This window comes from Polypterus senegalus, chromosome 10 (assembly GCF_016835505.1).
Source record: "Polypterus senegalus isolate Bchr_013 chromosome 10, ASM1683550v1, whole genome shotgun sequence".
NCBI lineage: Eukaryota > Metazoa > Chordata > Cladistia > Polypteriformes > Polypteridae > Polypterus > Polypterus senegalus.
Window position 1 is genome coordinate 134,567,349 of NC_053163.1, and position 124,443 is coordinate 134,691,791.

At 40.1% G+C, this 124,443-nt stretch overlaps 4 protein-coding genes across 5 annotated transcripts in view; 2 read left to right on the forward strand and 2 right to left on the reverse strand.

Annotated features, from left to right (window-relative positions):
- Nucleotides 1–10,923, reverse strand: part of tmprss9 (transmembrane serine protease 9) — a 22,042-nt gene extending 11,119 nt beyond the window's left edge. Inside the window, exons 1-8 of the mRNA XM_039766770.1 lie at nt 10,864–10,923; nt 4,610–4,820; nt 4,337–4,464; nt 3,925–3,992; nt 3,649–3,827; nt 3,512–3,553; nt 3,308–3,421; nt 3,027–3,192 (exon numbers count right to left, since the gene is read on the reverse strand). Coding sequence (XP_039622704.1) covers nt 3,027–3,192; nt 3,308–3,421; nt 3,512–3,553; nt 3,649–3,827; nt 3,925–3,992; nt 4,337–4,464; nt 4,610–4,751 — 839 coding nt within the window. The 5' untranslated portion in view covers nt 4,752–4,820; nt 10,864–10,923. The remainder of the gene's footprint in view (nt 1–3,026; nt 3,193–3,307; nt 3,422–3,511; nt 3,554–3,648; nt 3,828–3,924; nt 3,993–4,336; nt 4,465–4,609; nt 4,821–10,863) is intronic.
- Nucleotides 10,924–22,879: 11,956 nt separating this feature from the next.
- On the reverse strand, nt 22,880–57,905 carry sppl2 (signal peptide peptidase-like 2). Of its 2 annotated transcripts, none has more exons than XM_039766771.1 (15): nt 57,757–57,904; nt 38,896–39,012; nt 38,259–38,441; nt 38,077–38,166; nt 37,822–37,961; nt 37,592–37,734; nt 37,373–37,469; nt 37,157–37,273; nt 37,005–37,086; nt 25,041–25,115; nt 24,897–24,959; nt 24,700–24,799; nt 24,509–24,586; nt 24,211–24,371; nt 22,880–23,592 (listed from the first exon to the last, which is right to left on the reverse strand). In XM_039766771.1, exons 1-15 carry the CDS (start codon nt 57,802–57,804, stop codon nt 23,437–23,439), a joined length of 1,650 nt encoding a protein of 549 aa, XP_039622705.1. In that variant the 5' UTR covers nt 57,805–57,904; the 3' UTR covers nt 22,880–23,436. The 2 variants fall into 2 exon arrangements, with proteins under 2 accessions (XP_039622705.1, XP_039622706.1); XM_039766772.1 differs by having other exon boundaries at nt 23,482–23,592; nt 24,144–24,371; nt 57,757–57,905.
- A 91-nt stretch (nt 57,906–57,996) lies between these two features.
- lsm7 (LSM7 homolog, U6 small nuclear RNA and mRNA degradation associated) lies at nt 57,997–73,691 on the forward strand. Its single transcript, XM_039766773.1, has 4 exons — nt 57,997–58,215; nt 58,463–58,553; nt 66,671–66,742; nt 72,992–73,691. The coding sequence occupies exons 1-4, from the start codon at nt 58,210–58,212 to the stop codon at nt 73,132–73,134; spliced, it is 312 nt and encodes a 103-aa protein (XP_039622707.1). The 5' UTR covers nt 57,997–58,209; the 3' UTR covers nt 73,135–73,691.
- Nucleotides 73,692–81,597: 7,906 nt separating this feature from the next.
- Nucleotides 81,598–107,010, forward strand: LOC120537671 (kelch-like protein 23). The gene is made up of 3 exons (XM_039766774.1): nt 81,598–82,615; nt 83,191–83,602; nt 104,951–107,010. The coding sequence occupies exons 1-3, from the start codon at nt 81,670–81,672 to the stop codon at nt 105,252–105,254; spliced, it is 1,662 nt and encodes a 553-aa protein (XP_039622708.1). The 5' UTR covers nt 81,598–81,669; the 3' UTR covers nt 105,255–107,010.
- The last annotated feature ends 17,433 nt before the right edge of the window (nt 107,011–124,443 follow it).

Consider the following 124,443-nt stretch of genomic DNA (forward strand, 5'->3'; position numbering starts at 1 on the left):
TTTGAAGTATTTCTTTTTGTATGTATTTGTAAAAATGGATTGTTTTTTGCTAAACAGTAATAAGCATTGTGAGAGTGAAAATAAAGAGGGCACAACGTCAACCAGTGGCAGCGTCAACCAGAGTGTGAAGAAGCGCAAATATCGAAAATATGATGAAAGTTATTTGGACTTTGGTTTTACATCGATAGAAGTCAATGGTGAAGTGAGGCCGCAGTGTGTACTGTGTATGAAAGTTTTGGCACCAGAGTGCATGCTATCAAGTAAGTTGAAATGCCATTTATAGGCCAATCATCCCAGCATGGTTAATAAATCTCGTGACTACTTTACCAGAAAGTTAAAAAAGTTAAATCAACAAAAAGATAGTTTTTATAAGCAGGCATCAATACCAAGCAATGCATTGCTAGCATCTTACAAGGTGATCTTAAATACGTGTTTTATATATTTTTGCTTAACACTTTAATTAAAAAAAGAACATTGGCAATTTTGCAAATTAGGATTTGATGATGCGCCTTGGGAAAACCAGATTCAGCAAGGGTGCTTGTGGTGTAGCGGGTCCACAGCTCAAGTCAAAAACGTCACTTTTTAAATAGATAAATTAGATAGATAGAGGGAGTGTGGTAGTGTGGCTGGAGCGGTCCCCGGGTGATTCGTGATGCGGGCGGTCCTCGCTTAAGTGCACAGGTAAAGAGTCGTCCGCATCTGTAATTGTTGCCGGGAGCTGCTATTTGCCACACCTGATCCATGTCCCCATAATATTTAATAGAAGCGCATTACGGATGAGGAGAGATCAAAAAAGTGAGCGGAGGTTACAGGAGGAGGAAGAAGAGGAAGCTGGAGGCTGAGAGCCATTGTTTTTTAACCTCGTTGTTTTAAAGGATTTTTTCAATTGTGTTTTTAACCTCCACAGTTCACTTGTTTTTATTGGATTTGAGTTTCCCAGAAGCTGGATGGGAGCATGGAGCTGAACCCGCATCGTCACAGTGCCAAGAATCAAAAAAGTTTTTGGAACCACTGCTTTAGGTGATGACCCATTGACTACTCTGTAGGCAAGCATCAAGGATTTGAACTTAATCCGTGTCACTACAGGGAGCCAGAAGTGATCTGGGAAATGGAGTGACATGTGTCCACCTCAGCTGGTTGAACACCAGACCATTTTGAACCATCTACAGTGGCTCTGGTATGAGTGCCACCAGTCCGGATGTCATGAAATCAAAGCCTGGACCAGGTGTTGCGCTGCATACTATATCAGGTATCGTCTGATCTTGTGGATGTGTAGAGTAAATCTACAAGACTGAGAGGCAGTAGAAATATGGTTCCTGACACACACAGGAACATCCGGGGCACATAAGGTTGCTGTTGCCAAAACCCTCACCCCTGCTATTGCCCAGCAGCCATCTTATCCTAATTGAGGTTATGCACACTTTGGGGATTTTTCTTTTTTTAATTTTCACTAGTGATCTTAATTAATGATTGGATTTAATGCATGAACATGCTTCCAGACAAGAATGACACAACTTTCACTGGAAGCAAAACACAATCTATTTTGGGATTTTTCATTTTTTGACATGAAAGACCATGGTTTGTAGTGGATCCTATTTGTGAATATTGTTTTGTTCATCACTTTGGAGCACTTTAGGTAAGGTGAGGAAAGAGATTGGGGCAAAACTACAAGTAATACAGAAAACAGGAACAAAGAAAAAACAAGGAAGAATGGGAAATTCACTAAATATACAAAAAAACCCAGTAAAAAGCAACAACACAATTGTACCATAGCCAGGAGGTAGGAGTGATGAGAAATAGAAAATCAGGTGGAATGTGTTGGTGGCTGGGTGATGTCATGAGAACGCACTCTAAATAAAAGGGCAGGAGGTCAGTAAGGGGAGAAGGTTAGGGTTAGGACTGTGTGGAGGTCAGGGCCTGGGGAACAAGAAGCAGGTCTGAAGTATTTGGAGGGTTGTAGATATTTGGAAGACCATTCCCTTCATTTTGTAATTGTTTATTCTAAACATTACTTCTCATAATAAATGAATTTTTGGACGTTTTTGAGTAGTCCTCAGGACACTAATGCCACAATATTCTCCTTTATCAATGATGCCCCACTTGCATTTTATTCAAGGTATAGAGGAGCGCTGGTCACCACTATACAATAAAGACAAATCAGCGTTTGAAGCTTTGCAGAGGAGACTGAGGACTTAAAAGTCATGTCCTACCGTGACAGGCTCAGAGAATTAAAACTCTTTAATCTTGAGCAGAAAAGACTGCGTGGAGATCTAATCGAGGCTGCCAAAATTCTTAAAGCCATCAATAAAGCTGATCCAGCATAAATCTTTGAATAGATTAGCAAATCACACACTTGAGGGCACCACCGGAAGGTAAGGAGACAGGCATTTAAGCCAGGCACACTTATTCACAGGTTCAAAGGCCTGAGTTGGGGAAATGCAGAAGAAACTACAAAGTCATGTAAATGGAGCAGAAACCTTGACAGCCTTTAAGAAGTATCTGGATGAGATATTGGGACAGCTTAGCTATTAGCTAAACAAACAAACCTAATGGATTGAATGGTCTCCTCCTGTTTGTCATCTTCTTATATTCTTATGTTCTTATGCCATGGTGTGCTGAGTGCTCCTGAATTTGTGCAGAACAGGCTGCTACATGATGGTGTCAGGTTTGATCTGACTTGTGCAGTTTTATCTACCATTCAATATTTATCCTTTTTAATTTGGATGAGAACGGCTGTAGGACTTCATGTTGTGGTTATCAACGTGGTTTATGCATGGTCTCTAATTTGAGCGCGGACTCATTGGGATTATGGGACATGTCAAAAGAAGGAGGTGATGTCAGGCTGAGACTTAAGGTGCAGATGTGAGGGAAGTGAAATTGGTCATCGAGTGAAATGACATTGGGTGTGTCCTAAGGAGGATGGCATAATACTCCATTTTATGGAGGGAATGTGCCTGTAATAAGACAGTTATAGAGAGGATGCTGAGGGGATGTCATCATGGAGAGAACAGTGTGATGTTACTTACGAGTCAAAGCAGTGTGCCGCAGACACGAGCCAGGTCTCATTAATGATGGATGCCCCGCAGTCATGAATTCCTTGTAGCTTCAGGCTCACCTGCCAGGGGAACTGACCTAGGTAGGCATCCATACCCCCAACGATGCGATTGGCAATGGCAAGTGAAATGCCACAATCTGATAAGGAGGACAGCAACAGGTTGGTTAGACCATGAGAAGGCCCATATTTCACACATACACAAAACATTAAGACATTCAGATAATTTGTCCAGTCTTGAAGGACAGGGCATACCACATTGGGCTTCATCAGAGCCATCATCGCAGTCCAAAACATTGTCACACTGAGGGTTTATCTTGGTCAAGCATTCGTTGTTCTGGCAGGAGAATATATTTGCAGGGCAGTAGGCTGGAGGAAGAAAGAGAATGAAGGGAGTCAGAAACTACCAGCCTGCAGGGTCATTGACATGGCAAACTGGGTGGTAAGGCCCTAACTTACCAGAGATGTTTCCAATCTGATAGTAAGATCTCCCATTTGCACCTGAGGAAAATAAAGGGGGGAAGCACATGAAGGTGAATAGAACTAGTTGGGGGTAGCAGTGGAGCCCACCCTGTCCAGTTTAACAAGTGACTCACTCTGTAGGGTGACTGACGTGATGTTCCCAAAGCCTGATATAGTCAGATGTTGTCCCTGCATAGAGGAGCCCAGGCCCACCCTTAAGACCTCCAGCACCTGAGACTCAGAGAGCTGCTGCAGCAACATCACGGAGAAAGACAGACGTAACTGGGAGGTGACACTTCCGTCGCTGCTGTTCCTAAAGATGCCATGAGGACAAAAATGAGGAGGTTACCCAATGCTGATGTGCACCAAGCCGCAGTACCAAAAAGCAAGCAATTTGAAAAGAAACTCACCCGAACTGCAAGACGTTACAGTCTATGTAGTCACTCTTCAAGGAGGAGGCCAGGAAGAGGTTTTCAACCTGATATGGATGGAAGGACACAGAAATTCACTTAAAGCATTCCGTTCAAAACAAAGGGAAATTGGCAGCATATCATATTTGGACCATTCAACAACAATGCCAAGCGCTTATCCTCCAACAATGCCAAGCGTTTATCCTCCAGTGCCCATCCATGATGTAAAGTAAATGCAAGACAAACAGGACCCACTTACCCATCTCACCCAGCCTGAGCCTATTTGCCATTTAAAAGAACCCCCAGGTGAGGGCCTGGCAGAAGAGAACTGGCCAACTTGGGATGCTCACCTCCATGAAGCAGTCAAAATAAAGCCCATCCCCTCACACCATGTTATTGGGGTGACAATCACCTTTCTTTGAAGGGTAGTGGACAGCACAATGGAGTAGGCGGACATCTCATCCAGCAAGTCCTCATTATACTTCATGCCATTCAGCACCACCGTCTCCACAAACGATATGTCCTTCCGGACGAAGACAGCTGCAAGACAGAGGTGTGCATGAGACAGGTATGGCAGCAATTGGACTGCCATATTAGACATGATGCCCCCCAACGGACTTAGACATTGTACTAATGCTCCCAGGAAACAGAGAGGGGACAAGACCACCATTATTGTGCTACTTACCAATCAGGACAGCAGATAGGATCAGGGCTGCAGTGAGCAGGAAGATGCCGGAAGCCACTAGAATTGCGTGGAGATTTGCTCCTCTGCAGCCATATTGGGGTGTTTCAATGACTGGCACCTTCTCTGAGCTTTTCGGATCCATACCTTGGATCAACTACTTTGTCAAGCAATGGCCGTTAAGTGGCTTCTTAAAGACAATGCTAAGGAAAAGCTGAAGTGGGAAAAAGAGAGAGACACCTTTACGTCAAGAACTATATGACCAGGTCTTAACTAGATATGGTCTTTCAATTCCCTCTGGATGTTATTACCTGTGCTGGCAGGTAACATGGCAGAGACATACTGAACACCAGTGGCTACGATGTTTGGCATTGTCACCACAGGATCAAAATTGGAACTGCATGACCAAACTGAGAATAAAGCCACTCTGGAGACAGCAGATGAGCTGGGCTGGAATTTTATGTTTATCTTTACATTAATTAATTTAGCAGACTTTTATCCAAAGCGACTTACAAATGAGGGCAACATATTCAATAAACATCAGTTAGGGGTCTGTTTGAAGGAAGACAGGTTTACAGACATTCACTAAAACAAGTGAAACGTTCTTTAGACATCACGGGTAAACAGCCATTAAACCAGCTTAAGCAGAAGACTAGCTAAGCTGTTCAGGAGCCCCTTAAACACACTGAGGGAGGCAACTCATTCCACCGGCAAGGGGCTACACATGAAAAGAGCCACGTAGAGGTGGAATTCTCAGGTGCCATTCATTAGCAGATTTGAGTGGTTGTGAAGGAGCAAAGGACCTAATAAGGGTCCCAAAATGTGAAGATGCTGAAGCTCTGATTGCTCTGTTAGCAAACATCAGTGACTTCAACTTTATATGTGCTACTCCAGCACAGGGTCCTCATCTCTGCACTGTGGCATCGGGATCTACACACACGGACCATGGGGTATGCGCCCCTGATGGCCTCACAAACACCTTGTCCAGCAGCAAACCCAAGCTTCTCGTTAGTGGTCTACGTTCTAATCCAGGGTCCAAATGTTTCCTGTGTATGCTTTGCATGTTCTTCCTGGGTCTGTGATTTTTGTCCCCTGGTTACCACAGGTTTCCTTTCTTATTCCCAAAGACATGTAGGTTAGATTTCACTCTCAAAAAGAATGCAGCTGTAATGGCACATTACTGAGTTATGCGGTTCCTCACAAAACCATTGCTTGACAAAAAGTCTTTTTATTATGGGAAGGCTTCTTTAAGTTGATTCTTTGGGCTCTGAAATGTTTCTCAATAGGTGGACAAAACAGAAATCTTCAATGTCTAGTTGGCTACCTAGCAGGATACAACGGATAAAGAAAACCTGAGCTTAGCCTGTGGTACTACATACAGTGAGAGTCCTTTTAGACAGACAGATATGAGAGGCACTTTATAATAGATAGATAGATAGATAGATAGATAGATAGATAGATAGATAGATAGATAGATAGATAGATAGATAGATAGATAGATAGGAACGGCACTATATAATGATAGATAGATAGATAGATAGATAGATAGATAGATAGATAGATAGATAGATAGATAGATAGATAGATAGATAGATAGATAGATAGATAGATAGATAGGAACGGCACTATATAATGATAGATAGATAGATAGATAGATAGATAGATAGATAGATAGATAGATAGATAGTTAGATAGATAAAGGCACTATATGATAGATAGATAGATAGATAGATAGATAGATAGATAGATAGATAGATAGATAGATAGATAGATAGATAGATAGATAGATAAAGGCACTATATGATAGATAGATAGATAGATAGATAGATAGATAGATAGATAGATAGATAGATAGATAGATAGATAGGAACGGCACTATATAATGATAGATAGATAGATAGATAGATAGATAGATAGATAGATAGATAGATAGATAGATAGATAGGAACGGCACTATATAATGATAGATAGATAGATAGATAGATAGATAGATAGATAGATAGATAGATAGATAGATAGATAGGAAAGGCACTATATAATGATAGATAGATAGATAGATAGATAGATAGTTAGGATAGATATGATAGATAGATAGATAGATAGGAAAGGCACTATATAATGATAGATAGATAGATAGATAGATAGATAGATAGATAGATAGATAGATAGATAGATAGATAGATAAAGGCACTATATGATAATGATAGATAGATAGATAGATAGATAGATAGATAGATAGATAGATAGATAGATAGATAGATAGATAGATAAAGGCACTATATGATAGATAGATAGATAGATAGATAGATAGATAGATAGATAGATAGATAGATAGATAGATAGATAGATATACGGCACTATATAATGATAGATAGATAGATAGATAGATAGATAGATAGATAGATAGATAGATAGATAGAGAACGGCACTATATAATGATAGATAGATAGATAGATAGATAGATAGATAGATAGATAGATAGATAGATAGATAGGAACGGCACTATATAATGATAGATAGATAGATAGATAGATAGATAGATAGATAGATAGATAGATAGATAGATAGATAGATAGGAAAGGCACTATATAATGATAGATAGATAGATAGATAGATAGATAGATAGATAGATAGATAAAGGCACTATATGATAGACAGATAGATAGATTGATAGATAGATAGATAGATAGATAGATAGATAGATAGATAGATAGATAGATAGATAGATAGATAAAGGCACTATATGATAGATAGATAGATAGATAGATAGATAGATAGATAGATAGATAGATAGATAGATAGATAGATAGATAGATAAACGTTATTCGTCCCCAAAGGGAAATTAAAGCAATACAAAAGCTTGTTGGTGAGAGAAGAAAAAAAATGTACTCCTGGCTTGGATACTGGAGAGCTGCTGCCATCATTACAGGCTTACAGGTTGTATTAAGATGGTCTGACCTGTCCAGATGTGCATTTAAATCCAGCAGGTCCAGCTTGTTGTGTCCTCAAAAGGAACACACCACAAGCCACAGTTGGACATTAACAGCTGTCAGGGGTGACATCATGATGGATGCTAGTGGCAGAACCGGAAGGTGAGAAGACTCCGCTGAAATGGGAATGGAGGGTGCACACTAAAAATGTTACTCTGTATTTTGCAGTAAGTTTCTGCCACTGAGTAATGGTACATGAAAGCAACTGTAATTTGCTGTAATCACCTGTACAGCACACAACTGTAGTTCACTGTAAAATGAATCACTCACTCTGCAAAAATGTCTGCCACTGATTAATGGTTTTTATTCCCAAAAAAAATCAATGTAGTAAAAATGTAAATCTTATTGTTATTAATATTAAAACTCCCTTTGCATACACACATATCAACATATCTCAACTGTGAACATAAAGCTAAAATAAAATGTAAACTTATGTTTTAAGTGGCGCCCCCTTTCAGACGTGATGTTTATGCACGTCGTGAGGAGAAGCCTGCGCTTGTGGTGCTCAGCGGGTTGCTAGTTCATTGAAAAGCAGGCAGCCATAAATCACTTTCCATGAAGTACTCACACCCTGCATAAATGTGCTAAATTTCTTGAACTTTTCTTCCCACTGATCAAAGCTGAGAGGGTCATCAGGCACCATTTGCACCTTCGCCTCAAGGCGGGTGTTTCCATAAACAAATCACTCAACTTTATGCCAATACTGAATCCTCAAGCCTATAAAAAATACACCGGAAAAGCCCTAAAACATGACCTAACACTGCATGTGGTAAGCCAGTCCACGCAGAGGTGCACATTACTCCGATATAATCGAACAGACGTGAAAGGCTATTGACTGATATCAACTTAAATAAGCTGTACTTTGGGAAAACAGTCAAAACAAATTGACTGGGAACAACAAATAAGCCACATTGTCTTCAAGAGAAAGCTTAAGGAAGAGACCACCATAGGTGAGGAGCAGTTTGTTTTTATGCCAAGGAGCAGAATAGCAGATGAAGTCCCTCCATTGACAAAAATAGATGGGGTCTGCATACAGTGTTACTGATTTGTGGAAGGCTTGTGACTGAATGCCATGTCAAGAGTTCTGGAGGTAGAAAGGAGGACCTGAGCAGTGTGTGTCGATTGTTCAGGATGTGTTTGAGGGAGTGATGACTTGGGTTAAAAGCAGTGTTGGGGTAACAGACAGAATCCCTGTTCTTGGAGGTCTACACCAGGGACCATGTTGAAGTCCTTACCTTTTTGATTTTGTGTTGACTTGTGGGATAAAAGGCCAATCCTCCTGGTGTGTGCTTATGCTGGCTGATGCCATTGTGTTGTGTAGCACTAGACAGGAGGAAGAAGAAGTCTTTGGAAGAATGGAAAAGGGCTTTGGAAAGAGAGGGTTGAAGATTAATAGGAAGAAGACAAAATATGAGGTGTAACGAGGATGATCAGGACTGACAAAAGTGGATATGTTTAAACATCTACACTCTTTAACATAATGGTGCCATTGTGGTTCTTCCAAGCGATGCCATAGGGGAACCATTTTTGTTTCCGAAAAGATCCAGAAAGCCAGAAAGGTCCCAGAAAGAACCTTTATTAATTTAGATCTGCAGCTGGCTTCATACAGTAAATAACCAGGACTAGATGGTAAACGATTTGTGAAATATCATTGGGTCCTGATTTTAAAAGGTCTCGTTACACATGTACAGTAATTTGGGCTAAATCCAGGTTTTCTTATTCTGTTAGTGCCCTGCTTGGCAGCCTACCAAACATTAAAGATTTCAGTTTTTCAAAGCACAGAGAACCAACTTCATGTGCAAAGAACCCGTCCCAAAATAAATGATGCTTTGTCAAGCAATGGCTCTATGATGACCCACACAACTCAGTAAAGAACCATAATGTACTATTGAACAACCAGGATTTTTAAGAGAGTAGGATCAGTGGAAGCCCAAGATGGAGAATTAGGTGCAGAGATAACTCACAGAGTACAGGGTGGATGGAACAATAGGAAGAAGATGTCAGGAGTATTGTGTGAGTGAAGAGTTAAGGTGAACGTTAAAGGTACAGCGTTTTAAGACAATAGCAAGACCAGCAGTGATAGAGGGAGCTGAGACATACGTAGTAAAGGGAGCACAGGAGACAAAGTTAGAGAAATGGGAATGTTGAGATGGACATGTGGAGTTACAGAAAAGAACAGAATAAGAAATGAGGCAATCAGAGGTACAACAAAAGTGGGACATAAATCTAAGAAAGTACATGAGGAGAGACAAGGAATATGTGGGTCAAAGAGTGATGGGAATGGAAGGACAGGTGAAGAGAAAATTGGAAGCTAAAGCCAAGATGCTTGGAGAAAGTAAAAGAAGATCTGAAGGAAAAGGGCTTGACTGGCGAGGAGGTGCAGGACTGAGCTGTGTGGAGAAGGCTGATCAGGCACATCGACCCCACACAGAAGTGAACAGGAAGAAGAAGATGTCTGGAGGAGAAAGAAAGTCTGACTTTGCGATGTCGGGTGTGCGGACGATTTCATTCCAAACTCGTTTATTTACAGCTGCATGTCAGACCTCCCGGTAGTCATTTCACACACACAGATGCAGCAGTAGTTCGTCGACATGCTGAACTCTTAAAAGTTATTTTCTATCATGCATTATGTTTCGCAATAAAATACAGCAAACTAAGTAAAAGTAATTTATTAGTATTTACTGTGAAAAATACCCGCAAAGTGACAGCAATTTTTTTTTTACATTGTGGAGGTGCCTGAAGATTTCCAGGACTCCAGGACGGGGTCGAATTTGTGCCTGTAACGGGCAGGCATGGCTATTCTATTAGGGAGTAGAGATCTAAGAAAGGGCGGCTGCTCGGCTCAGTATAGCGCCGCTCCAGTGAGACCCGTGCGGGGAGGGGGTGAGCTGCGCTGGGACAATGGCGCTCTTTATATTCAGAAGCGGGGGTCGCGGGGCACTGAAGTGTCCGTGTGACTTCACAAGCCAATGGGCCAGTCACAGGTCAACTAACGGACGATCCTCTCTTCGTCGTCGCGCCTGATGCTGCCGCGGGTTCCTTCGCTGAATCACAAAACTACGCGGACTCTCACCCATTTCACCGTCACTGTCCCGGCTTCTGCCTTTGCAGACGCCCGCTACGCATAGTCTTTGGTTATCATTCGATCCTTCTTTTAACGTTCTTCCTCCGCACCTGCACCCACCAACCTCCCTCCTCATCCTTGATCCCCTCGTCCTCCACCTGTCCCACACGTGTCGCTTGCCCTCGCAGCCTTCGAGTACTCACCAGTCCGATGGCGAACAGCTCACGCCAGACGTAGATTCGGGATCTGCTTCTTTGGCAAAGATGTGTGTAGTATACCGGACAGGTGATCGCTGGTCACTTTAAAGCCACCACGAACCCCGCCCATGACCCCCAGTCGCAAGTGTAATTACAGGTTTTAAGAGATTTGCGGGAAATCGGATACGCCTGCGGCTCTGCTGTGCGAGAGCGTACGTGCGACTTATGGTCATTTACCGTCACAGGGAGCAATTACAAGGCGCTATACAGGTAAGTGACACGACTGGCTACGTGGTAATCTACTTAAATGCCGAAGGGTTCAAACGGCGTGAATGCATTTATTTTGGGAAAAGTCAATCTGAGATCGCTGAAGCACCGCAGACTTGCGCAATGTGGCACCCACGCTACTCAGCTCAGCGGGCTTGAGAAAAAAGATTTACGATGGCAGTCAAATCAAAAACAGAAAGCTTAACGAGTACAGAGTGAAACAACACAAGTGTGCAAGCACATCAGCACCAGAATATATTGAAATATATAACGGTGATAACACACACCTCGAAAAAATAGAAGCACACACTTCAAAATCCTGGGTCTTTAATGGCACTTTATGGTTCTTGACTGGGTTGTGTGGTTCCTCAAAGATCTATTGCTTGACAAAGCACCATTTCATTAGGGGAAGGGTTCTTTTCATTTGAAGATGGTTCTTTGGACTTGGAAAAAGTTCCTAATATGCAGAAAAAAACCCTGAAATCATAAAGGTATGGCAGGCCACAGAACACTAACAGACTGAAAACACATGGTCATGTGGTATTGGACTTAGGTAGCAAAACTCCTTTTACAATCATGAGCCACTGGTATTTCACAAAATCTGTTACCATTCACTGTATACAATACAATACAGTTTATTTTTGTATAGCCCAAAATCACACAGGAAGTGCCGCAATGGGCTTTAACAGGCCCTGCCTCTTGACAGCCCCCCAGCCTTGACTCCCTGAGAAGACAAGGAAAAACTCCCAAAAAAAACATTGTAGGGAAAAATGGAAGAAACCTTGGGAAATGCAGTTCAAAGAGAGACCCCTTTCCAGGTAGGTTGGGCATGCAGTGGGTGTCAAAAGAAGGGGGTCAATACAATACAAAACATGAACCCTACCACCATCATCAAGGGGAAAGGCTAGTAATACCACCCTGACAGAGGTACCTCACTGCAAGGTCAAACAAAATCCACTTCAAACGAGCTTGTGAAGGAGCACACGGACATGAAGGTGCAGACACATACAAAGACACCCCACACAATTCCAGACATGAGCCGACTAAAAGATGTGCTAGCAAATACAGATGTGAATACAGAGGCATATACAATGGATTCAGAAAGTTTTCAGACCCTTTCACTTTCTGCACACTTTATTGTGTCATAGATTTGATTTTAAATGGGTACATTTCCCATTCTTGCCCATCAATCTATATGCAATAACCCATTATGAAAAAGTGAAAACATGTTTTCAGAAAGGTTTGCAAATTTATTAAAAATCAAGAACTGAAATCTCTTATTTGCTGAAGCATTCAGAGCCTTACTTAATTCAATATTTTGTAGTAGCCCCTGTGGCAGCAATTTCACCTTTGTGTCTTCTTAGGTAAGTCTCTACAAGCTTTGCACGCATGATCTGGGCAGTTTATCCCATCGCTCCTGAAAGATCCTCTCAAGTTTCATTAGGGTGGATGGGAAGCATTTGTGAACTGCCATCTTCAGCTCTCCCCTCTCTTATTTGGCTTAAGTCTGTCCCATTTGCTGCTGTATCATGTGAACAGCCAGGTACATTTGTGTTGCTGACCTCCTAGAAGAGGTGGCACTAAAGTAATATAATACAGAAACTGTCAGATGGATGACCTGCATTTTTATTACTCTTTAATTTAATTTTTTTTTTATCAGTATGCTGCTGCTGGAGTATGTTAATTTCCCCTTGGGGATTAATAAAGTATCTATCTATCTATACCCATCCATCCATCCATTTTCCAACCCACTGAATCTGAATATAGGGTCACGGGGGTCTGCTGGAGCCAATCCCAGCCAACACAGGGCACAAGGCAGGAACCAATCCTGGGCAGGGTGCCAACCCACTGCAGGACACACAAAAACACACCCACACACCAAGGCCAATTTAGAATCGCCAATCCACCTAACCTGCATGTCTTTGGATTGTGGGAGGAAACCGGAGCAAACCCACGCAGACACGGGGAGAACATGCAAACTCCACGCAGGGAGGACCCGGGAAGTGAACCCGGGTCTCCTAACTGCGAGGCAGCAGTGCTACCACTGCGCCACCGTGTCGCCCATCTATCTATACCCCACCCCAAATTATGATTAATGAAACATGATGTGTGAAAATATGATGTATGAAAATATGACATTACATCTGCGGTGGGTTGTTGCCCTGCCCAGGATTTGTTCCTGCCTTGCGCCATGTGCTGTCTGGGATTGGCTCCAGCAGACCCCCATGACCCTGTGTTAGGATATAGTGGGTTGGAGAATGACTGACTGACATTACATTCCTTTACATTTACATTCCTTATGACCTTTGTATATTTTGATATGTATGATGGGCACCATTCAAATTCTTTTAATAAATGTTCAAAGGTGCATACTTGCTTGGCTATGTATAACAAGCAAGAAAAGTTTATGTTTTAAATGAAGCTCCTATTATTAGTTTAGTGTTTTTTACAATGATATTGCTTGTTAGGATGGGGGCATAAGTATAATAATTCATAATTTGGAGAAGGGTTTATGGTCATTAATCATCCATTTGATAGTTTCTGTCTTATATTACTATGCACTAGAATGCTCTGTGAGATGTAGACAAGCCTAGGGGTCTGTATGATGATATGTGCAGTGTTCTGTTGGGAAACCCTGGATTCGGGCATTCATGTAGATGTTGATTTGATGCATACCACAGACCCTTTGCAACAATAGACTTTTCTGAAGGAAGTGACATCTTTTAGCAGGGTAATATGCCCTGCCACATTGCACAAATCGTTTGGGATTAGTTTGAGGAACATGATGAAACGTTCATGGCGTTGACCTGGCCTCCAAATTCCTCAGATCTCAATCCAATCAAGAATCTGTGCAATGAGTTGGAACAACAAGTCTGATCTGCGGTGGCCTCACTTCACATCTTCCAGGAGTTAAGGAACCACTGCTAAAGTCCTGGTGCCAGCTACCATAGGACAACTTCAGAGGTTTTGTAGAGTTCACACCTGCCATGTAGATCTAATTGTATAGCCTCTTTCTAATGCACTTTGACATCAATGACGCTAAGAACTACCTGTAGGTCCTTTGATGAAATTCTGGGCTTCTTAGAGACTTCATTTCAGCATCTTGTGTTTTGCTGTCAGGCTGAACTTGTTGGAGTGGCTTAAGCTGGAGAAGTTGACTGTTGTTTGAAATCTTCTGCACTTATAAATAGTCTTCTAGTGGAATAGATTTCAAATCCCTTTCCAGACTCATATGCATCTATACGTACTTTACATCTACAGGTATGTTGCCTCAGAAAGCTCTTTCAATCTCGGCATAGTGATAATACACACTTCAGAGCAACATAAACTAAATATCGGAGGTCTAATAAGACAGGCTCCCCCAAGACCCTCTCTATTGAAGTTCTTATCATTTTCACCTGCTCTGGTCCAACTCATTCTAATTTTAGGTATTCAAGGTAGTGGTAAATGTAGAGGTTGTGGCAGACGGCCGGCAGCTTATCCCAGCCAGGGCGACCCTGAAGTGGAAGGATAGGGAAAGGCAGCTTTTTCAGGACACTGCCTCCCCCAGAATGCTAGATGGCAGCTCCCCTGGAGTGTAGCGGTGCCCCAGTTTCCTGCAGGGCATCCTGGGACTTGGAGTCTGGTTTCTCAGCCCTGTTAGATGCCATGGGTGCTGCCAGGGGGAGCTATTAAAGGACCTGGGGAGTCATGCTTCCCTTACAGCCTGGAAGGGCTTGGAAGTCATGAGGACGGAAGCCCCAAAGTACCGCCAGGCTGATTAAAGAACTTTCATTCTCCTTCTGACCTGGAAGTGTTGGCAAGTCACGTGGGAGGAATAGTACAAGCACTTCTGGGTCAAGAACTATATTAAATACTGGTGGAGAACCAGCAAGCAAGCTGGAGTTGGGAGGTTGTTGACAGAGCTTACTGGGAGGTGTGGAGGAGAAAATGGTATTATTTGTTATTGGTTTATTTGTGTTGGTGGCTGTGGTGCTTAAAAGGCACTTTGAAGAAAGAAGAATACTTAAAAGATCTTATTTCTTTTACTCTGTGTTTATGTCTGTCTGTTGGGCTTCACGGGGAAACAGTGCCCTCTAGCGTTCTTGCAAGGTATATTTACTTTTTTCCAAATGTCCACCCATTCATCCATTTTCTAACCCGCTGAATCCGAACACAGGGTCACGGGGGTCTACTGGAGCCAATCCCAGCCAACACAGGAACCAATCCTGGGCAGGGTGCCAACCCACCGCATGACACACACACAAACACACCCACACACCAAGCACACAGTAGGGCCAATTCAGAATAGCCAATCCACCTAACCTGCATGTCTTTGGATTGTGGGAGGAAACCGGAGCGCTCGGAGGAAACCCTCGCAGACCCAGGTCTCCTAACTGTGAGGCAGCAGTGCTACCGCTGCGCCACCGTGCCGCCCTTTTTCCAAATGTAAAGTTTGCATTTACTGTATGTTTATTTAAATTATACCATTGACCTTATAATGTAAATGTGAAATTGAATTATGTCACTTTGAACTGATGATATGGTTTAAACCAGGGGTGCCCACACTTTTTCGGCTTGCGAGCTACTTTTGAAATGACCAGGTCGAAATGAGCTACCTACATTAAAATGCTATATACAGTGTATATATATATATATATATATATATATATATATATATATATATATATATATATATATATATATATATATATATACTGAGTATACTTTATACATAAAATATATGTTGTTGTACCTTGCATAACTGAATAACTTTTATGGCACAATAACAATTCAATACATTTATGGTCACTACAGTATTTGGATTTAATAATCTTCATGTGGGAAAAGGCTGACTCGCATAAATAAGTAGAGCCAAATAATGCAGTCAAAGGGCTTTTGAATTCAGCCGAATGAGAAATGACGGCTGCCTGATTAACTGTGATTTTAGTTCCCTCTCCTTTCTCTTTCTCGGATCGTATTTCGGAAGGAAGTCAGTTTCGTAGTTTTTATGAACAGTTCAAAAGTGCCTTTCCACATTGTCCTTCTTTGGAATAGCAAGGATAGATTGACAGATCAGACAAACGCACTTCCATTGTGACTTTGTGAGAAAAAAATCCTCTTCCAATTCCACATCCAGCCCATACCCTGCCCAAAAATTTTTTTTAAATGCCTTCTTTAGTCGATATAAATTGGAAGGCTAACTTGATCACAGCCGGAGTTTTGCAGTAGCTCACGCGTTTGATCGTCCGTGCGGGGTGACTAGTGTGTTAGAAGAGAAGAGATCTCAGACTGGCCGCCCTGTATGTCAATCAAGTGGCAAATGCCAGAGGGAGGATATATGATAGACTAACGTTTAAAACAAAAAATTTTTTAATGCAATGCGATCTACCTACACTACCTTTGTGATCTACCGGTCGATCGCGATCAACACATTGGGCACTCCTGGTTTAAACAAAGATTAAATCTTGATATGTTCACATACTGTATGTTAAAAGAGAGGAAAAAAAAAATCATGGAAGGGCAGCATGGTGGAGCAGTGGTCAGGCTGCATTCTTGCAGTATGGAGATTAGGGTTCATGTCTTGGGTCCTCCCTGCATGAAGTTTACATGTTTTTCCCCGTTTCTGTGTGGGTTTCCTCCCACAGTCCAAAGACATGCAGGTTAGGTGGATTGGTGACGATAAACTGGTGTGGGTGTGTTTGCCCAGTGATGGACTGGCGCCCTGTCCAGGGTTTGTTCCTGAAATGACATTTCACAGAGTGTACATGCTATTATATGGTGCCTTTCATATCTATCTATCTATCTATCTATCTATGATTTTTGCCTCTTGACTAGGTTTCAGTTGCTTCGGTTTATTTTTATTTTTGCATGCTTTGCCTTTTTACACATCTCTTGGTTTAACTCAAGAAACTAGTCATCTGTTTTCCTGCTGAGTCAGGACAGGTATATTTTCAAGAGCACCTGGTGAAGGTGATTGCCATATTCCTACGTGCGTTAGCAGCTGCTAAGAGATGCCTTCAATAGAAAACAGCTTGGTGAGGGGGTACCTACTTTGGTGGTTGGCACAGGTGGAGCTCAGGTCTGAAGACAACCGTTTGGTCTGCTTATGCACAGCTGGTAAGTCTCTTTGCTTGAGGCATGTGCAGGTAAGACTGTACACATGGGGCACTTTAAATCAGATACCTCACACATACAGTACAGTCATGGCCGAAATTATCAGCACCCCTGGAATTTTCCCAAGAAAATGCAATATTTCTCCCAGATAATTGTTGCAATTACAAATGTTTTGGTATACACGTTTATTTCCTTTATGTGTATTGGAACAACACAAAAAACAGAGAAAAAAAGCCAAATCAGACATCATGTCACACAGAACTCCAAAAATGGGCTGGACAAAATTATTGGCACGTTTTCAAAATTGTGGGTAAATCGTTTTATTATAAACATATGATGCTCGTTCGAATGCACCTGTGGCAATAAGCAGGTGTTGGCAATATAGCAATCACACCTGAAGCCAGTTAAAATGGAGAAAAGCTGACTCAACCTTTCTGTTGTGTGTTTGAGTGTGCCACACTAAGCATGGAGAACAGAAAGAAGAGCAGAGAATTGTCTGAGGACTGGAGAACAAAAATTGTGGAAAAATATCAACAATCTCAAGGCTACAAGTCCATCTCCAGAGATCTTCATGTTCCTTTGTCCACTGTGCGCAACATAATCAAGAAGTTCACAACACATGGCACTGTAGATAATCTCCCTGGACGTGGACGGAAGATAAAAGACTGCAACAAAGGATAGTGTGAATGGTGGATAAACAGCCCCAATCAACTTCAAAACATATTCAAGCTGTTCTGCAGACTCAGGGTACAACAGTGTCAGCTCGAACTATCTGTCGACATCTGAATGAAATGAAACACTATGGCTGGAGAGCCACTGCTGACACAGAAACATAAAAAAGCCAGACCGGAGTTTGCCAAAATGTACTTGAGGAAGCCAAAATCCTTCTGAGCAAACGTCTTGTGGACAGATGAGACCAAGGTAGAGCTTTTTGGTAAAGCTCATCATTCTACTGTTTACAGAAAACGGAATGAGGCCTACGAAAAAAAGAACAACACAGTACCTACAGTCAAACATGGTGGAGGTTCTGAGATGTTTTGGGGATGTTTTGCTGCCTCTGGCACTGGATGCCTTGACTGTGTGCAAAGCATCATGAAATCTGAAGACTACCAAAAGATATCGGGGCGCAATGTAGGGCCCAGTGTCAGAAAGTTGGGTCTGCGTCAGAGGTCATAGGTGTTCCAGCAGGACAAGGACCCCAAACATACTCTAAAAGCACCCAGAAGTGGTTGAAGACAAAGCGCTGGAGAGTTCTGAAGTGGCCAGCAATGAGTCCGGATCTAAATCCGATTGAACACTTATGGAGAGATCTCAAAATTGCTGTTGGGAGAAGGCGCCCTTCAAATCTGAGAGACCTTGAGCTGTTTGCAAAAGAAGAGAAGTCGGAAATTCCAGTTGAGAGGTGTAACAAGCTTGTTGATGGTTATAGGAAGCGTTTGATTTCAGTTATTTTTTCCAAAGGGCATGCAACCAAATATTAAGTTGAGGGTGCCAATAATTTTGTTTAGCCTTGTTTTTGAGTTTTGTGTGACATGATGTCAGATTTAGCTTTTTTTCTCTGTATTTTTGTGCTATTCCAATGCACATAAAGGAAATAAATATGTGTATAGCAAAACATTTGTAATTGCAACTATTTTCTGGGAGAAATGGTGCATTTTCCTGGAAAATTCCAGAGGTGCCGATAATTTCGGCCATGACATATTAACAATATGATAAACAAAGTAACTGTAGTGTAAGTGAACCAAAATAGCAAACACAGGAATCTTTATAATAATATATTCAAGTATAATTATAAGAGGACCTGATGTAGGCGACTACCATATTCCTACAGAGGTTAGACGTTTTCCAACAGTAGCAGTGTGGTAAGCGGGCACCTGCTTTGGTGATTGGCACAGGTTATAGTTTAACCATTTGGTCTGCTTGTGCTGAGGTAGAAAGTCTCTTTACTTAAAGCAACTGTCCACATGCAGATAAGACTGTACATGTGGGGCGCTATAAAGCAGGTGTATTAAGGTAGGACTTTGAAATCATACAGTTCTGCCAGAGGGCACTGCCAGGGGAGGACAGCCCTAATTCCCACACAACTCGGAAGTGCTTAGGATGACCTTGACACCAGAAGCGGTGTTGTGTCTCATTTAAAAGAAGCCAGCAGCCTCATCCAGAAGAATCACAGTTGACAACACTCACGACAGAAAAAAATGCTTGTTATATTCTTGTGTTGATTTTAGCTGGTGCTTGATTGGAAATGTGTTGGTAACAAATAAAAATCCTTTACTTGAGCCCGGAGTTGTGTTGGGCAACATTGTGTCTGCGGTTTGGGGCTCAGTGGTGTCCCCTTGTGGTTATAGGAGATATAGCACGCTCGTCAAATGACACAGATTTATATACAGTAAAGATGAATGGTGTGGCTATTCAAACGTATAGACACAAACTGAATCATGTCCATTACAGTATATCTATCCATCCATCCATCTATTGTCCAGCCCGTTGTAAAAAGATATATATAGACACACAGATGTGGAAGGAGGCAAATGTGTTACTGTAGAGACATAAGCAATTACACACAGAATAATACAACACAGCGGTGTGGAAGCACAAGCTCACATTCACAGCTAACCTGAAATAAGACAAAAATGCACGCAAGCAGCCGCTGGCGGTTTAGCAATCTCAGCGCTGGCTCAAGCAGGTGGCTGTGCCATTCAGCGGCACTTACAGTATTCAGGGTTCAACACTAACCTTTAAAAGAAGTTGCCAGGCATGAACTTTTGGTTACTGAAACTGAAAATATGACTGCCATTTTTAACAGCCTGGATTTGTAATTCAGATATGTAATTGTACGTCAGCTTACTTTACCTGCTACTTTAGCGCATGCATTTCAGTCTCAAGTGCTATTAATGATCATATGAGAAGTGTGGCTTCGCGCACAACCAATCCTTGTGTCGCGTGGTTTGTTCAAACCTCGTCAATTAGGACAATTCAGTTTACGGTGCAATTGTTCATAATTAGCAGGTAAACTTTGAACTCCAAGATGTTAATTTTTCAAAAGCCTTACGGAATGCATCCTACATTTACTTTAAGCGCACTGAATATGATTCTGTTTTCGTGTAATACTCTGTACCAGCAAATAAAAACGAACTGCCTTAACAATCTTAAACGACGAGAGTTGGCATCAATGTCATCTCCAAATCCAATAAAATGAACAACTTTTCCAGCTTTTACCAAAAGCCCTCAGATCTTAACATTAGGAGCAACATCATGGGGTTTCCTAACAGGCTGCAACAAATGCTCAGTACTTAACAAAGTAAACTCTGTGAGTAGCACGGGGTAGGGCTGCAGTCTTCAGATTAAGGAGCTCAATAATGTGCAGATTACGTGAATTGACCGTCGTGTATGATCGCCCTATTATGGACTGGCGCCATGTCCAGGAGTTGTTCCTGCTTTTCTCGCGATGCATGCTGGGATAGGCATTACGGCTTGGGATAAGGGGTCTGGAAAATGGATTGATGAATGGAGGTTAGTACTGTACAAAATTATATATTTGAATATATGCATTAGACATATATACACGTTCTGTATAGCAAAAGTCATATAGCAATTATCTTACATTTTAACGTAAAATAACAGCGGTTGTTTGCGTGTGTTATCTCTGCCTACTCTCCTTTTGCTTTTTATGCTCATTTTTAAAAAATATTTAGCAGCACTGCTCTTACGTGTTCCTTTATTGAATGTATACGATTTTGATCTTACTCAAATAAAAAAGGAATCATTAGTATTAGTAAAATATATTGGTGTTTAATTAATTTTACTAACCTTTTTTGAAGAAACAATCAAAAACAAGTGAACAAACGTGTCAAAAGAACACCGTCTGTACTCGTTTATAATGAAAGCTGCAGCTGTGCGATGTAAAATTAAATGTTTTAAAAATTTGTAGCAGCAACCGTCTTCACTTGAGCTCCACCACTTTTGCCAGCACATGCTGCAGTTAGTGTATTGTTCATCTTCACACAGACTTCTATACAACAGCCATAATGTGGCGGCTGGGGGATTTTTCAGCCTTTTCACGTTTGTCACTCTAAGCTAAAGGAGACTTTTATCTTTCCTGTCACAAGCACACTCGGCTCGCACACACACACTTGCACGGCGGCGAGGTTTTTTTAAACTCGCTTTACCTGCGTAAAGTAAAATACAGTGCGCGTGAGCACATCTTACATTTTGTTTTAACCGTAAAACCGACTAGCGAATGGCAAGTTATACGCCGATCTGCCAATTACCCACAATGTGCAAAAACTAGTCATTTCCTTTCCACTGCTAAAAAAAGGTCGCTGAAGTGGTCGACATTCTTCACAACCAAGGGATTAAAAGTGGTTATTAATTGCCTCAAAATTGTGTGCAATGGCAACCATTAATGTTGAGTCCTGTTGTTTATTTATTGCCCCAAAATGGCCTGGAGCTCAATGCAGCACTGTCTCTTTTATCTTTTTCTGTTCTGTTATGTTTTTTATGAGATAAATGTGATCAGTGGAAAACCTTCAGTTGAATTATTTAATGCTTGACACATATAAAACATAACTAGAGTGCATTCTATGTATGGCAGAATTCAGCTCATGCTCGGTCCTGCTTTTGTGCCCAGCGCTGTCAGAATGGACACTAGTCCCATTGGTCCTATCCTGGATTAAGAGCATTTGAGAATGTTATTTTATGATATGCAGGCCAACCTGAACAGCAGTAGTGACATATGATGCAGCTGTCTGGTTTCTTTTCTTTCAGATGACATTCACACACTTGTCAAAAAAGACAAAAGGTGACAAATGTCATCAAAACAAGTCTCACTTCTTAGGTACCCAAATGCCCATCTCCCTAGTGTTACTGCTTAACCCTTTGTCTTCAAAGTAAAATGTACAGCTTGAGGGTCCAATGCAAGCTGACTTATTCCTGCTGAACTCCCCCTAGCCGTTCAAAGCAACAGGTCACTCTTTGCCTGAGGCCCCACCTGTATTTGTGTAAAGGTGGAGTGACACCTTACCACAGAAACCACACATGTCTCCTTGTATATACAAAGACAGCCTGGACCATTAAAGGCAGGCATGAAAAGAATTGAAAACTATTGATAAGGATCTGCAACTCCAACAGCTTATAAGTGATTAGCCATTAGCCATCATTATCCTGTAGATCAAGGTAATCATCTGCGAATTCATAAAGTACGCCTATGTCAACAGCAGATAATGTCTAAGTTGCTTCAATGGCTGCTACTTCAGTAACAAGCAGCTAAAAGCAAAAGGATGGTAAGCAGCAGCACCCTGGATGTCCCAACAGCAGACGACTAGAAGGCAGAGGGGTTTGGGGGCCCGTGGCTAAGTTAAGTGTGCCCAAGTCTAGAAGTCTCCCATGGCAACACCATTCCTATTCATCTATAAATGTTATGAAAGCTCAGTCCTGAAGGCTGAAATTAATGTAAAACATACATCTCCAACCAGAAGCCCAGCTCCTGTGCAAGTGAAGCCAACTATGAGTTGCCAGCAGTTAGTCAGTCAGATTTAATAGCAGGCAACCCTGGCTGTTCTTTTTCTCCATCTGTGTGTCCATCAAACGTTTCTACGACATGCTGCCCAACCCCGGTGGATGGAACCATCCTCAAAAATCAAAACTCCCAGCAAGCAGCAAACTGTTTATTTTGTTATTTATTTCAATATTAGCTTATGTGAGGTAATATCAGCCCCCTGACATTCTGAGGCTGGTGAACATACTAATGCTCCAAGGTGCCACGCATGGGCACACAGTCTAATAAAGATTAGCATCCCCTGAGCCCAGAGCAGCTGCACACTTTCAGAGTTGAGAACGGCCTGGGACAAGAAATGGGGCACATAAAACCAGGCCCTTAGTGGGCAGCATCAAAGTCCTCCAGTAGATGGCATCTGTGGGAACAGAGTTAGCAGAACCTTAAAGTGACCCAGGCTGCTGTGGCACAGGACCAGGGTGAATATTTCTACACCATCCGTGATCCTAGCCAGAGCAGCCACATACTGCCCTTCTGCACATACTGCTGTCTGTCTCAGCTTCTAGTGGGTGAGGCTCAATTGTGGCTGCTGCCCTCAGACTAGCACCACCATAGATGGCAAGAAATTCCACACAATTGTTAAAAAAAAAAAAAAAAAAGTATATGTACCAATACAAAACGGGTGTAAAAAAACAAATTCCTACAACATGTCTGCCCACTTCTTAGGGTTCTTGGTCACCACTGTGTGGTTCTTCGCTCTGATTGGTGGTCTCGGTATCGAGTGGTTCCTTGTTGGCCGGTTGTTCTTCTACTGGTACATCTGGAGGGTGGGTGCAGGTGATAGACCCTTTCACAAGGGGAGGCTGCACAATTTCTTTCTGTGAGAATGATAAGAGAAAAGTACAGTTTAACAGCCAAGGGTGCAACAACTAAAATAACCACAATTTGATTATACAGAATCCCATCACAAAGCAAACAAGGTGAACAGAATGAGCTAGAGAATACACCCTGTAGCCCCTCTTCCAAATTGACCAGAGTTTCAAGCAGTAGCATAAAGACCCAATCCCAAGGTTGGCACCAGCTGAAAATTCACCATGGCAACTCCCCAACAAAATATTCAAGCCACAGTCATGCTGCTTTTGCTTTGTGCAACAGCATAGAAGTCATCATCAACATTTAGGCTAGAGGGGCTCACATTTTTTTTTTTTTTTCAGTCAGTCAAGTTGTCACCAGGGGTCTTGGCGACACTAATAAAACATAGGCAGAGGAACTAGTCAGCCTTTAACTGTGGGGGTAAATGGAGATGATTGTGTCACTTTAAGATGGATGTGAAGGATAAGCACAGTAAATGGTAGAAAGAGGAAAATTGTATGCAGGAGGATTTCTTTCGCAAGTTTAGCAAAGTACTCAGTTTCAGATTTTACTCAACTTTAATTCTAGGCAATTTTAAACCTATTAGCAAATCCTGAAGGCACTCATATCAAACTGGTATTCACCACAAAGCCACTGCCAGTCCAGAATGCAGCCAGCTCCCTCCGCCACAATGCCACCCCAAGGCTGGTGAGGAGTGTGCAGGGAACTAGGTAGAGCAGGGCCGGTTGTCCCATCTGCATGACTGTAAGAGCAACAAAGGTGACAAGTAGGCCGATGCCATACGCTGTAGGGAGAGAAAAAAAAAAACACCAATGATGGTCAGTGCCCATGCCATTATATGGTAGGAATCCCCAACAAATATTTGCATATCATTCTGCATTAGCAAATGAAAGCAAGTAAATTGAAAAACAATGGACGTACCAATTGTACAGGCAACAAAGTAGATTTGGGACGAGTGCATTTGTATATCAAACCTGTGGCAGTAGGCCACCAGCAGACCTGTGACAGAAAAGACCAGAAGTGCTGTCAAAGTCAGGCACCAAAAGCTGGAAATGGGACCCAATTGGACATGGACATCTTCTCAAGTGGGTAGGCTAGCTGGACAAACTCACCTGGCACAAGGATGTCACCAAAGCCCAGCAAAGAGAATGTCCGATCGCAAAGTGCCAGTGGGGAGGTATTCAATTTGGGCACTTTAATTACCATTGGGAGCTGTAAAAAGGTCAATTACAACATGGCATCAGACTCTTGGCTTCACCACTTCAAGTATCAACAGTGCTACAGTCTTTCTACTTTTTTGAAGTATTACCTTTTCATGAGTAGAAGAATAGGACGGACCAGCGGCCACTTCCACCATAATGCTCTCCCCACTCTAGTAAGAAAAGGAAGAAGAAAGAACTCAACCATTTTCAGAGTGTACAATACATAACAGTGAAATCTCCTGTAAACTCACCTTAGTGAAACGTGGAGTAACGAAGACAAAGAAAATATCGTAAACAAAGAGGGCTCCCAGCAACAAAGTGCAGGCCTGCAATACAAGAAGAATGGTTAGCCAAGGACATCAACTGAAGGACTAGGTGTTCATAACTGGTTTTAAGAGTGGAAATTATACACTACTTGTTGTTTAATAAGGTAAGCAATAGTGGGTGGCTGATGCAGAAAATGATGTGGTGAGATAAAAGACAAGATGAGCTTGAGGGAGTGACTGGGGAGGCTTTGAAAATTTTTTCAAAGCAACCACAGAAAGGAGAGAAGGAGCTCAGGGAGCATACTGAGAAATACCTTATTATCAAAAGAAAACACTGTTGGGAGAAACACATTAAAAGTAACGTGTGACATAGTCAAATAAGTTTTTAAAGTAACAAGTAAACTAATGTAATACTTATCTTATTGAAGTAAAAATAACTGCTATTACAGTCACAGGGTGTAAAGCAAGAAGCAAACGTATAGGTATGTCACAACTTTGCTGGGAACAGAAACATTATTAATAAGTATGAATTTAGCTTTACTCCAGCTACTTGCTATTGACATTCTGATTCAGTGTGATCAGGTAACGCAGTGTTCATACGGAGAATCTTTGGGGACTCAGGACAGGGATATAAAAAGAGGCTGAATGAGATTTACTTCACTGCACACAAACGAATAAATGTATTTATAAAACTCAACAAAATTATCACATTTGGCTGTGTTTTTGGTCAGTTTCATAAAGGTTCATATACGGGCTTAGGATTTAATAACAAATGCTGGCCAGTCAAATGTGCAGTTTTTAGCACATTTTTATGATGATGGAGTGTTTTGCCAAAGGAGAAGTCAATAACTGGACCCGTGCATGTAAGAAAGAGGTCTCTGCCTTAACAGGGTTACTCATGTCATCCAGGTTTTGTGTGTGCATGTAAATGTACTCATTGCGGCAGATGAATTGCCTCTGATTTGGATTGTTGTATAAATACCCATGTAATTTAAAAAAAAAAAAGATTTGTTACTGCATTACTATAAAAGATTATTTCCACAAGTCCAAAAAAAAAGTAACAGAAGTATTGCCTTCTGTTACAAAGACGTTACAGTGTAATGTGCACCAGCACTCCGGTCATCTGCTGACAGCTGAGGAAGAGTTAAAGGATGTGTGTAGTGTGCAACCAAGTGAAATAAATTGAAGAAAAGTTTTTCAGTATACATTTAATCCTGTATGTGCTGAGGGGTAAATTTAATTAGCCAGTTTGTGGTAACAAGGAGCAAATGATTATTGTTATTGCAGCATCATTTGGTGTAAGGAAGGAAGCAAACATGGTAGATAGGTACACCGGTTCTTTGCAGGGTTTAATCACACAGTTAAGCTGAAAAGACTGTGCTGCATGCAATCCAGTAACAAACACCTAAAAATATAGGGTTAGTTTAGTTTTACAGTACACAAAGTACTTTAATGTATTTATAAAACACAAGAAAATTAATCTAATATGGCTGTGTTTCTGGTCAGTTCCATGAAGGTTCATATATGGGTTTAGGATTTAATACAGATACTGTCCTGTGAAATTAGCAGGTTTTCATACAAAAGAAGAAAAAGTAACATACTGTTTGTAATGCAATACATTATATAAGTAGCTATATAACATATTTAGTTACATTTTTTGTAAGTAATGAGTAATGTAACTCAGTTACTTTTAAAAGTAACATTCCCCACAGCACTGGTTGTAAACCAATTTAATTTTAGAAAACCACTCTAGGACACCTACTAACCAATCAATAGTTCAAGTTACAAGTTAACTGAAAATGATGGCAGTTCTCACTATCCATTTCCAATTTACACATGAAAGTGCTTTACTATGGCCCGTGACATATCTTAAATTACTACATCTCAGGCAAATTAGTTAGAACGTGTTCACTTTATTAGGTCATACACACTCATGTGCCACTGAAAGACATTTTTAGCAGCCTCTCCCATTACAAATGCTCTATCACTTTTCGCAAACATTATAGCTATACTGTAGTTAGCTCATGTAGCATTCTCCTGTATAACATAAATGCTTTATTTTTTCATAGCCTGGCTTTTAATTAGGGGGTGAGAATCTTACAGGAACCAAAATTGAAATGGATGGGTTTGCTTATAATGATTTTTTTAATATATTTTACTTTTGAAAACCATAATGCTACTCAATCAAACAAATATTAAAAACGTAACAGAAACAAGAATCACTACAGAACTGTGTTGGGATTCTTTCAGTTGATCAAGATACAAAAAGGCTGCTTGGTAGTACAGTATTGAGGTACAGGTTATTACAATTGATTTCTCCTTATGCACTTTAATGCTATCTGGGAATGCACTTATTTCTATTAATGCATTTGGAGTGATTGTGACACCAAGGCTATCTGAAAAATCATAAAAACAAACCAGTATTTCCTCTGGGATAGATATGGATGTGAAGTATGGAATGTTGGGTAGGTTTCTTTTAAGGGTGTACTTAAACTAGCCACTTTTGTTCCCTACCATGCCCAAGTGCGATTATGCTCCCTCCCTACTCCAACACTGGCCTACACTCACACTGCGCTTAACATTTTGGGCATGAGCGTGATTTCGTCATGACCATGCAACTTTGTGTAAAGCCAAAATAAGATCCGAACACAAAGTGACAGCACGCATGTCAAAATGATTTCACTTATTTTGTGCTTGTTTTGGAGTCGTGTAGGGCAGGATAATGTTCTACCCTCTTACAGATTTACTGAGTGTGCAGCATAGCGTTTTGCTGTTAATTGTGCTGCATGTACAAAAAGATTGTTATGGTGACAAATGATGTTAAGGGAGGAATTTGCAGCTTTTCTTGCCAACTGCAATTCACTTTCATGTGAAACCTGTTTTTAACTCAAAGGATATTGAATAAAATAAGAATTGCACTATCTGACTTGTCGCATCATTGATGCTTTCCGTGCTCAGGTACGTTTAGCAATCACACTCTTCCCGAGTGCTACTGAACTATGCCAGGGTACGGTACAGTTGGCCCGGCACACAGCAATCACAATAGTCAAATGAACTAGATTTTGCGGGGTTACATGCTGACACATGTGCTCGGGCGCAGAACGAAATGCCAGTATGGGTACACTCTTAAAAGAAAAGAAAAAAAAAATCAACTGTGTATAATTGTGGAGCGTAATTGTTAGTAAGATGAAAATATGTTGACTACATAAAGTTCTCTAAGTGTCTGTAGCGTTTCCCGAAAGTTAAACACTGAGTAGGTCTGAGAAGGTGGGATAAAGGTGATTTAGGTGTAAAGGTGCAACATATAAGAGCTTCCCTACCTAGAGGAGTGTCCTGCATTGGTTCCAAATTTTAAGCAATTGGTGGATGACAGGATTGCTTGTAAACTAACAATAATTAGTATTGATTGGAGACCAGAGCAGAGCATACAAGGAAGATTCAGAATAAAATTTGTTTTCCATTGCAAGCCTGGCTGGTGTGAATTCAAGAATTTTTGCTAATTTCCAATGATTTTTTTGTGTGTATATTTGTTGCCCAGTAGTAAAATTGAAAGTTAGGTAGTGACAAGTTGCCATTTTCTTACATCTTTGTAGAATCACCTTTTGAATCTGCGTCCGTTTAAAATTCTACTTAGAATGATTTAGACATATTATTACATATTTTCCACATTTTCAAATTCATTACTATTATGCTGGTATGTGAATACACATCCATGTCTTTCACCTACATCTAGACACTGTAGCTTGCTTGCAACCACTGCACAAAACTAGAAGGCCCTCCACAGCCACACAAGAATTTTCGTACACAACATGTTACATATGTCAAAAAAAACAACAGCAGAAAAAAAAAAGAGGCAGACAACCTCACATACACAATGTGACCACTAGGGGCATTACAGTTACCCAAACCCCAAACACACCCAGACAAAAGTCCCAGTATAAATAAAAGGTTCCAAAAGTGGCATAAACGCAATACAACACAATTCCTCTCTCTCTCTCTCACCTCCCCACCTGCAAGGCGAGCTTTATTCAACCTCCACATATGAATCCAACTCACCTGGATGAGGTCAAGTGGCCTCTTTTATCTTGGACCCCGAAGTATTTCCGGTGCTAGGGCATAACCTGATGGAATTACTTCTGGGCCAATTTTCTGCAGCACACTGTGGCACCACCCACAGAGCCTGGCAAGAGTGACAATTGGGACTATAATACCCAGTATGCCTTGTGGGTGTCAGCACAGGTAGCACTGCCCAGTGAGGCTTCCACATAACGTATTGCAGGAGCATGTAATCTTGACATGTTGTCTTCCCCTTTCCTTGTATCATACTGGCCTCCTAGCCAAGTAAGGAACCGGAACCTGTCCCACCAGGGAAGCCTGCACATGTGTGCTGCCCATCACAACATATACCCACAAAATGTTAAAATGAAATATCACAATCAGGTAATGAGTTCTGCTATAACTCACAAAAACAACACTGAAAAGTTCTTTCTTAAGTGGATGTGTTTGGCTGTCAGTTCTCTGTCTAGGTGCAGTACTTTTCAGTTGAAGCACTCTTTTACAGTTTGCATTCATGTCTAAAATAAAAAATATCTTGCAAGTGCTCATATTGAAGTGGATGCAAGTGTCACAAGCACAGTACACCTAACAGGCCAGGCCTTGTCTGTTTTGAACAGAACTGATGTGATTGACTATTAAATGTATCACAATGTGGAGTCTGTATAAGTTACTGTTATGAAATTAGTGATGCCCAAAATATGCAGCAGATTTCTGATTTTAAATTATATAATGATATTATAGGCTTGTTCTGAAATATGGGACATCTTGTTATCCCATTTTAGTTCATTAACATCACTCTCAGTTGAATCAGTAGCTCTGAAACAGAGGGAGAAAATCCACCTTAATAAAGAGCATAAATGTCTGTGTGTTAATCTGGTTGCTTTGTCTCTGTCATTGCAAAAGATGGTGCATCACAAACATATTAAGTAATAAAATTCATTGCATTTGTCATTCCAACAGATGACACATCAGAAACTAACACTACTTTTACAAATGGCATATAACAGAGACATGTGCATTGCATGGTGAACAGCAAATGTTAATGCTGAGGCCCATGTTGATTACTTACATCTTTAACCCCTCTTAGATGGGTAGCACAGCTAGTTTTGTATCAAAGGTCCTTCAAATGTTGCCCTCCACAATGTACTTTCATTGCAAAAGGGCCACGATGCCTTTCCTTTTGCCTTCATAAAAAATGATTGATTTTTACAGATGAGCAGATAAGTGAATACTTTAAAGAAATGAATCACAAACACTGACCTCTTAAGTTTCCTTTTGCATGTACTGCACAGAAAATGGATTGTATCCATTATATAAATATCTACAACATTTATTGTTATACAAAGATACCTTGAAGACCAAACACACCTGGTCTCACACCAAGTAGAACTCAAGGGCCATAGTTTAGGCAACCCTGTGCTACAACAAGAGAACTGGTTTAAACCAACTATATCAACATAAACCGGCCAGAACTGAAATGTAATCCTGACAGGATTTGGTACAAACCTGAAGGGCTGGTTGGAAAACTGAAGGGATATATTCATTAAAAAACACAGAGACATAACACTCTCAAACCTGTTTAACCCCACCAAAGGTCAGGGAAGGAGTTTTGTAGGTTATCAGGTAAAGACCTTCCTAGCAGCAATAGGTTCAGGTCAGGGAACAACTCTGGACAAGGCAACTGCCCATAACAGGTGCAATCACACAAATCTAAACTCAATTTATAATCATCAATTAAGCAAACACACATTTCTTTGGGATAGTTGATGAAAACTGCAATACCCAGAGAAAAGCACATAAAGAGTAAAGACGCTGTGCAAATGCCACAAAGAAATGACTGAGCACAGGATTTAAATTCCAGATGCTGGCTATGTCAGGTAGTGGTGACTGAGCTATCTTGACTTCCTAAAAACACCACAATAAACTATTAATCCAATTAATTGTTATCCCTAGTGTCTGTTGCTTATGGTCAAAAGAAAACGGGGCTTAACCAAGCAGACATGGATGTAACGCAGGAAACCTCTCTGGAAAGAATGGCAATCCATTACAGTTCATTGTCATGGGCAGGAACAACCTGGCCTTACAAAATCTAGTGCAAAGTAACAGTGGTTTCAGGAAGTATTCAGACCTCTTCATTTTCTATACACTTTGTGTAGTAGATTTATTTTGAAATGGATACATTTGCAATTTTTAACCATCAATCTACACTTAATAATCCATAATGACAAAGTGAAAACATATTTTCAGAAAGGTTTACAAATTTATTAAAAATAAAAAAAACGAAATGTCTAATTCATATAAGTGTTCACACCCATAATTCTGTACTTTGCAGAGGTTCCTTTGGCAGCAATTCTAGCTTTGAGTTTTCTTGGGTATGTCTCTATAGGCAGTTTATCCCATTCTTCCTGGGGAAAAGCCAAGCAAAATGACACATTTTATTGGCTAACTAAAAACATTACAATATGCAAGCTTTCGAGGCAACTCAGGTCCCTTCTTGCCTGAAGAAGGGGCCTGAGTTGCTTTGAAAGCTTGCATATTGTAATCTTTTTAGTTAGTCAATAAAAGGTGTCATTTTGCTTGCCTTTTCTCTACATTCATAATGGCTAACACTGTACAACACCCTAGTACTCTATTCTTCCTGGCAAATTCAAGCTCTTTGGAATTCTGTGCAAAGTGTCTGTAAACTGCCGTCTTCAGGTCCCTACCACATGTTCAATGGGGTTTATGTCTGTGCTTTGGCTGGGCTACTCAAGGACAGTCAGAGACTTGTCCTGAGACCACTCCAGCATTGTCTTGGATGTATGTTTTGGGTCACTGTTGTGTTGTATCAGGCCCCACTCCAAGGTTGTGTGCACTCTGCAGCAGGCTTTCTTCTAGGACCTCTCTCTGTATTTTGCTGCATTAATCCTTCCCGCAATTCTGACCAGTCACCCTGTCCCTGACATAGGGAAGCACTTCCATAGCATGATGTTGCCATTACTATGCTTCATAATAAGGATGGACTTAGGCAGGTGATAAGTGCCTGGTTTTTACCTGACATAGTGCTTGGAGCTCTACCCAAAGAGTTACATTTTTGTCTCATCAGACCAGCAAATATTTTTCCTCTGTCTCTCTGAATCCTTTACGCAAGGGTGGTTTCCATCTAGCTACCATAAATGCCTGTTTGATGGAGTGGTGCTGAGATGGTCATCCTCCTGACAGGTTCTTGCATCCCAGAAGAGGACGTCTGAAGTTGGGTTCTTGGTCACCTCCATAACCCAAGACCCTACTTTCCCACTTTGACAGATCGGCCAACTGGTGTTTCCAGACTTCTTCCACTTCAAAAATATTAAGGCCAGGGAATACTCAGAGCTTTAGAAATGGTTTCATACTCTTGTTCTGATCTATGTCTCACTGCAATTTTACCACAGAGGTCTACAGAAAGTTCCTTGGACTTCATTGTTTAGTTTTTGTCCTGACATGCAGTGTGAATTGTGGGACCATATAAACACAAGTGTGTGCCTTTCTAAATGATGTCCAAACATTTCAATTTCCCAAAGGTGGACACTAATCAAGTTCTATACACATCTCAAGGTGAATTAAAGCAAACAGGATTCACCTGACAAAAACTTGGAGTGCCACAGCAAAAGGCTCTGAACACTTACAGAAATGAGAGATTTTAGTTTTAGATTTTTAACACATTTATAAACTTTTCTGAGAATATGTTTGCACTTACTCATTATGGATTAGTAATGTACAAAAATGGTAAATGTATCCATTTAAACTGTTATCTACATCACAATAAAGTTTGCAGAAAGTGAGGGGATCTGAACACTTTCTGAATTGGATTTACTTTACTGTCATTCAAACCATACAACAAGGAGTGCACAGATGACCTCTTCTCCAGGCTCAATATACGAACACAAACATTGAGACAAGTGCAGCAACAGATAGACAGTAGACAGCATAAACAGAATACACATGCAATCCAATAGACAAATTAGTGAATAGTTGTAAAGTGTTCAAAAAATGAAAAACAGTAACATACAGTGCATCTGGAAAGTATTCACAGCACATCACTTTTTCCACATTTTGTTATTTTACAGCCTTATTCCAAAATGATTTAAATTCATGTTTTTTCTCAGAATTCTGCACACAACACCCCATAATGACAACATGAAAAAAGTTTACTTGAGGTTTTTGCAAATTTATTAAAAATAAAAAAATTGAGAAAGCGCATGTACATAAGTATTCACAGCCTTTGCCATGAAGCTCAAAATTGAGCTCAGGTGCATCCTGTTTCCCCTGATCATCCTTGAGATGTTTCTGCAGCTTAAATGGAGTCCACCTGTGGTAAATACAGTTTATTGGACATGATTTGGAAAGGCACACACCTGACTATATAAGGTCCCACAGTTGACAGTTCATGTCCGAGCACAAACCAAGCATGAAGTCAAAGGAATTGCCTGTAGACCTCCGAGACATAATTGTCTCGAGGCACAAATATGGGGAAGGTTACAGAAAAATTTATGCTGCTTTGAAGGTCCCAATGAGCACTGTGGCCTCCATCATCCATAAGTGGAAGAAGTTTGAAACCACCAGGACTCTTCCTAGAGCTGGCTGGCCATCTAAACTGAGCAATCAGGGAGGTGACCAAGAACCTGATGGTCACTCTGTCAGAGCTCCAGAGGTCCTCTGTGGAGAGAGGAGAACCTTCCAGAAGGACAACCATCTCTGCAGCAATCCACCAATCAGGCCTGTATGGTACAGTGGCCAGACGGAAGCCACTCCTTAGTAAAAGGCACATGGCAGTCCGCCTGGAGTTTGCCAAAAGGCACTTGAAGGACTCTCAGACCATGAGAAACAAAATTCTCTGGTCTGATGAGACAAAGATTGAACTCTTTGGTGTGAACGCCAGGCGTCACGTTTGGAGGAAACCAGGCACCGCTCATCACCAGGCCAATAACATTCCTACAGTGAAGTATGGCGGTGGCAGCATCATGCTGTGGGGATGTTTTTCAGCGGAAGGAACTGGGAGACTAGTCAGGATAAAGGGAAAGATGACTGCAGCAAAGTACAGAGACATCCTGGATGAAAACCTGCTCCAGAGCGTTCTTGACCAGGACAACAATCCTAAGCACACAGCCAAGATATCAAAGGAGTGGCTTCTGGACAACTCTGTGAATGTCCTTGAGTGGCTCAGCCAGAGCCCAGACTTAAATCTGATTGAACATCTCTGGAGAGATCTTAAAATGGCTGTGCACTGACGCTTCCCATCCAACCTGATGGAGCTTAAGAGGTGCTGGAAAGAGGAATGGGCGAAACTGGCCAAGGATAGGTGTGCCAAGATTGTGGCATCATATTCAAAAAGACTGTAATTGCTGCCAAAGGTGCATCGACAAAGTATTGAGCAAAGGCTGTAAATGCTTATGTACATGTGATTTCAGTTTTTTTATTTTTAATAAATTTGCAAAAACCTCAACTAAACATTTTTCACATTGTCATTATGGGGTGTTGTGTGTAGAATTCTGAGGAAAAAAATGAATTTAATCCATTTTGGAATAAGGCTGTAACATAACAAAATGTGGAAAAAAATGATACACAGTGAATACTTTCTGGATGCACTGTAATGCACAGACATAACAGCATTTTAGGAGATATGAAATTCCGAATGTATGTGTTCAGTCTGTTCATTAATTTACTGTACATTACAATTAATCAACAAGTAAAGTAATGGATATGTGAATTGACTAAAAAGACAATAAAAAATGGTACCAAGAATGGGAAAACAAAATTGACAGAGATGGTTTGTGAATGGAAGTCTGTTTATACAGGAGATAAAGAAATGACAACATCTTCGCAGGGAAAAATTACATCACACAATAAAAATAACTTTGTATTACTCTGTTAGTATAAATGATCACCTGAAGTTGGTTATTGATTCTTTAAGGGTAAATCACATAGAGCATAAAGCTATAGTGCAAACTGAATAACAAATTAGTGCTAAGGCTTCACTACAGTCCTGAGAGCTGCCTGATTATGGTTATGTAGAACCAACTAAACTTAGTGCATCTCCCTTGTGGCTCCCTTATTTAAACATTATTTTTGTAAAAATGTACAACCTCAAAAAACAAAGTATTAACCAAAACTTTGCACACCTTTACTTCACAGGAGTTTATGTGCCATTCAGCATAGTACCAATTGCTTATCACACTTACTGACTTACATAGTAGTTCACATCCTGATTTGACGGGTTTCAATTAGAATGCTAGAAAATTTTTGACAAGAATATGCCATTCAAACAAACAAACAAAGCTTACCATTCCAATCCAACTAAAGTCTAGTTTTAAAGTTCTACTTTCTACCACACTTACTTGGTCACTTATTCTATGTGTCTATGGTTCTCTGTGTGAAGAAACACTTTCCAATGTTGTGTGAAATGTATCCTAAACAAGTTTCAATCTGTGTCCCCGTGTTCCTGTTGAACTCCTATTCATTTAGTTAGCAAATTAATTATTCTATTCATTCATTTTACTGTTTCATTTAGAGGATGCTCTATAGTTATTTATTTTTTTGTGTCAGCAGCTTAAACACATGCACATAAAACCTCTAAAGCCATAGTGAATGCTTGGATCCTTGTAATGGACATAATATAAATTTAACATTTTGATATAAGGTGCATACCACTGACATAATCTAAGATCCAGACATGTAGGGGTCATTGTGCATCATGACAGTGTGTTCCAACTCAGGCATTCACCTTGCTAATTATGAGTGCTAGTTAGCAGAGTTCCTGTTCACATCTAATGGTGAATCCTGTCATCATTTGAAAGCAAAATGTTTAATCTGCAAGGAGACAACTGACTAATTCAAAACAAATGAAAAAAACAATTTTGAGAAAATGTGGCCCAAAGATCTGAATGACTGACCATATTATTCTATTCCTGCTTCTTTTCCTTGGTATCAACACTTAGTGGACAATGTAGGAGTTGTAAAAAGAAGTGATGTTATGGTAACCATCATCACTTTTCTCCACCACAAGCTCCCATGTCTGAAGACACAAGTGTTCACTGCCAAGGCCTGGATTCTCTAACTCTCCATACAATACAGTACAATACAATTTACTTTTATATAGCCCAAAATCATACAAGGAGTGTCGCAATGGGCTTTAACAGGCCCTGTCCTTTGACAGCCCCCACAGCATTGACTCTCCAAGAAGACAAGAAAAAACTCTCCAAAAAACATTGTAGAGAAAAAAATGGAAGAAATGTCGGGAAAGGCAATTCAGAGAGACCCCCTTTCCAGGTAGGTTGGGCATCCAGTGGGTGTCAAAAAATGGTGTAAATACAATACAATACACAGAACAGGACACAAGTAATCCTAAATACAATGCAATAGTACAATAGTAATAGCACAAGAAAGAACATACAGTATATGTCACATGACCAACATCACATTGAAGGTAGATAAGCCCACACAGCGGCTTTACTCGGCTCCTGTGATACAAACTCGGCTCCATGGGTCAACTAGTTAATGCCACTGTCAGGCTTGGTTCTGGGAACCAGTTCATGGGGTTTGGTTTTAAAATGTGATTCTAATTCTCTGACTTGTATTCTTATCTGCTCTGTAAAGCAAACAGTTGTGTATTTCTCTGTGAAATGCACCACATATAATAATCATTGATTGATGGAAAAGGTCACAAATTGTTACAGACTCCTTTTGCAACATATCTTTATAAAATCAGTTTCCCAGAAGCAATCCCTCCAAGTGTCAAATCTTACTGAGCAACTAGACTTAGCTGACTGGACTCATTATTTTTCTTTTTTATAGCAGTTGGATCAGTCATAAGGTTATTTCCGACAGTGATGCTGGAGGAAAATAATGTACTAGTTACAGACAGACTGTTGTACCTACCTTGAATGTGGGTAACCTGATGGTCTTCAGCATATAAAGACAAAAAGCGATACCCAGAGTATCCTGTAGGACCCAGGCCCACCTGTAGGAATAACAAACAAGTTAAGGCCACCAGCTATCTAGTAACATCCGCCACATTTCCCAGTACTTACTGGTCTTCATTTCGGCAGACGCCCCAGATGACAGCAATCGCTACACAGGACACAGAAAGCAGCAGCATTCGCACCTGTGGCCGCTTGTGGAAGTAGGGGAGATTGTTTTCAGGTATTCTAAGGAAGTATTGAAAAGCCTTTTTTCAGTTTTGATTAAGGGCAAGGATGTAAAATAAAAAGTAAATTATGCGGTCTGCACCACAAACAAGAACCTACCTGCATTTCCCCAAGGGGATTCTGCGTACAAGTGGACAGAGACAGCTGTATAACCCAATGGATGAGGCCAGGCAAAATATTACAATTATCAAGTACACTGCAAAAATAAATCAAGAAAATGTGTGTTTTAGGGACCTATCACTTATATGTAAAGTGGTCATTCAGAGAGGATAAGGCCAGAAACGTTGAGGCCTGTCCCCTTGTGTAGGTTCACTCTACCTAAATAATCATAGAAGTAGTAAAGGAGCACCAGCATGGAGCAGCACATGACAACAAAGACAACGATCATAATGGGTGTAACATCCACCATCTCCTCATCCTGTTTTTCTGCACCATCATCCCTCTTGTGCTTCATGTATCGTCTGCAACCACAAAGAAAACTCTCACCTGGTGTTGGCTTAATTCCCCAAACCTATTTGCAAGGCAATACTTTTTTATCCTGAACTAACTTCTTTATATCTCGGCTTCCTGCCCAGTAGCCCCCAACTGCAACTGTCCCCACAGCCATCAGGAAGATGATCACCATGTTGTAGTCAAGAAAGGGTTCATTGGGTGCATACAAAGCCACTAACTTAACCTGGCTAAATGTCTGAAATTAGAAAAAAATCAGAAACAATCAGTGGTAATATCTGGCTTCTATACAAATATAAAATGGCAAAGTCAGATTACAAAATAGGGCACTGAGCTCCACTCTCCGATACCACCTTCCGGATTTCCAGCATGTCTGTGTAGCTGAGCAGGGCCACTGGAATGTCAATCTCTTCGTATTGACTCTTGTTACCAAACGGTGGACTCTGAAAGCACAACAGGATGAAAAAGTAGTTTTGTGGGGTTAGCAATTCAATACAGACACTATTAACTGAGTCATTGGCTGCTATGTCCTTACCAGAGCTTCCTGGCTCACGATAAGGAGGCCCCTGGCCCCATTGATCTGTGCCAGTTTGACTTTCTCGTAAAAGGTACAGTTACCCCGTAGCACCATGGGGATTTGATTAGTGAAGCCGCCTGCTGGCACTTCAGACGGGGAGCAGAGCACTGAGGTGGTCATTTCATGGATCTGGAGTCGAGACTAAAAGTGGAGATAAGAAGGGAGTATAAAATCTCTACCTTGTATTTTTAAGAGAGGGCTTTCATCGGTCAACATGCAAAGCTGCTGGGGCACATTATATGATCAAATAGCACTCTAGCCAGCAAAGTGACTTTACCACATGGCACACCCCAAGAAAGCTTTGTCTTCCCAACTTTACAACTCTCAGAGGCAATCACCTCTCACACACAAGTAGCAATATACCATAATTTCTTTTGAAGCATCACTGAAAATCTGGAAAGACGCCCAGGCAGGACCACTGCTGATTGTCAACTATGCCCATTCCCTCTGCATGATGTAAAACACAGAGAGCAACATTCTGACCCTGTGATGATACCGCAACAATCTTCTGCTCTCTGACCAATCAAAACTCATTGAGACTAAACACATATACAAAAAGAAGAGGCAAATCAAACCAGGAGATCTTGACACGCACAGCTTTGTTCAGATCCTGAGGTAGGTGGGCCCAGTCAGGGTTGAAGCTGATGCAGTAATCCTTGCCATTGTTCTTCTCCATGTCACTGACATGTGCCATTCCATATTCCCCCAGAACCTATAATACAAAAAAGTGACAGTTACACTTTCTTTTCAGTGACATCTCTTAATCATCAAGCCAAATACAAGAGGTAATACAGAGATGAAGAGCGAGAAACAATAAGACGAAAACACACTGTACTTTATTGTACAGATGAAATGATAAAATCTATACTAATAAAAGGCAAAGCCCTCGCTGACTGACTGACTGACTCACTCATCACTAATTCTCCAACTTCCCATATAGGTAGAAAGCTGAAATTTGGCAGGCTCATTCCTTACAGCTTACTTACAAAAGTTAAGCAGGTTTCATTTCGAAAATTCTACGTGGAACGGTCATAACGGTCGATAACGTCCGCCATGTTAAACTTTTTTATTTATGGCTCCATCTTCACGAAATTTGGTAGGCGGCTTACCTGCACTAACCGAAACCAATGTACGTACTTATTTCGGTGGTATGACGCCACTGTCGGCCGCCATATTGAACTTTCCAACGGTCTTTCTTACCTATGGGCCCATCTTCAAGAAATTTGGTACGCGGGTTCCCAACGCTAACTGAATCCTACTTACGTACATATATACGTCCATAGCCTGCAGTTCAGTCGCCATGTGAGACGGCGTTGGGTCCCCCATCCCCACGCCTCCCACGTTGTTGGCTTTTTGCCTATATAAGGCCGTCCGTCGCTCTGGTCTCTTCATTCCCTTCCTTGCTTCGCCACGGTTTTCATGTCTCCCTGCTGATAAACGCAGCCTTTTTATTTAATCCACGGCTTCTCCGCTGTTTTATTATTCGTTTATTACGATTATAGTTATTGTATAGGTATTTTAGACTTAGTTTAACATTGTTCAGGTACCCATTTCATTTATCGTTCCAACCGTACCCCCATTAACATGTCTATCAAGGTGATCACCATCGATCAAAGAACTGTAACTTACCGAGTGGTTACCATGCCCAGAGATGGCTCCTGCCTTTTCCATTCTCTGTGTTACATATTGCACGACCATATCAGGCTCACTCTTGATATCCAGAGGAACATTGTGTCTTATGTATTGAATGACTGGGACAACTTCAAGGTGTGGACTGATGACGGTACAAGAGATAATTATACTATACAGGAGCACTAGAAGAGTGAAAAGCTTAAGCCCTTCACCTATGGTTCTGCATGTGAGTTGATGGCTGCTGCTGAATTGTTCGGTTGTCACTTTCAAGTGTACCAAAATGGCCAAATATTTTACACCTTTGGACAACCGCTAATGCCTCTTAAACATCTTAGATTCACAGGTGACGATTTGAGTAGTGGACATTTTGATGTTTATGAATGTTTAAACTCTCAAAAGCTGGATGCGAAGTTATCATTGAAACCGGTTGTATGCTTACAACGCTTGACAGATGCCGATTGTCACTTCAACACAACAAGTCCAGCAAATACTAACGTAATTGAAACAAACCATGAAACTCAAACCGGTTATGACAGCAACAATCCAAGCTGTGAGATTTGAGGCAAGACTGCTTTTCACATGGCCAGCTGTACGTTGCATGCTCAAGAGTAAGCTCAGCGGACAGCTTGGTCATATTACAACATAAGGGCCGAACTGACAACGTGGCATACAAAGAGATCCTTAACAAATAATTATTGGTATATTTTACCTCAGTTTAAAAAGGTTTACTTTTCTTCTTAATAAAAATTTTAAGGCAGTACTTCACCACTGCGAAGCGCAGGTATTTTGCTAGTGTTTTAATAAATAACAGTTTTTACTTTTTATAGTATTTATACAATAAGGTGCAAATAAAAATTACTTTTATACTGAATGGCGACATCTATATAGCAGTTGATATTTGAGACTGTTTTTGGGAATATAGGATGTCTGGTCCTCTTGTCATATTCATTAAAGGTTCACCTTAATAATGTTTGCTCAGAGGTGTAATTGTGCATCCCTGTTCTTATGAAGATTTTTGTCAAAAGTTTGCAGAGCACTCCCAGCACACTAATTGCAGCTTCTATTATGATATTGCTATTTTTCATTATCCAAATAAATGTTAGTTTCAGAGCTTCATTGGGGTGCAGCAGATCATCTCTTATAATTCATACCTTCAGCAAAAAAATCCACATGAAACCCAAACCAAATGGATTTGCTGGTAGACAAGAGCCCACCCCATAAAAAAAGAGAACAGACACATTGGCAGGTGTAAGATAAACCAACATGTCAGGTTAAGTAAGGGCACTTGAGTAATATAGAAAGTAATATACAGGGTGGTCCATGAAACAGTAGCCCCACACATTGTAATGAGCCCCTCCCTGTCAGCAAAAAGTGTAGTAAAGTGGATCTAGTGGAACTGCCTGTGATTTGGGTGCTTGCTGGAGGGAAGACATGCTGTATTTGTTGGAATAACATATTTCAGTTGCACAGCTATATGTTCATAAAGGCAATTTAAAGTGGTTTGAATTAATGAAACAATATCCAGTTGTTGGTGCGCCTGCAAAACACACATTTCAGCATTTGGTGACGTACTACTTCTTCTGTGACTAAGGCATTCAAGCCAAGAAGCTGTCGGTAGGATTTCGCCAACATTGCTGATTGTACGGAAAGAGGTCCTAATGCAGAAATTACCAGAACAGATAGGCAGAGATTTGTTATTAGCATGTTAAATTTCACTTAACTTTGCTTCACTGCTATGGTGAAAGACATTTTCAACACAGCCTTCAGTAACATTTGTTAATAACACCATTAGTATAATAACAAAATAACTTTTCCAAGTGTAATAACATTTTTTTTTTTATCTTTAATCACTAATACAACTCTTATTGATATTAATACTGAGACCAGGCTACTTTTTGTGAGCCACCCTGTACAACATTATTACTGAATGCTATAGAACAGTGACACCTAGCCCTCTTGTAACCATAGGGCATGCCCACACAAATTTTACAGGAGGGTTCACGTTTCTCTTTTAAGGGTGGGGACGCATTTTTCTTTTGGCTTACTGACAGAGAGATCTTACAGACCTACAATAATTCTTGATGAATTACAGGCTTAACTAGAAGTGACCGATAAAGTGAGTTCAAAGATGCCTCAAGTCCTATGCCCTTTTAACCTATTATAAGGAGGAGAGTTCATTCTTCTCACTTTTCTGTAGAGAAGGCCAGTACAATTATCTTAACTATTTACACCTGTTGTTTTTAGATCAATTTTGTTTACATCAACTTTTTCTTTCAATTGCAATCATTCCATAATTAAGCATGCTTCTGTTTGTCAGTTTTTTAAGTTTTAGTGTCAAATCAAATGTTACAAAATTTATTGCTTTGTGCCCTCCCCCACCATAATCTATCATCTATGGGGAAGGAGTGGAACCTTTAGATTCGTCAAAAAATTCGGTTTTCGATGGATCTCGACGTTTTATGGTTCCCAATACCGAAAACATTGATATCTCAAAGATGGTCGTGTGTCTGTCTGTCACATTTTCTTTTTTTTAACATTTTTTTGAATTTATTAAAATCAAACAACATTCCATACCAGCAAGTTAAATTTTACAATACTAGGTTAAAATCAAGTCAACCCCCACCCATGAGAAAGAGAGCTAGGCCAACATAGTGAAACTTTAACAGTAGAAAAGATAAGTAAGTAAATAAAATAGAATGAAAAGGGGAAAATAATCTGCTTCCTCAATTTAAATACTTATTCTAAAATATTTATAACCCTAATTAGATCCTGTCTGTTTTTTAAAAGGTTTTGCACAGATCCTCTAAGTGAGAATTTAATTTTTTCCAATTTCAAGTAGTATGTAACATCGGTTACCCAATGACTGAAAAGAGGCGAGTTAAGATTCTTCCAGTTAAGTAGGACAAGTCTACGTGCTAATAGTGTAGTAAAGGCAATTACAGTTTGTTTGTCCTTCTCCACTTTATGCCCATTTGGAAGTACCACCAAACACAGCTGTTAGTGGATTAGGAGGTATTGTGACACCCAGGCTGTCTAAAAAGAAATGTAAAGGTTTTGGTCCAAAATGATGTTAATTTGGTGCACGCCCAAAACATATGACCCAATGAGGCTGGAACTTGATTGCAAAGTTCGCAGGTTGGATCTTGCACTCCAAGTATTTTGCGCAATTTTAAACAAGACAGATGTGCTTGATAGATGAGTTTAAGTTGAATAAGTGTATGCTTTGCACATACTGTATGGTGCTAGAGTGAATTCTGTACATTCCTGCCTTCCATTCCTTTTCTGAAATGCTGAGTGAGAGATCCTTTCCCCAAAGTACTCTGGGATCTTTGAAAGGGAGGGACTTTAAAATGTTTTTATATATTAGAGAAATGCTGTCTGAGTCCTCAAGACTGATCAATATTTTTTCCGGATTAGAAGTAGGCAGTAGGTGAAGAAAGTCGGACTTTGTTTTATTTAACAAAGTTTCTAATTTGGAGGTACTGAAAGAAATGTGTTGCTGGAAGGTTAAATTTGGAGTGTAATTGTTCATATGATGTAAAGACGTTGTGGATGTACAGATCTGTATGTGATTTAAATAAATGTTTTCCAGACATTAAAAGCTACGTATGTCTGAGAGGGAGGAAAAAGGAAAAAGCTTCTCTGTCTTAAAGTACTTCATGCATTGGTTCCATATTCTGAGTGAATTTAGCACAATTGGGTTATTAGTATATTGGAGATAACTTGTATTTACTGGGGTACAAAGCAAGGAATATAAAGAAGTGCTGCAGGATTTTATTTCTAGTGCAGACCAGGGGCCTCATGTATAAACGGTGCATATGCACAAAAATGTTGCATGGGAATGTTTCCACGTTCAAATCGCAATGTATAAAACCTAAACAAGGCATAAAGCCACGCACATTTCCACGGTAGCTCATACCCTGTTGTACGCAAGTTCTGCGCTCTGTTTTGCAGACTGCCAGCACCCAGCGTCAAAGCAGTGATACTGTTCCTGTGTGGTTACCCTTTCTTTTTTAGATCCACATCCCTGACGCGGCTTTATAAATACACTTAAATTAACCACATATTGTTTATTAGTTTAAGGCATCTGATTGCAATTAACTTGTAACAATATAATGGTCCACAGAATGGCCAAACTATTCCAAATACCATAACTGCTTTGGCGTTGTTATTCTCACTGCACCTTCTTCTTCTTCTTTCAGCTGCTCCCGTTAGGGGTTGCCACATCGGATCATCTTTTTCCATATTGCTGTCACTGCACCACTTGGAGTATTTGTATCACTGTATCTGAGTGTGAATCACAGCTGTACAGCAGCTGATCGGAAAGAGAATTATCGGTATACAGCATCAAGCACATGCTGCTTCAGCCATGCTGTCTATTGAACTGCTCTCATATGGCAAACGCTTCCTTGCGGTTCAGAAACAGTTTCATCCCAAGAACTCTAAACACACTCAATCAGTCCATCAAGTGCTCCTTGTAGAACTGTTTGTATTTATAAGTACAATTACCTCACTGTAAACTTGCGATGCAGTTATAATATTGCACAACTTGAGCCACTTTATTAAGTGTGTATTTACATATGATGATGATATAATTTTTAAGATGAAGTGCAGCAAAATATGTTTATTATATTATACAGTTAAAACTTTAACATCATTAAATAATCCATATTTTTAATAATTAAACATGTAAGGACATGGTGCTGCAGTGCTAGTGAGCCGCTGGCACTCGATTCATGGATTGTTCCTGCCTCGCGCTGTATTGTTGCTGTTGCTGACGTGACACTGGAAGGATAGATGAATAGAATAATTAAACATGTACTACGGAGATATTTCAATGTTCCTTAAAAGTTTTGAAGAATCGGCGTTCTAAGCTTACAGATGGCTTAATGTTTATTACAGAGCGGATTGTGTGGCGATTGGGTATGTGGAGTAAGAAAAGTAAGGCCAGGAATTGGAGGTTAGTACGTTTGAACCAGACAGTAATGCTGCAATAAAGTATTTCATTGAAGATCGCGCATGGTGAAGCAAGCATCTTGCGTGAGACATGAACAATCACTGTGCCACCGTGTTACCATGTTTAATAACATGCTTTAACTGCTATCATCATGAAAATATCACATATACATCTCAGTATTTTAATTATTCAGAGAGCTGTAATATCACGAATGTAATGGATTCTGTGTCCTGATGGAGTAAGACAAAGCCCAGAAGCACGTAGTGATTCACGCACATAGAAGATCAAATACAAAACAAAGCATTTAACGTGCTACTTTAGTTACGATTGGATTTGAGAAACTAGTAAATTAAACATTTTTAAGATGAAGTTTATGATGTTCTACTTTAATAACAAAATAAACTATGTGATTAAAGTGGAAATTTCGAAATTAAAGTTGACATTTCGTGCTTTTTTCCCCCCAGTGTGTGCCTTTTTTTTTCTCTGTACCCTAATATGCTTTCATATGACAATCAGATGGTCGGCTACAACTCGCCTTTTCATGGCGACTTTGATATCTGACAACTTCTTTTTTATTTTGGGCACTGTGCGACTTTGTGAACTTGAGCTTTAGAGTTTCTCCGACATGGAAGAATGTGGAAGCTGGCAAACGCACAGATTTATGCATCTGGATTTTTCCGCTTTTGTCCTTACGTCATGTTATAGTGCGAATTCTACACACGGCGTTATGTTTGAGACCCCAGGCCTGTATATGTTCATCCACTTGTGTCAAAGTCCAGTTTTTTTATAGCTTGTATATTTGCCGACCAGTAATAAAATTGAAAGTTAGGTAGAGCCATGTCATCTTCTGCTTTAGGTTTTTGTAGGGTCGCCCTTTGGATGCATAGATGTTTTGAATTCCAAATAAATGAGGTTATGATTGAATCTAACTTCTTAAAAAATAATTTGTTGATGTATATTGGAATGCTATGAAATAGAAAAAAAAGCTTAGGAAGGATACTCATCTTGATAATGTTAATTCTTCCAGCTAAAGTGAGATGAAGGGTGGACCATCTATGCAAGTCTTGTTTAAGTTTTTCCAAGCAGACAGCAAACTTTTGTTGATAAAGAGCTTTATGTTTACTTGTGATGTTTACCCATAGGTATTTAAACTGATCTGCGATGATAAAAGGGAAGGTGTCTAATCTAATATTGTGTGCTGGAGAGTACACTGGAAACAGCACACTTTAATTCAAATTAATTCTGAGACCGGAAATCTTTTGACATTCTGTTAGTGCCGTTTGGACCGCAGGCACAGGATTTGATATATACAGTACTATATCATCTGCACATAGTGAAATTTTCTGTTCAAGTCCTTCTCTGATAATCCCCTTTATCTCATAATTATTTCGACAATGAATTGCCAGTGGCTCAATGGCAATTGCAAAAAAGCAGTGGTGACAAAGGGCATTCTTGCCTAGTACCATGTTCTAGTTTGAAGCAGTCTGAAATAATATTGGTAATAAAAAACTGAAGCTTCTGGACTGGTATACAGCAGTTTAATCCATGCACATACAGTGGGATGCAAAAGTTTGGGCAATCTTGTTAATAGTCATTATTTTCCTGTATAAATCGTTGGTTGTTATGATAAAAAATGTCAGTTAAATATATCATATAGGAGACACACACAGTGATATTTGAGAAGTGAAATGAAGTTTATTGGATTTACAGAAAGTGTGCAATAATTGTTCAAATAAAATCAGGCAGGTGCATAAATTTGGGCACCGTTGTCATTTTATTGATTCCAAAACTTTTAGAACTAATTATTGGAACTCAAATTGGCTTGGTAAGCTCAGTGACCCCTGACCTACATACACAGGTGAATCCTATAATGAGAAAGAGTATTTAAGGGGGTCAATTGTAAGTTTCCCTCCTCCTTTAATTTTCTCTGAAGAGTAGCACCATGGGGGTCACAAAACAACTCTCAAATGACCTGAAGACAAAGATTGTTCACCATCATGGTTTATGGGAAGGATACAGAAAGCTGTCCCAGAGATTTAAGCTGTCTGTTTCCACAGTTAGGAACATATTGAGGAAATGGAAGACGACAGACTCAGTTCAAGTTAAGGATCAAAGTGGCAGATCAAAAAAAGATTTTGGATAGACAGAAGCGATGAATGGTGAGAACAGTCAGAGTCAACCCACAGACCAGCACCAAAGACCTACAACATCATCTTGCAGCAGATGGAGTCACTGTGCATCGTTCAACCATTCGGTGCACTTTACACAAGGAGATGCTGTATGCGAGAGTGATGCAGAGGAAGCCTTTTCTCCGCCCACAGCACAAACAGAGCCGCTTGAGGTATGCTCAAGCACATTTGGACAAGCCAGCTTCATTTTGGAATAAGGTGCTGTGGACTGATGAAACTAAAATTGAGTTATTTGGGCATAACAAGGGTCGTTATGCATGGAGAAAAAAGAACACAGCATTCCAAGAAAAAAACCTGCTACCTACAGTAAAATATGGTGGGGTGGTTCCATCATGCTGTGGGGCTGTGTGGCCAGTGCAGGGACTGGGAATCTTGTCAAAGTTGAGGGACACATGGATTCCACTCAGTATCAGCAGATTCTGGAGACCAATGTCCAGGAATCAGTGACAAAGCTGAAGCTGTGCCGGGGCTGGATCTTTCAACAAGACAACGACCCGAAACACTGCTCAAAATCCACTAAGGCATTCATGCAGAGGAACAAGTACAACGTTCTGGAATGGCCATCTCAGTCCCCAGACCTGAATATAATTGAAAATCTGTGGTGTGAGTTAAAGAGAGCTGTCCATGCTCGGAAGCCATCAAACCTGAATGAACTAGACAGGTTTTGTAAAGAGGAATGGTCCAAAATACCTTCAACCACAATCCAGACTCTCATTGGAACCTACAGGAAGCGTTTAGAGGCTGTAATTTCTGCAAAAGACGGATCTACTAAATATTGATTTCATTTCTTTTTTGTGGTGCCCAAATTTATGCACCTGCCTGATTTTGTTTGAACAATTATTGCACACTTTCTGTAAATCCAATAAACTTCATTTCACTTCTCAAATATCACTGTGTGTGTCTCCTATATGATATATTTAACTGACATTTTTTATCATAACAACCAACGATTTATACAGGAAAATAATGACTATTAACAAGGTTGCCCAAACTTTTGCATCCCACTGTATGTTCAGGCCAAACCCAAATTTTTACAATATAGTGAAAAGGTAGTTCTATTCAACCATATCAAATGTTTTTTCTGCATCCAACGATAATAATATCTACGAGGTGTTAGACTTTGTGAGTGAATAAATTACATTAAACGGTGACAAAGATTGGAAGCTATGTGTCTGCCTTCAATAAATCCAGTTTGGTCTTGTGATATTACCGGAGAAAGAACTTTGTCAATCCTACTGACAAGGACTTTGTAGAGTATCCTAATATCATTATTCAGAAGTGAGATTGGTCTGTATGATGCACATTGTAATAAGTCCTTATTTTGCTTAGGAAACACGGTAATTAATGCTTGGCGAAAAGTTTGAGGTAGAATGTTATTGTCTCTAGCTTCTGTAAATGTTGCTAATAAAAGGGGAACTTATCTTAATTGAGAATTTTTTATAAAATTCGCCAGGGTAACCATCACAGCCTGCTGCTTTCCTGCTCTGAAGTGAATTCATAGCATCTAGTTATTCTGATAGTGCCAGAGGTTTGTCCAATTCTTCTGCACTGAGAGTATCTAGTTGTGGTGTCTGTAATGCATCCAAAAATGTGTCTTGTCTTCTTTAGTCTGAGTAGAATATAAAGCCTTATAGTAGTCTCTGTCACATTTTCTTGAGGACGGTCTAGAACTAAAAAGGCTGGACGGAAAAATACCAAACTCGAAAATTAAGCCTCTGATGAGATGACGATGTGCTAGTTAGCCAAATCGTGCAAGAAGAAGAGGCACTTTAGAGGAACCCTCAAATACTGTAATTCTGCAATTAATTATGAATTCTTCTCATCAATTGCTATCATAATGACTTATTTTATGATAAGAAAGATCAGCATCAGAAATATGGAAAATAATTACTGACATTTTATAGAATAGTTTGGGTAACTTGGTTCCTAGGGTGCAAAGCCAACTAACACTCATGTGTGAATTTATGGAACTTAAATACTAAAATGTGTTACCTGGGAATTATTTAAGGTTTTTCTCTTGGACTTAAAGACTGTCATCATCACCACCATCATGGTTTTCATTTCTCCTTTGGGAGTATTCTGCTTTTTTAAACCATTATTTACTAATGAACATACTAGTGTACTGGGTATGACACTGAAGTAACTGTAACCTTTTATCATTCAGGGTCATTTGCCTGGGTGTCTGCTCTGCTCCATGTTAACTGTTATTATCTGGATAAAGTTAAGGTAGCAAACTTCACAGAAAAAAAGTTAATTAATAGGAAAATAATAAAAGAGCGTTAAAGCAATACAAGTATTTCTACATCTATACTAATAAAAGGCAAAGCCCTCACTGACTGACTCACTCACTCATCACTAATTCTCCAACTTTCCGTGTAGGTAGAAGGCTGAAATTTGGCAGGCTTATTCCTTACAGCTTACTTACAAAAGTTAAGCAGGTTTCATTTCAAAATTCTACACGTAACGGTCATAACGGTCGACAACGTCCTGCCATGTTGAACTTTCTTATTTATGGCCCAGTCTTCACGAAATTTGGTAGGCAGCTTCCCTGTGCTAACCGAAACCGATGTACGTACTTATTTCGGTGGTATGACACCACTGTCGGCCGCCATATTGAACTTTCCAACAGTCTTTGTTAGTTATGGGCCCATCTTCAAGAAATTTGGTACGCGGGTTCCCAACGCTAACTGAGTCCTACTTACATACATATATAGGTCCATAGCCAGCAGCTCGGTCGCTTTGTGAGGCGCCGTTGGGTCCCCCCTTCCTTGCTTTGCCACGGGATTCACGTCTCCCTGCTGATAACTGCAGCCTTTTTATGTAATCCACGGCTTCTTTGCTGTTTTATTGTTCGTTTATTACGATTGTACTTATTGTGTAGGTATTTTAGACTTACTTTACAATGTTCAGGTACCCATTTCCTTTATCGTTCCAACCGTACCCCCATTAACATGTTTATCGAGGTGATCACCATCGATCAAAGAACTGTCACTTACCGAGTGGTTTCCATGCCCGGAGATGGCACCTGCCTTTTCCATTCTCTGTGTTACATTTTGCACGGTCATATCAGGCTCACTCTTGATATCCGAAGGAACATTGTGTTTTATGTATTGAATGACTGGGACAGGTTCAAGGTGTGGACTGATGATGGTACAGGAGATACTGTAATTATACAACACAGGGGCACTATAATAGTGAAATGCTTAAGCCCTTCACCTATGGTTCTACATATGAATTGATGGCTGCTGCTGAATTGTTCAGTTGTTGCTTTCAAGTGTACTGAAATGGCCAAATATTTTACACCTTTGGACAACCGCCAATGCCTCTTAAACATCTTAGATTCACAGGTGACAATTTCAGTAGTGGACACTTTGATGTTTATGAATGTTTAAACTCTCAAAAGCTAGATGCGAAGTTATCGATGAAACCGGTTGTATGCTTACAACGCTTGACAGATGCCGAATGTCACTTCAACACAACAAGTCCTGCAAATACTGTCGTAATTGAAACAAACCATGAAACTCAAACCGATTATGACAGCAGCAATCCAAGCTGTGAGATTTGAGGCAAGATTGCTTTTCACATGGCCAACTGTACATTGCATGCTCAGCGCACACCTTGGTCATATTACAACTGGAGGGCCGAACTGACAATGTGGTATACAAAGCGATCCTTAAGAAATAATTATTGGTATATTTTCCCTCAGTTTAAAAAGGTTTACTTTTCTTCTTAATAAAAATTTTAAGGCAGTACTTCGCCGCTGTGAAGCGCGGGTATTTTGCTAGTCTATACTAATAAAAGGCAAAGCCCTCACTGACTGACTGACTGACTCACTCACTCATCACTAATTCTCCAACTTCCCGTGTAGGTAGAAGACTGAACTTTGGCAGGCTCATTCCTTACAGCTTACTTATAAAAGTTAGGCAGGTTTCATTTTGAAATTCTATGCATAACTGGAACCTACTTACGTACATATATACGGCCATAGCCTGCAGCTCAATCGCTGTGTGAGGCGGAGTTGCGTCCCCCATCATCACGCCTCCCACGTAATTGAGTGCCTGCCCATATAAGGCCGTATGTCAGCAGCAATCCAATAGACACGCTGCTGCTAAATATTCGTGGGTGAAGGACTGTGCTTATGCAAGCGAAGATGAGATGGTCAAGGATAGACTAGTGTTTGGCACAAACTCAGCGAAAGTGCGAGAGAAACTTTTAAGTGCCGAGTCTTAGCTAACATTAAATAAAGCCGTGGACATCGCAAGATCGCACGAGATAGCACAAGCACAGCTGAGAACCTTCGATGCATGTAAATTAAATTAAGTTCATAGACACGCTGCCGCTGGCATTTGTCATGCCTACGACGAATACGATATTCGCGAGATACAAGTTTAATGAGAAGACGCAGGGTATAAATGAGACCTTTGATCACTTTGTAACGGAGTTAAAATTGCTGTAACGGAGTTAAAATTTCTGGTGAAGGACTGTGCTTATGCAAACGAAGATGAGATGGTCAGGGATAGAATAGTGTTTGGCACAAATTTAGCAAAAGTGTGAGAGAAACTTTTAAGTGCCGGGTCTGAGCTAACATTAAATTAAGCCATGGACATCGCAAAATCGCACGAGATAGCACAAGCACAGCTCAGAACCTTCGATGCATGTACTCCGAGTGGCTCACATAAACTGACTGTGAACACAGTACACAGACAACAAGCAAGAGCTCCAAAGAGCGCTGAACAAAAAACACATTACACAATAGAGACGGCAGCAATAGAATATGAAGCGACTGACGCATACACGCATATTCATAAGTTCACCTACTGCAGAAACAAACCACACGGTGGAAAAAGTCAATGTCCAGCTAAAGGATGACAGTATAAAAAATGTGGTAAATTGAACCACTTCACTAAAGTTTGAAGGACTAGAAAAGGTAAACCCATGCATGCAGTGTGTGATGTCTCAGATAAAGAGAAAGACGCAGTTGATGCAGTAAGAAAGGAACAACCCTCTGAATCTGAACAAGCCTTTGTAGACATATTAATAGGAAAGCAAAGTGTAAAGCTTAAGTTTAAATTACGTTCATAGACACGCTGCTGCTAAATATTCGCAGGCAAATCCACAACTTAATACCAGGAATGCCTGTTAAACATCTTAGATTCATGAGTAAATTTGGGTAGTGATCACTTCGATGAATGAAACCTGTTATCTTTACAACGGTTGACAACGAAGATGAGATGGTCAGGGATAGACTAGACAAACACGGAATGTAACTTGAACACAACACATCCTACAAATACGAACCTGATTGAAACAAAAAATGATAATCAAATCCTTGATGACAGCAACAATGATAACAGTCACAAAACAATTACATTGACAATTATGTTACACTATTTTTAAAATGTTTCCTTTTCTTTTTCATAACTTCTTTAACACACTACTTCTCCGCTGCGAAGAGCAGGTATTTTGCTAGTCTCTTATAAAAGTAACTCCCACACTACAGTGCTTTTATAAAGGCAAAATAAAATAAGAAAAAATGATAATCATTCAATTTAAGGGAAAATTACACACATACTGTACCTGTATTTTGGTTGGAAAATGGTTGGAACTGAAACTAGCAGCCATAGGGACCACCAGAACTGTACAAAAAATACTGACAAGAGGTAGGTGAGAGGACCAATACTTAGGCCAAAAAAAAGAACCTGAAAGTGAAAATGGGAATGTTTTTAATAGTACTTTTAAGGTGGAAAATGTATGTAAATGATCCCAGTGGGTAAGCAAGGGATCAGCGTCTGTAACACTAGGTCCTTTGAGTTAATGCTATTCCTATTTTCTGTCCTTTACTCAGTACATTTGTGTTTTGCCAATGTTCAACACTCCCTTAATGTATAGGGCAAAATAAACACCATTGTTTTACGCATTTCTGTTTGACTGGGCACTCATGTTGGTATTCAAGGTTCCCTTGAACATCGGTTTTATTATGGGGGGATAAAGAATTTGAGGACTTAGCTCATCGTCATGCTTTTCTATAAATGAGTGTTTCAAGACATCTGACTCCTTTAATATTAAACTCTGGTCCTCTCACACAGAATTCCACAGCCTAACAGGCGCACAAGTGACCAAATCACCTGACCTAAAGAAGAAAAATAAGTTTAGCCCCGAAGACTGGCATCACAGTAGTCACTTTCTCATTATAGGCTTGCATGTTGATCACTGTTACAATATTACACTGTGGAATTACTGCCAGTAGGAAATTCAAAGCTGTGCTGGACAGGCACGCAAATAAAGAGTGCAGGTAGGATAAAACATTGAGAAAGCAAGATTCTCTGTAGTTTGTTATGCCTACAGTTCCATTCCATCCATGATCCAGGTCAGGGACAGAAGAGCTGTCATCAAGGACAATCCAGAAACCAAACCTGAACTCCCACGCTTATTCACAGAAAACGTTTAAGAGTCATCTGTTATCCTAACAGAAACATCTATAGAATGTAGTGGGAAAACCATAGTACATGGAGAAAAACCCAGACATTCCCATAATACATGGAGAAAAACCCAGACAGTCAGGGAGAATGTGCACTGTCTTCAAAGGTAATGCCAACACACTGAAGCTGTGAGGCAGCCATAGAGCAACACAAACTGGTGCATTGTCATCTAGTAGTTATATGCCATTATTTCATATTTTCAGAAATTACTACAAAAATGTTTACAAATTTCTATATTATTCTACTAAGCTTGCCATAAACTGATATGATTGTAGTAGACAACTGGCAGCAACATTTTTATTTCAAGTTTTCATGCACAAGAGAAAACAGTAAATAATATAACAATGGCAAATGATTTGAAAAACATCCATGAACAAAGGTATCATGTTACTAGTGTTGCATAATCCACATGTCCATCATCCAGTCGAATGCTCCAAGTGTGCAAATTGCATACATTTTATGCTAAAATATTAATACTTAAATCTGAAAAACTGCTCAATGAAAGAGAGCGAAAATTGGGTCTTCAATTCAAAGACAAAGAATTATGGTAATGCGTTTTTCCTGTTTAATTTCAAAGTTGATTTTTCCAGAAGTATTAATACTATAGGAAAAATGCATATGTTTTGCTCATTTTGTACATATGACATGGATAACAGACATGTAGATCATGTGACATGAGTAACTCATGCCTTGGATGTTTTTTTTACATCATTTTCCATTGGACAGACCTGGGTCCTCATGTATGAATGATGCGTACGCACAAAAATGTTGCGTAAGAACTTTTCCATGTTCAAATCGCAATGTATAAAACCTACACTTGGCGTAAAGCCACGCACTTTTCCACGGTACCTCATACCTTGTTGTACACAAGTTCTCCACTCGGTTTTGCAGACTGGCGGCACCCAGCACCAAAGAAGTGCTACTGTTCCTGTGTGGTTACTTTTTATTTTCCTGACACGGCTTTATAAATACACTGAAACTAACTGCATATTGTTTATTAGTGTAATGCATCCGATTGTAATTAACTTGTAACAATATAATGGTCCAGGGAACAGCCATAGTATTCCAAATACCATAACTGCTTTAGCGTTGTTACTCTAACTGCACCTTCTTCTTTTTCTTCTTCAGCTGCTCCCATTAAGGGGTTGCCACAGCGGATCATCTTTTTCCATATTAATCTCACTGCACCACTCGGAGTATTTATATCACTGTATCTGACTGTGAATCACAGCAGAAGCTGATCGAGAGGAGAATTATCGGTATACAGCTTCAAGCACACGCTGTCTCAGCCATGGCAAAATGTTTCAAAGCCTTTCCTGTACGTACGGACCTCGCGGTTCAGAAATAGTTTCATCCCAAGAACTATAAACGCACTCAAATAATTACTCCTTGTAGAACTGTTTGTACTTATAAGTACAATTACCCCACTGTAAACTTACACTACAGTTATAATGTTACACAACCTGCGCCACTTTATAAAGCGCGTATTTACATATAATGACGATATTATTTTTAAGATGCAATGCAGCAAAATATGTTGATTATATTATACAAATAAAACTTTAACTTAATTGAAATAATCTGTATTGTTAATAATTAAACATGTGAGGACACGGTGCCGCAGCGCTTGCATGTTCACGTATTGTTCCTGCCTTGTGCTGTATATTTACTGAGACTGGAGCGGCACTGGAAGGATAGACTGATAGAATAATTAAACACGTACTATGAAGATATTTCAATTTTACTTAAACGTTTTGAAGAATCGTCGTTGTAAGCTTACAGATGGCTTAACGTCTATTACAGAGCTGATTGTGTGGTGATTGGGTATTTGGGGAAAGAAAAGTAAGGACAAGAATTGAAGGTTAGTACGTTTGAAACAGACAGTACTGCTACAATAAATTACTTCATGGAAGGTCACACATGGCGCAGCAGCATCTTGTGTGAGACATGAACAATCACTGTGCCATCGTGTTCTTAATAACATTCTTACATTCCAATCATCATGAAAATGATATCATTTATATATCTCAGTATTTTAATTATTCAGAGAGTTGTAATATCACAAATGTAATGGATTCTGTGTCCTGTTGGAGAAAGAGAAAGAATGGAAGCACGTAGTGATTCACACACATACAGCACATTGAAGAGCAAGTACAAAACAAAGCATTTAACGTGCTACTTTAGTTACGATGGGATTTGAGAAACTAGTAAATTAAATGATTTTAAGATGAAGTTTATGATGTTCTACTTTAATGACAAAATAAACTACGTGATTAAAGTGGATATTTCGAGATTGAAGTTAACATTTTGTGCTTTTTTCCTACTCTATGCCTTTTTTTCTCACTGTACTCTAATAAGCTTCCATATGACACTCAGACGGTGGGCTACGTCTCACCTTTTCACGGGAACTTTGATATGTGACAACTTCTTTTTTTATGTCAGGTACTCTGTGACTTTGTGAACTTGAGATTGTTTCTCCAACACGCTATGTCACTCAATCAACTTCCTTTTGTTGATTATACCACTGTATAAACCAACAAATAGTAAGTTTTTCTTTGCCTCCACTTGGTATTCGCTGAAATTCTTATGTTTTCCCTCTTGCTTTTGCCATTGCCTTTTCACAGAATGCTGAGCTTAAGGTCTATTTATATTGATTTGCATATTCAAAGAGGCGGAATTCTGGGAAGAGACGGGGTGGGACAGAAGACGCATGCACGTGTGTTAGTTTTCACGCTGATCAGGATTTATGGAGTAGAAGAACACGGAAGTTGGAGTACGCACAGATTCCTGCATCTGGAATTTTCTGTGCGTAAGCACATTTCGGCTTTTGTGCTTACATCATATTATAGTGTGAACTCTACGCACGGCGTTATACATGAGGTCCCAGGTCACCATGATGTCTCATTACATCATAAACTGTTTTCTCTCCATTCTGTATAAAAACATGAAATGAAAACTGTTTCACAGCCATCACATCAAGCTATGTGGTGTAAGTAGCATTTCAATTAATGTTACTTTTGGGTGGTGTATTCCTTTAAAAAGAATGATTTCAATGAATGTAAAACATTGATTCCTGTGTCTTTTCAGAAACTCTAAGAAATTCGTCAGTGTTAAAACCATAAAACTGCATAGTGTGTGTGTGTTTCTTTCAGTGTACAATTTGCTTGGTTGTATTTAACATTATTTTTGTGTCGTGTATTTTTTTGGTACATGCCATTTTGTGCTTTAAGGCGTGAATGTTACGATCAGCAAATTGATAAATGAATGTGGGTATGTTCTACGATTAACCCCATCCTAGTCTGTATCCTGTCTTGTGGTTGTCTGCCAGTGAAGGCACCAGCTCCCAATGGCCCTGAAATGAAAAAGTGGGTTAGAAAATGGATAGACGGATGATATGTAATAGTGTATGGCAGATGAAAACCGAGTTTTATCATTTCTATTGAATTGTTCTGTGCGTTAGGCTTCAGTGTTTGACTTCTGAGTTTAAGGATCATTTAAACGCCATGTACAAAAGAAACCCCTTTAATCTGAACTTGATGCTTTCAGCAACTATTTTCTTTTAGAAAAGAAATTTACAACTGCCTTAGCAATTCACTTACCATTGAGCTGAGCTGTAAAAGTCTCTGTGTGGTACATCGAGCTCATTGATAATGTTTAAGTTATGGGCTGAATGTTCTAATGACAATCCGAACAGATTATGGGTAAAAGTTCATACGCTGCAAATCATGGAAACAGTAAACTACTTTAAGTTTTTTTTTTTTTACAACATATTTAGAATATAAAGTTTGATAGACCACCTGTCTCCACAAAAGCAAAACACAAAAAATCCGATTTCTCTAAATGTTAGAAACAAATGGGTTAGTAATTACAACAGTTTAAACTCAACATGCATGTAGTAAATTAACAATCATGAGACGTGAGACTGGTTCACAACAATTAGTTCCGTTCATGACCATTAGTTCCCCGCACATAAACTGTGCCGTCTCCCGCTAAACACAATATGCCCAGTCGCTGAAATCTCATCGGCATTTTCCTAACACGCCACCAAGTGGTCACCTTGTTGGACAATCCCTGTCTGGACCCCTCAAAGCTCTCAGTTCGGTTTCCAATTTACACCTTCTTAGGCCCGAATATCTGCGGAGCCCCTTTGGGACGGTGCTCGCATGTTTGCCCATCACAACCAATCTTCAGTCGCTCACCTGTTTCAGCAGCATAGCCCCGAGCATCAGGGCCACCAGATCCCTCATGATGTGCTGCCTATGTTGATGATTGCACCCTTCAATCACATTCAGACTCGGTCCACCATCTGCTGCCTGCCGGACCAGGGCCCGCCCACGCCGTTCGCTGATAGGGCCTTTCTACTCGCGGCATCTTTCATATCGCCTTCTGATTCGCTAAATTCTACATCAATATTAAATAAAACCCGCCGGGGGGGCAGGCAGAATCTCCGTCTGGCAAAGTGACGCAATAAAGTGGAATATTCGTAACATGAAATGTCAATTTTAACATAAAAGGAAACGCATTCGAGGATTACTGGATGGCCCTAGACAAAGAGTCTGTCTCTCGGCTACCACAAAAAAGCACTTGCCATGCCCCTTTGCAGTGGGTCAAAGTTGACAGGTTCAAAGAGGCGTGGCTAGCCGAGTTCAAACATGGCGGTAAGTACGGATTTGATTTCTTTGTGTGTAAATGTCTTTGTAAGTATTGTACGGTTTTGGACGCCGGTTTTGAGACGGGTACTCGCTCGAGGCTTTTGGCGTTATTCACCCAGTTCGGCGAGTTGTCGGGACTTTGGCAGATATGGTGTGGCGTGCCCTGAGCGCTGAAGCTGCGCTTGTTAAAAGGACGTAGGCCTTGGCGTCTGCATTCCGCCTGATTTAATCCAACATGTGTTTTTGTATTCAGGACAAGGAAAAGAAGAAGAAGGAAAGTATCTTTGACTTGTCGAAATACATCGATAAGACCATCCGGGTGAAGTTTCAGGGTGGACGAGAAGGTACTGCCATTCTTGAGCTAATATATTCCAATAAGGTGTTTTTTTTTCATCTATCATTATCGGTCGTGTTTAATTTGCTTGGAATAATGAGATTTGAGTTTTTAAATATACTTCAAATTATTGGAAAACACAAAGCATGCGGACGACACTTGCCCCAAACGTGACCAGCCAATTATCGTTGTTTCAGGTTTTTTTTTACAGCCGCAACAACCCATGAAATAAACTAAGGACAGGTTATATTTTCAGAAATGTTTACGGCAAATTTTAGGAGTATGCACTGTCTGCATTTTACAGAAAGTAATTACAATATGATGTTAAACGAGCAAAGAATGTTTGTATGCAAGACCATTCAAAATGGGGAAATAACCATGCATACGTTCGTTTGTAACATGCACTGGTATACCTACACATTAGATATGCGTGACGTTTATTTATGTAGCACTTTTTTTTTTTTTTTTTATATATACAGTGTAACTCAAAGTGCAAAAAAAGTTATATAAAGCAATATTATTAAACAAGCAACAAAGGCAAAAAACTCCAGTTAGACTGAAGGGGGAAAATTTTACTGGGATTCCAAGGCCAAAAAGATTGGCAGCTCCCATTGGGCATTCCACCTAACATAACTGATTGTAAATCAGTCCTCTGTTTTCAGGTTTCACATGATAGTAATTGATGATGTTGGTCTTGTGGACAGCTGAGACACCCACCTTCAATCCATCAACACAGGGTGCTGCATGGTGCCTTAACAAGAATTGGGGGAAATAGCAGAGATTAGTACAGATTGAGGATTCCTGAAGAATATAATTCAATGCAGATACATTTTAGATGCATTTCCTGATAAAACTATCTGGGAAAAGCCTGTATTAAAATAATGGGTTTTTAGAAGTCTTTTAAAATGATCCACAGTATTAGCCTGGGAAATTTCTATTAAAGAATTCAATTCAATAATAGCAAAAGGGTGTTAGCTCATGGAATTATTAAGCAGACTTCCATTTGAAGATCTAAGGTTACGACTTGGAGTGGAGGGGACAGAGGCTTTCCAAAATATAAAGTGGAGCCAGACTATTTAAGGCTTTGTAAACCATTGGCAGTATTTTAAAAGCCAATTCTGAATAACATTGGTAACCACTGGGCCTTTTAAATGTCTTGATGGTTCAATTTGACCAGTCATCATTTAATCATTAAGACACAATTGATGTCTCCCTGCTAAAAGACCTAGGAGGAAAATTTCAGTGTGTATAATTTTATGAAAACATACCAGAGTTTTAAAACATTAAAAAGTCTGAATAAGCATATACATAACCCGAAGATGTGGTGTTCATAAGAATTTTCCACACTCTGGTAGAGATGCATAGAGTGCTTGGTCCCTAGTAAAGGATCTTAATTACTGACCTTTAAATACTTTAAAACAATACCCCACATCCTGGCATGAAATTTGCCATTTTTAACATTTTAGGAGTAGCTGTTAAAGAACTTGGACCATTAGTAAATAATCAAATTCTGTTTTTGATCAGCATCCTCAAAATAACATAAAGTGACACTCCGCCATCCTATTTCCAATTTTCAATTTGTTTTGATATTTTATGCAAAGGAGTAACTCTGACACCCTGTATCCTGTTAGGAGGTGAACCTCTAGGGTCAATAGATTTGGCATGCTCAACATCCTTCTGATCACTTTTGCTGCAGACACCTATTTATTTACTCTTATACTAAAGGTGAAATTTACTCTTTCGGTCATTCTGGGCCATATATGTTATGCTGTAAAGTTTCTAGGTCTAGAAAAACCTTTGTCTTTCTTACTAGATATTAGGGTGAGTCAAGCAATATTTCATATGAGAAGTTTCCCATTGCGGTAAATTTGGAGGTGCCAGACAAAATAAATGTGTTCATAAGTAATTCCTGTAAACACAAACATTTATTTGTGAACTAAATGACATTTTATTGGTTATATACATTTGCATGTACTTGGAATTTAATTTGATGTGACTTGTGCCACACACACAAATAAGAGGAAAAAAAAAAATCCCTAAAACGATTACAACTCAACAGGGCCCCGTCTGTTCTTATGGTGCACTGTGGCGGGTGAGCTGTTTTTACTGTGTGTGGGTTTTTTTTTTGCCATAAAAGACTTCATCCTTTTGCCAAAAGGAAGTGTCCAGAAGACTTCATGACCAGGATGGTTATTGGTTATGATCTTGCTTGTACGCCTGAGAATCCTGCAGTGGTGGTAACTGCCAGCCAGTTCTCATCTTCTCTGAAATTTAAGATGATCTGCTGTTGTATCGGCAGCATACCAAACTGATTGAGGTGTGAATGGAATCAATGGTGATGGTATAGAAATGCTCTATTTTCTTTGGCAGTTAAATTTCTTCCGCCGTAGAAGATCACCAAGAACTTCCACTGCTGAGCTTTATCTCCCACTTGAGATCCTGAGTGATGATTCTTCCCAGGAAGTGGAAAGACTCGCACTGTACGATTCAAGATTAGATACAGTTAATGAGTCAGTGGTGGTGTACTTCTGAAATCCACCATCTTCTGAGAATTAACCTCCAGGTTGTGCTGAGTGCACCACAGGACTAGCTCGGTCTTCCTTCTATAGGCATACTCATTCAGCGATAAGAGATCGTTAAACTCTTGAAGTTTGCAGACAACTTTAACAGACTGATGACTGAAAGTCCAGTTGCTGGCATACAGGGAGAAGAGCAGAAGTGACCATACATAGCCTTGAGGAAAGTCAGTGCTGATGGTTAGGGAACCAGAAATGTCTCCCCAGTTTCACCTTTTGCCTCCTGTTAGACAGGGTGTCTTTCATCCACTGACAAGTGGAGATGTAGCTGCAAGAGCTTGTTCTGCAACAAATGTTAGAGGATGAAATGTTGTGCCCTATTAATTGCATTGTGTACAGACTTGTTGACTTGGTAGGCAAACTGCAGAGACTCCAGGAATATCAGTAACCTGGTGTGTATAGCTGGGAGTGGTTTACAAGAAGTCATTGTTAAAAGTGGAAAAAAAAAAAAGAATCGCACGCAATGAAATAAATCTAAAGATGGGTCCAATGATATCAGATTGACGGGAGAGGTATTTGGAAACTCTCCATATAAGATGGAAATAAATGCACTTCAGGTGTTCTAAGGCTGAAAGACTGCCCAGTCCCCCCTGGGTGTTGTGTGTAACATAAATGTACTTTAGTCATTATTGATTTTTTTTTTTTTTTTGTTCTAGAGGATTTGGTTTACTGGGTCTTGTGGATAGTTTGGGTAATTGATTTCATAAGGTGGCTGCACAGTACTTTGATCAGATGGTAGAAATGAAAAAGGAAGAGATTAACAGTGATTACTAATCCATGAAGTATGTGATAATTATGTACCTGTATAGTCAAGGAATAGAACTGAAAAGCAGCTGTGAAAAAGCAAATTGGTAAATGTTTTACAATGTTAGCCTGGCATATCTCTATTCCAGGTTTTTGGTGCATAACAGCAAAAGGTCACCTCGCCATGTCTTGCCTTGTCCATGTAATAAGCAGACATCTGTTAGATCTGCGGTTACAGCTTGGAATGTAGGGGAAAAGGCACTCATGTAAAATGGAGCAAGAATATTTGCTTTATATACCCTTATTGTGCTTTGAAGTCCGTTCTAAAGGCCATGGGTAACCAGTGTAACAATACTGAAACTGGTGAGAAATGCTCAAATTTTCTTTTTCTGATTAAGATTCTTGCTGCTGCATTCCAAACTAACTGCACCCGATTGACATTTTTCATAGGGAGTACAGCTAGGAGTGCATTACGTAATCTAGTTAACTAAAAACTAGTGTTAACCTTTCCACATTTTTCAATTCACATTTGCAAAAGGCTAGTGATATAAAATTCTTTAGGTTTAAGTTGTATGGTGTAGGCCGATATTCTGGTGGTCTGCAGTAAACTGGTTAAAATTGGACTCTTAAAGATTTAATTTAAAGCAGGAAGTTATTGGAATGCCAACTGGGAGCACAGGTGTTGCCATTGTACAAAGTAAATGCTGAAGTATATCGGCACCAAAGCTAATGAGATGAAAAAGTTGGACTAGTTAGATTTACTGAGTGAAAGTTTTGAGGACCTCAACATAGGATTTTAAAGCTGCAAAATAAGTTTCAAAGACCAGCAATTGCAAATCTTTAAATGCCATAATTTTGTGCTTCCTTTCTTTTTAGGGTGTTTCTACAATGCCTTAAAGGTAATGAAAGTATGAGAAGCAGGCACTTTTCTCACCTCTTGTCCAGTTTTCTAATTGCCTTTGAAGGGGACTCTCTCCGCATGCCTTATGTGCCTTTGCTCTTCCTTGTGCGTCTCGCCTGCACATATGACTGGGCACACAGACCTTAGTGTTTTATTATTTTGTAGATATGACATTTATACCGCAATCCAATTCAAAAAACTGACTGGTAAATTTTGAAGTGGTTTAGAACTTGATAAAATGGCAGCATTCAGTGTTTTCTGCTTTTTATTTCATTATTCTGCAGCTCAGATTAATCTATTTAGAAGTTTATTGTAATAACAGTAAATCGCCAAACCATACTACATTTATGTACTGTACGTAAAAATGTAGTAAATTTTAAATATTAAAATCTCAACTTCTCATAAACAAGTCTTGGCATTTTAAAGTCCTGCCAACATTGTGATATGGCTGCTTAATGAATTTAAGGGAAAACGAACTGTAGTTAATATAAAATATATTCAGAGGTTTGCAATCTGTTACAACAATGTCATAGTTACACTAACCTGAAATTAACTAGCTTCCCTTTTCCTTGTATTGTAAAATTCAGTAATTTGTGAACTCCTAAATATAAGTGTGGCAGAAAATGCCTTTTAAAGAACAAATCAATAAGTACATTCTTGTAAGAATTGCCAATTCAGTTTTTTTTAACATTATAGTTAAGGGAAAAAAATATTCCTGTTAGAATTTTAAGGAGCTCTGAATGTAACACTGGTAAAAATTTGAGCAAGTGCAGTTGGAGAGAAGTATGAGGTGGTTAATGACACAAAGTACAGTGCAATTTCTTTCTTGCATGGGAAAATAAATATGCCACTGTCTGGCACCAGATCAGTGGGTATTCTCGCCTTGCCTAAAAACTTATGGCTTCCTTCTCTGAGATAACTAACGAAGAGCCACAGGAGATGCAGATTTCAGTACACAACACCTGAATCAACAAATCTGCCCAGCAACACCAGTTGAAGCATAGACAAGATTTCACAACATGCATCTTCTGACTGTATGTTTAAATTAATAAAAACAAAAGTTAATACAGTAATCCCTCCTCAATCGCGGGGGTTGTGTTCCAGAACCCCCCCACGATAGATGAAAATTCGCGAAGTAGAAACCATGTTTGTATGGTTATTTTTATATATGTTAAGCCCTTATAAACTCTCCCACACTGTTAACATTATTAGAGCCCTCTAGACATGAAATAACACCCTTTAGTCAAAAGTTTAAACTGTGCTCCATGACAAGACAGAGATGAGTTATTTCTCACAATTAAAATAATGCAAACATATCTTCCTCTTCAAAGAATGCGTGTCAGAAGCAGAGAATGTCGGAGAGAGTGCTTTTGGGCTTTTAAGTATGCAGAAGCACCGCAATGAGGTGCGTCCGTATCCTATAGGCAAACAGCCCCTCTGCTCACACCCCCTCTGTCAGGTGCAGAGAATGTCAGAGAGAGAGAGAAAAGCAAACAGCAAACAATCAAGCACCGCACGGGAAGCATATCTTATCATTGAGGAGTTTTAGTTAATATGTAATACATGTTCTGATTGGGTAGCTTCTAAGCCATCCGTCAATAGCGTCCCTTGTATGAAATCAACTGGGCAAACAAACAGAGGAAGCATGTACCATAAATTAAAAGACCCATTGTCCGCAGAAATCCGTGAACCAGGGAAAACTCCGTGATATATATTTAGATATGCTTACATTTTAAAATCCGCAATAGAGTGAAGCCATGAAAGTCGAAGCACGATGTAGCGAGGGATTACTGTATTACTCTTTATCTGGAAATGCAAGCTTACCATGTCAGATTATAGCCTCGGCATGTTACCATGTTGTATATCCATAGACCACAATGCTTATCTAAACTGTATTTGCTGTTATGCCATATAGTGATGCAATAGTCATAACAAGATACTGTAGTAGGCAGAAGCACTTCTCAAACACATGGAGTCAAGTGGCTGCAGTGGTCTGTGTATCAAGTCGAGTTGGGGAGCATGCACCGGTACAGTGCATTGCCGCACCCACTACACGGCGAAACAACTCGGAATCCTGGTTTGCAGACATCCGATCCAGACCCACCCTCTGGGAGTTGCCCTCTATCTGCCGATGCCAGGTGTTACGTGGGTGACCCCTTGGCCTGGTCCAGCCACTCGGGTCCCCAACAATGAGGATCTTACGAGCCAAATCACCATCGGGGGGGGGGAAATGCGCCAAATGGCCATAGTGTTGTAACTGACTCTCCCTCAAAATACAGGTAACGTGCCTCATTTGGGACTCCATGCGCAACCGCTCATTTGACACAAAGTCAAACCAACAGTACCCAAGGATTTTCCGGAGAGACACAGTACCAATGGAGTCCAGTCTTCGTCTCGGGTCACTAGATAGCGTCCTTGTCTCGCAATCATATAGCAAGACAGGAAGCACCAGGACTCTAAAGACTTGCACCTTCATCCTTTTGCATAGATATTGGGAGTGCCCCACACCCCTTTCCAGTGACCTCATAGCGCGAACCCCCCCTATACTCTCCCTGTCTGTCTACTGACTTCACAGGAAGAGTCACCAGAGACATGAATGTCACTGCCAAGGTAAGTAAACCTCTCAACAAGGTCTTTGTGTGTAAAGTGCATTAACCGAAGGCATATATTTTAAGAAGAACCCATGTGGGTGTAGCCTTAGTAGTGGAGAATTTCACTGCTATTCAGCACAAATTTTTCAACAAGTTATCCTCCGATGTGTTCTCATTTTGAGAATCTCATCTAATCATGTGAGACTAATAGGGTGGTAATCTTGTCACCTTTTAATAACATATTAGAGGCAAATGATGATGAATGTTTTAAATCACAATTCTTATTTCTGCTTACCCTTTTCAAAGGATTTTGAAGCAACATGTAGTTCATTGCATTTGCCTGAGTGTATAGTTAGGTATTTAATTGTGTGTAATGTAGGAGGTGAGCCTTGTAAGGATCCTCATTCAGTATTCTATTCCAGTACAGGGCTATTGAGAGTTTATGCTTTAAAATATTAAGTACTGTATTGTGATTCAGTTCAGTGATGTGCTTTTCATTTTTTGAGGTTCCTTTCCCAACAGTTAGAATTGTTCTATGTGGAAGAAAATGCTTGGTATCGGTTCATCTTGCTTAAGTCTTTATTTATAGAAAACAATTTAAAGTATTTCAGCAGTTTCCATGATAACATGAATACTTGGTTATGAATATATAACACACTTATCAATTTGTCTAAATTTCGCTCTGGATGAGCCCTTATGTTTGAAGTAGGGTTGTCAGTCAATTATTGAAATTGGAACGTTTCATGTTTAAAATGTTTGGAATACCTACAAGTGTATTTAAATTTTAAGATGTTCATATAAAAGCAAAACGTTTTATACACTCCTCGTCAAAAATACTGAAGTTCAGTTTTTACCCAATTACAAGAGAAGGAAAAGTCCTATGAAGCTTTAAAATTTGGTTTCAGTACTTTTGTTGCAGCCGAATAAAATAAGCAGTATCAGTTGATCTAATATGTTAAGTTTTATTAGACTTATTTGCTATACCACTTTGATAGCCAAAATGAACTCAAACACTTGACTTAAATGTCATCAAGCTCTTTAGTTTGAGCCATTGCAGCAGTGCTCACGTTTCTAGTATGCTATCTTTTGAAATGTAGAGGAAACGTGTTTTATTAAAGTTTTTAAGAACTTCATTGCTTCTACAGTCCAATCATAAGTGTTATAACTACAGAGTTGTACATTAATTCAGCAAAAAAATAAGTGTATTAATGATGTTAAGCTTTACTATTCCCTGTTTCTAAATCAAATTAGTTTTACCAGTTGCTGTTGTGTTTTTGAGTGATAAAACCCATATATTTGGCATTTTGTCTTGCAGCCAGTGGAATCCTGAAAGGGTTTGACCCATTGCTGAATCTGGTGCTTGATGGTACTATTGAGTATATGAGAGGTAAGAGGGTGCATGCTTTGAGGGATTCTTTTATTTTAAATATTGATTCGAGTGTGATCCTGTAATAAAACAAACCGGTTATGATAATTGAAAAAAGATGATTTACTCTGGAGAGGATGCAAACAGATTTGCAGTGATGAATTGGCAAAATGAATGTATTTACATGTTAGGGATGTCAGCTTGTATGTAATAATCAAAACCTGATCAATTTAAAAAAGCTTTTAAAGCAAAATTTGGTGAAACACTGCAGTCTTTTTGATATATATGGGCAAGGAATTCAGTCACTGATCCTCTGAGGTAAATGCTCTGTGCAGGGCATGACTTAACACTAGAATTACCAGGGCCTATGAGGAAAGTCGTAAATCCAGCCCACCGTAAATCCGTTCACACCTCTCCATCGGCGTCATTTGTCCTGTAAATGTGCCGATTTTAAGACAAGCAGCCTTCTATTACATCCGCCCCCCGTCACAAACCGTTCACAAAGTTCTCCCAGCTCATACCTTATTTGATTATCTAGGAGTGAACTGAGTTTTAGAGTGGAAATATATTATTTGGAACACGTGCATTTCATGTCTGTTCCGTTTCTACAGTAATCTGTGTAAACACATTGTTAAAACAAACTCATATTTTAGTAATGTTACAGAATGTAGGCATAAACTATAGAATGTGTGAAGGCTGAATTCCAAAGATCAAATAAGCACTTTTACAAAAGGATCAAAGCCGACTCAACAGCTTCGGTGGTATAGCAGTAAGATTTGCCGACTTATAATCAAGAGTCCCCGGTTGGCCGCGTGGGTTCGATCCGGACTGTCTCCTATATTTACTGTTTTCAGTAGTGAGCTGCTCTTATTAATATTATACAGTACACACATACATTTGGTTTGTGTCTGTAACACAGTGCATATTTATATTACTGTACTTGTAAAAGTTACCTCTTTTCACTTTTATTCTCGCAATACATACTACCGCCCTAGGGATCATTAGAATCAGAATTTGTAGGTACCTTATGGTCTATGATGTCCAAAAAAAAAGTGTGTATGTGTGTGTATTATATTTGCCCCCTTCCTGATTTCTTATTCTTTTGCATGTTTGTCACACACAATGTTTCTGATCATCAAACACATTTAACCATTAGTCAAATATAACACAAGTAAACACAAAATGCAGTTTTTAAATGATGGTTTTTATTATTTAGGGAGAAAAAAAATCCAAACTTACATGGCCCTGTGTGGAAAAAGTAATTGCCCCCTTGTTAAAAAATAACCTAACTATGGTGTATCACACCTGTTTCAATCAAGAAATCACTTAAATAGGAGCTGCCTGACACAGAGAAGTAGACCAAAAGCACCTCAAAAGCTAGACATCATGCCAAGATCCAAAGAAATTCGGGAACAAATGAAAACAGAAGTAATTGAGATATATCAGTCTGGTAAAGGTTATAAAGCCATTTCTAAAGCTTTGGGACTCCAGCGAACCACAGTGAGAGGGCAATTACTTTTTCCACACAGGGCCATGTAAGTTTGGATTTTTTTTCTCCCTAAATAATAAAAACCATCATTTAAAAACTGCATTTTGTGTTTACTTGTGTTATATTTGACTAATGGTTAAATGTGTTTGATGATCAGAAACATTTTGTGTGACAAACGTGCAAAAGAATAAGAAATCGGGAAGGGGGCAAATAGTTTTTCACACCACTGTATGTGTATATGTGTGTATATGTATATGTGGAATTATTCATTTTATAACCTTTTTGAAGTCAGTTCAGCACTATATGCAATCAGATTCAAATGTTAACAGTTCACACACGCAAGGACAGTCCTTCCTACATTGTAGGTGTGTACCTGTTGCAATGCGCGCACTTCTCTATGTTGTGGTTTCTATTACACCTGAAAGACAATATATGATATATTTGATGAAATCGTTTTATGACGTGAATAGTACCAATCGGAAAACATCACACTAATGCAATATTATTTGAAAACGAACAGCGTCGGAATTGGTTGTGAATTTACGGTGGCGCTGGTACTTGGAGTCAGATTGGGGGGGGGTTAGGGGGAGTGTTCGTGATTGAGAGAATAAAACTGAAAAAAAGCTAACTTTTACACGTACTATAAATGTATACCCAATGTCCCATATTTTTTTTTTCTCTCTCTCCATGATGCCAGAGCCGTCCTTCCTAAATTTACGACGTTTGTACTTGTTGCAATGCACACACTTTTCTCTATGCCGTGGTTTGACACTGACTCAGTTTACTTTCCTGGGGAAGCAGTTGTCTTGGAACAGAAGCTTGTCGATGTTGCATCCTCCTTTTTCTTTTACCATTGCCTTTTCTAGTAAGATGCGACAACGAAGTTCCTGTGCAATATGAGCCATGAACATTTCTTTCCACAGTGGACCCCGTGCATGACTTGCACAGTACATGTGCGTTGATCCTACTGCACTGAATAAGCTCATGGCTTCTGGTGCACGATTTCGACGCAGCATGGAGGGAGAAAAAAAGACAAATATATGGGACATTGGGTATAAATTTGTGGTACTTGTAAAAGTTAGCTTTTTTTCCCAGTTTTATTCTGTCAATCACGATCACACTCGAACCCCCCTGCTCTCCTCAGCTGACTCTATGTAACAGCGCCAGCGTAAATTCACACCCAATCTGATGCTGTTAGTTTTCAAATAATATTGCATTAGTGCAATGACGTTTTTTGAGTGGTTCTATTAGGTCATAAAATGATTTCTTCAAAATGTCACATATTGTCTTTCTTTCAGGTGTGTAATAGCAACCACAGCATAGAGAGAAGTGTGTGCATTGCAGCAGGTACACATGTAAATGTAGGAAGGACTGTCCTTGCGTGTGTGAACTGTTAACATTTGAATTTGATGATTGCATATAGTGCTGAACTGGCTTCATAAAAGGTCATAAAATGAATAATTCCAAATATATATACAGTGGAACCTCGGTTCACGACCATAATTCGTTCCAGAACTTTGGTCGTGAACCGAAGCAGTTTCCCCCATAGGATTGTATGTAAATACAATTAATCCGTTCCAGACCGTACAAACTGTATGTATGTAAAAATATGTAAAGATTAAGCACAAATACTGTATAGTTAATTACACCATAGAATCCACAGTGTAATAGTAAACTAATGTAAAAACATTGAATAACACTGACACAAAACACCCATGCTCCCTGATCAGCTACAGGAGCTGGCTCGCTCCTGAGATTGCAGGAGATCACGCTATTAAACCTAAAGCCTGATCGCTGTAAACAATGTTTTTAAAATGAGTTTTAAGCACAGCAGAAAAAAACATCGCACAAATCCGAACTTCATTTAAAAACCAACTCGCAAGCAACCATAAAAGTAACATTGCAACAAATCACACGATGAAGTCCTCCATGTAAACAATTTTTAATGAGTTTTAAGCACAAGGAAAAAAGCGAACATTTGAAAAAGAGAAATGCAACATCGCACCTAATCGCGCTATGAAAAACTCCATCTGTAAACCTTTCATGAGTTTTAAGCACAAGAAAAAAGGCGAACATTTGAAAAAAGAGAAAAATAACATTGCAACAAATCGCATTATGAACTAAAAAAATTACTTTTGATAAATCCGTAATACAAAAACCACCAAGAAAACTAACCTTGCATGAAACGAGTTCTGGCATGAAGTGTTTTCCTTCAGGTGTTTTTTCTCTTGTGATTTCTTGGGTTTCTGGTGCTTTTAGCTGTTTAGCTGGTGGGAGTGAAAGCCTCATGCAGCCATTCCAAAAAGAACGTTCTTGTGACCCTCCACATTAGTGGCAGTCTGGCTTTGTTTACATTATGCTGCTTGAAAGCACGAGGGTTCTCCGATTGGTAAATGAGTAAACTGGTAAACAGTTTTTCCACCTCTTGTAATCTCTTTCTTTACTTCGATTTCAATTTTCTTCAAAACTTTCTCCTGACCACTCTCCACTTGCTTAGAAGCCATAGTTAACTGCAAAAGCACACGAAATACTGTAGAGCACAAAGAGAGTGCACATCTTATTGAAAACAATGAACAAGGAGCGGCTTTGCTTAAATGAAAAAGCATGGCAGCTCTCTCTCTCTCTCAGGCTGCCTGTGGGGATGGGGGGTGTTTTCGCTTGCACTACAGCCTACAGATAGGCAGGCAAACACGTGCAGCAATCTCCTCCTCCACCTCCCTAGCAGGCACGTGCTCGCTCGCCCTCTCTCTCTCTCTCTCTCTCTCTCTCTCTTTCAGCTCAGCTTGCAGGCAGGCAGGCAAGGGAACCTGGCTTGTTCGTATACCGAGTGTGTGGTTGTGAACCGAGGCAAAAGTTTGGCGATCTTTTTGGTCGTGAACCGAGGTTCCACTGTACCTTTTTTTTTTTTTTTTTTTTTTTTGACATCATAGACCATAAGGTGCATACTAGTTGTGTGTGAGCAGGAACACTCAATACAACTGAATTAAAAAAACGAAATAAATAAAAAATAAAGTGTTGGTGAGATACGAAGAAGGCAGATTCACCAGTGTTTGTGTTCGCTTTTGTCCCCTCCAGATCAGAGAATGTCCATTTCCTCAAAACATCACTCACATCTACAGTTATTCCAAGTTTCAAATAAAAACTAACAGCGTCAGATACCTAGGGGGGTAGTATGTATCATGATTATGACAGAGAATAAGGGGTGGGTGGTTGTAGGTAACTTTTACAAGTACAGTGCTATAAATGTACACAGTCTGTTACAGACACAAACCAAATGTGTGTACTGTATAATAACAGCAGCTCACTACTGAAAACAGTAAATATAGGAGACAGTCAGGATTGAATCCGCGCGGCCAACCAGGGACTCTTGGTTATAAGTCGGCAAATCTTCTTGCTACGCCACAGAAGCTGTTGAATCGGCTTTGAAAATTTTGTGAGTGTTTTTGATCTTTGGACTTCAGGCTTCACATTCTGTAGTTTGTGCCTACATTTTGTAACATTATTGAAATATGAAAACATTTGTTTTAACAATGTGTTTACATAGATTACTGTACAAACATAACACATATGAAATGCATGTGTTCCAAATGACATTCTATTTCCACTCTAAAACTTCAGCAGTTCACTCCCAGATAATCAAACCAGGCATGAGCTGGGAGAACTTTGTGAATGGTCTGCGATGGTGGGGAGATAGAATAGCAGGCTGCTTGTTGCCTGTCTTAATTGGCATATTTACAGGATGAAAGACGCTGACAGAGAGGTGCAAGTGGATTTAAGGTGGGCCGGATTTACGAGTTTTCTTGTAGGCTCTGGTAATTGTAGTGTTAAGCACCTTCTTTGGAATGTGTCTGCCCTAGGAGCATCTGTCTGCAGCTGGAGTCTTTTGGAGAGTGTTCTGTTTGGACCGATTCCCTTGTCTCATTAGCACAGTTGATGCACATGAATGATTCTTGCAATTTTTCTATCTAAGTATGTACAGGGTGGTCCAGATCTAATTATGCAGATCCAGATCATCTGGATGACTTCATGTCGTCGGTTCACACACTTCTTGATGGTCCGGGATTTTTTAGGTGATTTTCTATGTAATAAACTTAAATTATAGCGTAATGAAAATTGTATAATTAGATCTGGACCACCCTATAGATTGCAAGGTAGAATTAATTTTGGTATTGGGGACTTTGCCGAATGTATTACCAGGAAAAACACTATTGTTTTTATTAGACTTTCCTGTCTTAAGTTACGTGTGTGTAGCAACTTTATTGCTTACTTCTCTATACACGGTCTGTTTTTTTTTTCTTTCTATGTGCTCCTCTTCCTGGCATAAGTGAAAGACCATTTAGCTTTAATAAGCGCTTTTGTAAATTAATCTAAAATATGAAAGCCAAGTTTGCTATTCATCAAGAAGTTAATTATGGAATCCCTTTGCTTTATTTGTTTAATGATTGACATTTTTATTTTTTCCAGTACACTTGTATAGTGAGTATGTTTAGATTTGCTGGCTACACCTAAATGTTTTCTACCAAATCGTTGAATCTAAACAAAAGTAACCATTGAAGTGTAGATTTAAATTAAGTTCCACTTTCTATTTTGTGCTTGTGTTCACAGTGTTTATGTAATGTTTACAGTAGTAGACTTTTTTTGGTTTGGAGGGCTGCATCAGTTAAGGGTTTTAATATGCAGTGACACACGGCCTTAATTCTTGATTAGTATTTTTAAAGGCAAGACTTGGCAAACCTAAAATCTGTTCTGACTTGGATATTCACCCTCTGTCGTCTCTGCAGATCCCGATGACCAGTATAAGTTGACTGAAGATACCAGGCAGCTGGGTTTGGTGGTCTGTCGTGGCACATCAGTTGTGCTAATTTGCCCTCAGGATGGCATGGAGTCTATTCCAAACCCATTTGTGCAACAGCAAGATGGATAACAGACTCCAAAGAGAGTTGAGCCCACCTCCCTTTACATGACAAACTGTAAGGCCCTTCGTGTTCCAGTGAAATACTTTTACTGAACTGGCTAGCTGGTAATAAGGGAGAAAATTGGAAATGCACACTTCTTTCATCAAACTTTCAGTTACCCTGTTTTTTTTGAAAATTTCATCATGTATTTTTGTACAGGTCCCATGGGCCTAGAACTGAGGATTTTGGCATCAAATGGATTTTGTGATTGGGGTGGGTGGTTTAGGAATTGTAGTTTGTTTGAAAAGTTTAAACCATTGCACCTATTTTGAATTTCCATGGATGTTTAGTAAGACATTCTGGCTTTTGCTGGGAAGATGCCAGATTGAGACATATAAAGGAAAACGTTTTTGTTTTGTTTTCATTTTGTTTGTGCTGCTTGGATCTTTGTTTGGGTCTGTGGCAGCAGAAATCCTGTATGTTTCCTTTTGTGACCCTACATTTTTATAAATGTATGTATAGATATATGCATAAGTTTTAAGTTTTGATCCTTGTAAAATAAAACCACCATTTTCCCAGAAACCCATAATGTGGTGCCTGCTTATATATTTGCTTCTAGGCATGGTTTGAAATATAATGGGGTTTGAGACAATAGTGTGGTAATAAGGTGAAAATTGTTCTGTTGTATTCTTGTCTCACTAGCAAAATAACAAATGCTAATATGGCTTTACTGAAAGGTGCAAACTTGTTGGCTTTCATGGGTGATTTTTACACTTAAGAGTAAAGGCAGCTTTGGTTGTCAATTACCAAGCTTTTAATTAAATTTTGGAAATGAAACCCAACAACTATACGGTCATAACTGAATTTTGGAGAATTTTATTTATTTATTTTATTTTATTACAATCCATACATAGCAATCAAGTTTTTACAAAAAAAAGAATTGTTAAGAACAGATCGATCCCCACCCCTGAGAGAGAGAGCAAGCCAAACGGTGTAAGATTTAAGGCTTGTAAGCATACCTAAGTTAATAAATTCTCTGTGCTTTATAAACTTATTTTAAAATATTACTGATTAGATCCTGCCATGTTTTGAAAAAAGTCTGTACAGATCCTCTGAGTATTTGATTTTTTTCCAATTTCAAATAATATAACACATCAGTTTCCCACTGACTTAGAGGAGAGTTTGGGTTCTTCCAGTTTATCAGAATAAGTCTGGAGAATTTTAAACAAGTTTTATTTTAGGTTTTGTCTTAATTTCAGTCAGTTGCCTAATTTAAATTTAGGGATTAACTAGTAATTTAGCCTTTGGTACAGAACATCAGAGTTAACCCTGAATTTTGCCTTTTGCACATGATGATCTGATTTAGAAAGCACTGATACAAGACAGCTTATTGTAACGTTTACTTAGTGGGAAGAATTAAGCTTAGTATTCCCAAAGGAATGACATCCTCAGTTTCTTTTAATAAATCAGATGGCAAAAGTATTTATGGAAAGCCATTCAGACTAGATAGAATGGTGACGCACCCATCTTGCTTTGAATACACTGCTGTAAAATCGGAAAAATTGCAAGTCCAAATGTTAACCAATTTTTCACATACCTTTTAAGACTGGATTTCTGAAAGATGACCCTACTGCACCTTCTGATTTCCTTCCATCAAGTTGATTTGGGTGACTTCTTGCAAGTATTTGGTAATTTAAGAGGCTGTTCACATTTTGTTTTCATTCCTGCATTCTTGTGTACTCTTCAGTTGCAGTCTGTTAGTTTTGACATTTAATCTTGTGGTAGACTATGAAAATAGTGGAAGTTGCACTAATTCATGAATTTTGCTAGATTTCCTGTGGTGCCAGTGCATAATTCGTTTATATGTATAGTGAGCACTTATCTGCCCTTTTAAACCAGAATAAACTGCTTTATTTAGAAACTGCAGTACTAAGTTTTTAAGCAAAATGATTTTATTTTATGAATATAAAGATTAAGAATCCTGAACAGAGCCTTATTTGAAAATGTCAAAATGGCAATTTATTATATTAGTGCACAAATACCAGAATGCAGCTTTTTATGGTCACTGCTAGGAGTTGCATTTCATAAACCACATTTCTAAATCTTGAAAGTATTAAGGGCTAATTCATTTACCTAAATCTACTGTTTAGGGTTATGCAGAGCCATTCTTCCATTTCATTTGTTTGGTGAGTTTTCCTTCAGGTAGACTGACTGACTGACTGGTCACTCTAAACTGCTATGCGTGGCACTGGGTGTGAGCACCTTGTGATGGTGGTGTGGCAGCCTGCCTTGGGCTTGTTCCTTTCTTGCACTGAGTGATTCTGGGGTGACTCAATGATGACCTCCCAATCCTAAATTGGATTAAGTGTGTTTTGAAAATGAATGGGTGGATTTTTAGATGTTGATGTAATGTTGTGCTTCTGTTTAAGATTCAACTGTTTGTTTGCTGAAAATGTCCCCAATTTGTAGCTAACAGTTCATTTGATTTACATCCATCCATTATCCAACCCGTTATATCCTAACACGGGGTCATGGGCTGTCTGCTGGAGCCAATCCCAGCCTGCACAGGGTGCCAGTCCACCGCAGGGCACGCACGCACGCGCACCAATGCGCCTAATCTGCATGTCTTTGGACTGTGGGAGGAAAATGGAGCACCCGGAGGAAACCCACAATCAAACTATTACTACTACTCCAGTAATGTAATTCAAGGTTTATTTACTTTGTATTAAAAGAAAAAAGTGAATTTATGCTGGCTGCAGATGGCACACTGCTTACGATAAATGTAGTGCTTCCTGACTAAGACTGTGTATGGCCTTTTTTGCTACAGGCTGTTTACATCACTAAATTATGTATAGTAAACCAATTAAAAACAAGTAAATTAGTCATTCTTTCAGGAAGGGGACAATTGGTGAAGGTCAAGGGTTGTGTGTGTGGTGGGTTTTTTTTTTTTAAAAACCTGCACTTTTTAACATTCCATTTTCAGTTTAGTTTTATGAAGTGTTGAATATTTGTTTTTTTGTTGGTTGCTTGCCTCTGTTTTTAGATTGGTTTTCAGTATATTGTGAAGGGAAGTGATTCATTCAACCTGGTAGAAATTGGTTTAATAAAGGTACTTCTGTACTTTTTAAATTTGAGTTGGAAAACCGAGAAGTAAAATTTTCTTGACCACCTTTGCCTGCCATTTTACCTTCTGGTAGGATTTTGTTTTTCAGTGTCTCTGTCCTCAACACCTCTGAAGATATCTTTGTAATAAGTATTTTTGAATTTGTCTGGTTCTTTCCCTTAAGTTATCCACAATCCCAACTGCCTTCATTAATTATGTACTTGTTCTCGTTACTGTCCGTGCTATACTTGACGTGATTCCACACAGTACCTTTCCAATTACATCCAATTCTGTGTTTTGTATTCAAAACTTTTTTTTTTTTTAACCCACTGGCAACATTTTATGCTCGTTGCGCAGTCTGTTAGTGAGGAAGCAGTGAACTGTCAACTGCCGCAGTCTTCCCTCCAAGGACTGTGTTGGTGTGAACAACAATATTCAGGTACATTACCATGTGACAACTTAGTGTGTTGCAAAATATTCATAAGTAATTTTATGCAATAGATCATTCTTGAAAATGTACAGAATTAAAGTGTCATGTTAAAACTATTCATATGTATTCAATGTGTTTGTGCATCAGAAAAGATGTATTGCATTTTGTGGACAAGTTCACTGTGGACTTTGTTCAACAAAGCATTATGTACATTTTACAGGTATATAATGTAAAAACAAATCAAGCTTTTTAAATTACTATTTAATTTAACTTTTTTTTTTAAATGTTATCCCTGTATTCATTCACAATCAAATTTACCTAATCTACCTGGGCATCAGGTACAAGAAACAGATCAGACCCAGCCAGGGAAAAGAGAATTCTGAAAGACAAAAATATGAAATTCCAGAAAGTGAGCACTTCACTGCCGACTAGAGACTTTCTGCCACCTTCAGAATAGCCAGTGATAGAGCAAGGATATGAACATGTTTATACTTCTCATAAGTGGAGTTTGAGGTGTGCTGAGTTGATCTCCACACCTTCAACCACTGAGGCCAACAGTTCAAGTTTGCATATTTCACACAAAGCAGCTGTGCTGTGTCAGACCATTTTACACCTTTCATACCACTGTGCATTAAGGTGTGTGTGTGGTTTTTTTTTTTTTCTCCCCCCTCTCGGGAGATTTTACTTGGTACAAATTTTGTAAGCTTGATGTTGGGCATATAAAATTTTGTCTTAATTTGCCATCTTTAGGACTTTTCTAGTGTCTTAGTCTCGAGTCGGTTGTTAGTTTTTCTTTTTCTTTCCTTTTTTTTAATTTTATTAACTCATGACCTTTGTCTCGATTCACAAGGTGAATAACTGCTAAACTGTGCACAAACAACATTCATGATGGTTAGAAATAAGACCAAATGAAACTGCAGTCTATGGTGAAGGCTGCAGTTCTGGCATCCCTCCTTTGTGAACAAAAGCAAATCGATTTCCTCACTTGCTTCTTTGTGCACATCTCCAAGATGGTGTGCTCGGAGTTGTGAATGCCTTGGAGGGAATACTGAACGTTAGGCTACATGCCATTGTATTTCATTATTGTTTTCATGTTATGTGGGTTTAATTTTTGGTTTACTTTTAGGTTTTCACTCGTTTTGGTTTTATTTTGATTAAATTTTCTTTTTTTTCTTTTTTTTTTTTTTTTTTGTATTTCAGTTTTTGATAACACAAATAACCACAGTAAAATGTAGTCATTCTGTCTTGCTTGTACAGAACACTGAAGAGCTGCAGGACCTCTTCCTCCACATGTCTGCTCAGCTGGAACTCCAGATTACAGTTTTAATCTTAGACGTACTCTGCATGAGGGTCATATAAGTAACTATTACTGCATTTCCTCATTCAGTACTTTTTACTATTCAAAGTCTATGTGTTAAAGTGTTGGGGCTTGATGGTTGTCCTTTGTACTCTTTGCAATGGTTCCTGCCTGACATTGAAGATGTCTGTCCATTGCAGGACACTCGCTCGTATGGAGCTAATAGTGTTTCTGACTACTGCACATATTTTAAAAATTGTGGAGGAACATCTTAAAAAAATTAAAAGGGAGAACATGCAAGCTTCATACAGATGATGACACAATGTGATCACAATTCACATTACTGGAAGCTGTAAAACAGTAACCACTGTATGCAAAATAGATGGACAGGAATTCTGGGAAAATTCTTAAAATAGTAGCTTTGGTAATTACAATGTAATTTTTTTAACACTTTAATTGATCTTAGTTTGTACACTTGTAAGAATATGTGAAATAGAAGCTTAGGATTTTAACATGAACATGTTTCAAAAGTAATGTAACAATCAAACAGACCATGGGAATTTATCAGTTGTCCTGGTTTTTTGACTAATGGTGATATCCTGTTTATGGTAGCCCGTCAGTGTTGCACTATAAATTCAAAATATTTTAAAAGAAGCATGAAGAGTAGGGGAAGAGAGAGGGTGGTCAACTGCCAAAGAGATGACCACTCGGTCAGATTGTGCCCACTACACACCACTCTTTTGCTCCCAATCATCACTCCTGGATAAGAAAACAAAACCAGCAAACAACCAACGCTACAGCCGCCTGATACAAAGCTTCTTATGTGACCCTAATTTGTATTGTTCAGATTGTATGTTTTCATATCTAACTAATGGTTGACATACTGTAGTGTGAGTATTGTTTTGCTGAACTTTTTCTTTTGGTTACTGACGTTTAGCAATGACTGATGATTGTTAATAAAATGAACTATGTCCATGTAGGTATTGTATTCTCAGGGTTGATGACTAGCTGGTGACAGTGGCTTCTGCTAGACTGTGTAGCCCAGTGTCTCCATCATGTCGCTCGTGAGCTACCAGTAGCTCACCACCCCTTTCCAAGTAGCTCACCAAAGGGTTAACGAATCGTACATGCATTTCAAAACTTGATTATTCAAATTAGGGCTGGGCGATCTTTCTGAAAAATCATATTACAATCCACAATCTGAATTGCAATCTACCTTTTCAACGTGGCACACTTAAGAGAATATCCAGACTCCAACGCATCAAAACCTAAGTAACACTTTGTTTTAAATATCAAACAAAGTTGAATTCAATTTTTCTGTCGTTTGCTAGCTAAGCGGAGTTAAGGAACACAACCTGAAACTGGCAAGTGAGTGATTGAGTTAGTAAGGAAGTCCAAAACCTGGTGCGTGTTTCTCAGATTCGCATAAATAAATCGGTACCGCAAGTGAACTATGATACATAACGAAATGAGAGATGTCACAAAATCAACTGGAGTGTTCAGGCAAATTGGAGAAAAACACCCGATCTAAATCTGTTAGGTAGTTCTCTCGTGAAAAGCAGACAGACATACAGACAGAGAAACATTGGATTTTATATACTGTATTATATATTAGTAAACCTTCAAAATAATGTGCAGTTTTAAGTCTCCACGGCATGCTCCGCATTTCTGCAGTTTAGTGGAGCCAGATAACTCTAAGAATCTTCACCAAGCAGCTCTGAAAATGTCTGCTTTGTTTGTGTCTCCATACCCCTGTGAGTCTGACGTGAATGTCATGAAATCAAAGTTCAGAACAAGACTGACAGATGAACATTACAATGACTCCTTAAGAGTGAACCTCAGTGGCTCCACTTCACCAGACACCTCAGTGCCAGTCATCTGACTAACTAAAAAGCACATCACACATGCAACTGGACCTGTGAATAAAGTGACACAGTGACATGTGACAAAATGACAAATGAAGAAGGAATATCTGTGTATTTGGAAGTGCATTGTTTTATTTTGACCGCATTCGTGTTTTAATTCAAAAGTGTGACATACACTAGAAAATGCATATAGACATACACAATGCAGGTGAACTAAATATTTTTTGTGATATTTTAATCACAATATGAGTTTAATTTGAGTCATGGACACCAGCATTTTGTAAATGTTCAGGCAAAACAAGCTTATTCAGTTTGTTTGAGTTGAAATAAGGAATGAGAATAAACGTTAGAAAACATGAGTAGCTCTCAGCCACTTTCATTTTGTAAAAGTAGCTCTCAGGGGAAAAAAGGTTGGAGACCCCCTGCTGTAGCCCTTTCAAAGGTAGCCATCGGGATATGAAAGCCCAACAGGAGTAGCGGTTCTCGGCTTTTAGTGGTGTCGCCCTTTCAGGGGAAGCAATCTGAAGACCGATGGATCGACATGTAAGTGAATCCTGGCAGGGACTCCTCGTGAACAGAATGGCTTCTAGCCCCTGGTAAGATATTGAAGTCGAGGTAGCAAGTTTTGGCCACTGTTGAGATATTTGAGCTTAACTGTGCTGAGTGAATCAAGGCTTTAATCAAGGTTTAGACATTTCCAGTACAGTATTGGCTTGTCCACCAATATAAATAGAACTTCGGAGGCTGAAGTGCCTTTCCTGGACACTTTTAAACCACAAAGCATATGTGACTTGTGAAGGACACACAGTCCAACTTAAGTAACATGAAAGCTAACAGGGTTTTTAGGTCCGGTCCGGAACTTTGATTTGGTTTTTAGAGCTCAAATATTCCATTATAGTGGTGCAGTGATAGAATCCTAATATCTCATTAAATATAGTAAATACAAATTTTTGCTGTTAATTGAATATGAGGTGAAATTCTCACTTTTTTATTCTCTTTTGCTTGATGCTCATGGTGTTTGTTTTTTTTTTTTGTTTTTTTTTCTGACCTTTATGGGACTGTCGTTTGTTAGATTAAATGTCCCAGAGAGCTCCTCTTTTTGGAGAAAACCGGCCTGGGATGTGCACATTAAATGGATTGTGTGAGACCCTAAATTTCACAACAGGTTCTGGGGTCTTCTCAGCTGTTTTCTGCAGGGATGTCCCTGTCCATAGTGCTCCTGTTTTCTTGTTGTTTACTACCCAATCATTATGTGTCACTTTTGTGGCCTGGTCCCTGGCATCCATACTGTAATGATGACCCTGACCGATACATACCAAAAACATTTGTTTCCCCGTTGTTTATCTGAGACATTTTTTCTTTCTAAGAAGTCAGTCGGACCGTGTTCAGTGTATCAGGATACTTGTGGATATACTTGTACTTACCAAAGAGCCATAGAAGTCCCAAGTAGTGAGAAAGTGTTGGTCTGAAGCCTGACATGTTAAGTGAATGGAAGCTACTGAACCATCATCTCTGTGTTTTGCATTCCAGGACGTTAAAAAGTAAGCCGGCCTCTCACACACACACACACACCCTCTTTTTTATATACCGTACATATGATGCAGACAGCTCTGAGCAGAATATTACTTGAAGAGCAAAGCCACTTTGTAAATATATAAGAAATACATTCAAATATACTCCTGGTTTGAGCCAGACAAGAGCCTTCCCCATACTAACTTCACTGTGGCTAATATTAGATCCAGGCTTCCCAGAATACCCAGCTCTCTGCCAGTTGACTGTGGCGGTCGGAGTGTTTGGGATGGGTTCTAAATATATCTTGCAGGACACAACTGAGCAGTTTCCTGGCATGAGAAGTCAGTTTCTTCTAACATGGATTTAGGTGAAGGAGCGTGCCCAGGCTCTAACGCTGTGCAGATGGACCAGGCAAGGAGCCCTCCACCTGATGACGGAGGTGACGGCCCTGTCTTCCTACAAATAGGTTGTAAGTCTTTTAGTGTCCAGCGGGAAGCACTAGCCAACATCAGCCCTTACTTCCGGGCTCTCTTTTATGGTGGCAGCCGGGAGAGCAGGCAGCACCACATTGAAATTCGAGGAGTTGGCTTGGAGGAATTCCAGCAGCTGATGGACTTTGTGGAGACATCAAAGCTCACTCTGAACCGAGACAATGTGCTCTCCATTTTAGAAGCTGCCAACTACCTGCAGATGGAAAGAGCCAGGCTGCTGTGCTGCAAGTTTCTAGAGCGGGAGCTGCACATTAGCAACTGCTTGGGCATGATGGCTTATGCCTGGCATTTGGGCTGTATGGAGCTGTACCAGGCGTCAAGGGGCGTGGTGCTCACACACCTCCCGGCTCTGGCCTGTGAAGAGGACTTTGTGTATCTCTCGAAGGAGAATGTGGCAGAGCTGCTGTCCAGCAACCAACTCTGGCTTCCACGGGAGGACCTGGCCTTTGAAGTGGTTCTCAGGTGGGTGGCACATGACCCTAGCCGCGAAAAAGACTTCCTGGAGCTGGCTGGTCTGGTGCGGGCCGAGTGTCTGAGCCTCTCTTATGTGGGGGAACTGTTGAGCAGCGTTCGTGGTTCTGATCCCCGTGCCAAACTCATCTGCAAGCTGGATGCCAACCCACCTCCAAGCTGGACTCTGCCCAGACCAGTGGCTCGTCGAATACGAGCACATGAAACATTGTATGTGCTGGGTGGTCGCCATGATCAAGAAAAGCAGCATTTATTTCAGTTTCACCCACGTAGCGGCATGTGGCAGCCATGTGCCCCACTGCAGCGCCGGAATCTGACGCAATACGCTGTGGCAGCCGTAGGTAATGAGCGCTCATGTCTGCTGAAGAACCTCGGGGGCAATGAGACCAAAGTGTCGGTCTCTGTAAGGCTTCCTCACAAGAAGTGAGTTAGGGGCAGACGTCAGACATTTAGACTACCCCACTGCTCAAGCTTCACAAAAAAAAAAAAAAATTTTCAAAAACTCAAAGCTGGGTGGGCAATGAACCTTTAAAGTGTTACAACATGTCACTTGCATGACAAAGGGTCCATACAAGTGCTTCATCTCGCTACCCTACATTTGAAAGCTTGTTTTTCATTAAGCTGGCCAATAAGGAAAAAGTGGGATAGCACTGTTTAATAGTTGGTAAGGACTCAAAGCCTGGCACCACTGATTAATAGGTGTCTGCTGTATTGCCATCCCTAATTCAGAGCTGGCCTTCTGACTTCATCAGGTACAGCAAATGGCCATATCTGTCTGAGAGTGGCCACACTCTGTGGGTGGGTGGCAAGTGTGCCATTAGGTCTACTCAGTGACCCTTTCCTAAGACAGCCAACTGGCAATCTGTAAATGGCTCTCTCGTATTTCTAGATATCTGATATATTTCTCATTCTCCAGGGAATGCCATCGTGGTGACAGGAGGTTACTTTCTGGACGAGGTGGTGTGGTACAGCGTGGACTGGGTGCTTATGTTTCTCTGCAGCGAGGGGCGTTGGACAGAAGGGCCTTCCTTCAAGAAGTCCAGGCACAGCCACTGCGCAGTGGGCATTAAAGACCAACTCTTCATATTGGGAGGCAGCATGGATAGTGGACCCATCACGGATGTGGAGAGTTTTCAGCTAGGTGCTGAGAGCTGGGAGAGTGCCAGTCCTCTCATCCAGGCTGTGGAGAGGGCAGCAGCCACCAGTCTGGACTCCACCATTTATGTAGCTTGTGGCCTAGATGAAAATGGAGACGTGTACAAAGGCATCCAGCGGTTTCGTGTAGACCAGGACCAGTGGGATGTTGTCTCCTACTCCCCATTTCCACGGTAGGCTAACTAGAGATGTCATGGAAGGGCTGTGATGTGACTAGCAGACAGGCAATACTTGCTCTGAAGTGCTCAACATTTCAAAATTGACACACGTTAATTGTATCTTCTTCTATAATACGCTGCCGTGGCTGTCCGTTTGTCCAGGGTTTTAAATCACCTGTAGCTCACAAATCGTTTGATCCATTGACCTGAAATTTGATACACATATACTACGTGATGTCAACTATCAGCTTTTGGGGTGATGATTTTTATGACTCTTTTTATTTTATTGTAGAATCAACTCTTGGCAGCGGGCAGCAGAGCGGCCATGTGGCGCATGTGTATGGATGCCGTTCTCATCCCTACCACCTTCGCCGTCACTTCCCCTACTTTTCCATATCTCAAACCATTCTTAAGGCAGATAGCCAGAGGGCATCATCGTACCACCTTCGCCGTCACTTCCCCTACCTATTCATATCTTAAATCATTCTTGAGGCGTATTGAAGAGTTAAGTGCCAGCTTAGTGAAAAATTAAGGAAAACGTACTAAGTAATTGCATCACAAACCCTGACTTAAATCAGTTTTAATGCGGAAAGATGCCAACAAAAGAAGAGAAGAAGCGGGCTGCTAGGGTGGGGAAAAGAAGAGCTGCTCAGGAAGCAGCAACAAGCGCATCAACCTCTGAGCAAATGAATGCTAAACGTACAGAGAAAGAGCATGAAAACTAGGAATGCTGAAGTCAAGTGTATTCACTGCACGTTATCGTGCAGTACGCCATTACTGGTTGTTTAATAGTTAGAGAAGATGATGATCATTTTCACCGATTCCTACATTGTTTTCCTATGGTTTACACTTCTGTTATAAGTAGGGTGCTGATTTGCCAGGGGCTACTTTAGAACTTTGGGGGTCAGATGTATAAAACTTGTGTATGCACAAAATAAGGCCCAAAATGTGCGTATACAACTTCTGACACAAACGTTGGGTTTTATAAAAGAAAACCTGATGGGAAATTATGTGTATATTTACGGTAACTCGGACCCATCTGTAGACATATTTTGAAAAAACTGGGAAATGACGTAACCTTTGATCAAGCAAGGAAATGTAGCCAAACCAGCTAAATTATGAGTCGCACACATAATAGTTTATGTCACCAAGCTGTTATAATGTGCAGGGACGTGACGAACACCTCAGAAGTGCTGAATGTGATGCATATTAAAGGTTCCATTTTAAGAGGGCCAATGCTACATATTTATTTGCACTGAAAAACTATTGTGGCCTCATGTATAAACGGTGTGTACGCACAGAAATGTTGCGTAAGAACTTTTCCATGTTCAAATCCATCCATCCATTTTCTAACCCGCTGAATCCGAATACAGGGTCACGGGGGTCTGCTGGAGCCAATCCCAGCCAACACAGGGCACAAGGCAGGAACCAATCCTGGGCAGGGTGCCAACCCACCGCAGCACGTTCAAATCGCGATGTATAAAACCTACACTTGGCGTAAAGCCACACACTTTTTCACGGTACCTCATGTTTTGTCGTACGCAAGTTTTGTAGAATGGCGGCACCCAGCGTCAAAGCAATGCTACTGTTCCTGTGTGTTTACACCTTATTTTCCTGACGCGGCTTTATAAATACACCGAAACTAACCGCATATTGTTTATTAGCTTAATGCATCTGATTGTAATTAACTCGTAACAATATAATGGTCCAGGGAATAGCCATAGTATTCCAAATACCATAACTGCTTTACCGTTGTTACTCTCACTGCACCTTCTTCTTCTTTCAGCTCCTCCCTTTAGGAGTTGCCACAGCGGATCATCTTTTTCCATATTACTCTCACTGCACGACTCGGAGTATTTATATCACTGTATCTGAGTGTGAATCACAGCAGCAGCTGATCGGAAAGAGAATTATCGGTATACAGCTTTAAGGACACACTGCCTCAGCCACGGCAAAACGTTTCAAAGCCTTTCCTGTACGGACCTTGCGGTTCAGAAACAGTTTCATCCCAAGAACTTTAAATGCACTCAATCAATTGCAACTTGTAGAACGGTTTGTACTTATAAGTACAATCACCTCACTGTAAACTTGCACTACAGTTATAATATCTCACAACCTGAGCCACTTTATAAAGCGCATATTTACATATGATGACGATATCATTTTTAAGGTGAAATGCAGCAAAATATGTTTGTTAAATTATACACATAAAACTTTTAACTTCATTTAAATCTATATTCTTCACTGGGAGTGTCGTGAAGGATAGAATAATTAAACATGTACTACGAAGATATTTCAATGTTCTTTAAACGTTTTGAAGAATCGGCGCTAAGCTTACAGATGGCTTAACTTCTATTACAGAGCTGATTGTGTGGCGATCGGTTACTTGGGGAAAGAAAAGCACTGACTGCAGTGACGGCTACGCCATTATATATTGAATATAAAACAGAAAGAGAAAATAACAACACAGCTAAAAACACAGCGACAAATTTCGACAAAAGTTAAATGCTTGTGTCATGAGCACGAGGCGGCTATGCAGTGTCCGCAACAGATGTGGCCATCCACCGTGCATAAGCTACCTTATTGACATTGGCGGGCGAAGGAGGCACCGATTCTTCCTCTGCCCAGTGCCACCACAAGCCTAGAGCCGCCCCTGAGTACTGCTGCAATAAATTATTTCATCGAAGTCAAACACATGTTTAATAACGTGCTTTAACTCCTATCATCATGAAAATGACATCACGTATACATCTCAGTATTTTAGTTATTCAGAGAGCTGTAATATCACGAATGTAATGGACTCTGTGTCCAGTTGGAGGAAGAGAGCCAGTTTAAGAAGCAAGTAGTGATTCACACACATAGATCACATAGTAGAAGATCAAATACAAAACAAAGCATTTAACGTGCTACTTTAATTACGATGTGATTTGAGAAACTGGTTAATTAAACGATTTTAAGATGAAGTTTATGATGTTCTACTTTAATGACAAAATAAACTACGTGATTAAAGTGGAAATGTCGAGATTGAAGTTGACATTTCGTGCTTTTTCCCCACTGTGTGCCTTTTTTCTCTGTACCCTAAAAAGTTTTCATATGACACTCAGACAGTGGGCTACAACTCGGCTTTTCACGGCGACTTTGATATGTGACTTCTTTTTATTTCCGCACTGTGCGATTTGTGAATGTGAGCTTTCAAGTTTCTCCAACACGCTATGTCACTCGATCAACTTCCTTTTGTTGATTATACCACGGTTTATTTGAACAAATAGTATGTTTTTCCTTTGCCTCCACTTGGTATTCGCTGAAATTCTTATGTTTCCCCCCGTGCTTTTCCCATTGTCTTTTCACAGAAGGCTGCGCTTAAGGGCGATTTATATTGATTTGCATATTCAAAGAGGCGTAATTCTGGGAGGATTTGGGGCGTTACATAATGCGCGTCACGAGCGTTAGTTTTCACGCTGATCGGGATTTATGTAGCGGAATAACGTGGAAGTTGGAGTACGCACAGATTCCTGCATCTGGATTTTTCTGTGCGTAAGCACATTTCGGCTTTTGTGCTTACGCCATGTTATAGTGCGAGTTCTACACACAGCGTTATACATGAGGCCTCAGGTCTCCTAACATTATAATCGGAGCAATTGACTGCACTCATAACAAGATGGACACGTAGCAAGAATTAAGCTGCTTTTCTTAAATGCACAAGTCATTCTTGATGCCATGATGAGACTGACAGATACTGTGAGTCAGTGGCCTGGGTCAACCAATAATGTATTTATTCTGAGACAAAGTACAATACAATACAATGCAATTTATTTTTGTATAGCCCAGAATCACACAAGGAGTGCTGCAATGGGCTTTAGAAGGCCCTGCCTTTTGACAGCCCCCCAGCCTTGACTAACTATGAAAGACAAGGAAAAACTCAACCAAAAAAAAAAAAAACCATAGTAGGGAAAAAATGGAAGAAACCTTGGGAAAGGCAGTTCAGAGAGAGACCCCTCTCTGGGTAGGTTTGGTGTGTAGTGGGTGTTAAAAAAAAAAAGGGGTCAATATAATACAATACACAGAACAGAACACAAGTAATCCAAAAAACAATATAAGTAGCTTTGGCAGATGTGATGGTGCTGTACACGGTGGCTGGTTTATTGGTAGGCTACATCAGTTTGTCATATGGCCTTCACATGTTCCAGATGATACCGTCTGTGCTCACGTATAAGTTGGGTCTTGAAACCCAACAAATCGATCATAAAATCAGACCCCGACTTATATGTCTGTTCAAAAATGCGACACTTAACTTCTTTTTTTTTTTTTTTACATCTTCTTTCCTCCTCCAGTCTCGCACCAGTTTCTCAGATGCATCGAATTTTGTTGCAGCAGCTCAGTTACCAATTTCTTTTCGCAATGTTTAATTTAAAGCCAGCTTCATATTTTCTTTTGATTAAACGCTTCATCGTAGATAAGGGATGCTCTTACAATAAAGGTGTATGAGGGTGTGAGGGTGTTGCTTCGGAACAGTTTGTGTATTATAGTGTTGGTCACGTAGGCACAATAGAGAGAGAGAGATTAGGAGCACACGCTGATACAACGCATTGCCGCACCCACATAGAGAAAAAGGCAGTGTGCTCCGTGGTTCTTCTCTCAGGTGGCAGTTAGCATATTATAATCCCTTGTACCAATAGCGTGAGTTTTCCGCATATACGGTAGTTGGTATCTGCTTAGACACTGGCACTGACACCTTATGCCTTTCCCCGACCCCCAGAACGCAGAAGAGAGGTGCTATAATGCAACACGTGATCTTGTGCTCTCAGTTGTGGAGTGCAGTATAGGACTCGATGCGTCAGGTGAGATGCTGCCTTACCAGCCAATGAAGTTCTACAGCATTGTGATTGCATATGCATGAGGCTGATTAGCATAGTCCACATATGGATGCTTTAGGGTGGCAACTAGACAGAGTCTGAGGTGTGTTCACTTTGGTACATTTACAAGATATTTGTGATTTATAAAGGAAATGTTCATATGGCAGGTTTTATGAGTCAGATTTTGTTGGCATATACATTTTCTGTTTTTTGGCTTGATCATATTTTCATGCTCAAATCCACTGAAAGTTTTATTAATAAGACTTGGCTATGTGGAGTTGGCATGTCCAATGTCGTACTCCAATTTCTTCTAGCATTGCAAAGATTACATGAACTGGTAAATCACACAGAAAATGGACGTTCCTACTGTATGTAGTGTGGTAGATGAAGTTTAGGGACCTTCAAAACTTGACTTGATGTTATTTTGAAGAAACTCAAACTGACCCCACGTGGGTTGTTCCTAGGACAGGCTCCTGTCTGAGTATGTTATGTAATTCATATTTCCTAACAAGTATCCCAGTTCCCAACGGTGGGCGAGTGTCTCATAAACAGTAGGGTCAACCTGTGCATGTTGATATAAGCTTTAGCACCCTGTGACCCATCCGTCTTTCAACTTCTGATCCAAATTTTTCATTACTGGGGTGCAGGAAGCCAAAGTCTGTCCCCATAACCATCTGGTCTAAGGCTTTCTGGATGGCACTCAGATCCATTGTACTGTACCTATTTAACCTTTAAATCACAGCAGGACAGTTTAAAGTTGAGTCAACTGATGATACCAGGGTTCCAGAAGGAGCAGAAGTGGAAACACTAAGAAACACAGAACATGTACAAACTCAGTACAGAGAGTGACTGCCTGGGATTTGAACCCAGGACTCTGGTCAAACATTGTGCTACCATGTGTGAGTCTGTAGTGGAAAAAATGCTTTAAAAAGTAGATGGCTCAATTCTAGTTTTATGCTGTAGTTCAATGACATGTGGATAACCTAAAACTGGCCCAAAGTAAAAATGCGAATGCGCCCTGCAATGGACTGGTGTGACATCGACACTGTTGATGATCAGATAGTGTAGTGGGGTGCCAAACTGAAATCCTGTTAATTAGTAACCAATCAGAGCTGTTAACTGATGAGATTGCATTCATCCATCCATCCATCATCCAACCCGCTATATCCTAACACAAGGTCACGGGGGTCTGTTGGAGCCAATCCCAGCCTACACAGGGTGCAAGGCAGGAACAAATCCCCGGGCAGGGCGTTCGCCTACCGCAGGAGATTGCATTCATTTCCATTTTAATTAACTTTCTCTTTAAATTTTTAAACACTTTTTTTAACCAACAGTTAAACAATAATGAGATGCAAAGTGAGATAACATAGTGTTGATTGGTAAAATTTGCCCAAGTGTTTTTGCAGTGTTCATGCAGTGTTTGCCATGACGTTGTTCACAGAATATTCTCCTGGAAATTCACCCTGCGGCCGGCCAAGCGCTCCATGATATACTTTGTGAGGCCAACTTGCCATCATAGAGTACTTTGTAGTAACAACAACAACAACAACAACATTTATTTATATAGCACATTTTTATACAAACAGTAGCTCAAAGTGCTTTACATAATAAAGAATAGAAAAATAAAAGACACAATAAGAAAACAAAATAAATCAACATTAATTAACATCGAATAAGAGTAAGGTTCAATGGCCAGGGGGGACAGAAAAAACAAAAAAAACTCCAGACGGCTGGAGAAAAAATAAAATCTGTAGGATTCCAGACCATGAGACCGCCCAGTCCCCTCTGGGCATTCTACCTAACATAAATGAAACAGTCCTCTCTGGATTTAGGGTTCTCACGGAAGGACTTGATAATGATGGTCATGTAGACTTCTGCCTTTCAATCCATCCATCATTGTTAGAGCATCATGAAACTTTGAGTAGGTGGAGGTGGCGCAGGCCACCAGAAAAAGAAACAGAAAAGAGAGTAGGGGTCAGTACGGATTTTAGAGCCACCATGAATAGTTATTATGATGAAATTGAACATACAGAGTATCAGGATTAAGTTAAATTAAGTTAAATTGAAGTTATAAAAAGGCCATGTTACAGTAATGTGTTTTCAGCAGTGTTTTAAACTGCTCTACTGTATCAGCCTGGCGAATTCCTATTGGCAGGCTATTCCAGATTTTAGGTGCATAGCAGCAGAAGGCCGCCTCACCACTTCTTTTAAGCTTTGTTCTTGGAATTCTAAGGAGACCCTCATTTGAGGATCTGAGGTTACGATTTGGAAGTAGCAGCCAGGTGCAGAACTTTCACGCATGACTACTGCAAGATGGCTGCAGGTTTCGCTGGTTGTCACTGAGTCACAAGCACTTGATGAAAAAAATGCCGGAATAAACAGTGATGTGCAATATTTTTCCCACTCACTGTGATTTCAATCCTGTGACTCTTTGATTGCTGTATGTGGGCCATCAGTAAACTTTAAAAGGGTAACATTGTGTCCCAAAGCCACAAAAGCTGAGAAACACTGCTAGAGTCCCATTCCGCATGTATTTTAAAAATTAAAAAAAAATAAATAAAAAAAAGCCTGCAGTATTACTGATATATAACATTGACGGCAGTGCTCTGGCAGAACAGCACTGCATGGCTAATTACGTATGCACATTAATGATGTGCTCAGCAACTCAAAGCAAGCCTTAAAGGAGCCCTCCCCTTATAATAAATCACAGGACATGCTGTGAAATAATAAAAAAATAAAAGATTTTATTATTATTTACAAGGCGTTTCTTTAATCTTGATGGAAGAAGAAAGTGCAAAGTATCTGCATAGATAAATGGGAAACAAAAACGTGACTTCAAACTAATGGGAGCTTGTGTTGCATCGATTTGTGCTGCCTTGTTGAAGTATGTTACACATGCAAATATTTACACATTTAAAAGTCAAAATGTCGAAATTAACATAAGAGTTTTATGCTGTTACTCACCATCATCTAAAGCATTTTTCTTTCCTAGGTTACACAAATCAATGAGAACGATGCCGTATGAGGTGAAATGTATACTGCACATGTGCAAAAGAGGTTTGGAGCGCATTTCGATGCTTGTTAAAACACTGGTCCCAAACTACCACTTCGGGGTATGACCAGCGTGTGCCCGAAGTAGTTAGCACTGCTGTCTTACTGCTCAAATTACATATTTCACCACAAGAAACAGTCCAGAAGTGTGGACAAGCCCCCTGGGACACATGATATCAGAATCAGAATATCTTTATTGTCATTGTAACAAATACAACGAAATTAGGTGCAGTCCCTGCGGTGTTGATATATAAATAAATATAATTACAAAAGGATAAGAAGAAATAAGGTAGAACACAAACATTGAACATAATACCTTAGTGCACATGAAACACTTTCTCACAAGATGTCATCTATTGCACTGCTGCATTGGAGGTGATTAGGTGGCATTCAGTGCCCTAATCGCAACCAGATAGAAACTGTTATGCAGTCTATTAGTCTTTGTTTTGATGCTCCAATATCTTTTGCCTGATGGCAACAGTTGGAACACGTCATGAGCATAGTGTGAGGAGTCTTTTTAGATGTTTTCTGCTTTCCTGAGGCAGCGAGATCTGTGCAGTTCATCCAGAGAGGGTAAAGAGCAGCCGATGATCTGCTCTGCAGTCTTTACGATCCGCTGAAATGTTTTCCTCTGCGCTGTTGCGCAGCTGGAAACCCCCACGCAGAGGCAGTAGCACAGGATACTCTCGATAGAGTAGCGATAGAAAGACACAAGCAGTTTTTGGGGGATGCTATTTTTCCACTGCACCATTATAATCCACTCAAATATAGCTCAGTTCCTACTTTCCCACTGACTTCAATGCATTTCGTGGAGTTGAGGGACATTTCTGTGATTTTGCCGCACTCGAGTTTGCTCATCGCTACAGATGACCAGCTGACTTCATCCTATTTGTCCTTCTGTCTTCATCATACAATATCTATTTCAACAAAACATTTTAAAACATAAAAGTGAAGGTCTAAAAAATATTGGCCTCCACTGGTCCACAAAATGTTTGGATGGTATTCTCAAAAAAGTAAATGGAAATGTGTCCGCAGGGTCGTTTCAGGGCATAGGCAGTTTAGGCAAGCACCTATTTTGCCCTCTAGTGGCTAGCCCTATGTGGAGATTCCTATCTTTATTTTGTTTAGAAGCATTTGTCCAGACCGGAGCACAAAGAAACGTTTAAGGTGTGCACCTCAGCGGAGTCTGCATTGTCTGCACTCTGCTCAGCACATTCTGTTGCCCGGAAACAGCCCTTGGTGACGCTACAGTTTTTAAACAATAAACCTACGAACATTTGAACTCAAAGAAAATGTCCGATCATATTCTTTTTATATTATTTTCGAATATTTAGTCTTAATGTCTGAAAACCTACACAATCCAACAATAACACGGACAACAACAATGTTGTTACTACAATGTAATAATCCTGAAGAGTCAGACATGGCGAAATAAAAGTAAACAATCAAAACAGCAACAGGACTGTAGCTCCTGAGTGAATTGCTAAAAGCTGATTTTACCCAAACTATGATCGTTTCCCAAATGGACATAAATTAAAACTTGTGTTAAAACTTAATAAATATCGTCCTCTGTTGCTCACCACCATTTGTGATATTTGCTCTGGGCACGCTAAAGAAGTTATGCGTAGTGCTTCTCTCGCTGGAAAAGCTCATGCATTAATTGGGTAGGTAGCTTGCGTTATTTGCATATATGAGCATATGGTAAATAGGAATTGTGGGTAAAGGTTCTTATTTAGAGATAATCATTATATTCCTAGTTTCACTGAATGTTGCTTTTATGGTAAGTTTTCAGTTTAATTAATTTATTTAAATGATATGCATATGTTATGGTGACATGTTAACAAAAAAAAAAATATAACTATAATAGAATATCACCATCATCAAAATGTACACAAATGACTAGTGGTTTAAATAGAAAATTACAGATCTTGTATGCGGTTTGAGCAATAAGTCAGTATTTTCTTTAGAGAAACGGTTAGAGCAATAAATAAAACTACTAATACAGCCCAGTTTCAACTTATTTTCTGTAATGGCTCCCATCAAAAGCGTATTTTCTGAGACAGTCTTGTAAACAGACGTTGCTATTAATCTGAATTTGAAAGCATAAATACTTTGCTCTCCCCAGTCCTATCTTCATGTTTCAATGTCCAGGTCTCGCAGTGATGATTCCTCTCAAAGCAAACAGGGTGGCTGCAAACACCTTAGAGCCGGCTCTGTGTGTCAGAATTGTCAAAGAAGCAAAGTGAAGAAAAGGAAAGTTTTAGGAACAGCAAGAGTGAGCTTGTAATTAAAGAAGATGTTCGGTACTTTTCAAGTTGAGGTTATTTCTTTACAGTCGTGGTACTTCTTAATCTGCCACATAAAATAGTGTTCTAAAATGAAGCATTTTTTAAATTGAAAAAAGCGAACTTGTTCTGATGTTTTTAAAATGAAAGTGATAGAACTGAGTTGCAAATGAACAAATAGCCTTAAAACAGAATACGTTCATTTTTAAACAAGTCTTGACATTGCACAAATAAAGTTCATCCGTGTCATTTTTAAAAGGGATGGGAAAAAGCAAAACATTTTTGTGCAGTTCATCCATTTTAAAAGGGAACCAGCTATGCAATTCATCTCGCTGACTGTCTACCTCTGCGTACGCCGGGGCATTGGGTTCACCATTATTGACATTGAATATTGATGCCCAGATATCATTTACCGTTTTTCTTCTGTAGACAACTAGACAATAATTACAGGAAAAAAATATGTCACGCTTATGGTTGCTCACAGTCTTTTACTACTTGCGACACAAATAGGGAATGATTTAAAATTGCTATGAACCATCTTGTCGTGCTATGGGCTTGATCACTACTCTACCAAGAAGAAACAGAGACGATTACTAAATACTCACTCACAAACCTTGTCCTTGGTTCTTTTATTACTATATCATCAGCCAAAGCAACTGTTCATGTACTATCAACTTGGATAATTCCATCGAGGCTGGGCTCTGTCACATATTCTGCCATTTATTTTTTTCACACAACATGCCACAAAAAGTGCATCAAGCTGAGTTGTGGACTGACAATTTAATCAATCAATCAATCAATCAACATTTATTTATATAGCACATATTCATACAAAAAAAATGTAGCTCAAAGTGCTTTACAAAATGAATAGAAAAATAAAAAATAAACATAAGACAACATTAATTAACATAGAATAAGTAAGGTCCGATGGCCAGGGTGGACAGAAAAAACAAAAAAAAAAAACTGCAAAGGCTGGAGAAAAAAATAAAATCTGTAGGGGTTCCAGACCACGAGACCGCCCAGTCCCCTCTGGGCAATCTACCTAATATAAATGAACCAGTCCTCTTTGGATTTAGGGTTCTCGTGGAAGGACTTGATGATGATGGTCACGTAGACTTCTGGCTTTCAGTCCATCAATGTTGGAGCATCATGATGCTTTGAGTAGGTGGTGGCGCAGGCCGCCACCACAAAGAAACCGGAAAAAGAAACAGAAGAGAGAGTTGGGGTCAGTACGGATTTTGGAGCCACTATGAATAGTTATTATGATGAATTGAACATACAGAGTATCAGGATTAAGTTAAAGTGAAGTTATAAAAAGGCCATGTTAAAGTAATGTGTTTTCAGCAGTTTTTTAAAGTGCTCTACTGTATTTGCCTGATGAATTCCTATTGGCAGGCTATTCCAGATTTTAGGTGCATAACAGCAGAAGGCCGCCTCACCACTTCTTTTAAGTTTTGCTCTTGGAATTCTAAGGAGACACTCATTTGAGGATCTGAGGTTACGATTTGGAATATAAGGTGTCAGACATTCCGATATATAAGATGGGGCGAGATTATTTAAGGCTTTATAAACCATAAGCAGTATTTTAAAGTCAATCCTGAATGACACAGGCAACCAGTGTAGTGACATCAAAACTGGAGAAATGTGTTCGGATTTTCTTTTCCCAGTTAGGATTCTAGCAGCTGCATATGGATGGCTCTTCTAAAAGAATGCATTGCAGTGTAATCAGTTCAGTGAAACTGGATTGAAGGTATTGCTCAGTGGCAGACTTCACAATCATGCAGTGCTGAAGCAGGAAGCTGACCCCACTGCAGATGTCCGGTCAGAGACAAAGAGGCACACAAAGTCTTCCAGGATCACCAGCTTATTTGTTTAATACCTTGTTCACACTGTATGAAATTGGCAAAGGAATCTTTTTTCACCTTTACAAAGTATGTGTGTGTGGTTTTCTGTGAAAGACAGGGAATTAACCTTTATAAGTCATCATGCACATAAATGAAATAGTACTAAACTCATAGCATTACATATGATGTGAATGGCAGCAATAGATCAAAAGTGTACTGTACTATTATTACTTGGTAAAATGGCACCTTTCAATATACAAGTACAATATTTAAAATATTAACATGTGGATTTGAAACTTAACAACTGACTGACTCCACATTAACGTAGCTAGATGTAGTGAAATTCAAGCTCAAATGAAATAATAACATTAGCAGAGGCCGCATACAGTATGGCACACATGCAGTAACCAGCGTGTCGCTGTCTTCGCATCAACGTACATGCAGCTTTCACATGTCACGGGGCTTTAGCCAACGCAATTTACCTTCAATATACAATGCAACACCGATACCATCCCAAAACACGCATTGCGAAAAAAAATTATGTTAAATTTACGGTAAAGTACTGGCAGCTGTGGTTGCCAGAATTTTGCTGTTAAAAATAAGGTGACAATATTTTTAGGTCTACGTTGCACTTTAAAAAAAATTATATTTATGGTAAAAAACTGTTGAGAGGTTTACTTACCTTGGCAGTGACATTCATGTCTCTGGTGACTCTTCCTATGAAGTCAGTAGATGAATTGGGAGAGAATGGCGGTCATGAGGTCGCTGGAAAGGGGTGTGTGATGCTCCCAATATCTTTGCAAAAGGACGAAGGTCCAAGTCTTTACAGTCCTGGTGCTTCCTGTCTTGCTATATGGTTGCAGACATGGATGCTATCCAGTGACCTGAGATGAAGACCGGACTTCTTTGGTACTGTGTCTCTGCGGAAAATCCTAGGGTACTGTTGGTTTGACTTTGTGTCGAATGAGCAGTTGCTCATGGAGTCCCAAATGAGGCACATTACCTGCATTATGAAGGAGCGTCAGTTGTGGCACTATGGCCATGTAGCGCATTTCCTCGAGGGTGATCAGGCTCGTAAGATCCTCATTGTTGGGGACCTGAGTGGACGAACCAGGCCAAGGGGTCACCCACGTAACACCTGGCAGATAGAGGGTTATTTCTGGAGGGTGTCTGCCTGGGGGGTTGCCAACTGGGATCCCGAGCTGTTTCGTCATGTGGTGGGTGTGACAATGAGCTGTACCAGTGCATGTTCTCAACTTGACTTGACTTGATTTGGTATAACTTTGTAATAAATAATGTTTTTTCTTTACAACACATTCCAACAGCAGTGAACATTTAACCATAACCTGGAATCCATGAAGTATAATAAATATGCCAATCAATAAACCATTAGAAAGTATTGTCAGGATCAAACACGTACACATTTCGCATGACTAAAGTAACAACAACCAATAGCAAACATGTATCATTTAATTATATACATTGAAAAGAATTTAGGGAGTTACATGCAACACACTATCTAATGGAGAAGTAAAGTTTGCTTTTGTGGTGTATGGTGTCCTACTTATCGAATACAACCCACCATAAATCAGCTTCCATAACCTCAAAAACGAAAAATAAGTCTGCTAACTGTGTTTAAGTTTTTTTTCCCTCCTATTTAAAGGTATGCGGTTCACCAGAAACAATATAATAAAAGGGGGCGTGGCCTTATGCAAATACCGGAACTTCAGTGTTACTGAAACAGTGCTTTACCGTTTTATATTTTACAGTTGTTTACCTTCGCTATTTGACAATTTTTCACTGTAAAATTAACAGCAATTTTTTCAATGTAACTCTAATATATCAGTAAATGGTATTAGATAGATAGATAGATAGATAGATACTTTAGCATATTTTGAAGGTAGAAAAATATTGATTTTACAGAATTTGGCTGTAAAAAATAATGAAAAGTATTGTTTAAGATAAACAGGTAATTTTTCAGTAGAATCTAAGGTAACTTTCCTTTTTTTCGAAAAGGTATTTTACTTTCACCATTTACCGTCTTTTTACCGTTTTACATTGTGGCATCCCGTGTGAACTTGAAGTGAAAAGAACACTTACCGTAATTTTCAGAAGCAAGCGTAATCACACGTGTGAAATGTAAAAGTGACTTAAATTATTACACCTACCTTTAACAGAGATCTCACTCCATAATATAAACTCTAAACACATTAATAATCAGCTCACTGTACTGCGAAATGACGTCCTGCCTTATCGACTCGTAAGCGGGAGAAAAAAAATCAAAAAGAACGACTTCTGGATGAGGCAAAGTGGGGCTGTGCGCCTTTTTCATAATGAATTGGGACGCCTGCCTTCTTAACAGGAACTCTTTTGTCTCCAGTGTGGACCCCAAGGAATCCTGATGACTTCAACTGTCCTGGGGTGAGTGAGGGTGTCCTGTGCCTAATCTGGCCTCAACATGTCAACATGTCAGAGGAAAAAGCAATTTGTTCTGTCAGTCCTCATGCGTTGTAGAGTGGGTTAGCCCTAGCATAACAGATCCAGTATGCTGGGTTCAGATCCCATGTCTGGTATCTCCCACTCAGTTCTCCCAGACTTACAGGTTAGGTAGATTGGTGACTCTAAAAGGGCGATTGTGCCCTGGAGCAGACTGGTGCTCCATCCAGACTTGATTCTGCGGGACTGGCCCTGGACCACCCTGAATTAAATGAAATAGATTTTAAAATCTTAAAACAATCATATATCCTCAGCAAGAGAGAAAGTCAAAAAGATCTCATCGTGGCCTCCTAATTTCCAACTTAGTTTTGCTTAGGTTCCAAGTTTTGATATACCAAATGAGTTTATGACATGCCAGTACGCTTTCACAATCGGAAGCCACATTTCTATGCAGGGTTTCCATATTCTCCAATGACTTTAATGCTCTGTTTAGATGAGAATGCCCTGTTCCACGTCTCCAGGTCTGCGATTTCCAGTTTTGACTGCCACCCAGCTGGACCCTTTGTCTTGGTAGCGTTCACCATAAATGGCAGATCCACATGGAGCACTGAGGTGGTTTTGGGTGTCTAGTTAAGAAGTCCTCCATTAGGTGGTGTCTAACCCACTAGAAAAACACCCAGGATGTGTGACATAGCAGTGCTAGCGAAAATCTAGAGACGAGTAGTTTGGCTGAATAGGACTTCAAGGTATGAGGTGTGAGGAGAGACTGATGGAGCTGAACCTTTTCAGATTGAGCAAACAGACATGAAGAGGAGACGTGATTGATTTCTTTAAAATTATGCAGGGAATCGGTCCAATGGGACTTAAAATGAGTTCAGCAAAGTACACCAGGACACAGTTGGAAACTTATTAAGAGTAAGTTTTGCAGAAACATTTTAAAGTTTTTCTTCACACAGACAACCACAGACACATGGATTAGGTTGCCAAGTTGTGCTGTGGGGGGGTCATATGACTTTAGGGACACCTTGATGTTATTTTGTTTTAATTATGTGGATAGGACTGACGAGCTTTACTGGGCCGAATGGCCTGTTCTTGTCACATTTTGTCTAATGTTCTGAGATGGTCCCGGCTGTATGTGGGACTTCTCCAGACTGCTTTTGACAGGTGGTCCGCTTTATGTCCAGGTTTAACAGGATGAGTGCTGTAAAAATGTGAGTGACGATCCCTGCTGCTTTCCATGACTCACAAATTGGGAATTCAAAAAGAATGTCCTTGTTTTCAAATTAGTTTAATTCTGGTTATAAAAATGTGTTTTACTCCGAGCTACAGGAAAGCCATCCATGCTTTGCCTGTTATGTGGGTGGAAAAATATTTGGCTTTTCTGACCCCAGGCAGCCAAATGCATAAAACGGTGAGTCAAAGCAGAAGGCATTTGTTGTGCTGGAGTTCACAAAGTCACATTTGGTAATCACAGTGCAACATGAAATTTAAAGACATGTCAACCAGCAGTCCTTCATATCAGAAAAACACTGGGTTGTGATTTCACAAGAAAGGGGTCTCTGCAAAGGGGTAAAAACCCCTGGAGTGTCCCAAGAGAAGGTGCAGAGATGTAGAGGAGCTTTCCTGGAGTGCCTGCAAGGTACTGGTGAACCGGGAATTCCTCCACTGGCAGCGAGGTGCGGTTTGTGAAAGCGACTGATGAGGAAAAGGTACAAGAAGGCTGTCCAGCCATGAGGACAAATTGAGCATTTGACTTGTGGGCTGAAATGATAAAAGAAATGAAAGAAGGTGCATTTGAACTCTGCCTGTTTTCAGTGAGGCAAGCAGGGACATTAAACTCGGGCAGTTTTTTCTATCACTTAGTATAAACCACATATTTTTAAGTTGAAAACTACCAGAATTGAACTCAATTAGGGTCAATCATTTTAAATGCCCCTTTAGAAGGCTGACAGCTTTACTTCTTTTTGACAGTTGGAGCCCCACAGCAAGGCCGTCTTAATGTATGGGCACAATGGGCACTGGCCAGGGGCCCCAGGAGCTTAGAGACCCGCGATGTTTCTGATGTCTATGCATTTTTATGCTTTGCTATCTAAACACAGCGCATTACTATTCCTGGGGGTCTATGATGCTGGTAAGACGGTGCTGCCCCACAATGAGTGCGTTTACAGGCACACACAAAACCAGGATAAGGTGTAGCTTCCTAAAAAAACCCATTTACAAGCGCAACTCCACTTATGGAGTTCACTTTTGCTGAAAAGCTCCTAATAATGCACTAAAGAAACATTAATCGCCAGGCAGACTCCACACATTGTAATTACTCTGAACTACCACACATGGCACAGACTCAGAAATGGCAACGGTAAAGGATACGTTTAGCATTGTTTCAAGTCAAAGTGCTTTCCAAGGATGCTGCATTTGCCATGCAAAAGTTTATGGTGGCCCTAAAAAGCAAGTCTGAAGCATGGTATTTAATATATATTTTTACTTGAATTAAAGGGGGAAAATACTTAAAAAATGAAATATTACCAGTATGTTACTTTTATCCTTCAACAATAATAATAATATTAATAACATTTTAATTTTTCTTATTTGAAAGTAAATCATTTAGGATACATCCCGTTACAGGATGGAAAGCAGCAACTGTAAGGATGAGTGTCTCCTCAACATTAGATCATTAGATTTTTTTTTAATTATGTAATTAGGGCTGACTGTTAAACGTTGATTTTTCTTTATAAGTCACTGCACCACTTGTTGTGTCAAACCAGTGAAACTGTGCAGTATCCACAACTGTCAAACATATGGACACTCAAAACATACAGTGGTGTGAAAAACTATTTGCCCCCTTCCTGATTTCTTATTCTTTTGCATGTTTGTCACACAAAATGTTTCTGATCATCAAACACATTTGACCATTAGTCAAATATAACACAAATAAACACAAAATGCAGTTTTTAAATGATGGTTTTTATTATTTAGGGAGAAAAAAAATCCAAACCTACATGGCCCTGTGTGAAAAAGTAATTGCCCCCTTGTTAAAAAATAACCTAACTGTGGTGTATCACACCTGAGTTCAATTTCCGGAGCCACCCCCAGGCCTGATTACTGCCACACCTGTTTCAATCAAGAAATCACTTAAATAGGAGCTGCCTGACACAGAGAAGTAGACCAAAAGCACCTCAAAAGCTAGACATCATGCCAAGATCCAAAGAAATTCAGGAACAAATGAGAACAGAAGTAATTGAGATCTATCAGTTTGGTAAAGGTTATAAAGCCATTTCTAAAGCTTTGGGACTCCAGCGAACCACAGTGAGAGCCATTATCCACAAATGGCAAAAACATGGAACAGTGGTGAACCTTCCCAGGAGTGGCCGGCCGACCAAAATTACCCCAAGAGCGCAGAGATGACTCATCCGAGAGGTCACAAAAGACCCCAGGACAACGTCTAAAGAACTGCAGGCCTCACTTGCCTCAATTAAGGTCAGTGTTCACGACTCCACCATAAGAAAGAGACTGGGCAAAACGGCCTGCATGGCAGATTTCCAAGACGCAAACCACTGTTAAGCAAAAAACATTAGGGCTCGTCTCAATTTTGCTAAGAAACATCTCAATGATTGCCAAGACTTTTGGGAAAATACCTTGTGGACTGATGAGACAAAAGTTGAACTTTTTGGAAGGCAAATGTCCCATTACATCTGGCGTAAAAGGAACACAGCATTTCAGAAAAAGAACATCATACCAACAGTAAAATATGGTGGTGGTAGTGTGATGGTCTGGGGTTGTTTTGCTGCTTCAGGACCTGGAAGGCTTGCTGTGATAGATGGAACCATGAATTCTACTGTCTACCAAAAAATCCTGAAGGAGAATGTCCGGCCATCTGTTCGTCAACTCAAGCTGAAGCGATCTTGGGTGCTGCAACAGGACAATGACCCAAAACACACCAGCAAATCCACCTCTGAATGGCTGAAGAAAAACAAAATGAAGACTTTGGAGTGGCCTAGTCAAAGTCCTGACCTGAATCCAATTGAGATGCTATGGCATGACCTTAAAAAGGCGGTTCATGCTAGAAAACCCTCAAATAAAGCTGAATTACAACAATTCTGCAAAGATGAGTGGGCCAAAATTCCTCCAGAGCGCTGTAAAAGACTCATTGCAAGTTATCGCAAACGCTTGATTGCAGTTATTGCTGCTAAGGGTGGCCCAACCAGTTATTAGGTTCAGGGGCAATTACTTTTTCACACAGGGCCATGTAGGTTTGGATTTTTTTTTCTCCCTAAATAATAAAAACTATCATTTAAAAACTGTATTTTGTGTTTACTTGTGTTATATTTGACTAATGGTTAAATGCGTGTGTTGATCAGAAACATTTTGTGTGACAAACATGCAAAAGAATAAGAAATCAGGAAGGGGGCAAATAGTTTTTCACACCACTGTATACAGGTAGTACAGAGAGACCATAAACGTGAGGCTCGATTTTCTGTTTCTTTTGCTATGTAACATCTCCACTGATACAGTAAACTCACCACGGTGCAGCCCGTTAGGTTACAAATAAATTCCTTTAGTGGTTGTTATTACAATAAAATGGTGTGAAGAATTTTAACAAACCGGTATTTTTCAAAGTAACGCCTCCAGTTAATTCAGCTATAACAAAAATATTAGGCACCGCACTGCAGGCAAACGGAAAGCACCACAGTTTACTTTGATCGATTTTATTTTAACAGCTTTACGTGGAAAATGCATCTTATTTGGAAAGCAATAACTTTGACTTGAAAAATACTGAACTTATACCAAACTTTTTTTTTTTAACTAATATCTTGCATGAGGTAAAAGAAAATGGATGGCCACCTATTTACATACACACTGATGTACTTACACCAAGAATTGTGATCGCCAATAATATAACTGAAAAAAGAGTGCTATATTAACCTCATTCAGCGTGCTACTTAACCGAAAACTTGGCGTGACAGACAAACGTTTTGTTTTGTCAAGGTACCTACCCTTTCCATGTACTTGAGCGCGACACGTTTAATCTGTCGCGCGTCACTAACAGGGCGCAGCACCACCACAGCGCCACCTCATTTGAATATCGCGCTTCGCCTTGTTTCATTGTGTGTGCCGCATTTAATTCTCCACGTTACTCTGTTCAATTGTGCGCGTCACTTCTTTAATTTTTTTTTTGTCGCTTGGGGGCCACCATAAAATTGTATTCTAAAATGAAATGTTTTCTGTAAGTTTAAAAAAATATCTAACCTGCAGTGGCGCTTTACAATTAAAGCTGTGGGGCCCCACTGGAAAATAAAGTGTCAAAATTTTCATATAAGTAAACATGTCCTTCATGTTTCCAAAAAGGGATCTGGAAATAATCGTTTTATTGCATACTAGCAGACCTCGTGCGCTTCGCTGCAGTCGCTGTATTTGGAATAATTATATATCTACATGCGACTTATAGAGCTTCTTTATATACACCATTTTTGGTTTGTCCTCCTGGAGCCAAAATATATAAATTTTCTCTGTGACTAATTCGTGAACATGCTACATAAAAAATAGAAACGGGAAAAACGGCAACACCGCCGGGAACAACAGTAAAAAACAACAGTGAATGAGATAAAGTAAAAGTCTACTAAACACTAAAGTACAAAAACGAAGTAGAAAGTAACAGTAAACCGCAACACCGCCGGGAACACCGGCACACCGCGAGTACTAAACACAAAGAAACACTAAATAGAAACACTAAGGGAAAAAATACTATTCAGTAAGTACTGCGTCTAGTAAACAGTACATCAGTAAAGGAGAGAAGACTAAACACTAAGGAGAAAGAACAACAAGACCGCGTCAGCTTCAGAGCTCAGCTCCGAGCGAAATGAAGTGAATGAAATGACGTAAATGGGAGGGGAGATGATCACGTGACTCCCTCACCCTCCCTCCACAAACACACAAACACAGTCTCTTGGATCCCAACTCTCCTTTATATGTATAGATTCCAGGTGCTATTTCTCTTGTGGTAAGGATACATTTTCTATCTGAATGCATGAATTCTTTCATAAATTCTGATATGATTTGATCTTTTGAGAAGAAACCACGTCCTGGGTGGATGAAAGGTTATTGTGCAGGAAGGGCCTGGCCATTGCACATAGCTAGTCTTCTTATAAAATGGCTGAATCTCATAATATTGATATTTTTTTTTTTGCTTAAAAATGAGACCTATAAACTATGTTATAATGTAATCTGTAATGTAAGGTGGAGCGGATCCTACTCAGTTGGGCCCTTGAGCAAGGCCTTTAACCTGAAAATTGCTCCAGGGATGCCATACAATGGCTGACACTGTGCTGTGACCCCCAAAGGTCATGCAAAAAGACAATTTCCCCTTCGGGGATTAATAAAGTGTACCAAATACCTTAAAAAATAAATCACAAGACGTAGATCAATACTTGACTGTTTTGGCTTTAAAAATGACCATATTTGGTTAAGTTTTTAAGTTTTTCTTCCATGCCCCATATCCTCCATTGTAAATCAACAAAGTGGGCAAATATGTTGTTGAAAGTGCTTAACTTCAGAACACAGTTTGGTGTGGCAAATGCATATGTGCCATGTTTGTAAAGAAATGACCTCAACTTGAAAGATTCAGAACTTATCTTTTAAGAAGGGAGGAATGACAGTAAGATGAGTTAACGTGGGTTTCTTTTTGTCCTTCTCTGTTCCCAGTTCTGGATTGTCTCCTACTACTCAAGTGACTTGTTCATTTGTGAGCCCCTTAAGGCTCCAGTGTGATGTTGGCGTTCTTCTGCCATTCCTAAAATGTCACTAGCACAACCCAACAAAAGTCACAACTGTAAAATGTCAGAGCAGTGAAAGCAGTCTGCTCATCAGTCCTAATGTGTCGACTTTTTCCCTTTGCAGGTACGACCTTTGTGCCACAATGCTGAATGGCGCCCTTTACCTAGTGGGAGGTAAGGCCTTACGTCTGGACATAGACACCGATGAGTGGACACTGGTGGACGAGCCGTGTTTAGACCAAAAGTTTTTTATGGGTTGTGCAACGGTCAATGGTCAAGTGTACATAGTAGGGGAACGGCGCAGGAACCAGGCCCTTCCCAACATGATCCTTCTGGACCCCTATACAGACATCTGCATGGAGGTTGAGGACACCATGCCCTGCCCTCTGCCCATACATGGTTGTGCCAGTGTGCTTACTGCCCTGTGACACCCAGGAAGCCAGATTGGCTGCTTAGAAGCTCCAGTTGTTCATCAGTGAATGCAGAAGATCAAAAGATTTGCACCGGTGGCTCAAATACACAACCTCTGGCTTTCATTTTATGCAATACTTCGGCTTCTTCTGGCAGCCGTGTTTCCCAGGACAAATTGCTGTTATGTGTCTGCAGTCTTCATTTATTGGAGTTTAACTTTAAAATTAAGTTAAAAGTGTGGATTATGGTTTTCTTTGATTCACTACCAGGCTGCATGTTTGATTGTTCTTTATTTCTATTTCTAGACTTTGGTTCTAATGATTTTCTTTGCTACCATTCAAGAGAGCCTACGCACAGCACCTGTACAAAGTGTTCTGGCCCCTAATTTCACTTTTTTCACATTTTGTTGTGTTGCAGTCTTGAGCTAAAATCATTTACATTTGTTTTTTTCCCTCATCAAGTGACACTCAATACCCCAAAATCTCACATTGACACAAGTATTTAGACCCTCAGTTTCCTCAGAACTTCGGTGAAGCCCCTTTGGCAGCGATTCCCATCTGGTGTCTTTTTGGGTCTGACACGACAAGCTGGATTGGGGGTTTTCTGCCATTCTTTTCTTCGTCTTCTCAGGCTCTTTCAGGTTGGGTGGAGTCTATCGGTGGACGGCTCTTTCAGGTCACTTCAGAGATTTTTGGTTGTGTTAGAGTCTGAGTCCTATCTAGACCTCTCATAGACATTTCCAGAGTTGAGCCTAAGCCATTCCTGTGTTGTCTTTGCTTTGTCTTGTTAGAAGGTGACCCTTCATCCCAGTCTGAGGTCCTGTGGAGCAGGTTTTCATTAAGGATGTCTCTGTACTTTGCTCCAGTCAGCTTTTCCTCAACCTTGTCTATTCTCCCAGTCCCCAGCCCCACATCATGATGCTTCCACCACCACGTTTCACTGATGGAATGGTGTTGTGCAGGGGACACCTTGATTCCTCCAGCCATGACACTTGAAACTGAGGCCAGGCAGTTCAATCTTGGTTTTATCAGAGCAGAGAATCTTGTTTCTTACCACCCGAGAGTCCTTTAGGTGCTTTTTTGCAAACACCATGTTGACATCCATGTGTCTCTTACGGAGGAAAGACTTTTGTCTGCCCACTCTGCCATTAAGCCCAGATCAGTTGGGTGTCACAATGGTGGTTGTCGTTCTGGAAATTTCTCTCATCTTCAGATAGCTTCACTGATATTGCCATGAATGTTCAGTTTGTTTGGGTGGCTAGCTCTAGGAAGAGTTGTGGTTGTTCCAAACTTCTTCCATATAAGAATTATGAAAGTCACTGTGCTCATAGGAACCTTTAATGCTACAGGATTGTTTCTGTAGTCGTCCCTCGATATAATCTTGTCTCTAAGCTCTACAGGCAGCTTCTTCGACCTCATGGCTTGGCTATTCTTCAAGTGTGGTATCTTCTATAGACAGGTGGGCACCATTTCATATTCAGTCCAGTCAATTAAATTGACCACAGGTGGACTCCAAAGAAGGTGTAGAAACCTCTCAATGATGAGCAATAGAAGGGGATGCACCTGAGCCAAAGCAAAGGGTCTGAATGCTTGTGTAAGTGGAATATTTCATTTTTAATAAAACTAGGGGGATTCGACCTGCTCGATTTGCTCGCCAACCCCTTTTCCCCTCTGCCAGTGCTTTATGCCATTGTGAAGAGGATGGCTGAATGCACCCCAAGGAGATGGCCGCTCCTCCGAAACCCCTCTTAAACGGTGATACAATGGGAAACAAACGACAGTTGTTTTTTTTTACCTCCTCTTTGCTCGATCAGCTGCTGGCTTGCTGCTGCTGCCATGCCACATGATCTGCATTTCATCTCTCTTCTCCCCCAGACATCCTCAAACGCTATTCTCTCTTTTCGCTGTTCCGTTATTTCATCAAGTAATATTTTGCATTTGTTTGTGCAAATGCGACCTTTACTCTTTGTTTTTTCTACTTCCATTATCTCTAACCTGCTCTGCATGTGTATCACGGGATTTGGTTCCAAAGTTTAAAGTATGACGTGACTTGACCATCTCGCGGGACATGAAAGTGTCTCTGCTTCTCTGTCTCTCTTCAAAAGATCACGTCTCATCGCAAGTTTTTTTTTTTATAATAGAGAGATTGCAAAACTTGCTGAAATCCTGTTTTCACTTTGCCATTTTGCGGTTTTGAGTGTTTGATGAAGGAAAAAAATAATTTAAATGATTTAAGCATAAGGTTGCAACTTAACGAAATGTGAAGAAACTGAAATTAGGGGTGTGAATACTTTGTGAATGTGCTGTAACAGGTTGACGGCCCAGACCCTTTTAGTTTCACTTGCTTGTTATTTAATTCAGACTACATTTTATACTTAAACACATCTTGCCTGAAGAAGGGGCCTGAGTTGCCTCGAAAGCTTGCATATTGTAATCTTTTTAGTTAGCCAATAAAAAGTGTCATTTTGCTTGGCTCTTCTCTACATTCATAATGGCTAACACGGTACAACACCCTAGTACTACTTAAACACAGAAGTTGATGTGCAAATTAAAGCAACATCAGAATTACAGTATTTGGCTTGGAAAGGAAGCATTACTCACTGAACATTTGATTGCTGTCTTGATATTTCTTTGGCCCACCGTCTTTCAGGTTATGGAGATCACTGGGCCTGGTGGTTGATGGACCGACGGGTCCCAGTTGGATCACTGTCTCCATATTCCTAATTTCTTTTTAAAATTTGCATTTGTGTCAGGTACGGCACATTGTTAATAGTAGCGTCTATCCCAGCTAGCATAGGGCATAAGGCAGATACAGACCCTGGACAGGATGCCCGTCCACCGCAGCCATTGTTTTGTGAATTTTTGCAGAGCATGGCCGGTCACATTTTAGATAAGACTTAAGCCACTGGAAAACATCAAACGAGAATAACTGCTCATAAATATTTAATAATATATAATAAATATAATAATTTAATATAATAAAATATTTAATATGCTAAATAACCTGCAGAGTGTCTTAAGCTGATGTTATATTATAAGGCATTTCAGATTTGCCACCCACAGCTGCTGGTCTCGTCGCTGCTCCACGTCAAATCACACAACTGCCAGTCAGCACACGTGTCACATTACTGACCAAACCCCTCACGTCCATCGTGCTCGCCCCTTTTTCTGACAGCCAATTGCGTGTTGCCTAATGGAGCTGGTGATGTATGAATGGTTAACACCTGCAGTGAGTTCAGCAGCAATCTCGGTGAGTTGTTATTTTTTTCCATTCTCTTATGGTATGTAAAATACGAGACATCAGACTGACTGGCTTCTCTTCTGTTTGTGAGGTCCACAGCCCCTGTGCTGCTTGGCAGAGTCGGTGCTGTACCTGCGATGTCTGAAGGGTTAATAGTTGGGCTGTGTTAAGTTACAATCTTAGCCCTTTTATTTTCCATTCTGGTTAGTGCATAAAACACAAAACATCAGACAGATGAGCTTCTCTTCTATTTGTGAGGTTCAAAACATGCGTGCTCCTTTAGCCTACGTAACTATGGATGACTTTTCCAGCAATTTTCAGCTGTACTCTTCATTTACATAATCTCAGTGAGCTGGTGATGCACTCCTATGAAGCTGATTGTCTAATGTGACATACCCAGCAACTGTCACCAACTAGTCTGCTAGTGGCTACAATAAAATCAAACAGATTTGAATTTGTCTTTGGTTGGAGGGGCTGGGTCTTCATGAGTACCAATGAGCATTGAGCTGGAAGTACATCATACAGAATGTAGCACTGAGGAATAAAACTGATGTCACATCGAGGCTTTTTGTCATTTTTTTTTGTCTGTGGACATCAAGCTGATATGACTTGCCAAAAAGCTCCCGTTTTGTCTCATCCATCCCAAGAGCTTTGTGGCCTGTCAATATGTATTTTACCAAATTCCAGTCTGGTTTTTTTATGTTTTTCTTTCAACAGTGGAGTCCTCCTGGGTCTTCTTCCATTGGGCCCATTGTCACCCAAAAAGAGAAGGATAGTGTGATCAGATGCTGATGGACCTTTGACCTTGGAATTCAGCTTGTATATCTTTGGAAGTTGTCCTTGCCTTCTTGTTTACTATTTTCACTGTCCTTCTGCCCATTCTGGGGTTGATTTTCCTCTTGCTGCCATGTCTAGGGAGGTTGCCTGCAGCCCCATGGACCTTCATCTTCCTAATAATATTTGCAACCGTAGTCACAGGAACATCAACCTGTTTGGAGGAGGTCTTCTAGCCTTAGCATGCTCCTTTCTGGTCTCCTTTGGTCTCATTGGTCGATGTTCAGTGTGGGACACGTGATGACACCAAACAGCAGAGTGATGGCTTCTCTCCATTTGAATGGGGTGAATATGACTGCATGACTGGAGCATGGACCTGTCATTGTGAAAAGTAAAAAAACTAATAATGATAACATAAAGGTGTTCACTGTCTATGCTATAAATTTGTTTTCTGTAATTTTGATCATCAAAATCGCTGAATTGATGCATTTCCTGTTCAAATTAAGGGGGGAAATGTGAGGTGTGGCAGCGACGAGCCTCACCTCACCTTGGACTTTGCTCTGCCTCACACACGGGATTGATGCATGCAATTGTTGTGTGCCTGTTGCTGTCTCTCTGTATGTCACCAATATAATGTTTGTAGACACGTTTATTATACACCCTGACTTTTCACAGTCTGGCTAATATCTCTAATGAATGTGTGTGACATATTTAGTCTTGCTGATCGGACATAAAACCACAGTGAAAAGGCACAAGGTGAGGCAGACAGTACGGTGCTGCACTGAAGAGGCCGCATGCGAGCCCAGCAAGTACTCATTGCTGCTGTTCTTACGCAGAGGCTCTCAGCGCCAACAAGTGAGCGACATCAGAAAGTCAAATATACTGCAGTGGTCTGTTTAATTTTATTTTTTATTCTGACTGCCAAAATGGAAGATTAAGACTTTTAAAACTAAAATAAAATAAGGAGGACTTTTACAAAAAGGGACAGAGATTTTCGTGGACTTCATGAACTTCATTTACAAATAAAGGTAAAACCATAAGCATTTTTCAATTTTATAAAAAATGTGATCAGACTAAGAAAAAAAAAATCCAATATTTAAAAAACAAATTTGACCTTAAATAAAATATTCTTTTGTTTTTTTTTGTTATCCTTTTGTTGAAAAATTGATTATAAATATACTGAATATTTCAATCAAGGTCAAAATTTAATAAAACATTTTTGTACACCACTCTGTACTTTCATTTGTACTGAATGAGTATGAATTGTGGAATTGCAACGGTAAATTTAGAAGACATGGAGGGTGAGGAGTAAATGCGCTCTCTCCGTTATAAATGTAACATTCTTTCTTAGCCAAATATGTACCTCACCTATGTGTGTGTGTGTGTAAAGAATGCTGATGAGCTATGAAACATAACCAGCAGTCAATGTGCCAACTGCATAGTGATTAAGCTACTCTTTAGGGTCCATATATTTGTAAATCTGACTCTGAAGAAGTCAGAGCCTCACCGGCCATGAACCTCACCGCACGTCATTATACTGGAGATTTGTGATCTGAATTAAAGGTAACAGCTAATTTGAAAAATCACTGAAATCCAATTATTTCCGATCTTATTTACAGATGGATGTGTCCAGGCCATTTTAGAATATCTTTGTAGAATAAGCAATGCTTGATCTCCTGTCACACTTGCTTTGCTTTACTTGATGACATGTCAAAGGCATGCAGGTATACAGGGGACAATTGCTTGGAATTTCATCATTTTTCACGCAATATACAGCACATCTTCAATGAGTTGTAAGAGGCCAACCAATTTGTCCATGTCCATGTGAGAATATACAAAGATGTGAATTGCAATGATATAAATAATACATTCTTCAAGGTTAAATAGCTAAATAAGGCAACATCCTTACAAAGTAGAAATGTTTTGCGTTTTCACGTCTGTCTTTTTCTTCATCAGGTTATCACAGGGGTTAAATATATTGGTGATATGTTTCTCATCTGAAAGGGCAGCATTGAATTGATTTTTTAATTTCATATTTTCCTGAACTCTTGTGATCCAAATGAACTCTTTACGTTAAATTATGATGTCAATTCAATGTCATTTCAGGGTGTTAAAATTTATGTTAAGGACCACTCTTACCCAAGTTTTTTTGTATTGGAAGCTTACAGATTACAACACATTACTGCTCACATCAAGCTAATCATCCTCAATGTCTAATTATCATTTTGCCAGTTTCTCAGATGCTCCGCTTATGCCCTATCTGCTCCAGTGGTTACGTATTAATCTCTGAGGTCCACTCTATGAGTATCGTGTTCATTGAATGTGCTTACTTCACTTTCTCCATGCAGAGGGTCTTCAAATGACCTTCATGTTCTGGCAGAGACCTCCTCTCACCATCGCACAAATAGCAGGTTAACATGCAATTTAATCTCCTCAAAAGATGCAAACGAGATAAAGAGCTCCATTTTGAGACTTTGGCGTGTACTTGGCCTTAACCCTCCTTTAATACAGTAACTGGCCACTTTTCTCATTTGCATGTCACTGTAATATCCATGAATCTGTACTTGGTACTCTCTGCACCACAATTAATTTATCAAAATTAGCCAACAGCCATATCACATGCACTTCAGAAGAGTTCATCCTCATGAAGCTAAGCATGATCAGGCCCAGCCAGACTGTAGTTGGATGGGAGACCACCTAGGAAAAGCTTGGGTTGCTGCTAGAAGAGATGTTGGTGAGGCAAGCAGGGGGACGCTTACCCAGTGGTCTGAATGTGGATCCCAATGCCCCAGTGCAGTGGCGGGGACACTGTGCTGTAAAGATTGCGCTGTCCTTCAAATGAGAAGTAAGATTGAGGTCTCGACTCTCTGTGCTCATAAAAGATCCCTGGGCATCCTGAGTAGGGTGTATCTCAATGTACTGACTAAACTGCCCACCATGGCCTGGTCATTCTGGCTCCCTAATTGTCCCCGGTCTCTAACTGACTAGCTCTCTCACCAATTCACTAGCTAATGTGTGGTGAGTGTATTGCTGCCAAAATGGCTGTTGTTGCTTCATCCCGGTAGATGCTACATATTAGTGGTGGTTGAAGTGGCTCCCCACTTACTATGAAAAGTGCTTTGAGTATTGGGGATAGGGCTATATAAATGTAAAGAATTATTATTATTATTATTATTATATTCTGAGCATAAGAAGTTACTTTATGAAGAGCTTAGCATTGAGGACTCTGGGATGCAGCCCTAAAGCCTGCCTAGCTGAACTGGGATGCAGAGGTTTCGTGTCAAACTCTACCATCAGACTTCACAAATATCTGAGACTCTGGTGTCAGGCATTAAAACAAACTATCACATTTTCTTCAGATGTGGCAGAAAAGAACAACCAGTGGCATTGGAAGAAGTTTGACCTCAGTTAGGCTCCAAAGGATTAGGTAGATAAGGAGGAAGATGAATTTTGGGATAGCAGAAGTCATCATCGAACTCACCAGAGACATAGTGGGCTAATCAAAGAAATTCCAAGGAAGGATGCCCACTTAAAAACCGCTCCATGCCAACCAGTCTTCATAATCATTAATGCCAAGATCATCTTTTGTAAGTCCTCAAATGATGGACAGTATCTCCTTATCATGTGCTTTGTGTTAGCTTTGGGTGTCTGCTGTACCACACATGAACACAACAAAGTGCCATGACAGGTGCCCGTTAGATCAAGTATTTCTTTTTTTTAAAGTTAAGATATTTTTCATCTGGATGTCACACACTGAGTTAATTGAGGTCAAGGCCACCGAGCTGTCACACGCAGTTTCAGAAACTCGGCAGCCGTGCTTTGGGCATGTCTAGAGGGAACTGAGCTGGAGGATTTGGTGAAATAAGACATCTGGTGTGCAATGAAGCAGAAGATTCAATGTCCGATTATCAGAGCTAGAAGTTTTGTGACCAAATTAAAATCTTTTTTTTTCTCACATAACTGATCAAAAACAAACTTTCAAGGCCACGATATCAGGACTGAATAGTTAATGAAGTGCTTTTTCCTTAACTGCTCCTTCCCATAATCTCTACTGAGACATTCTTCAGATCTTACAAGATACTGCATAAAAGAAACATCTTTGTTTATTATGGAAACATTGAAGACTTCCCTTCCATGGGAGTGTCCCAAAAAAAATCTGCACTATGGAAATTGTCAACGTATTCTAAACAGATGTTTAATAATGGACTGCCTGGTAATGAAAGCCATCTTCTCTGTACACAATGTCTCATTGTTATATTTAGCTTTCTTTTTTCAATTCAGAACTGAATAAAAAAATGTAACCATTCAAATTGACAAATGGCATTGAGTGGTTTCAGATGTCACAGAATAGCCACATGAGCTCTTCTCTATTTACTTTGTGGTTGTTTAGGAGGGTCCAGAGGCTTTGTGTCTGTGAATGTTAGCTTCTTTGAAAGGTCCCAGTAGTTACAATTGATTTCACACTTTACAGTAAATATCTCCCATTAGAAATGAAGCTTTGGGGACCCCTTTAATGTTTAAAAATCATGTCAGATTCTCATCTGTACTGCTTTCAGGGATTCAACATAAGGGAACTGCGGTGGGTTGGCACCCTGCCCGAGATTGGTTCCTGCCTTGAGCCCTGTGTTGGCTGGGATTGGCTCCAGCAGACCCCCGTGACCCTGTATTCGGATTCAACGGGTTGGAAAATGGATGGATGGATGGAACATAGGGGAAAACCTGATCTGTTTATTTGTCTGTGTTTGTTTGTTGACCAATCACACAAAACCAGCTGAACTGATTTTAATGAAAATTTGCATAAGTGTTGCCGTTGGTCCAATTTAAAATGGAGGAGATATGGTGGTTCGGGGAGGGAGGTTGAAATATAGTGTAGGAAACCAAAAACCAGCAATGACACGGGGACTACAATTCCCATCAGGCAGCAGGAAAGCGCGGGTGCTGACGGGAGGGTACTGTCATCAGTGTGCACTTCTGCTGCATTCGACTAAAACTCGGAACTCACAACTTGGAAAAGGCAAAAAATATGCGCCCCAAACTCGGAATTCCTACTCGCAAACCCGGGGCTGGCCTCTCAAGTCTGAGTTTGTCCATCCTCAGATTATGACGTCAGTAAAAAATGTCAAACTATAGCGCAAACAGTAAGTATACTAAACATTTTATAGATTAATTTGTTTATCAGAACAATTTACTTTAAATGCATCACCTCAGTGCTTAGGATGGAGTGTTGAGAAGGTAAACGTTACAATTACCAGAACGAACAGTAACAGAAAAACTGATGTTAGCTTGTTATGCGCTCTGTTTGTACCTTATGCTCAATGGTTGCTTTATAATGTTAACTTCTAAGCAGAAATAATACTATTACCGTACCCCCCCACCACCATAACCTATCATCTATGGGGGAGAAGCAAAAGCTTTAGATTTGTCAAAAATTTCAATCTCTGGTTTTTTGATGGATCTCGACCTTTTAGGGTACCCTGATACTGAAAACATTGATATCTCGATGATGTGTGTGTGTCTGAGGACAGTCTAGAGGTAAGACAACTGGACGGAAATAATATCAAACTCGAATCTTAATCCTGTTATGAGATGGTGACGTGCTGATTAGTTTTTGAGCCAAATTGTACAAGAGAAAGAGTCACTCTAGAAGAATTCTCAAATACCGTAATTCTGCAAATAATTATGAATTCTTCTTGTCAATTGTCATCTGTTATAATACGTTTGTTATAATATTAAGGTTAATGTCACGCTCTCTGTAAAACACTTTTATAGATTCATTCACATGAGCAGGCCAAGTTTGGCACACAGGGGCTAGTCTGCCTGCATTTAGAAAACCATTACTTTAGCAGTTTGAAGAATGAAGGGGACAACTGCGAGTGTAGGCTTTGTGCTATTCTTGTATTTTTGGAGGTGGGGTTGAGTCCTTTCCTTTCCTTGTTTGGAGACCAGAGAGGACCTGCACGTGGAGCAGACAGTATATAAGGCTTGGACTACTGCCAAAACACTTTGAAGCCAATGGATGGATGGATGATGTCATCCGTACGGAAAATCCTTTCAGCGCAGTGACGAAAAATGGCAGACTCTATAGATCAAGATCCCACCTTGATATTGTCTTGCTATGGCTTCCTTTCGTCTGTCATACTGCGTAAATTGTCATTAAAGAAAGCTAAGTGATTTCCTATTATGTAATTTGTTACCGCCGTATCATTATGGGAGGGATATCGCCTTTTAATATTCTATCTTAGTTTCTTCGTCTTTTTAGTTTCTGCTTACTTAAAACGCCACAATTTAAAAGAACTTATTCCAACAAGGGAGCTTTTGCTTCTAAATGAAACACCATCGTAATGATCAGAAAGATCAGCATCAGAGTGGCAAATAATTACTGAAATGTTATAGAATAGTTCAGGTAACTTGGTTCCTAACATGCAAAGCCTACTGATGCTCATGTCTGAATTTCTTTTATTATTGACCAGGACATAAAAATCTTTTTTAGATATGACAAGCACCTTTATTGCTCATCGGTTTCTTCCTTGATCCTGAATATAGAACTATTAGCATTTGTCGCTGGCGCACAAGTCAAATGTCAGCTTTCACGGGGGCACCCATGTGTACTTTAAATCATTGTAGAAGACGAATGTTCTCTTCGTTCCCTTGTACTAATTCATGTCTGAGAAGTAAGCTTTACTAAACCTTGTAAAAGAATACTTTGTTTTAGCAAACAGAAAAATGTTTGTGCAAAGGACTCAAGGTCAGAGCATTCCACACATGAGTCTGCCTTATCAGGTTGTCCCTTAGCTTACATCTGAACGCCATAACAAAAGGGGCCAAGAAATCAAGTTGTACAAGGGGCGTTAAAAGGGCTAAAGGTTTGTGTATAATAAATGTGTTAACTGTTACATTTTATAATGATATTAAATCACGCATTCTAGGGGTATAAAACTGGACCCCACCCAACAGACGGGGTCCAGAAGGGCCCTGACGCTGTCACGTACATTTGATTGTCTGCTTTTCTGAAACTCTTCTCACCGTGACTCTGAAAAATAAAGCTGCTTTATAACCGCACCTGCTGTCGGGTCTGAGTTTTCGTCCACAAGATCGCAAACGATGCAATTACAGCTCCTGACTTCCCAGCTCTGCCGTTTGACGAATGCAGCAAATGTTCTTCACCAGCCAAAGTGGAATCTCACCTAAGACCGCAGGTGCAGGGTTTTCTTCACAGCAACTGTGGCTACAAATGTTAGACTCGCTCGATCACAGCCTTTGCCCAAAAGCACATCTCTGAGTCTCATTGTGGGTTGTGTTTAGCCATGCTGAATTTCCAAAAGGCAGTTTTTTTTTTTCACATAGACACTTTTCTGAGAACACCATGGGTCCTAAAGGGGTGTTCAGTGTCGCCAAACACTTGAGGAGCAATGTTCTTGTTTTTAATCTCCTAAACATATTGCAGCGGAGGATGCACTTATCTGTCTGCTCCACAAAGTGTATTCTCAGCTGGACAAAGCTGGCAGCACTGTGAGAGTTATGTTTTTGGATTTCTCCAGCGCCTTCAATACCATCTAGCCATCTATGTTAAGGGGTAAACTCCGAGATATGCAGGTGGATGAGCCCATGGTGTCTTAATAATGGAGTATCTGGTGGGCAGACCTCAGTTTGTGAGAGTCAAGGACTGTGTAAGCAACACCGGAGCACCATTAGGAACAGGCCTGCCTCCTTTTCTCTTCACTCTGTACACCTCAGACAATTTGCAGCTGGAGATCCACCAAGGGAGAAAATGAATCACGTAATATAAAGCAGTTTTTATTCCCGAGCTTTCAGCCCCTGCCAGGGACCTTCATCTGAGGATAATGTTTAGACTTACAAGAATCAAAGGCAATATACAGAAAAAATTATGTGGGTGGTGAAAGGGAGGGCAGGGGGGCCAAGTCAGTGCGATTGGTGGGGGGTATTGGTTGTAAAGTTTTATTTATTATGAACATGTTCTACTTAAGTTTGCATATGCTGGGTTTATGTCCAAATGTCTGTTGGTATCGTTCTCGTTTGATAGCCAAGATTCATCCAGCTCTCTGGCACTTTTAGTACTGGCCTTAAATCTTACGTGTAGGCCTACATTGTCCCAGTTAAATGTATGTCCTGTAGATTTAGTATGCGTATAGATCAGTGATCGGGAGTCCTTTTCTTTTGATAATGTTGCGATTCTTTTTGATGTTTGTCCTGTGTATACCACTGGGTAAGAACTGCATGGAATGCCATAAACTGCTTTTCATGTTTCTGCTGCCGATTTCTTGTTTTTAGCATTAAAGAGGACCGTGCGCAGATTGTTCGTGGGTTTGTGTGCTATTCTGACACCTGACTTGGCCAGGATTCGTGCTGCACCTTCAGACACCTTGTGGGGATAAGGAAGTGAGTACCGGGTGGGGTGGGGGTTCTGGTTCAAGTCGATTGTTTGCAGAGTTCTTTGGCGTCTTCTGTGTAAGCTTCGATTAATGAATGGTTTTGAGTATCCGTTTGAAGTAATAAGATGGAAGAGATTGCGTCTTTCATTCATTTTTGTCTCCTTCGTATTACAATTGGTGTGGACTCTTCTGAATAGAGTTTTAACACATAACACCAGGTCATGTCACTCCAACTGCAGAAATTCTCAGATAATTTTGCACATATGGCGTGTACTGATAAAGGGGATGAGACACAGAAGAGGAGTCAGATGGAAAACTTTGTTTCTTGGTGCAAAAAGAATTGTCTTCATCTTAACATCAGCAAAAACAAGGAACTGGTTATTGACTTTCACTGCACCAAAGAGCCTCAACGTCTGGTCACAGTTCAGTGAGTGAATGTTCAGAAGTGCATACCAACAAGGACTAAGGGGGTCCACATTAATGACAGGTTGGAATGGTCTCAGAACACAGAGGAATTGTATAAGAAAGGGCAGAGCAGGCTCTTCATTCTTAGGAGATTGTGTTCCTTTAATGTGGGTAGTGACATCCTGCACATCTTCTAGAACTCTCTGATGGCCAATGCAACTTTCTGTGCTGTGGTGTGCCGGGCTGGTAACATCACTTCAAGAGAGGTCCACTGAATCAACAGGCTAATTAAAAGTGTTTATGGGACCCACTCTGGACCCCCTGGAGGTTGTAACAAAGGAGAGAGTGAAGACAAAACTGAGTGCCAGTTTGAACAATGTTGCACATCCTCTCTCTGACAAACTGACACTGAGGGTGAATTACTCAGCCCAAGTGTGTCAAGAAAAGCTACTGGAGCTGTTTTATACCAACAGCAATACGTCTGCACAATGCCTCACTGGGACTGTGACAGCCAAGTCAGACTCTATTCTTTCTTTTTAGTCATTCTGGTGTGTGTTCAGACCATATATACTGTATACTGTATGTTTTATTATTTGTATGCTACCTTGGTCTTTAAAGGAGGGCTCTCTTGAGTGTACAGATGGGGCTTCAGGCATGAACCCTAAACACAACTCAGCTAACAAAAGTTCTCAACAATTACTTCACACTAGTTTTGCCTAAAAAAAACGTTGAGCTTTTATACATTATGATAGTTTCTCTTCTCTTTTGTCAAAATTTGCATTTACCATATATTGGTATAGAAGAGATCCTACTTTGTTGGGCCTTTAACTTAAAAAGTATTCCAGGGGTGCCGTACAATGGCTAACCCAGCACTCTGATCACCAAAGGTCATGCGAAAAAACAATTTCCCCTCAGGGATTAATATAGTGTACCAAATACCGAGTTGGGCTTTTTTCTACTAAAATATACTGTGGTATAGTGGACCTATACTTTATAGTGTTTATTATAAAAGAATCACTACCAATATCATTCTAACACATCTCAAATGTGTGGATTTATTAAGCACTTTATTATCTAGCAATGGGATGGATTGTGGTGTCATCCGGTCGGTTATTCTTGCACCTCTTAGCAGGTCTACACCACGATGTACAGTTTTCTCTTAAAGATATGCAAGTATCTGGTAACTCAAAACTGTATGAAGAAGTTTGAGTGCCCTGTGAGGACCTGGGGCCTCATGCATAGAACTCATACTATAACATGACGTAAGCACAAAAGCCGAAATGTGCTTACGCACAGAAAAACCCATATGCATGAATCTGTGCGTACTCCAACTTCCACATTCTTCCACTACATAAATCCCGGTCAGCGTGAAAAGTATCGCACGCGCCTGCTGTCCCGCCCCAACTCCTCCCAGAATTACGCCTCTTTGAATGTGCAAATCAATATAAACAGCCCTTAAGCGCAATGTTCTGTGAAAAGACAATGAGAAAAGCACGGGGGAAAATAAGAATTTCAGCGAATACCAAGTGGAGGCAAAGGAAAAACATACAATTTGTTGATTTAAACAGTTGTATAAACAAGAAAAGGAAGTTGATTGAGTGGCATAGCATGTTGGACAAACTTGAAAGCTGAAGTTCACAAAGTCGCACAGTGCCCGAAATAAAAAAGAATTTACATATCAAAGTCGCCGTGAAAAGGGAGTTGTTGCCCAACGTCTGAGTGTCATATGAAAGCTTATTAGGGTATAGAGAAAAAAAAAAAAAAATAGGCACACAGTGGGGAAAAAAAGCACGAAATGTCAACTTTAATCTCAAAATTTCCACTTTAATCACATAGTTTATTATCTTTTCATTAAAGTAGAACATCATAAACTTCATCTTAAAATCATTTAATTCACTAGTTTCTTAAATTCCATCCTAACTAAAGTGCACGTTAAATGCTTTGTTTTGTATTTGATCTTCAATGTGCTCTGTGTGTGTGAATCACTACGTGCTTTTGGGCTTTCTCTTTCTCCGACAGTACACAGAATTCATTACATTCGTGATATTACAGCTCTTTGAATAATTAAAATACTGAGATGTATACATGATATCATTTTCTTGATGATTGGAATGAAAGCATATTATTAAACATGGGAACACGGTAGCGCAGTGATTGTTCATGTCTCACACAAGATGCTGTTGCGCCATGTGCGACCTTCGATGAAATACTTTATTGTAGCAGTACTCTCTCTTTCAAACGTACTAACCTCCAATTCCTGTCTTTCCTTTTCTTTCTCCAAATACCCAATCGCTACACAATCAGCTCTGTGATCGGCGTTAAGCCATTTGTAAGCTTGCAACGATTCTTCAAAACTTTTAAGGAACATTGAAATATCTTCATAATACGTGTTTAATTATTCTATCCATCTATCCTTCCAGTGTCGTGCCAGCCTCAGTAAATATACAGCGCGAGGCAGGAACAATACGTGAACTAGCTAGCGCTGTGGCACCGTGTCCTCACATGTTTAATTATTAACAATACAGATTATTTAAATGAAGTTAAAGTTTTATCTGTATAATATAATCAACATTTTTTGCTGCATTTCATCTTAAAAATGATATCATCATCATATGTAAATACGTGCTTTATAAAGTGGCGCAGGTTGTGAGATATTATAACTGTAGTGCAAGTTTACAGTGAGGTAATTGTACTTATAAGTATAAACCGTTCTACAAGGAGCAATTGATTGAGTGCATTTATAGTTCTTGGGATGAAACTGTTTCTGAACTGCCAGGTCCGCACAGGAAATGCTTTGAAACGTTTTGCCGTGGCTGAGGCAGCATGTGCTTGATGCTGTATACCGATAATTCTCTTTCCGATCAGCTGCTGCTGTGATTCACACTCAGATACAGTGATATAAATACTCCGAGTGGTGCAGTGAGAGTAATATGGAAAAAGATGATCCGCTGTGGCAACCCTTAACATTAGCAGATGAAAGAAGAAAAAGGTGCAGTGAGAGTAATAACGCTAAAGCAGTTATGGTATTTGGAATACTATGGCTATTCCCTGGACCATTATATTGTTACCAGTTAATTACAATCAGATGCATTACACTAATAAACAATATGCGGTTAATTTCAGTGTATTTATAAAGCCGTGTCAGGAATGTGGATCTAAGAAAGGGTAACCACACAGGAACAGTAGCACTGCTTTGATGTTGGGTGCCGCCGGTCTGCAAAACCGAGCGCAGAACTTGCGTACGACAGGGTATGAGGTACCGTGGAAAAGTGCGTGGCTTTACACCAAGTTTAGGTTTTATACATCGCGATCTGAACGTACATTTCTGTGCATATGCACAGTTTATACATAAGGCCCCTGGCCCACCATCCTAGGGTGGTTGGTTCTTGCACTCGATGCTGCTGGGATCGATCCTGGCCATTCACAAGCTTGAAGCAAGTAAGTTCATTAAAATATGAAAGAAGGGCTATGATTCTGGCCATTCTTTTGGAGACCCACATACATATGGGTGTTTAAAGTACCTGAAAAGGAGTATTGATCATCACTATGTTTTAAGCAAATTTACTCTGAGTTTCTGGGGAATTGTAATAAAATGAACACCACCAAATGTAGGGGTTCACCAGATAGAACTGCTGGGCATGCAGTATGACCCAAGACAGTTTGGAACAAATGGAAAGCTTGCAGTGCTCAGTATTATTTCTATCAGTTAAGTCAGCATGGAACTGCATCCTTGTTTAAGCACCTCTGCCTTGTTTGGAAGTGCATTTTCACCTAAGGGGGGCTCTGCACGTGGAGAAAGAGTATAAAGCCTTGGAATATTGCCTGGCCCACCTTTGAAGCCGACAGACAGATGGGAGATACTGTCATCTGGTCCTGAAAATGCCTTCCACTGCACCGACGACATCACCAGATTCTAAACCTCGGGTCCCCACTCCCGGACTGGGTTTTGTCATTGGCTTCCTTTGTCTGTTATGCAGCATAAGCCGACATTAAACAAAGCTAAGGTTATTTCTCCTGTTTGATTTCTTACCACTGTATCACTAGGGAGGGGTATCGTCTTTTATGTCATATCTATATAGATTTGGGTTATGTAACACGCTGCAATTATGAAAGAACCAAGCAGCCCACGATCCACTTTTGTAATTCTGATTTTTGCCAACTATATTCAGCAAAAAAAAAACGTCCCTTTTTCAGGACTGTGTATTTCAACAATGTTTTAAAAATCCAAATAACTTTACAGATCTTCATTGTAAAGGGTTTAAACAATGTTTTCCATGCATGTTCAATTAACCATAACCAATTAATTAACATGCACCTGTGGAATGGTCGTTAAGACCTTAACAGCTTACAGAAAGTAGCCATTTAAGGTCACAGTTCTAAAAACGCAGGACACTAAAGAGACTTGTCTACCGACTGTGAAAAACACCCAAAGAAAGATGCCCAGGGTCCCTGCTCATCTGCGTGAACGTGCATTAGGCATGCTGCAGGGAGGCATGAGAACTGCTGATGTTGCTAGGGCAATAAATTGCCATGTCCGCACTGTGAGACGCCTAAGACAGCGCTACAGGGAGACAGGAAGGACAGCTGATCATCCTCGCAGTGGAAGACCACGTGTAACAACACCTGCACAGGATCGGTACATCCGAATACCACACCTGCGTGACAGGTACAGGATGGCCACAACAACTGCCCGAGTCACACCAGGAACACACAATCCCTCCATCAGTGCTCAGACTGTCCGCAATAGGCTGAGAGAGGCTGGACTGAGGGCTTGTAGGCCTGTTGTAAGGCAGGTCCTTACCAGACATCACCAGCAACAACGCCGCCTATGGGCACAAACCCACCTTCGCTGGACCAGACAGGAGTGGCAAAAAGTGCTCTTCACTGATGAGTCACGGTTTTGTCTCACCAGGGGTGATGGACGGATTCGTGTTTATCGTCGAAGGAATGAGCGTTACACCGAGGCCTGTACCCTGGAGCGGGATCGATGGCTAGGGCCATTCCCCCCAGAAATGTCCAGAAACTTGCAGGTGCCTTGGTGGAAGAGTGGGGTAACATCTCACAGCAAGAACTGACAAATCTGGTCCAGTCCACGAGGAGGAGATGCACTGCAGTACTTCAAGCAGCTGGTGGCCACACCAGATACTGACTGGTACTTTTGATTTTGAGCCTCCCTTCATTCAGGGACACATTGTGAAACATTTTTAGTTTATGTCTTATGGTGTTGACTCTTTTAGTGTTCATACAAATATTTACACATTAAGTTTACTGAAAGTAAAAACAGTTGAAAGTCAGAGGACGTTTCTTTTTTTGCGGAGTATATTTCTTTCCAGTTGTACTTGATGCTTTGAACTGCTCAAATAATTTAATTCCCCTGAAAACAAGTGCTAGAAAGCTTTAGATCTTATTGGACAAACAAATAATATACAACTTACTGGGCTCTTCTATGTAATTATAAGCAAATTTTGTTTTTTTGTATACTTATGCTGATGATATTTATCTACGTCATTAAAGTCAAATATTCAATTTTGTGCACTCTGCTTCTCCAAAGTGATTGGGAATCCCGTCACAATTATGTCCTTCATCTCAGTTTTTTCAAAATGAAAGGCTGCTGCATGTTACTTGCTTCTAATTATGAAAAAGTCTGGTAAACTCTCTGGAAACATCTGTGAATAGCAGTGTAGAGCCACTGCCATCTGTAATACTCCTGAGCCGCACTTGTGCACTGTAGTTTGGCCTTTCAGCTGCGACTTCTAAATAGTGCGTTTCTGTGCTTGGACTACAGTAAGGTGGGCACCTCTGGGTTACACAGTACTGTTTTCAACATTGCATTTGTTATATTGTTGCAGATATCTCTAAAGTTAACTGTCCTTCATTGACTTCCAATTAAACTGAGGCTAGATGTACAGCAGTGGTGTCAGACTCATGGCTCCACTTCTTGGACCTTTTTAAAATCAGACTGCTTCATCAATATTCAAAACATCTTAAGATGTGGCCAGCAATGACCATTAATTTTCTTACAGACCCCCCTTTAAAGTGTGCTTCATATAGAGATAGTGCCAATATATAAATTCAGCCAGATTACATTTACACCTGGCATTAAACTGCGTCTTCACAGACTGCTTGTGCTCATCATTATCTGTGCAGCAATGTTCACTGCACCTACTCACCTGTAGTTGGAATGGAATCTGGCGGTTCGCAAAGACACAACAATCAAAACTAAAAAGAAGGTGATGTACCACACTGCTATAAAGAAATGTAGTGTTTTTCCAAAGATGTCAGTTTCATGAAAGAGATGGTAGCTCGACTTCGCACACAGGTGTCGGAGCCTGTCACCCTGCTGCCACCACCCTACACAATTCTTTTGACTTTTCCACTGACTGTCCATTGTACGTGG

Excerpts from the sequence above, each read along its gene's own strand:
- sppl2 (XM_039766771.1), bottom strand. The coding sequence starts at position 57,804 with ATGAGGGATCTGGTGGCCCTGATGCTCGGGGCTATGCTGCTGAAACAG. Across the intron at positions 38,442-38,895 it reads CTCAGGATCTGAACAAAGCT|TCTCGACTCCAGATCCATGA; the intron begins GTGCGTGTCAAG and ends CTCCACTTTTAG. Across the intron at positions 23,593-24,210 it reads GGACTGGCAGTGGCTTTGTG|AAAGAAATTGTGCAGCCTCC; the intron begins GTGAATACCAGT and ends TCATTCTCACAG.
- LOC120537671 (XM_039766774.1), top strand. The coding sequence starts at position 81,670 with ATGGATTTAGGTGAAGGAGCGTGCCCAGGCTCTAACGCTGTGCAGATG. Across the intron at positions 82,616-83,190 it reads ATACGCTGTGGCAGCCGTAG|GGAATGCCATCGTGGTGACA; the intron begins GTAATGAGCGCT and ends CTCATTCTCCAG. Across the intron at positions 83,603-104,950 it reads TCCTACTCCCCATTTCCACG|GTACGACCTTTGTGCCACAA; the intron begins GTAGGCTAACTA and ends TTCCCTTTGCAG.
- lsm7 (XM_039766773.1), top strand. Across the intron at positions 58,554-66,670 it reads GTTTCAGGGTGGACGAGAAG|CCAGTGGAATCCTGAAAGGG; the intron begins GTACTGCCATTC and ends TTTGTCTTGCAG. Across the intron at positions 66,743-72,991 it reads TACTATTGAGTATATGAGAG|ATCCCGATGACCAGTATAAG; the intron begins GTAAGAGGGTGC and ends TCGTCTCTGCAG.